General features: G+C 40.4%; 5 protein-coding genes and 1 long non-coding RNA gene across 13 annotated transcripts; 3 read left to right on the forward strand and 3 right to left on the reverse strand.

Annotated features, from left to right (window-relative positions):
- Positions 1–411: 411 nt before the first annotated feature.
- LOC138618390 (U8 snoRNA-decapping enzyme) lies at positions 412–4,445 on the reverse strand. 2 transcript variants are annotated; one of them, XM_069694123.1, is made up of 4 exons: positions 4,069–4,445; positions 3,704–3,744; positions 900–1,152; positions 412–814 (listed from the first exon to the last, which is right to left on the reverse strand). In XM_069694123.1, exons 1-4 carry the CDS (start codon positions 4,198–4,200, stop codon positions 569–571), a joined length of 672 nt encoding a protein of 223 aa, XP_069550224.1. In that variant the 5' UTR covers positions 4,201–4,445; the 3' UTR covers positions 412–568. The 2 variants fall into 2 exon arrangements, with proteins under 2 accessions (XP_069550224.1, XP_069550225.1); XM_069694124.1 differs by having other exon boundaries at positions 4,064–4,152.
- Positions 4,446–5,661: 1,216 nt separating this feature from the next.
- Positions 5,662–21,261, forward strand: gss (glutathione synthetase). 2 transcript variants are annotated; one of them, XM_069694135.1, is made up of 13 exons: positions 5,662–5,813; positions 6,502–6,668; positions 7,216–7,361; positions 7,629–7,704; positions 9,116–9,255; positions 9,622–9,738; positions 11,533–11,613; positions 11,868–11,945; positions 12,518–12,587; positions 15,516–15,710; positions 15,876–15,957; positions 17,134–17,323; positions 19,283–21,261. In XM_069694135.1, exons 2-13 carry the CDS (start codon positions 6,537–6,539, stop codon positions 19,404–19,406), a joined length of 1,431 nt encoding a protein of 476 aa, XP_069550236.1. In that variant the 5' UTR covers positions 5,662–5,813; positions 6,502–6,536; the 3' UTR covers positions 19,407–21,261. The 2 variants fall into 2 exon arrangements, with proteins under 2 accessions (XP_069550236.1, XP_069550235.1); XM_069694134.1 differs by having other exon boundaries at positions 6,520–6,668.
- A 471-nt stretch (positions 21,262–21,732) lies between these two features.
- On the forward strand, positions 21,733–30,122 carry LOC138618396 (uncharacterized). The gene is made up of 3 exons (XR_011310722.1): positions 21,733–22,057; positions 28,383–28,444; positions 30,034–30,122. It is a non-coding gene; the product is annotated as an uncharacterized lncRNA (long non-coding RNA).
- On the reverse strand, positions 26,966–61,443 carry clcn6 (chloride channel 6). 3 transcript variants are annotated; one of them, XM_069694130.1, is made up of 23 exons: positions 61,346–61,443; positions 60,461–60,520; positions 59,958–60,023; positions 59,524–59,589; positions 59,370–59,436; positions 56,744–56,850; positions 56,060–56,186; positions 48,300–48,367; positions 47,743–47,801; positions 47,507–47,639; positions 46,644–46,757; positions 38,228–38,394; positions 37,950–38,061; positions 37,211–37,340; positions 36,684–36,837; positions 34,111–34,267; positions 32,593–32,699; positions 31,472–31,658; positions 29,988–30,148; positions 28,369–28,525; positions 28,074–28,181; positions 27,843–27,968; positions 26,966–27,629 (listed from the first exon to the last, which is right to left on the reverse strand). In XM_069694130.1, the coding sequence occupies exons 1-23, from the start codon at positions 61,418–61,420 to the stop codon at positions 27,549–27,551; spliced, it is 2,589 nt and encodes an 862-aa protein (XP_069550231.1). In that variant the 5' UTR covers positions 61,421–61,443; the 3' UTR covers positions 26,966–27,548. The 3 variants fall into 3 exon arrangements, with proteins under 3 accessions (XP_069550231.1, XP_069550232.1, XP_069550234.1); XM_069694131.1 differs by lacking the exon at positions 59,524–59,589; XM_069694133.1 differs by lacking the exons at positions 59,370–59,436; positions 59,958–60,023; positions 60,461–60,520; positions 61,346–61,443 and having other exon boundaries at positions 26,967–27,629; positions 56,744–56,762.
- An 873-nt stretch (positions 61,444–62,316) lies between these two features.
- mthfr (methylenetetrahydrofolate reductase (NAD(P)H)) lies at positions 62,317–93,254 on the forward strand. The gene is made up of 12 exons (XM_069694125.1): positions 62,317–62,390; positions 69,665–69,926; positions 70,931–71,169; positions 72,089–72,199; positions 72,295–72,488; positions 75,148–75,398; positions 77,421–77,555; positions 77,733–77,913; positions 80,122–80,304; positions 80,415–80,516; positions 80,604–80,723; positions 92,396–93,254. Exons 2-12 carry the CDS (start codon positions 69,679–69,681, stop codon positions 92,615–92,617), a joined length of 1,986 nt encoding a protein of 661 aa, XP_069550226.1. The 5' UTR covers positions 62,317–62,390; positions 69,665–69,678; the 3' UTR covers positions 92,618–93,254.
- A 3,906-nt stretch (positions 93,255–97,160) lies between these two features.
- On the reverse strand, positions 97,161–103,762 carry rsph4a (radial spoke head component 4A). Of its 4 annotated transcripts, none has more exons than XM_069694128.1 (8): positions 103,680–103,762; positions 102,994–103,102; positions 102,307–102,529; positions 101,446–101,727; positions 100,008–100,457; positions 99,680–99,824; positions 97,719–97,836; positions 97,161–97,631 (listed from the first exon to the last, which is right to left on the reverse strand). In XM_069694128.1, the coding sequence occupies exons 2-8, from the start codon at positions 103,080–103,082 to the stop codon at positions 97,400–97,402; spliced, it is 1,539 nt and encodes a 512-aa protein (XP_069550229.1). In that variant the 5' UTR covers positions 103,083–103,102; positions 103,680–103,762; the 3' UTR covers positions 97,161–97,399. The 4 variants fall into 4 exon arrangements, with proteins under 4 accessions (XP_069550229.1, XP_069550228.1, XP_069550227.1 ...); XM_069694127.1 differs by having other exon boundaries at positions 102,994–103,099; positions 103,680–103,756; XM_069694126.1 differs by having other exon boundaries at positions 102,994–103,209; positions 103,680–103,752.
- Positions 103,763–117,482: the final 13,720 nt, after the last annotated feature.

The following is a 117,482-nucleotide window of genomic DNA, read 5'->3' on the forward strand; positions in this document are numbered from 1 at the left end:
ATATTGCGGTCCTGAGACTTTAACCTATAACCATTAAAATCGAATCAGTTCACCTCCAGGTGTTCTTAAAATGTCGCATTCACTAGCATGGATCAGTGTGAGGTGAAAGTGACCTTGACCTTTGACCACCAAAATCTTATCAGTTCATTATTGTTACCAAGTGAATGTTTTTTCCAAGTTTGAAATAGATTGAAAAAGGTGTTCCTGAAATATTGTGTTCTGAGAATGAGACAGATGGATGGACAAACCGAAAACATAATGCCTCAGCCAAAGCGAAGGCTTAAAAAGGTTTGATGAAGGGTTGCGTTTTTTTAAATAATTGTTCTTCTTTTTTTCAATTTTGCCATTTCAAAAACAATGACATGCTGATGAATCAAGGTGTAAAATGACAGAAAAAGCTTGAATGTGATGGACAGCGTCAATAACTTTATTTGCATTAATTGTAATGGAGCTGAGCAAATATTTTGAAGTCAGCAGCTTAGAATCAGCATGGCAGTGTGTGTGAGTGAAGGATTGAGTTCCTGAGGGTCAAAGTGAATCTATGTGCCAATACATGAACAGGTGTGTTTCACAACTGTTTCTTCTGCACCTCTGTCAATGCGAGAGCCGCTCGCAGGTCATCGACAGCGTGTGCGTGGATCTTCAGAGAGTGCGTAAGGGCTTTGTGCAAATCCCCAGAGGCAACCAGGTTGAAGCGCAGCAGAGAGTCAACCAGTTGGGAGCGAGCATTGCCGATGAAGGAGTGTGACAGGAAGGATGCGAGGCCTCCCCCGCCCTTCATGGTGTAGAGTGGGACTCTGACCATTCCCAGTACCTGGAGTGAAAGAGAAAACTGATGAAGGACAGAGCGTGACATCAGGCAAACCGCAACAATCACTCATTCTTGAAGGGCACATTACCTCTTGTCCATGATCTGTTGCAGTGGATGCAGCCACTCTTTCCACCTCCCTAATCTGCTCCTCCTCCATCATCTTCACATAGAAGTGAGTGATAAGACGGGAAGACGAGGAAGAGGGAGAGGAGGGAGAAGATGCAGGGGCATAGCGAGACTCTACATGATCTTCGACAACTATAGGTAAAGCCAGGCCCAGCTCCTCTGACAATTCTCTGCTAAGACCCGCCTCCAGGGTCTCCTCCAAAGGGTCAACAAGCCTAAGGTGTGGGTCAAAGGTCAGCACCAAATGTGAAATAAATGTCAGCCTTACTGCTTACTACTCCTGAGACTGCTCTGCACACAAGTAAAAAAATCAAACAAATTGAAAAGGTCTTTTAATTTTAAAGCCCAAAACTAGTTTATGAAGGCGTTGATGTGGTGTTTGTCACATGTTACTGGATCTTAAAGCCCACTTCAGACCAAAGATTTGCAACGGGACAAAAATGTTGAAGAGCGTTGCAGGACAAAGTTTTAGAGCGTTGCAGGGAAAAGATGCAGCAGTGTAAACTGGTCTGTCTCATACTCAATCGACAAAACAGTGTAAAGCTACTGTCTTAAGTTCCCGGCATAAATTTGTATAAGTCCCCTGGGCATTTCTGTGAAAGCATCACCATTTAAGATGCTACAAATTATGTCCAGCAACTAAAAAGCCTGAACAGCCAGCTGTCAAAACAGAATTACACAGTGTTGTTGCAGTGGACATTTTACATTTCGTCTAGTTTAGTTGCTTTGGTGTGAACTGGCAGGTTTCAGAACCTTGCACACTCCTGAACTGGGAGTAGCTGGAAGTTTAAAATCATCTCAACGTAAATCTTTGGTCTGAACTTGCCCTAAATTAAACTGTATTCAACTTCTGGTCTCTCTCGTGGCATACCTCTGTGTGGATCTAACATTATTAAATTTCTGATCATCTGTTCAAGAGCCGATGACCCCTTTACATCACAGACGAACCCGGTATCATGCCTAAGCATGTTATACACCCGTCAGTCCACAACAGAATTACATGTCAGTGTCACATTTTGCCTCGCCTAAGCATAAAAATTAAGGTGCCTCAGGTTTAGGCACCAAACACTACATGGTTAGGATTAGGAAAAGGTTAGGATTTGGGTTAAATGTGCACTTCACAATTCGACTAGGGGTTAGTCACCAAAACTACTTGGTTAGTTACCAAAACTACTTGGTTAGTTGAGAATTTTACATAAGTAGCGTTACTGATGTCACACAAATAACTTAAAGTAAAAGTCTCGTAATATACGTTCTTACAGACTTGAACAATGTTGTCCTGGTTGAAATTCCTGCGTTTCTAACAGACTGACAGGTGTATTACAGTTTTCGGCGTGATACCTGGTTGCAGAGACAGTTTCTGTACATGCATGTACTGAGGTGCAATTATTATTTGACACTTTCACTTATGGATGCCCTGACCACATTTAAGGAGACACCCCATTTGTTTTAGTTCTATGTCTTTTGAAGCAGTTCAGATATGTTTTACTGCTGACACAGTCACTCTGTCACTGTGCATCTGTTGTATGAGATAAGAGTCAGGTGACACCTGTTAACTTCAGCATCCGCAAAATACTGACAACCAGTAGCAAGAACTTTAGAGGTGTGGCAAACCTGCTAAATGTCAGTGCAGTGAACAGAAAAAGACGTTTGCGGTCATGTAATTAACTGAAAGTGGCCACTGAGCCACAATAGATCTATTGTGGCTCAGCTGGTCACGAGCTCACAATGCTGAGGACAGAGTTGTAAAAGAACACAGCTGTCAGTTTTTAACAACTATTTTTCCAAAGCAAACATCTGGATTTATAGCTGATAATTCTTCTAAATGTCTGAATAACTCCTGATCTTGATCTTGTGAATGAGTTTGGGATATCTTGATTTTCCTTCAATTTCCGGGTGGAGACCATTGTAATCATTATCGGTTAATTTCTGTTACGCTAAATGGCCCTTGCGTATCTGTATCCACTTATGAATCTCACTGCAGATCAGGTCATATTGTGTTTGTATGAAACATAAATAACTATGGTGGTGGGGCAACTAACATGAAAAACTGAGCCATGAACATGGGTATACTAATGTTTAGAGTTCGCTGTGAGCAATGGTTTCTCACATTTGAGAAACATTAAAACAAACAGCTTCATGAATTGGCCAGGAAAAAAATAAATGATTAAATCTTCAACATTTGGCAGTGGCATTCAAAAGTCCCAGTTTATTTGACACACATTTGCATACAGCATAGTGTATCATTTAATTTCATTGATTAATGTTGATTTCTTTGTTTACCAACTGAAAAAAAGACTACATTAAATCAGACCGTGCACATTAGTATGTAGTATGAAACTGGGACACACTGTGGGGTCTGACCATTGTTCCCATTTATCGATGCAGTTTTCCTTTGTTTTGCATATGTCACAAGGATTTTTCAGATTTTTCTTCTTGCCTCATTACATAATTTCACTGGGTTGGCATATGGTGCACCAGATCCTTGCAGCAATGACTATAGATCACAGATACAAAGGCACAAATTTAATAGAACACTAATTAAGTGGTATGTCTGACAATCACAGTTTTTTAAAATGGGTTTTGACGGCAAGCTGTTTAGTCTTGTAGTATGAGTATTCCAGTGACAATGTGTGAATGTTTGTTCTGTGCCATGCAGATTTATATCTTTTGATCAGGATCGTCTGTGAAGAACAGGAGAGATTTACAAACCAGAGCCAAAGAGCTATAAAGAATAAAACAAAAGTAGCACAAGGAAAGACTCACCCGCCAGGAAAACCCAGCAGGCCATCAAAGCGCATCTGCATCTGTGGGAAGTGACAGAGGCTGTTATGCACTCATACACTGATGCCTCCACATGCAGACACATAATAATGTGTTTTTATTTACTCAAACAAGCAGAAAGGAAAGAATGAATGTGACAAGGACTCAATCAATTACAGTCCATACATTACTTTTACAAGACACTTTAAACATACAGTATGTGCGCTTGCACACACACAGACAGACAAACAGACACACACACACACACACACACACACACACACACACACACACACACACACACACACACACACACACACACACACACACACACACACACACACACACACACACACACACAACCTCACCAGTACAATATGTCTGATGGGAATTCTCCCAAACAGCTGAGTTTTCGTGTCAGAGTAGAGCATCACATGGCATGCATGCCTGCAGCCTGAGCATGCCAACGCCTCTGCCCTCAACAGCTGTCCACTCGCCATCTACAAGGATACAAATAAACACAGTGCAAATTACACATTCACAGCTCCGTGCTTCCTCATCACTCTGGATGGCTGTCCCCTTGCCAGGTGCTGCTGGTACAAAATCATCCAAATACACAAGCTCTTTTTATTTGTTCTACCTCCCTCATACGTAGAGCCAACAATCCTAAGCAAATCCTTCTGACTAGCTGGAAGGAGTTGTATGCAGAAAAACACATGCAAGGCCATAGACCAGGAAGCTTAAAGGAAGGTCTTTGTGACTTGTATAAAAAAATATATATATATATATATATATATATTAAAAAAAGCTTTAGCGCCCTCTGGTGGTCTGGAGTAGGCTGACAGCAGGGGGAATCCCTGCCCTGGACTGAACTTCACATTTGCATTGCTGAGGTTAATTATGGTGGATAGGTTTTATGTTAAAAACTTTATTCACACAGCCCTTTTCAAAACAAAGTTACAAAGTACATGGTAAAGGCCTGAGGCTAATAAAATCAAGAAATATAGGCAACAAATAAAATTAGATAAAATTCCTAATGATATTAGATTAGATTTTATTAATCCCACAGTGGGGAAATTTGGTCGTCCCAGCAGCAATATATAAACAGGACATCAAAATAAATAATAAAACAGGTAAGATAAGCCTTGGAATTCATGAAACAAAAAAAACAAAAAAAAAAACGTTTTGACAAGTGATTTGAAAGATGTCACTGATCTTGCAAAGCCTCATATTGGAAGGCAGCCAGGTCTAAGGGACCCAGGCCGCAAAAGACTGGTCAGCTCTAGTCTGGAGCAAACGGTGACTGAGGAACAGCCAGGAGAGCTCTGAGGAGCTGAGGCTGCACTCAGGCTTGTATAGGAGCAGCAACTCAGTTCATAGAGGCTAAAACGGCTCATGTGATCTTGTCCTCTAGTATTGGTTAAAAGCTGAGCAGCTGTGTTTTACACCATCTGAAGTCAATATTATTATTTTTTTGCTTAACCCTGCATCCAACTCTACATATCAATATTTGATATGGAAAAGCGGCAATATTCAAATTACGGTAGTATTTTTTTAATTTTTTATCTATTATGATCAAATAACATTACTACTGATAAGAAATGAAGCACAACGGCTTAAACACGAGTTACCCAACACCCGCTTGCCTCTTGTGTGGAGCACAATAATTAAAACGCTGTTTCACTCTTCAGTCAGCACTTTCAGGACATCAGGTGACATCGGTGACATCAGGTGACATCAGGTGACGTCAGGCTCTGATTCAGTCCCACCCAGTGTTCGCTGCTGTGATTGGTTGAACAAAGCCGGTAGCAGATCCTGACCGATCAATGAGCGACGGCTCCCGGAAGGCTTTTTTGGGCAGATCCGGCTTTTTCATTCAGTCCGTGATATTTGTGATATTTTACAGACGTGTTTCTTAGTTGAGTTTGAAAGGCTGAAAATGCACGTCAGAAGACACTTAACCCCAACCTGCGCTTGTGTCAGACCTGCGGGACAGGACACACTAAACTGACTGTGGAAGCCGGTTAGCTCGAAAGCAGATAGCTAAGTAGCTGCTATCACCAGCGTCTTGCTAGTACCTGTAACCACCTGTTTAAAACCCTGTCAGCGCGAGGTACGTGTTGCTGCAAGTATTGTTTTGGTAATATACACTGACCTATAACAAAAGTATTACTCAATAAGCAACTTGTTCACAACAACTTGTGTTGTTTAGTGTTACTGTATAACTTACTTATGTTTTTTATTTTGTAAATACGTAACTTTTTTTTTTTTTAAATGCATTTGTATGTATAATTATTGTATTTTTAAAGCATTTGTATGCAACGTATTATTCCGTATTTAGAAAAACTATAAGTGGCAATACTTTAACGACAGCAATGATGAATAATACTATTATAGACTAATAATAGCGATAATAATCTAATTATGTTGTTGTTTTGTAGTCATTATGGATTTAGTAGTTGTAGCTGCATTAACCTAGCTATAGTTAACTATCCCTTTAGTTTTTAACATGTTTGTTATGAAAATGTGTGCAGATATATCAATACAGAATTGCAACCTGCTCTGATATCCAATTAACGGGCAAGTTTAGAAATGCATCAACTAGATCCAAATACCAATTGCATGTATTACTTCAATGTTGTTTGTCATTTAAGATTTGTTTAAACCAGTAATTGAAATGCGTGACTTGTTAAAATGGTTAAAAAAATATCCTAGTTTAATTTTTGCTATCATGTTATGTAGTGACAAGGTGTCTTGCCCTCACCTCTCTTGTATTTAAATCTTGTGCTGTGTTATTACAGATGTTGACTGTTTGTTAGATCTCAGGTGACTCACAATGGCCCAGGGGATACCAGAAACGGTGATGATGAATACTGCGCTGATAAAAGAATTAGCAGATGTGGCAAAAGATGCAGCGCTTCTGCAGGGTGTTCTAATGAGGATCCAAGAGACCCCCAACTCCTCAGAGGTACCACTTGGAAACGCATGCATTTTTAGTTGACCTGTGCAGTCTATGATATTGTACATAACATAGCAGGTATGTTAGATAGGTAGATTTGCAAAGAAGGTCTCTGCATAATTCAATTTGGCTTGTGTTAGTTTCAGAGTTTGGTCAAATACATAACATATCATTTTCATATACTCTGAATTTTATATAACAACTTAGATTAGGCAATCATCACACATGCTACATAACACACGTCAGCTAATGTTTTTATATTTTTATGGTATTTTATAAAAGAAAACATGCAACAGGACATGCCTCCATATCAGTGGGCCATTAAGCCATCGCTGATGAAACAGGCGTGTTCAGTGTGAAGTCATGTTAGGAATTTGCTCTGGTTTAGGGCACAGAATTGGGACGGCTCTTTAATCAGCCTTTGTTTACAATTGCAGGAATTTTTTGCCTAAATACTTATTTTCATTCCTTACACGCCATGTCCACTCTGTGTTTTTTCATGAATAGTTTTTTGTTGTCAGCATTCTTTTTGTACATTTTACAACTTGTTTTTCAGTTGGTGACCTACGCTCCATTCACTCTCTTCCCTACGCCTGTGCCTAAAGCTGTGTTCGTCCAGTCTCTGTCAGTGCAAACTCATTACAACACACTGGTGGACAAGATCAGCCAGGACACAGACTTTCTGCAAGAGGCTTTAGCCAGGTAGGACACAATAGAATCTCCTGTAATGATCCTCAGTAGTAGAACTAGATTAGATTAGATCAGAAATGTATTTGTTTGGCTATGCCATGTAGTTTTAAGTAGCAGCATGACATGGCAACACAAAACTATTGTCAGAGAACAAACATATCATTACATTCTCTGGGGGAGTCTGTCTTCAAATAGCCTCTTGTTAATATGACACAAAAATAATATAATGTTTTGAATAACATGTCAGGATTGTAAAAGAATGACATTCTGTTTTTATAGCACCATTGCAGTGGATGATTTCACTGCAAGGTTGTTCAGGATCCACCAACAGATCCTTAAAGAAGGACGGTCTCAGGTATGGCAGCATATTTATAAACTGGCATCTCTCAAGCTGGAGTTACATTAATTACTAAACTGTGTTGATATTGGCAATATATTGTATTTTTAAGATTATCAGTGTTCTTGTTGCCGCCATAGATTTCCTAAGCACGGGGACGAGCAAAAACCAATGATGGTTGCAAATTAATAATTGAATGGGCTCGCACACAAATCACAGTTTAAAAAAGGCGTGTGCGCTCTTGCTCCACCTCCGAGCACACAGTAGTCAGTCCTCCTTCTCCCAGTAGACTGCCTTGTTGTCCTGGTGTCTACAGGAGTGTAAGTGAGCCACCTGTCCCAGCCTGCTACTGCTGATATATAGGAAGAGAGAATAATCAGTGAACACTAAACACCTGAGCATCTCTCATCTCCCTCCCTGGCCCCGATCCCAAAACCACTCCCACCATCTCTCTCTACTGCAGCTGACCCACAAACCATTCCCAAGTACCACGGTTTTTCTGCAGGTCAGAGGAATTGTTTTCTAGCTTAGTACAAAAGGGCAGTGAATAAAAACTTAACAGTTCAGAGAAATTACATTTTGTTGCTTCTGAAACAAATAACATTTATGATTTAAAACATTTAAAAAACAATTTAAATGATAATTAAAAATGAATAATTGTGTTTTGTGCCATTACAAATGGATTTTTACTCAAATTTTTGTAAACCAGTTGGTAAACCGTAGGCCCCGCTCTCCATCAACAGCCCTGAAGTGCATAAATGCAATATGTATCAATATGGTACACAACAAATACAGGCAATAAACATGTTTCAAATTTGAATTTGCTTACTTTATAACATTTCAAAGAGATTTTTTTTTTCATCGAAATGAATTCATAAACTATTTTATACAGTGACTAATCTTTTAATCATCAATTATTTAATGCTCAGATTTCAGCCTCCTTGATCTTTGAGTTGGTGGGACTAATCTGGGCCTATCATTTATATAAGATAATATTAGGCATGTAACTAACAGTTTCAATTAATTTGCTCATTATTTTGTAAATTTATCAATTAAATTGGTCTCTGAAATATCTGACAATCATTAAAATCATCTTCACAATTTCCTAAAATCCAAGGTGATGACTTCAGAATGTCCAAAAAAGGTCTTAAAACCCCAGAAATATAGATTTACCTTTGAAAACAAATACTTTTTCAATACTATGAAGTTGGGACTTCAGTAAGATTCATACTTTTGCTTAAAAAAAAAAAAAACACTTAATGGGTTACAAAAAAATTTACTAATCAACTATTTCTGTTCTACACAATGCTGTTAGCCAAAATGCTTGAGCCTGCACATAGCAGTCTATTGAATATTCAGCCATATGCCTTGATCATGACCTTTTACTAATCTCATTAGTCTTAGTGGGATATCTTTGGCTTCCTTTCAGCATATTGTTTTGGGTCTTAATCGGTCGGACTACATGCTGGACCAAAGAGAGGATGAGACGTCGTCTCTAAAGCAGATAGAGATCAACACCTTTGCTGCTAGTTTTGGAGGCCTCTCGTCACGCATGCCAGATGTACACAGGTAAGCAAGTCATTTGCATCATTTGCATACCACAGTATTATCATAAGTAAGGAAAATAACGAATTTTGTGGCCCAACTAAAAGTCAATATTGTCTTTATTTAAGTGTCATGAAAATATGTGTTTTTATGCAAAATAGATCACCAAAAGAACCCTAAAATTACCAGCGAGCAGCTACTTTTTCTGTATTTAAAAAAAGTCATATTGACTCTTTTACACATGGAGTCAAGCTCTATGCCGTGGCAAATGAAAGTGTGTCCCTGGTAAGAAACCTCAGACAGAGAGTTAAATAATGCATAGTAGGAAATAATCATGTTTAATATGCTCTGAGTAGGACTGACTAAAGTGCTCACCATATTGCTCGACAGAAACATTCTTAAGGTGGCTGGAAGGCTGGAGGAGAGCCAGCGCATCCTAGACAACAATCCTGCTGATGGTCTGGCCAGAGCAGTTGCCAAAGCCTGGGAGCTCTATGGAAGAGAAAGGTAGGAAGGAAGTACATCCTTAAAATACATGTCATATTAACAGTATATTGCCTTGTCATAGATGGTCAGTTTCTCTCTTGTCTGCTGTCTGTGGGGAATGGCACACATGGCATAACAATCCGTCCTTGGTGATCCAATCACAAGTAGATAGCATAAAGACAGTGTAAAGTAAATTCAGAGATTTGGTTCAAAATATATTGTTCTCATCAATATTTTGGTTCTGGATTTTTAGGCGGCCTGAAATGATGCCATGGAGCTGCCATTTCATTTAATTTCCCACAGACTGTATATAAAGCCCGCTGCATGACTCCTCCCCTTACACAAGAGTCTGTGTAAGGGTCTAGAGTGCATTAGCATCAGCGGTTCTCCGGCTTGATTTTGAGTTGTTACACCTGCTATAATCTACCTGTTAGTGTACAGTAAGCTAGATAGCTATGTCTCCTGCCACCCACAAATGCATCTGCCCTAGATCAAATTATCTTCTATAGATCTTTCAAATGGATGTGATGGTTGATGGTATAGGTTGAGAAACACACTTGAAAACAAAAGCCTTTCTTTCTTTGATAACGTTACTCGAGTTGATGACAACTACCTTCATCAGCCAACAAAACTAATTTTTTAACGGACAGACGTCAACCTCTAACGTCTGAAATTCAGGACAAAATATCATCGTTTGGAGACTCACCCAACGTGTATCTATCAATAGTGCCAAGGATGCTAAAGCTTTGCAGCTGATCTTGCTAGTAGTCCAGGCGAGACCACAAGGAGCTCTCCTGCTGATACAGCTGCACTCCACGATAAGCACAAGAGGACAGGCTCAGATCCATATCAGTAAAGTTTGGTGCAAAACTAAATAAAAATGTACACTAAGCTAATTCAATTCAGCAATCCGAACGCGATCAAACTAAAGGAAACAGCTTTACCAAAGTGACCAGGAGGAGGAAGACAACTGATCGGATATAATCCCTCGTCAAACATTTCTCTAGGTAGTCAACCTAGAGAAAACACTGAAAATAGTTTAGAATAAAACATCTTGCTGGTGGACTTGTGTATTCAAACACCATCTGAAACAACACCAGATTCATACCAATACCATAAACTGAAAATGGATCAAATGATCGTAGAAGAAGATCTTCACTAATACTGGTATACATTGTGTAACAGGAGATACTGTTACCGTGGTTCTCCGGTACAGGCAACAATGAGTCAATTTTCACCCAAAAGCCTTTAATTATGAAAGTCAACTCATTCACGATAACCAACATGCAACACAGTTGGGGTGTGCTCTTAATTGACCCGATTCTGAGCACACGCCGTCAAACCAGTTCCTTTCAGCCAGACACCTGTAGCCTTCAGATCCTTTTCTAGTTCCAGTTTTATCCCGATTTGTTCAAGCGGCCGTTTAAGGCACTTCCGCATTCCTCATTTAGAGAAAACAAAACTTCAAAAGTAAAATATCATTTTTTTAAACTTGTGTGTTCTTTTCTTGAGAGTTTATAAAATTACATTCTCATTTGTCAACAGCTGCCTCTAGCCATGCCGAATGTATAGTTTTATTTGCCCAGGTTTTAGATATCTGCCTCTGAGACCTCAGTTCATACCCCAGTACAATGAAATGAATGTAATTTCATTTTTGGTGAAAAACTTTGAAAAGTGCCCAGTGACGTTTTGGGCAGTAGTAGTCACTGTTTGCAAAAAATTTCTGATTAAAACTGGTGGCCAACCAAATGTCCTGAATAATCTTTAAATGGGGGTTGTAAGAGTGTTTTTCAGGAGTAATTGTTGTCATTACAGAGCGGCTGTCATGTTCTTGGTGGAAGAGAGCCAAAGGAACATCTTTGACCAGAGATACATTGAGACAGAACTTTGGAAGAGGTGGGTGTTGGTTCTGCGGAAGAGTTTGGAAAATAAAGACATTTTAATGGAAAACATTCAAATCTGCAACTTTGACCTTACAAGCAGGTTTTCTGTGTTTGGGTGTATTTTTACTTTAGGGCATCTGCCTGCATTTTTGCCTCTGTGAACAGTTTGGCCATCATCTTGTTTGAATGGACATTTATGAAGTTAGGCATAATTGTGAATGATGTGAAGAATTGTGCTTTTTATAACCAGCACACTATGTGTTTCAGAGACATTCCCACAATAAGAAGGCGGTTTGACGATGTCTGCAAAACAGGATCCCTCAGTCAGGACAAGAGGCTATTCGTGTAAGTGTTTTTCTGTCACTTAAAGCTGAGGTGGATAGGTTTTTTTATTAGTAGTATTTTTTTGGAGTAATCGGGCACAGAATTTCCAAATAACCTCTAAGCATATTGTAATTTAAGTGGTCTTGGAGAACACCAGAATTCCTTACCTCCTTATGACTAATCTATCTTGTGACGGAGACCTTTAGCTAATCATGAGTCTTTTCGGAGAGAAGCTGTTCCTGTTGGCTGCTCTATACATATGCAAATGTACATACACATTCCTTCAGATACTAAGCCTCATTCTACGGCAGAAAATCCTGTAGGTAAAGTAAACCTCTGGGTGCCCTAGATGTCAAGTCTGTCAATCCCCAGAGCAGGTTGCCAGAGGTGGTTGGGGGACTGGAGGGCTAAATTTCCATATTCTGCTGGAGGGATTTGGCCTTTTCCAGAAAACTGCTTACCCCAGCTTTAAATGTGCATTAAGTTGTTAAAATGTATTATTCTCAAATGAAAACTACACAGTATGTTCTAGATAGCAGTAAGAGATAATTATGTCAAGTACCTAATGGACATTTATGTCACTCTCATTTCAGTGATGGCCAAGAGGTTGCAGTGGTGTACTACAGGAATGGTTACATGCCTCAGAACTACATTTCTGAACAGGTCTAAACTTATTTCTGCTCTAGCACTGAAAGGTGTTAAGAATGTAAATTCTGATCGCTTTGGAGAATTTACTCCTTTTCTCTCTCTCATTGGTTAAAGGTCATTTAAACATGATTAGCATCAAACTGTCTTCAAATCAATTCAATTTGATTTTATTTATATAGTGCTAAATCACAACACAAGTTATTTCAGGGCACTTAGCATGGTAAAGTCCTTACAACAGAACTTCACAACATTGTACAAAGGAACCCAACAATTCAACAACTCCCACATGAGCAGCTGGGAGGGAAAAAAAAAAAAAATCCCCTTTGACAGGATGAAATAAAACCAGAGCCAGAGGTGGGCGATCATCTGCCTTGGCTGGTTGGGGTAAGGGGAGAGCAGAGAGAAGAGGACAGACCAGAGACATGCAGCTCCAGGGCCAGGGATATCTGCAAAAGAAAGCACAGAGCCACACGAGCGAGGGAAACTGCATAGAGAGACTACAAACATAAGCAAAACTATGAGAGAGAAAGCATGACATTAATGAGATGTAATAGTGATGTAAGTGCATAGATCACGTAGATAGAAAGAAAGCAGTGCTAGAAACTTGGTCTATGTGTGAGTTAAAGGACAAATGCTCATCAAAGTGATTGGGGAAAGAATTTGTAAGGTGTTTACAGCCAAATTCAATAACTTTAGTTTTGTCAGAGTTTAGAAGTAGAAATTGTAGGTCATTTAGGCCTTTAAGTCTTTGAGACATTCTTAAAGATTTACTAACTGATTTGTCTTGTCTGGTTTCATCCAGAAATATAGCTCGGTATCATCTGCAAAACGCTGGAAGTTTATGCAGTGTTTCCTTATGATATAGCCTAATGGAAACATCTATAGTGTGAAAAGTATTGGGCCTAGCACTGACCCTTGTGGAACACCAAAATTAACTTGTGTTTGCCTGGAAGATTAATTATTGACATGAACAAATTGAAATCTATCTGACAGAAACGATTTGAACCAGTCTAATGCAGTTGATCCTAATAACATACTCCAATCTCTGCAATCACTGAGGTATAGCAGGACACGTATAGAGACGAGTCCATTGTCTTTTCCATTTCTAATAGCAACACCATGTCACCAAAGCTGTCTGATTCAGGTCCAACCCTGAATGAGGAGAGGGTCATAAGTTTACCCATATAGACCTCTTTCAATGCATCAGACTGAATGGGGCATAAGAGACCAACAGTTTTTTTGTCTTTTTTTGCTGCCTCACAATCTCTGTGACATTGGAAATTATAACTTGGGAGGATAGTTCTCTCTTCTGTGCAAGTTGTTTGACTTTTATGTATTAAATTAATTCTGTCACATAGCTAATCTAATAAATGCAGAGCTTCTCGGTTTTCAGGCAAACTGTATTTTGCCACACTTGGATTATACCATTTTGAAGGAACTAAAGTGAGCAGGGTGCCGAAGTATTATGAAGAGTATGATCAGAGTTACAAATCGACTACTTAATACTCAGTTCTGAATTACATTCCTATAGAACAGGAGCAAAAACTTGAATGAGACATAGTCAAAGCTGAGCAAATCACAATTGAGATAAAAGTGTAGAAAGTGGAATTTTATTTAAGACACTGATGAGTCAGTTAATGATTGCATTTTGATCACACTCTGAAAGAATGTTTTTCAATGTTCCCTATGTTTTTAGCTGGTTAATCTGCCATGCAAGTACTCCTTCATACCATGACAGTGTTACATTCCTTCATTCTTCTGTCACTCTTGGGTCAGTCAGTCCCTGTCAGCCACTCAAAGAAAAGTAAACTGATTTCGATGATTTAAATTTAGATTTAGACTTCATTAATTCCACAGTGGGGAAATTTAGTCATCACAGCAGCATAGAAACACAAAAAAGGGGCACACATTATGAAAAAAATTACAAATACGTTTACATAAAATAAGATAGATAAAAAAAAATAATACACTGACTATACACACAAAAACAAATAAAATAAAATGAAAATAAATAAATACAATTTAGGATGAATGGAAAAAGTGTCAGGTGCTATGAAATGAAATGAACAGTGCAACTTTTCACACTGTAGATGTTTTCATTAGGCTATATCCGGGGTCGGGCTGCAGTAACACCAGGTTGAGCAAGTTGATGGTATATATAATTCCTCCAGCGTGTTCTGCGTCTTCCCCGAGGTCTCCAGCCAGTTGGGTGTGCCGAAAAACCTCCAGTGGGAGGTGCCCAGGAGGTATCCTGATCACATGCCCAGGACTCCCGTCAATGCAAAGAATTCACGGCTCTATTCTGAGGTCCCTACTGATGTCGGAGCTCCCTACTCTATCTCCAAGGCTGAGCCCGGCCACACTGCAGAAGAAAACTCATTTGAGCCGCTTGTAACCGCGATCTCATTCTTTCGGTCACTACCCAGAACTCGTGACCATAAGCGATTGTCGGAACGTCTAATTTAAAGCTTTGCCCTTCGACTCAGCTCCCTCTTCACCAAAACGGGCCGGTGCAGCGCCTGTTTTACTGCTGCTGCCACCTCAATAGCCTGTCAATCTCCCGCTTCAACCTACCCGCAGTCATGAACAAGACCCAGAGATACTTAAACTCCTTCACTTGGGGGCGGCACTCCATCCCCACCTGGAGGGAGCAATCCTCAAGTTAACTGCAGAGCAGTCATCCCCGTTGCTTCACATTTGGCTGCAAACCGCCCCAGTGCATGCTGAAAGTCAAGGTCTGATGAGGCCAACAGGACCACATCATCTGCAAACAGCAGAGTGAACCGAGACCCTGCACGTTATATAGTCTAAAAAATATAAGGAACGCTATCTTAATGAACCAAACATTGACCTGGTTTATGCTTAATATTTCCTTCTTGCACACAGTGGACAGTTTAATTTAGCAGTCTTTAGTTAGTATTTCTTTGTCTTTTGGAATTGCAGACCTGGGATGCTCGTCTACTGATGGAGCGATCTCTGGCTGTGAAATGTCCCGATATTAGCACTCACCTGGCTGGAACCAAGAAGGTGCAGCAGGTGCTTGCCAGACCTGGAGTTCTGGAGAGGTTCTTCCCCAACCAGCCTCAAGTAGTGGAGCAAATCAGGGCAACATTTGCTGGCCTCTACACATTAGACATGGTGAGAAAATGACAGAACACAAATACTTTCAATAGTTGTGCACATGTTCTTAGTACCATTCCATTTTTTGCAGTACAAATGTATACTTAAAAACTGAAGGTGATAGGATTTTATTGCATGTTTTATTTTTCAGCTATATTACTTTGTTGTTCCTATCGTCTACAGGGTCCAGAGGGTGACAAAACGGTGGCAATGGCTCTGGCAGCACCAGACCGATTCGTCCTGAAGCCTCAGCGAGAAGGAGGAGGTACAATGAGGGAAACAACTGTAGAAATAAATTAACCCCATCACAACTCCAGAAACTATGTATAATCCTGTCATTGATTAGAAATTAAACCTCAAAAAGCCATATTTTTGGGGGCATGTCTGATTAATTGATAGGCCTGTGGTGCAGTCAGGTTTCCGCTATCCGTGGGCAGGTGTCCAGATCCACCGCACGCGCCTCCTAGCACATCCAAATATGGTCACTTCTGGCTCCAAACCATATAGCGCCAAATCACAACACAGGTTATTTCATGGCAATTAACACATTAAAGTCCTTACAGCAGAACTTTACAGCATTATACAGAACTAGGAGGAAAAAACTCCTCTTTAGAGGTGAAAAACCTCCAACAGAGGGAAGGAAAAACTCCCTCTTAACAGGAAGAAACCTCTGACAGAACCAGGCTCAGAGGTCGGTGGTGATCTGTCGCGACCGGTTGGAGTGAGAGGAGAGCAGAGAGAGAAAAGAAAGAACAGAAACTACGCGAGCGAGGGAAACTATATGGAAAGGCAACAGACAATAAGCAAAAACCATGGGAGAGAAAAAGCATGAAGTTAATGAGATGTAATGTAAACCACGAGCAAGATGTCGATGGCCGTAAAGTCAAACTCTAAGCTTCATAACAGCAGTTCACAAACCCAAGGGTGACGTCACAGTTGGTTGCTGCTTGACCGTTACCAGAGAATCATCATTTGAATCATCACTGTGTGCACAATATGGGACATCATCAACGTTACCTGCTATTATTAAATAGAAAAGCTACTGCAGTGGTCACAATTTTTTTTTCGTATTCACTGCAATAATTGATTAATGTCAACCCGCTAAACTACGCCGCGATCAATTGAGAAGTTGCACACATTCCTCTTGTGTGGTTGCCGACAAAAGCTTCCATTGTTCCTGTTCCTCTGCTCTGCATCACATGGTGTAACGCCGCTGTGTTATTGTTGAGGAGAGTAGGAGTGCTTGTTTTGATGTTGCTGATGTCCCAAATTAAATTATGGCAGATCGTTGTCATTTTTGCCCTATTACCTGGTACCAAAAGTGAGTGCCAGTAAAGTAGAGCCGGTACTGGAATTGAAAAAGGGAGATAACACTTAACCTTTGTCATTGTCCATTTCTTCATAATTTATCTGCGACATAATGTTGTCTTTTTTTTTTTAGGCAACAACATCTATGGATCAGAGATCTGCCAGGTCCTGGAGGGAGTGAAGGAGAGTACAGAGAGGATGGCCTATATTCTGATGGATAAAATCCATCCCACCCCTGTACAGAACTACTTGTTGAGACGAGACGCTGCCCTCAAAATAAGCAGCTGTCTCAGTGAACTGGGAGTGTTTGGAGCATATGTGAGGTATGTCATCACAACTGCACTGGTATAAAATGTTGACTGTGGCTTTTTTGTTAGAAGAGATCTCTTACCAAACAGTAGTTTTTTTTTTTTTTTTAAAGTGATTGATTGTAGAGCTAGTTGCCGATTTTGATTTGCAGTATGCGTCCCAGACCTCGTGGTCTGAACAGATCAGATCTCGATGTGTTCCTCAATGTGTTTTGAGTGGGTTCACGGCTGTATTTGGAGCTGTCCACCTGTGATTAGGTCAACCACGACACATGTTAATGCTAGGTCTGTACAGAGCCTCTGTGTTGCTTCTAGCTGCAGCTGAATCATGTTTATATATGGTTTCTTCTTGAAACCAGTGTTTTGTGGCTGCAAACTGAGCTGTGTTCACAGGCAATTGTTTTTAGAACTGTTACTTAGGCCAGATAATTTGTCGTTTTAAACACAGTGCATTCCTGACGGGCCTGAAGATCACGACCATCCAATAATGGTTTTCGGCCTTGTCCCTTGCACAGAGATTTCTTCAGATTCTCTGAATCTTTTAATGATAGATGATGAAATCCCCAAATTCTTTGCAATTTGACATTGAGGAATACAATTTTTAGATTGTTGCACTATTTTCCCACACAGTCTTTGAACCTCTCCCCATCTTCACAGCTGAGAGACTCTGCCTCTCTGAAATGCTCTTTTTATACCCAATAATGTTACTGATCTGGTGCCAATTAACCTAATTAGTTGTGAGATGTTCAATCAAGTGTTTTTTTTTTTATTTTTTTTTTTTAGCTTTTCCAGTTTTTGTTGCGACTATCCCAACATTTTTTAGACATGTTGCTGCCATCAAATTAAAAATAAGCACATATTTTTTTATAAAATAATACAATTTATCCATTTCAACATTTGATATGTTATCTTTGGTCTATTTCTTAATTAAATATGGGTTCATGTGACTTGCAAATTTGTATTTACATTTTATACAGCGTCCCAACTTTTTTGGAATAGGTTGCCCAAATAGGTTGGGGAATTTTGACAGGGTTATTTGTGGTCATTTCACGAAGATCTGAGCATGAAAGCTGAGATCTGAGGGCAGAATTTTTACAGGCACAAGGAAATGGAGGAAGAGGACAGGAAGTATGTGCAAGCCACAGTGGATCTTAGTGCAGAAGTACAGTTTTGAAAGGGAGCTGAGCAAGTCATCGAAGGAGCAGAGACTATTTGAGTCTGAGGGGAGACTTTTGAGAGAGAATATTACAATATTTGATTGTGAAAACAAGAGATCATACTCTCAAATTGAAAGAGCATGCTCCTGACTTGTAGCAGTGATACACCCCCATATCCATTACGTTGTCTGCCATCTTTGGACTGACAACTGTGAAGGGGGTTCAAGTTTTATGAATTTGCCTCGCATTTTCCTTGTGAAAATTTGTCTTAATACCAGAACTTATCTTGTTGCGTTGCCTCGGTTAAAGTTTTGTCCCGTTTTATTAGTTAGTGAGGGTCCAAATGTCTTTGTTAGAGGATGATGTGGTCTGGTCCTACCAGTACCTACTCCATCAAGTAGAAACTGGAAGTCATGATTAACACATTTTTAGTTCTATTAATGACCTTGAATCTTTTTTTTAATTATTTGGGAGTTAGCATTCACTTGTGAATAATCACTATGCTTATTTTTCATACAACGTAATTTCACATGATCAAATGACAATGTTTAGCAGTCTGACCCGCATTTTTGCTCTTCAGCTTCCCTCTCAGTGCTGTTGTTGCATCATTTTTGCCCTCAACAGGCAACTGATTTCTGAGAAGCTCAAGAACTGACTAGACTTTACCTGTTTAAGTGTAAACACCAACACTGAGACACTAGTGAACCATTTAGCAGTTTTTAGCAGCTTAAGAACCATATAATGTCAGAAGAAATGCACACTTGTCCTGTTCACGTGAAATACTTCAGCATCTGTCTTTTTCTTTGTGTCCTTACAGGAAGGGTTCAGACATGGTGATGAATGAGTGTGTGGGTCATCTGCTGAGGACCAAGAGTTCGGAACACTCTGATGGGGGTGTAGCAGCAGGAGTGGCCGTGCTAGACAATCCACTACTCATCTGAGAATTTACATTCTTACCTGCAGAAATGGACAGCAGTGACGTCAAGTTTGCACTCACACTAACATTGACTGTTAGCAAATACTGTATGTACCCCATATGTAATTTAATCCTTTAGCTTTGGACAAAAATAGCAACAGTGGTTCATTTCATTGCTCACAATCATGGGAAATAAAGTTTTACTTCTGCAGGATTCCTCCTGCTATTTGAGTGATGCAGCCGACAGAAGTCTTCCGATTAATTTCAGTGCCGCTTGGTATTTGTTATTTGCATTTACATTTACTTCGTGATGATTCTGTTCAGAATGTATTGCTGCTTTCGAATACAAGTTAAAATACTTAGACCAAGTAAGTAATTAAAACACATTATTTTAACATAAAATTATGTTTGGTTCTGTAACATGTTTAAAACCACAAATTCTCAGTGGAGGCTGAAGCCTTATTTTCCCTAAATGAAGAGAGAAAAAGTTTATTACACGCAAAGGTGGGGGCCTTTTTTTGGATTTGTACATTTTAACTTTTAATCCAATTATATTTGAATAAATAGCCTTACCGTCACCTTTGCAGGGGCTTTATCACTTCTTTCGAGAAACATTTTAGATGAACAGTTTTTTGTAGAGTTTCCATCAACATCAGCCTAACATTACAAACATTGCAAAGTGAGCTGGACTGCCACCTTGTGGCTCTCTTTGGTATGACAATATCTGAAGTTGGGTTCCTCAAAAGCAGCAAACTATTAAAAACATTTCATAACCTATTGGAAGTATATTTTAACACCTCTTTAGCCTCCCTCATAGTTAAAACTAAATCATTTTTCTTCGACATGCTCTAGGATCTGCTCTTGTGTTGTTGTATGGTGCACTTACAGACTGCACCATATTGTTAAGGTTTTATTATGTGTAAATGGATAAATAGATTTTATTTTATAGTTTTTGAAAATACATAGCTTATGGTTGCTTCACTTTGATTGTAGGAGTTTTGGAGAGCAGTTTAACCTGCATTTATGAAGTACTATATGTAAACCGCTTTAAAAAAAAATTTTCATTATGATGGCAAAAAACAGACATAAATTTAACGTTTAACAGTAATAAAAAAAATACAACTTTGACTTTACCAACTCCTAGAAAGGAGAAAAAAGTGTCCTTAACAGCATCGACTGATGGCTTCTCTCTTGCTATTTCTAATTACTGCTGTGTGTTTTTTAGGACAACAAAAAACTATTTTTATATACATACAGAACCGAATTTTCTCTGTAATTTATTAACCCTGGAATGCATTAATGAACACTAGCTGAAATGACTTCAGACATTTATAGTCACTGTATAAATTCAAATTAAATTCCTTCCCCACATTTATAAACCCAGAGGATTTAATGATGCAGTAAACCGTTAAAATGTTTTAACTGCCCAACGCCACAGCTGAGTGATGTTCGATTACCACCAGATGCTGATTTTGTAAAAATCTCCCGACTGGTGGACTGATTGAAAACTTACTGAAAAAACACTGCTTTGTGAAAATGAATTTAAATTAATATAATTACCCACATGAAAGCAGCTTTTCTGTTGAAAAGACAAGGCATCTGGTTAATAATGTGTCAGCTCATCATTACATCGAGGCTGCTACTGTACTTCTGCTAGACTTTATATGTAGACCACACTGTGGGTCAAATGGAGAAATTCACCCCACACATTCATTCTGACATGCATGAAAGGGCTAATATTGTAATTGTGTGATCCAGTAACTGAAGTAATTTAATTTTTTATGATCTGATGAAGAACAATTAAGAGCCAAATGTCTAACCCTGTGGACCAAAAAATAATGTGTGTTATGAAAAATAAATTGCATTTGTGTAAGGCTGTATTTTCACAGCATTATTTACTTACCTGAATGCAAACAAATCAAGAATAGTTGTGAGATCAGTCCCATATTTCACACATTTCAAATGAATGAATGTCATTTGATGAAACTGACACTTTAGGAATTGCACATCACTTATTTGCCTGGAGTTATATGACAACATTGATATTAGTCACATACAACACAGTATGCAGAGTCTTATGCAAAATTATAAAGGAGGAAATTGAGATTAAAATAAAGATAATAATCAGAAAATATACATTTACCATTGCTGTAGCCTCATTCAAAGAAACATTGCGACACACAATAGTATAGGTAAGAAAAAGGCAATAGAAACAGATAATCAATGCCCAGAGAGGAGAGGAATTACGTTCAGCTTATGTCACCCATTTAGAGGAGACACTGTACACTGTAGTGGAGGCAGCGAAGCAGCATCTGGCTTTTTGATAAAGCTTATAGTTAGGGCTGTCCCTTAGTTACACTGTGTAGGCCTAAGCTGCTGGGGGACCTATGCATTTGCATGTTTTGTTTATTGTTTATTGTCTCTCTATGCAGTTCCCCTTACTCGCATAGTTTCTGCTCTTTTTTTTTGCAGGTATCCTGGACCTGGTGTGTGATTACTGGCCTACAAGTCATTATCTTTGATCGCAATGCTGTTCTTTTCTCTCTCCCTCTCCCCTCACCCCAACAGGTTGAGGTTGAAGACTGCTCACCAGTGAGTCTGGTTCTGTCAGAAGTTTCTTCCTGTTAAAAGGGAGTTTTTCCTTCCCACTGTTGGAGGTTTTTCTTCCTGTTAAAGGTGAGTGTCCTCCCAGCTGTCGCTCAGGTGGGAATTGTTCAACTGTTGGATTTCTCTCTAGCATGTTGTAAGGTTCTGGTAGTAGAGAGGTTGGGTTGGGTTTCAGTCTTCTGGTGGGGAAAAAGTGCCATGTACCAGGGAGATATTCAAACTTACTTGTTTCAGAGTGGAGAGGATCGTTGTGAAATAGAAGTTGGCATTGAACGACCGAACATGACGAGAGAGAGCAAAACCACTGTTGTCTTTGTCTGTGGCACGGGGGAGGGGGTGCGCACAGCTTTTGGTGTTGTAAACAGCAACGATCCTTTATACACTGTTGTCACAACTCATATTATCCTCACGATGTCAGGATGGGGAAAGCTGCAAGGTTTTCACTGTCATTGTTATGCATTCTGGCTGCTGTTTCTGTGAGCCATTCCTGATCCCATGAGAAAGTCACTTTTTGAGACCCATTGAAGGGGTCCTGTCGCCAGACCGGGTTTTAGATAAGCCTGATTCACATCTGAATTTCAAGTCCTTACAGCATCTTGTTTCTTGATATGAATTACATATTTGATAAGGGGAATTTAATAATTATATACCTTGCAAGGAGTCATTAAAAGGCAACACAGGTAGCTAAAGGAGCCGTCAGCCTCCTCCTAATGTTGAAGGAGACATATGCTGTACGCTTGATAGTGTGTGCAATGTTCCACTTCAGGGTGGGTGCATGTCTTATTTTAGCTCACCTGGTTCTCTGTGTAGTGGGGTGCCCACCCGTGCCAACCAGGAATTGACCAATTATTGAGGTGTTAAATCAAAGTGATGGCATTGAAATTATATATTATTCTTAAATAAAGTTAATTTTGTGCAACTCGTATCTGTCTCTGTGGTGGGTATCCTCTTGCCTCTACGCCAGAGCAGACCGGATTGGCAAACAACTAAACTTTATTATATTATTATGATTCAGGAACCAAAATTCATCGGAAATCATCTAAGAGTTGTTGAGATTATTTTAGTCTGAATGAAAATATGCTGTATCTCGCTGACAAGAACAATACAAAATGACTAAAGTGGATTTGTTCAGAACATTTATTGTTTGTTTTCTAAGGTCTTTCTGTTGTTATCTCATAACCTAAAAGTTATCAGATTTCTTTTTTTTAAAGCTGTAAGCAGCTCCTCCATTTCTTTTGAAAATTTCATTGTTAATACTGGTCATCTAAAGCCCATACAACCGCTAGTTTGATATACTTACTGTCCAATTTCACTACACATTTTTCCAAAAATCTGTCATAATTATTTAACCTGATGAGTACAGCCGTACATTATATTTAAACAAGATACCAAGCATCTTGTGTGATTGACAAAACAGAAGGACGTTTATTTAAACAATACTATAATAATATAAACAATACGAGGCAAAAAACAAGATTTTCAGTTCACTACAATTTTATTCATGTAGTGCCAAATCACAACATAAGTCAGCACAGGGCACAAAGTTAGGTCAAAAAAGTTAGGTGAAAAACTCCCTTTTAACTGGGAGAAACCTCGAATGTCTCTGCTCATTTTATTCCATGGTTGTTTTGTTTATTTGTTTTTTTGCCATGTGCCAGTTCAGTGTATTTATAGAAACAAGCACAAGGCACTGTCGAAATCTCCAGGAAACAGAGTGTATTTGGAAAATGGTCCCTTTAGGTCTGGCTTCGCAATGGGACACCCAATGTTCACTGTTTCTGTTTATCTCAAACGTTTCACCGCGCTTGCCATGCCATGTAACATTTAGAATGGACAGCATAAAATGAACAGTGTTAGAATAACAATTGACCAGAGCAATCCCCAGAATATATAAATAAAAACATCCAGGACAACCAGTGTCCATTTTGAAATGTAACTGCATTATTTAATCGCTGACAGCACAAGCAGCAAACTATAAAAATAAAATATTATTTAAAACAAATTATACTCTTCAATAAACTGTAAAGCTAAGACTACAATCAAATTAGGAATGGTTGATGTACATATATGTGCCATTGTGGTTGCTAATAATCCATCTACCTGAAGTGGACTTCAGTCCATCTAAGAGAATAATTACACATCCTTATACTTGCTTTTGCTCACATTTGTTGTCCCTTTTAGGAATGACTAAAAATATGTACCAGAATATCCGATCAGAAACATATTACATTCCTGGAAAAGCATAGCTACAACAATTGTTTTTTCCAAAACAGGATTTGTTTGTATTTTAAAAGTCAACGCCTATTGAAGTCCGTATTACATAACAAACCTTGGTCAGCCTAACTTGAGACTGTCAAATACATAGTCCTCTTAGCCCTGACACATTCTAACACTGAACCAACTGGATGACAATGAAAATAAGACAATTCGTATGGATTTGCAGACTGCAAGTGGTTAGAAATGTGCAACTTTGAATGAAATGACATGTTCACTAAGCAAATTCTTACGAGAACTACTGAGGTCTTGTTTAGTTGCAAGCCACTATGTCAGTCTGTTTTTTTGTGCATGCTTTCCAGTTACTATAACAGTGAATTAAAATGTACAGACAAAAATAAAAATGCTACAGTGAAAACGATGATGAAGCAAAATAAAATGGAAAAAAAAAAACCCTGCTGTAAGTCATATCCTTTAACGGTGATATTTCACTTTGGTCGTTTGTTTTACCCTTGCTTTCAAACCGAGAGCAACACCATCAACAATTCACTGAAGCTGTGACTCTTTCAAACACTCAAGTCAGAACAAATTCAAATTTACTTTTTTCTGGAAGTGGTTATGTAGCTAGCTATATTTAAAAATTACTTAATTCTGAATTCTGCCTATAAAAGCTCTAAGACGTCAGTGAGCTGAACACCAGACCTCATGAAACCACTGAACAAGTCTAAACAACTGACTGAATTTTGGCTTCATTTCTTTATTTATATATGTTTCAGGAGATTTTCAAGTCTTATTTAAATAGTTTTGTCCACAAGGACAACATTTTCAGGGGCCTTCCCGACCCAGTTTGAACCAACTGCAAAAAAGGTTAAGGTAATGACTGACCAACAATCAACACACAAAAAAAGTCCTAATGGTCAGTGTTGCTGATTTGGGGAATGAGGCCATGCCTATAGCAGCTGCTATTTGTAGCACATTTTGTAGAAACAATCAGCTTATTTCTCTGTCTTTTCAGTGTTAACTCTTTAACCATTTGCTACAGTGCATGTCAGATGTTAAGGGAAATGCAGAAAAGCTTGAGAAATGAACACAGTACTAGTCACCAAAGTAACTGTTGAGATGGCTAATGCTTTAAATTTAGTGCTATCAAATGGACTAAGATTTTGTGTCCAAACAGAGTAACCCGTCAGTCCTGTTGCTTACAGTCTGAATGTACAGTAACTGTTCATGAATTATCAGCCATCAATAGGGACGGTGTGATGGGTATACAGTGGGTACGGAAAGTATTCAGACCCCTTTAAATGTTTCACTCTTTGTTTCATTGCAGCCATTTGCTGAAATCAAAAAAGTTCATGTTATTTCTCATTAATGTACACTCAGCACCCCATCTTGACAGAAAAAAACAGAAATGTAGAAATTTGTGCAAATTTATTAAAAAAGAAAAACTGAAATATCACATGGTCATAAGTATTCAGACCCTTTGCTCAGTATTGAGTAGAAGCACCCTTTTGAGCTCGTACAGCCATGAGTCTTCTTGGAAATGATGCAACAAGCTTTTCACACCTGGATTTGAGGATCCTCTGCCATTCTTCCTTGCAGATCCTCTCCAGTTCCATCAGGTTGGATGGTGAACGTTGGTGGACAGCCATTTTCAGGTCTCTCCAGAGATGCTCAATTGGGTTTAGGTCAGGGCTCTGGCTGGGCCAGTCAAGAATGGTCACAGAGTTGTTCCGAAGCCACTCCTTTGTTATTTTAGCTGTGTGCTTCGGGTCATTGTCTTGTTGGAAGGTGAACCTTCGGCCCAGTCTGAGGTCCAGAGCACTCTGGAAGAGGTTTTCTTCCAGGATATCTCTGTACTTGGCCGCATTCATCTTTCCTTCAATTGCAACCGGTCGTCCTGTCCCTGCAGCTGAAAAACATCCCCATAGCATGATGCTGCCACCACCATGTTTCACTGTTGGGATTGTATTGGGCAGGTGATGAGCAGTGCCTGGTTTTCTCCACACATACCGCTTAGAATTAACGCCAAAAAGTTCAATCTTGGTCTCATCAGACCAGAGAATCTTATTTCTCATAGTCTGGGAGTCCTTCATGTGTTTTTTGTCAAACTCTATGCAGGCTTTCATAAGTCTTGCACTGAGGAGAAGCTTCCGTCGGGCCACTCTGCCATAAAGCCCCGACTGGTGGAGGGCTGCAGTGATAGTTGACTTTGTGGAACTTTCTCCCATCTCCCTACTGCATCTCTGGAGCTCAGCCACAGTGATCTTTGGGTTCTTCTTTACCTCTCTCACCAAGGCTCTTCTCCCACGATTGCTCAGTTTGGCTGGACGGCCGGTCTAGGAAGAGTTCTGGTCGTCCCAAACTTCTTCCATTTAAGGATTATGGAGGCCACTGTGCTCTTAGGAACCTTGAGTGCTGCAGAAATTATTTTGTAACCTTGGCCAGATCTGTGCCTTGCCACAATTCTGTCTCTGAGCTCCTTGGACAGTTCCTTCGACCTCATGATTCTCATTTGCTCTGACATGCACTGTGAGCTGTAAGGTCTTATATAGACAGGTGTGTGCCTTTCCTAATCAAGTCCAATCAGTTTAATTAAACACAGCTGGACTCCAATGAAGGAGTAGAACCATCTCAAGGAGGATCAGAAGAAATGGACAGCATGTGAGTTAAATATGAGTGTCACAGCAAAGGGTCTGAATACTTATGACCATGTGATATTTCAGTTTTTCTTTTTAATAAATTTGCACAAATTTCTACATTTCTGTTTTTTTCTGTCAAGATGGGGTGCTGAGTGTACATTAATGAGAAATAAAATGAACTTTTTTGATTTGAGCAAATGGCTGCAATGAAACAAAGAGTGAAAAATTTAAAGGGGTCTGAATACTTTCCGTACCCACTGTATGTACATCGATCAGCCGCATAGTTAAAACCATTAGCAGGTAAAACATAAAGTAGAACACAACAGCCCAGGTGTAAATTCTTCCTTTATAATATACATAATAATATGTTCAGTTGTTATTAAATCTGGTCGAGAGAGGTGTTGATTGAATATAATAGTCATTTTGGAAACTAATTTGTGGGGCTGTTGAACTGCCACATTTTTTTGATTAATACTAAGAAGTAATCCTAATATTATGTTCCTCCTATGTTGCACCACAAATTACAGTCGTTAACGTTTGAACTCACTGGAGAAATGTGTTCCTATTGTACTATAGAGAATGTATGTATGGTTGTGGATATCTGTTTGAAAGATATGTTTGCCTGCATGCAAAAAGGAATGTAACAAGACAAAGGCTTGGGATCAGGTTCAACAGAGTTGAGGGATGGCAAAACTTCCACAGTTGAGTCAAATAGTGATATAGTGCTGTCGTAGTTTGGCCACAAGGAACTCATGGGTTAAATTATGTCTTGTGATTATTCCAACAATCTGAAAGAGATGGCAGACAAGCAACAACAGTTGGGTCAGTCACAACATAAGCCACGTTATTGTGGACTGCGACACAATAGAACTTGTATTTGTGATTCCCTTTGGTGTGTCACTAACAAATACTGAAGTAAAAACATTTTTAAAAGCCCGTACTTGAAGAATTAAACCCTGCATAATTTTGGAACTGAACAAGTGTTTTTGATTAATACTTACTTCTCCGACAGCATTGACCACTGGCAAGTGTCGCAGGCCCATGGTCCTAAACAGGTTGAACACTTGGGAGATGCGGGTGTTGGGTGAAACTGTATATGGACATGGATTCATGTAGGGGGTAACATCCTGGGAACACAGGGATCATCATCTTTTTTTATTAACCCAAATATTTGTTGAATTGAAATTCCTGTTTGTATTCTTAGAAAAGTACTTGTCTAATTCAGTTCATACCACTATCATGCGGGGGTTGAGCAGGGTAAGGTCCAGGTCATGGATGTCAGGGTAACGTGGGTAATCTTCAGTCATCTCTGCATAAGACAACCTAGGCTGAGTTGTGCTCTGTGTTGGAGGGTATGGAGAATTTTGTCATAAAAGTCATAAATATACATATGCACACGTGTGTGTGTGTGTGTGTGTGTGTGTGTGTGTGTGTGTGTGTGTGTGTGTGTGTGTGTGTGTGTGTGTGTGTGTGTGTGTGTGTGTGTGTGTGTGTGTGTGTGTGTGTGTGTGTGTGTGTCTGTCTGACCGACTGATTCTCAGCGTAGCAGACCCCTCGTATGAGCAAGTTGACCAGCTGGGAGCGCAGGATGAGGCCGTGGAAGGTAAGTGGTCTGAAGCGCTCCTCCATGGTCCACTCCTCACTGGGAGAATCATCTGGGTACAGGTTGGGGTAGGGAGCATGCCTGCATGTGGACAGCAACAACACCATAATTACATGAAGGCAGACTGTTTCAGCACTATGGCACTAATTTTCACAGATTTTCCATGAAGTCCCTCAAGTTAGAAAATCACACGAATAAAACAATGGCAATATTTCGCTTGATGTAGTATTAACCTCTATGATAGAATTTACTATATTAATACATATCAAATGATACTTTTTTCACAATAGATTGGGCTATACTGTTGGTATGTTCTATGGTAAGGAAGGTTTTAAATGCCTAAATAAAAACAAAACAATCAAAGAAGTAAAGTAAAATACAATACAGAGTGTTAAACATACTTGGTTTTTAATCATTTAGTTAATGAGCCAGAAAAACTTGCATTAAATGACAATTATTTAACTTTCTATCTGAATAAATCTTTGTTGATGTGACATAAGATTCCATGCCAAATTAAAATAAAATCACAACAGATCGATCAGTATTTTTAAAATGTTCTTTTGAGGTCAATGAAAGGATTCCATTTTTGTAGAAGTCACCCCGTTAAATCGTTTAGCACCTTTCAGGAGGTGTGGTCATGAATCACTTTGATTATGCTGCCATCTCTTCATATGGAGAATTATTACAGCTTTTCACAAATAAACTCCAGAAGGCACACAAAAAAACAGTAAGGGTAATTTTTTTAATATTACCCCTTTATACATGTTTACACATGTTCAAAAAACGAAATTGGACTTTTCATTTTCATTCACACAGCTATCTAACAAGAAGTTTTTTTATTCTGTAGCTGTAGTATTTAACCTTACTTTAAGTCCAGAACCCATTACATAATCGCTGTTTTCTCAGTGATTTACAATATGAGTTACATTATGAAATGGAACCGAATGAAAGAAAATAGTTTATAGTTTGGCTTTTGAACAAGACGTGAAACGTCAACAGGCCCTTCAAGCAAGTCCAGCTGCCTTTGATAAAGTTGAGATATTTGATGACCTTGGGTGACTAAGAATCTTCACAGGCATGGACATGTATTTCTATTTAAATGAGTAAAAAAAATACTCCCTTGCACCTCTACATGAAAACTTTGACAGCGCTCTTTATTCAGCATTGACAGGTCTGTCCAACTGCCTGCTGAAATGCAATTCACCTCCTCACTTTGTTGTCTGTGTTGCTGTAGCATGGAAAACTCATTCAGTTATTGAAGACAAAAGGCTAAAAAGGTTAGCTTAGTCACATCAAAAGGAAATGCATCTAATACTCTTATTGTATTTCACTTTCTTTCTTTGACTGTTTTTATTGAAGAATTTGAGGTCTACCATAATGTAACAACAGTACAATAATCTAAAATGAAAAAAACTCTCTATAAGGCCAGTGTGATATTAGCAACGCAGTTTAGCAGCTTTAATATTGAGTCATCCGTAACTTCAGACTGCGTGTTAAGCAGGACACGTACTTTCCGTGTGTACAGTGCAGGCGTCCGTCCTACCTCCTCTCTAACATTTGCTGCAGCAGGTCCTCTCCCTCCTCTGTAGGCTCTACGACGATGCTCTGCTCATCACAAACATTTTTTAGCTCACTGGATGGGTACGACCTCATGGACTGGCACCGCCGCCGCTGTTCCCCCGCACGGGACACAACACTGGATTTCTACATGTAACAGCAAAGGGTAGATTTATGCCAATAAATCTATTCGCTTTGGTGGTGCACACTTTTCTTGATGTTGAAATCCAGCACCACGACAATAATGACAAAAAAAATAATAAATCTTAAATTACATAAGCATCTCAATTTATCTATACATTCTAAAGAAGAATACTTTTAATAGCCCGTTTCATTTTTTTTTATAATTATGAGAGAGAAGGTTGTCTTTTTAATGTAATCAAAAGAGGAGCTTGAGCCAAAACAAAGTATTTTTGTAAATAATTGATATTTTTTATTTTAATTATTTGTTGTTAATTAGTTTCAGTTTCTGTGTGCATTTGATTTAAGATGCAATAAAGATAAAATCCTCTGTCATGATATATGTTATATATATATCAATATTGTTGTGAAATATATTTTCAGCAAATTCTGTTGATAAACTGCTTATAGATAAAATAATCAAATAGAGCATCTACATTTGTGTAATCTAGAAAAATATCCATTATTTGATTCACACTGAAGCAAAAATCTTATAAAATCATGTCCACAATGGCCTATTGCAACGAGATTTTAAAACAAAAAAAAGGTCAAAATATATATATATTTTTTTTAAAAGCTCAGTAAATCCCTAAATCAGCTGCAAACTGTAGTTTTTATCAAATGTTACTTAAGCAGGAAATATTATTGCATTTTTTTGGATACTATTTTCAGGCAGATCAATCCAAATTCGTTGCTCAAGTGACAATTCCGGGCACGGTGTGTAGGATTCGGTGAAAAGTGTGTGTTCATGGTTCATGGCACAGAGGAATACGATATATCAGCCTTTGATAAAGACACAAAACTTGTTGACAGGATATATTGCTGGTTTTGTTTTTCAAGAGTTTAGATGATTTTTCTCAGTCTTTCGGGAAAAACTTTAAAACTCTTTCAAAAATGAAACATGAATGTACTGTTACATCTATCCATCCATTATCTATACCTGCTACATCACAGCCCATCCCAGCTGACTCTGGACAGGTTGCCCTTCCATCACAGGGCCAACACAGAAAGACAAACAACCATTCACTCACAATCAGAATCATCAATTATCCCAGCACGCATGTCCTTGGACTGTGGGAGGGCAGAATTCTCATTTTAATGCTATAGCACTTTACTGTACACTGTTGCCAGGGTTACAGCATTGTTAGAGAGATGTTTTAAATACACAGTCATTCCTATGTGCTGCTTTTTCCTTGTGTGAAACAATTGACCCCCCTATCCTTATTCATCTCTGTCTGGATATGAGGCTGGGCTTCGGCAGCTAAGAATGTTCAGTGGAACAGGACATACCTTGAATCGGATGTTGTTGCTGATCAGGATGTTGCCCTTCATGAAGTCCCGTTCATTCTGACGGTTTTCGGTGACAACAGGGAAAGCATGGTAGACGGTGGTACGCAGGATGCTGACTAGAGACTGGACTCGTGTGTGTGGGTACACGTAGGTCAAGTTGGGCTCCATAATATCACTGGCTGTCAACCTTGGAGAGATAAGGGAAATGGTACAGATGACTTGAGCACACAGGATGAGCAGTGATGTTACAATTTACCCAGTATGGGTCTTCAAAGGGCCTACATTTGACCTGAAGCTGTTAACAGCTGATGTCCAATGTCCGAGGGTCAGAAATTCAAGAGAGAAAGAAACTCAGCACTTGCACTTTTGGAAATTTGCTGGCAGTTCCGGCAAGGGTGGGAAAAGAATCAATTAGGCTATTATCATGGTCCACCATTAAAAGTGAATAGAGCAGCTCAAATCTTCAGCTAAAGAACAAAAAAGGACACTTTTTAAAGTTTACTTCACATTGACAGACTGGGATTGAAACAATAATAATTATTCAGCGTGCTGCATAATCTCATATCAATTCTGTTTATGATCTACAAATAAGTAAATATAGATTAAAAAAAAAATCTCCTTGTTTAAAGGCATACACTATAATAACACTAATAATTTTGACCATTACATCCTTATGGCCACTTGTACTGGAACTAAAAATTTGAAAGTTTGGTCTTGAAGTTTGTAAAAAACAAAAGATGTGAGTCGGGTGTTTTTTGATGGAGGTACCAAGAAAGGAAGGAAGAGACTGGAAGAGACATGAATAAAACTGTTTGTGTGATGTTTGAGAGCTGCATGTGGGTGTACCTTCCTCAACTTAAGTGACATCAATATTACAGAGAACAGGTTTGCCGTATGTCCTGCACTGTTGACATGCTCAGAGAAGGCTGGACTGCATCAACATGCATCAACATGTGCATGGAAAAAAGATAGCAGTGTGCCCCTCGACTGCCAATGACACATCCTCAACTGCACGGTGCACACAGGTGAGCCCAAACCTCAGAAAAACACCACACATTACAGGACAGTCCTTTGCACATTGCACATAAACAGACCCTTTAGTCTTAAACAACAAATCTTACTTGTCCATCTCAGCCTCAGTCTCCCACTCCAGCAGTGGTACTCCTCTTAGCTGGATGTGGATGTCATAGATGCCCTTATTGAAGAAATCTCCAGTCCACTTGGCAACCTAAAAATAAAAAGCAAACCATTTACCACATGGAGCCAACGTATAAACAACAACACTTGTAATCTGCCCAGGATTCCCAGATCTAAAGGGGAGGGTGGATTATTTTCATGATGAATACATCTGACATTTACTGTCATTAATGATTAATCCCAAAAAAGTGTTTTCTTTAAAGTTTGAATTATTTAGTGTATGAATGTCATGGAATGGTGGCCATTAAATTGAACAATATCAAAATGTGTCTACTGACTAATCCACTATTAGCTCTTGAGTACTGGATGGAAATAATGAAACAGACATGTATTCTGAGGCTCAGCCTTCCCAACTGCAAATCTTTTCTCCAGTGCCCATTAGGAGGTTAATCAGGCCCTGATAACATGCAGACACTACAAGGAAAGTTTGCTACATTTGATGTAAATGTCAAATCAGTGTTGATGGTAAATGTAGTCAGTTGAAGCAATACATTTATCAGTAAAGTCTCTGTGACTCTGGGTAGCAGCTGCAAAGGTTGTTCTTCTGGCACCAGCACCATTATCTGACATGTACTGTGAGGTACTTGGTGGCTGGATGAACTACAGGTTAACGGAGCTATCTAGGGAGCCTCGGGAAGTGTTCAATCATTTGTTCTTTTCACTTGTACTGAAACTAGTCTCTCAAAATCCCAAAATAGGAGCATGGAGGAAATTATGGATGATGATACATTTTACCGTGTTTTGGCTGACTCAGACATTCAGCCATATTTATTTGAGCCAGAATATAACATCAAGGAAATGCAGCAGGAGGCTGTCAACAGAAGGGTTCAGTGTCTTGCCCAAGGACACTTCGGCATGTGTAAAGGAGGAGCCGAGGATCGAACCTCCACAACCTTTCAATTGGTAGGACACCCTCCTCTCCCATCTGAGCCAGAGCTGCCCCAGTGATACAACTATTTTTGTCACCTAACACTGTTTTCGCCATCAAAACGGAATAAAGTAGTGGTAGATGGCAATGTTTGACAAGCGGTTTTCTCAACACACATTGTGTTTTCAGTGGCTGCAAATGTTACTGTATATGATCAGTACAGTAGCTCTCATTAAACACATTGTCTGGGTACTTATATTTTTGTTATTGTTGAGTGGGTTCTACAAGGTGAGATGCCAAAGGGAACCAAAGGATTTGGGGGTTAAGTGTAGAAGCTTGTGTGCAACGCATCCTGGTGAAACTCAATTTTCTTCATCAATGTACCATGCACTGAGTAAATTCTTGCTTCAATTGACTAGTTTACCTTTAAGACTGAGTCCACATACAAAGTGGTACTATTCCCCATACTTTTCCGGGACTGTTGTAAGACAAACATGAAATAATTTCCTTATTTCCTTAACATTCCATGAATTAAAATAGCACTGTGGCTGAAATATAAAACATGGCAGTGTACCATTAGAGTGATCATGATGGGCAGCCCATAAGTGATTTCGTTGGTAGACTCAATGAGGATGACAGTGAGACTAATGGTCATTCTGACCACACCTCCGAGGAAAGCGGCAGCCCCAATCAGAGCAAAGGTTCCTGAGTAGATGTCCATTTCCAGTTTTCTAACAGAAGAAAAACACACAGAAACAACCAGTAGAATCACAATGTAATGCGAGTGTGAGGTAAAAAAACAGCAGAGGGAGAATGTACAGCATTGAAAGTGTCCGGTGAAGTGCATGATGAATTGAGCCAGCAGGCTATCTCCGACAGCAAGCATGAACAAACGGTGATTACTGTAAGCTGAGAGGAGCTCAGAGCCTAGCTGTGACAGAATGGTGTAACTATTCATGGTGCTACCAGCACAGTGCAACGAGGCTGTGAACCTGTCAGACTTTGGGGGCAGGCCCTGTTTACGCACAGCCCTTTGCACTCGGCCTTCAATGTAACCAAAGAACAACATAACTACAATTACTGATTGTGATAGGTATATATACTGCCTTCTTATCCTTCTTATCTTGTGTGAGACATATTTTTAAGTTACAGACTATTTTATGTATCTTAATTTGAAATGTCCCAAAACTACCTGTTTTACTGAATATAAATAAGATATTATTTCTACCCATCATTTGGGTCTATTTAATCCGGTGGCTTTATTCTCAAAAGTTATCAAAAAAGAAACCGTGCTGGAAAATGCAATTATGTTTGTCCCATGACCTTGCCCCCTCTAATTTGTCAATTGACAATTTAATCTTTTTTTTTTTTATCCAAACAACCTTTTAGCAAAAAGGTCTTCATCAAATAAATCCTGCTTGCAAAAAAGTTGGGACACTAAGTAAAATGTAAATAAAAAACTGACTAATTATTTGTAGTTGTTTGCCCCAGCAGTCTTTCACAGAGTGGTGAACCCCTCCCCATCTTCACTGTTGAGTTATTCTGCCTCTCTTTTTATATCCAATCACATTACTGGCCTGTTCCAATTAGCCTAATTAGATGTGAAATTTCCCACCAGGCGTTTCTTTTGGCATTAAACAACTTTTCCAGTCTTTTGTTGCCATGGTCCCAAATTTTATGAGATGTGTTGCTGTCATCAATTTCAAAATAAGCATATATATTTTTCATAAAACAGTAACATTTCTGAGTTTTAACATTTGATATGTTGTCCTTGGTCTATTTTAAATTGAATATGGGTTTACGTAATTTGAAAATCACTGCATTCTGTTTCTATTTGACTTTTAACTATTATTTTGGAAAACGGGGTTGTAGACAAGAAGTTAGAAGTAAGAGATAAATGTGTGTATGGGTATGGGCCCAAGCATGCACTTGTGTTTGGGGCTAGGGCCCCAAGACAAATATTTGCATAGAGGCCAATCACAATTAAATGCTACAGCTGTGACAGCAGAAAAAAGTGCAAGGAATTGAAATGAAAAAAAGAAATCACCTTGTTATATGCCCTGTGGACCTCCATGACCAGCTCTGACTCATTATGAGTTTTTGGCTTCAAATGGAGTATTTCCCTTCGTAAACTCACATATTGTACTCTTACATGTTCGTACTCTTACTCGTGGGTTTCTACAGGGTAGCGTTGTCTCAAATTGCATGCAGCTGTTCTGCACTTACTGGTGAAAAACGTAACATTTGAATGCGTTTCCTGCCAACGTATCTGCCGGATTTCATTACTTTATCCAGAAATGAATGTCTTTTAGTGCCCTCTGTTTCATGCACACAAAATCATACTGATACCTTCTGCCGAACAGCGGTATGGGGGTGAAATATAAACAATTTTGTGCGGCGTTCCGCAACACCTGCATCTTCTCCAGACACTGCAACTTAGAAACACTTTGGTCCTTTCAGTTCAGTTTTTGACCCGTTTTGTGTGCACTTGCAGTCTGCTGTATGCTTCCATTCTTGATAAGGCGAATGCACTTATGCACTAAAAAAAAATGTGTGTTACTGCGCAAGTAAGCTACAGCATTTAGAACACAGCATTTGTTTCGTCATTTGAGGCATTCATTATTTCTCAAATATGTCCAACATTCCCCTTTAGTTCAACCAATTTGGGAAATGTGTTCAACTTTCTTCATGTCTGTTCTTCTTATGTATTTGTGAAGTCCAGAGTTGGATTCAGGTTTGTTAGCCTAGCTTAGCATAATGACTGAAAGCAGGGGTAAACGGTGTCAACTATTCCTTTAAATCAGGCTCTAAAACATTTTTCCTTTACATTGATTGACAACCTACGCTATAAAATGTGTCATGCTCAAGCACTTTATTGTAGAATTATATTTTTGGAAACCTGCGGGCAGAAGAACAAGGTAATGAGAGGTAAAAATACACTTATCTGGCTAACGTGCTAGCTAACACATCTTGCAGACACAGTTTGTGTCCACTAAATGAATAAAAGCCCAACAATCACAGTTTTTTTTAGCTTTGTTTTGGGTGCCACCTGGTAAAAATAAGCTGGCTCTTTGGATTTCATAGCGCTGAGAATGAGAGACAGTCAAACACTGGTCAATACAACAATTGGGAGAATTTAGTTCTTACACTTTGAGGATGTTGGCAACCAGACGTCCAAAAGCTGCCCCGCACAGTAATGAGGGGACAAATAGACCGCTGGGAACAGACACACCATACGTCCAACAGGCCAACAGGAAGTACACCAGGAGGAACACTGACAGAGTCACCATGCTGAAGGTACCTAAGAAGAAGAACAACAAACATTTATGTAGATGTAGATTCATTTTGATCCTCTTTGTCTCATTCTCCCCCTCGTGTCTTTGTTGTCTTTGTCTCGTACTTTTTGTGTGTTGGTTTCCTTTGTCATTTTATCTTATCTCTTAAGGTGGGCTTCAGTTTGTCCTCCTCCCAAGTCTTCATGGAGAAGAGCAGCTTCTGAATGGTCTGGACTTAGAGTGCTTTATGACCTTAGCGGTCTCAAAGCACTTTACTATCCCAGCAAAAATAATATGGTCCCAACACTACATGAATCTTTGAGTGGCAGAACGAATTTCAGAATGAGATGATTGAACTAATATTGAGCTGTTATGATTGTGTGCGTGTGCTTATCTCACCATCCTGGTGGAAGAGCTGGTGGATTGCAGCCTCTTGTGGGTTGAAGAACAATGTTGCCATGTCATTGTAGGACTTGTTGGAACAAAAAAACTGGCGGATGGTTGAGTTAATGTCTTCATTGCCAGCCAGCTGGAAAAAAAACTCAACTTAATATAAAACAGTAAAAACATGCTGAATATAGAAAAGACTATTGAGATTATCGTACAGTGTGCTGTGTTACTTCAGTCAGTAGAATTTATGTGAGGCTCACCAAGTTCAATTTAAAATCTATTTAATTCAACAGAGAACATCATTTCATAGCTATTCCACTATCTGACCGGCAGAAGTATCAAATGGTAGAATAATTTTGTCACTACTTTCTAGTTGTATGTAACAATAATTGCCAATGACATAATTAATAAAACTATTTTGACATAGACCCAGAAAAGCAACACTACAACAGCGGGCTAGATTAACAACTGAAAAGTAACTCATTCATTCTAGTTAATTCGCTAAAATCAAACTAATCTTCCAGCCACTGTAGGAGCAGTCATGACAGTGTTTCAAAATGCAACCACATACCATAACATTTTAGAACTAACATTACTACCTACAGCAGGCAAGAGAGAATATTTAAGACTTGCAAATTAAAAATAAGACTTCATGACTTGTAAATCTGATTCAGCTCTTACTCAGAAAAGTCCAGCAAGAATACTTGTGCTCACTATTGTAACGATGGATGAAAGAAATAATACTAACCGTTGTGTTATGAGTTGTGGGGGAGGACAGGTCACGACATTCACCTAACAGCACAGAAGCTGCAAATATTGCCACTGTTGTCACCATGGAAACCAGCAGACTCTCGAGAACTCTAAAAGTGTAAAGATAAGAACATCTGTAATTTCATGCTGGGAAGGAAATTAGTGTTTTCTTTTCAAATATGCGCTTTCAAAAGCACATTTGATATTGATAGTTAATGTCCGACTGACAGCCGTAATGTTGTGTAAGATGGACCTTTCCTTGTGTGAACAGGTCACCTGATAAGCTTGGCCTTGGGATGGATGTGTCTGATGCGATACTTGGCCAGGTTCTTGTTCATACAGTTGAAGAGCGCTCCCAGCAAGCCACCTACCACACCCATGAGGACAAAGAAGGCCAGGTCCACTGCTGTCCATAGGTGGCAGTTCTTATCTCCATCTGGACACTGATCATCATACAACAGGGTGATATATGATGATACATTACAGAGTGGATATATAATATCAACCTGACAATAATAATAATAATACAAATAATAATACATTTAAATATAACAGTTTCATTCATAGAGTGCTTCTCAAGAGGCTGATAATGGCTCAATGTAGCACAGGAAATTTGATTTAATTTTAAAAGCAGTTCTGAAAAGGTGAGTCATTTCCTGAACAGACAAATAAGTGCAGTCATGGATGTGGTCAAATTCTAGAAAGAGGGGGAATGGAGAGGAATCTTTCCCCTCAGGTCCTATGTTGGATCATGGATGTTTGGAACAGGAGGTTGGGACCAAGAAAAATGGAAGCTGCATGATGGGTGGTGAAAAGGTGGGGGAAGTTGGACTTAAGATGAATGGCCACAGAGAATGCACATGCAGAACTGTAAAGTTAACAAGCACTAATACATTATTCAGTTTGGAATATATACATCCAGTTGATCGGGTAACAGCCTATGATATGTTATCGATGTTGTCATGCGTTCATGGATGTGGGTAGTTTTATTGTTAAAACCCCTGGAAGGGAAGGTGTGGTTGTTTGTATTAGGTTCATGGTGAACATGGCAGTTGTCAATAAAGAAGTTGTAGAAGAACCCTAAATGTTTGTGATCTTGTAGAGCAGGGGTCTCAAACTTAATTGACTTGGGGGCCGCTGGAGGCAGAGTCTGGGTGAGGCTGGGCCGCATCGAGTACTCCACAAGAAAAGCTTTGTTAAAAAAATTCCAATCTTCTCAAATGTCTTTATTTTTATTTTTTTCACATAAAATAAGATGAAAAAATAAATAAACAAATTAAGAATTAATAAGTAAATAAATCAGTAATAAATATAATAATAATTCGATTTCCCTAGTCAGCAACTATGTGTGGTTTCTTCAGTCTTCTATATCTGCTGTATTCAGATTTAAACGTCTTTATTAACAGTTCTTTAACCTCAATGGGTTCTTCTGAACATGAATTGTCCTGAACATGAATGGAACATTGAAGAACATGAACTGTTCTTCTGAACATGAATTGTCCTGAACATGAATGGAACATTGAAGAACATGAACTGTTCTTCTGAACATGGCTTCTCTTGCCTACTCCTTGCTGCTGGAGACCTGGCAGCGCTTCCTCTCGCATAGCATCCTTGGTAGTTTACATACTCCTCAGCATGTCTAGTTGTGTAATGACGTTTCAAATTGTATTCCTTGTGCACCGCAACTTTCTCTGTGCAAATAAGACACGTCGGGGTGCCCCTGTGCTCAACAAAGAAATAATGCATCTCCCACTTTCCCTGGGATTGTCTGTGTTCATCACCAACCTTTCTCTTCACTGCAGGCTTTGAAAAAGACATGTTTGGGGCTGTGGAATATATTTTAATTCCACTTGGTGTCACTGTCGTGTTTATGACATCATATAGAAATATATGTAGTGTTCATCGTGTGAGGCAATGCAAATAACAAAATAATGACCCCCAAATAACGGTGCGACCCTATAATTGGTCCGGGTTATCGGGGACTGTTATTGCCGACGGACAGGTGTCGGTATGTGACTGCAGACCACATTAGGCTACATTATTTCCTTTCTTTTATCTCGCCGCGTACGCATCACTTTGATTTATTTTGTCAGAGAGAGACATATATACGTATAATGTCCCGTTGTGAACGCAGCGCGCTGGGACGGATGTCCACGTTTACCGGATAGAAACGAGGCAGCCAGCCAGGCCCGGAAGAAAACTCTCCATGGCAACGCTGCTGTCACTTTCACTCATTGAGAAATGTTGCTCTGCTCGCATCAAGCCCGGTCGATGTCCCGCCCCCGAGAGCCAAATACCCCACCGTGATTGGTCGGTTCGTTCAGCTCCGCACACAACACTGGAAAGTGCCATTCATAGAAAACTCGCGGGCCGCACTAACATTAAGCTTTCATGTTAAGGTGGGGGCCACAAAATATCGTCTCGCGGGCCGCGAGTTTGAGACCCCTGTTGTAGAGTAACATTGGTAGCAGAAGAGGGTCAACCACCACAGAGTCTCACCAGGCTTTGACAGAGGAAGCCTGATGAAACTGAAATTTGAACCACAGTCATGGAACTTGAGATAAATAAGGAAACACTCTGATTTTGGCGCTATTAGGAAGTGCAAGGGAAACAGCGATGGAAATACAAGTAGATGATTTGAACAAAGACACTGGTATGAATACTTTACTTGCAAAACTTGACAATTTGTTTCTTAAAGAAGAAAAAGACAGGACTTATTAAGTTTACTCGAGCTCCGACCAGACTATAAGAGAGTGCAGTGAAGCTATGTCAGATTAAATTATCGATTTTGAATCGCGGTACTTGCGGATTCGCAAGTACAACATGGAACTTCCCAACACAGAGCTAGCTTTCAAACTGCTGCATACTGCCTGATTGGACATAAAAGATTGACAGTTACCACTCACAGTATATATAGATCTGACTGTTAGGTCAATAAAGTCAGCACTGAAAAGGATATTGGGAGGGAAAATGGCTGCTTCCAGTGAGGGAATTCATCGAGAAACTGCATATGTAACAGAGCGGAGATGACAGAGAGGTAAGTCATGGCCCCAGAAATATCAACAAAACACACTATTGCCTGCCAGAATCCAACTGGACAGGTGCAGATCAAAGTTTGCTGTCTGTCAATCCATATTTCAATGGGCCAGAGACTGTCCACACAAAGGTAAGCAAATCAAGCTAACTGAAGATAATACCAGACGAGATAGAGAAGTGCATCATCCCTCTGTACACACAAATGTCACCCACTGAAGCAGAAATCTTCATGACGGAGGGTTTTCGTTCTGCTTTTATTGACACGGAATGCACAAGGACTGTGTGTAGACAAGAATGGCTAGATAGCTACGTCGCTGGACTCAGCCAGAGCCAGCTGAATGACCTGAGGAGAAAAGCAACACTCAGTTATCAGCTCTTGAGGTTTGGAGATGGAAAAGTTGTTAATTCCACCTGTGACGAATGACGCCCTCTGCTGACAAAAGCAGCCACTCAGGTGTCACGCAATGTGATCCGGTGGGCAGAAGACAGACACTCAGTGGGTAAAGAGGGTTTGCAGGGAGCGCTGCTGCAAACAGACTACGGTGGCAATTATTAGTTAGACTTGTTAAGTGTGCATTGTTGTTGTTCCCATTCCTCACGGCTGACTTTAGTTCTGTGTGTGTGAAATGTACCGGTAGGTGAATGTGGAATTTACTGTGGTTTGACTCGTTAATAATATCAGACATGTGGCTGCTCTTTTGGTGTGTAATTACAGAGCGCAGTAGTTTAATGACAAATTACCGCCTGTATCTTCATGCGTTTTTAAACTGCACAGTTTATTGAGAATGCAGTGTGTTAATAGATTAGTGAATTAAAATCTCAGTTATGCATGTTTAATTTCTGGTTTCCATTGTTTATTATGCAATTATTCACTTCTATGATGTTATAATCCATGCGTCACAGTGGTTAACCATTTAATTGTTGGAGATGCATGGTCACACTGCACGTGTGGACAAGGTAATTGTTCGCACAGCATATATAACTTTATATCTGTTTTGATTATTAATTTATTTGCTTCTGTTCCATAACCACACACATACATATACCTTTTGGTTTATTAAAGACTACCTGGAGACATTCAGCAGTGCATTCTGATCGATGCCCCCATACTGGCCACAAGTTTATATGAACCAGCAAAGTATACAGTCCACTCCACTACATTTATTCACTACAACACCACCAAAAGACTTAAAATCCCTGCAAAAATTGGACAGACCAAGTTTTATATTCAAATGGTAGTTGTCCCACTTAAAGTATCACAGCTTTGAGCAAAGCCACCATGAAAAAGCGGGGACAGTCTTGGATATAGAAAATGATAAAACAGGAACTTTTAACAAACCTGTAAAACTTGACTTCACAAAGTTCTGGCCATTAATGTGTGAACATAATGGACAACAGAAACAAGGACATTCAATGGGCTGACCAGATCTTGATAACTGCAGATGGCACTTTAAAAGACAAAACTTAGCACCAAGTAAGCCATTGTGTCGATGAAATTCTGACAATCTCGGAAGAAATTAGTACAGCAACACAACAGAAAATCTCGTTAAAGCAACATAAACAATGTGGTCATTCTCCCGGTGAGAGATGGCAGAGGCTTCTAAAGAGTGCAGAAAATAAAGATTCTAAATGTTCAGTAATCAGTTCAGTAAGTGGAGGGCAGTATCCTTTTTTTATGCTGCAGTATGCTGGGGTGGAAGAATGGCTTACAAGAACACTAGACAGCTGGTCATGCTGGTGTAGTGTAGACTCACTGGGGGCAGTGGTGGAGAGACAAATATGGAGGAAGGTACTGGTTACTTGTTATAATGGACAACACCAGCCACCCTCTCCATAACATCCTGGTGGGTTAGAGGACCAGTTGCAGCAGATGGATGGATGAATGAATGAATGAAGGAATGAAGGAATGAATGAATGAAGCAAGTAAGTGCTTCATCTATCTATGTTTTTATCACTGCTGTGTATGTCCACCCGAGTTAATGCAAAATTAGCTATGAGCAATCTACACGATGCAACCACAAGGCAACAAAATAAGCTACCGGACAGTATCTTTATAGTGGTGGGTGATTTCAACCACACCAATTTCAACAGTCTTACACAAATTTTACAAGAATGTTGACATCAAAATAAAGAAGGGAAAAACGTTGGACCAGGAGCTTCATATATAAATGATGTGCACTCTGGTTTTCAAGCACACAGTGGGATGTGTCTAAATTAAAGTGACGTGAGAATGTGCGGGCCGTGGCGCAAAATCTCGACCAGCTGTGAGAATGTACGGGGCTGTGCCGCAAACTCTTGTCTTGCCGGTGACTTGTTGATTTTAACCTGCAAAGTACTGAAACTCCCCAAATGTTTCGAAATAAAGTTTCCACCACAGTTTCTGGAACATCTCTATGAAGTAGTCTATGAAAAAACATAATTATGTCCAATTACGACTGCCAAAAGATACAGACACTCCTTCTATATCACCATGTTGTGTGCCCTATGGCTAATTTCCCGCAGATGAAACGCCTTGCTCACTGTGCCAGCAACAGGTTTGCCAGGGAAAATTGCAATTTTCTTTGTTTATGTGATATGGATGTTCAAGCACATCAAGGGCTTTACAGTTGCTGAGGTGCACCAACATGAATGACACAGAGAGGCGATGCACACAGATCCAGATAGTGAAGGTGAAATGAATTTCTCATATCACATCATATAGATCCACTTTGTCATTCAAATTGAAACCAGCTGTGTAGTTTGTGCGACTAAGCCATAACTATTCCATAAGCAACTCTCAACTGTGAATTATATAGGTCTAAGCAAATCAAAATTTCTTTCAATATTACATGGACACTGTCTCACCAACATGACCCAGAACTTTCTGGTCAGTTGTAGAGCACTGCAGCTGTTGAAGTGCAGGATGAGGCCATGAAGTGGCAGATTCAGGAAAGTCTGGTTTGAACCCTGAATATACTTTGGAATTTTCACCGGAACATGGCAAACTGATCATCTTCATCGGTTGCAGAAATCCAAGATAACGAATGACTGCCTGCATTAGTGGTATAAGATTCAGCGCCGCAGATCCCGAAGACCTGATCATCCTACAGATCTGTATCATGCAAACAATTTTTTATGCTGAAAATCTGAGCAAAGCCACTATTTGTCGCCTGATCAAAAGTAAATATTTGGCTTTGGAGCAATTCTCACATCCTAATGACCTTCATTACCAGTGTTTAATGAATTACCAGTGATTAAATTCTAACTGAAAAGCAACAGGATTAATTCAACCTGGCTGTTACCCTAGTCTGGAGCAGGCTAGTTTCACAGAATAAATCTCAATGGTAACTTATGTGCCTCTGCTTTTGTGAAACCGAACCAAGGCTTAATTAAGACAGGATACCTGGGATACCTTAATCCCTTATCCAGGTTTTGTGAAAAAGGCCTCAGGACTGAGGAAGCCTAATAATCACTACAGGACTGTTTTGAGGACACAGTTTGGGAGCTCTGAATCACAAAATGCTTTGAGAGACTGTTGCTGTCCCACATCATCGCCCGCATCCCCCCAATCTCGATCAACACCAGTTTGCCTATAAGGCCAATAGATCCAATGTCTGATGCTATTTCCTTAGCTCTTCACACTGCTCTCACTCACCTGGAAAATCCCAAAACCTACAGCAGGATGCTTTTTGTTGACCTCAACCTTTAACACTATCAACCTGCACAAACTGGTCAACAAACTGTAGACACTTGGTCTACATATCCACTTCAGTTTGTGGATCAAGGACTTTCTCACCAACAGACCCTAGAACGTCAGACTAGGTAATCAAATCTCCTCCACCAACATCCTCAACAACGGCTCTCTACAAGGTTGTGTTCTCAGCCGACTTCTCTCCACCTTATTCACCTAACACTGCATAAGTGCCATCTGCAAGTTTAATGACGGTGTTGGAGCTGTAGGTGGATAGACTGCATATCTATCTATCCATCTATCCATCCATCTATGTGAGTGAATGTGAAACATGTCAGAAATATAGTCAAACTACGTCTAAGCCTGCTGTTGGCCTACCACTGGCATCCCAGAACAACAAAACTGTGGCTGTTGATTTGCATGAAATTAAACCAGGTAGGTGTTATCTTCTCATTATTGACCACTTCACAAGATTTAGTGCTGGAAGCATTCTGACCACACAGAAATAGTGAAGTACTTTATACATGACTGGATAAGTGTGCACGGTCCACCTCGGAAACTGCTTAGTGACAATGGGGGAGAGTTTAACAATGATAAGGTGAGAGATCTGGCAGAAAAATTCAACATAGAAATAAAGACCACAGGTGCCTACAGCCCATGGAGCAATGGGCTCCTAGACAGACACAACCAAACAATGACTGAGATTATAATGAAAGTGAGGACAAACATCTGTTATGAATGGAACACTGCAATAGACTGGGCTTTTATGGCAAAAAAAACCACCATTGTCTATGGTTAACTAAGTCTAAAAGTCTAAGGACTGCCTCATCAGTCCTGAACCATCCCTTAGTTATGTTGTTATAGGCCCAGGCTGCTGGGGGACCTCGTTATGCGCTGAGCTTCTTTTCCCTCACTCTTTAACTCTCTATCTTACCATCACATCCCATTAACTTCATGCTTTTTCTCTCCTATAGTTTTTGCTTATTATCTGTTGCCTCTCTATTCAGTTCCCTTGTTTGCAAGTTTCTGTTCTTTCTTTTGCAGATGTCCCGTTATGAAGCTGCATTTTTCTGCTCTACGATTGTCAGCCCTACCAACAGTTCATGTTTTGGATCTCTATGCTGTCCTTTTCTCTCTCTGCTCTCCCCTCACCCCAACCGGTCGAGGCAGATGGCCGCCCACCTCTGAGCCTGGTTCTGTCGGGAGGTTTCTTCCTGTTAAGAGGGAGTTTTTCCTTCCCTGTGTTAAGAGGGAGTTTTTCCTTCCCTCTGTTGGAGGTTTTTCTCCTTTAAAGAGGAGTTTTTCCCTCCTAGCTTATGTGGGAATTGTTTGAATTGTTGGGTTTCTCTGTATAATATTGTAAAGTTCTGCTGTAAGGACTTTAATGTGTTAAGTGCCATGAAATAACCTCTGTTGTGATTTGGCGCTATATAAATACAATTTAATTGATTTTTTAAAAATGTGTTGCTGCCATCAAATTTCAAATGAGCATATATTTTTTATAAAACAAAAAGTTTCTCAGTTTCAACATTTGATATGTTGTCTTTAGTCTATTTTCCAATCTATTTTCCAATAAAATATGGGTTTACATGATTTGCAAATCAATACAATCTGGGTTTTTTACATTTTACACAGGCCTGAATTTTTTTGAAAACTGGGTTGTTCAGACTCACTAATTCTTTGACCATTTTTTGATGTGGAAAGATGAGAGTTCAGAGAAATGAATGGTGCGATTGATGGTGTTAAAAGCACCAGTGAGTTTGGGGGTGATTTTGAGAAGGGCTGTTTCCGTGCTGTGTCTTGTGTTGAATTGAAATGTATCATTAGCACAAGCTTGCAAGCCTATGCTGACCCCTCTGAGCAATCTGTGACTGCACACACAAACATTATGGGTGTTTATTTTAAGGGGAGGCTGTGCGAGGAAGGTTGGTAGTTTGCTTGTGTTTAAGGTAGTTGCTACTTGACTTTGACTCTTAGACTATTTACCTTGAACTCTCCAAAGTTGAGTAGACCAGGCAACTGGAAAGAGCCCCACTTGTTGAAGTTGATCCCTGAACGGAAGAAATTGAGCGTAAAAGTGGCCGACATAGAACAGAAGAGCTGAAACAGAAGAGGCAACACACAAGCTTAGAAAAGGAACAGTTTATCTTATTCACCATGGTACACCTAAAATAGCTCTGTATGACCATAGAGCAAACACAGCTGTACATAATACAAATAATGAATGACAGAAGAGCAAGTTGAATTGATCATTGTGGTAAAAAAAAAAAAAAAAAAGTTACATTTCTGAAAGAGAGAAATCAAAGCTAAAAATTGTAGCAGTCTCCAGTTATGCTTGCAGGGGGGCGACTAAAGTGATGTTTTGAGCTAAACGTTAAAATCACCCAATATGCTCACAATGACTTTGTTACAATGCTGGTGTTTAGAAAGTAATATCTCCAATAGGCATGTTATTTTAGGACGTTAACATTTGTTTAAGTATGAAGCACACCGTACAGCTAAGGCTGACGGGAACGTTATTAGCTTTGCAGGTTTGGTCTAGAATACATGCAAATAAACCAAACACCAGACAAAGTCACAAAGTTCTAACCTAATAAAAAACCTCAATAAAATGTCAGAATATTATCAAATTTACCCAGAGAGGAACCTAACCCCCCCAAAAAATCTATATACAATAGAGAAAAATAGAAAAGATATTCAGGTATTTCAGTCTGTGCAAAAGTAGTGGGCTAATGTACTCTGCCATCCCTAGAGCCTTGCTGCTAGCGTGGCTAAAAACTACTGAGTCAGCAGAAAAAAACCACAAGTGGTTTCAACCAGAGTTGTTTTTATAGCATAAGGTGACCAACCACTTTCCAAGTAAGGGCCTGGTTCCAGAAAGAGGAGCCCTCCTCCAGACTGAAGAGGGTGCCACCTATTGGAGCACCAAAGGCAGCAGCTACTCCAGCAGCAGCACCAGCTGAAACAAAGTCTCGTTTGTCTCTGAAGAAAAGAAAAAAACACATGATGCGCTATACTTGATAGTATATACACTGCCAGCGAAGTGAACAGTCTGCAGTATTTTACTAATGAAAATGTATAGCACCTATCACTGCGGAAGTAGGGAAAATCAAATTTGATCCTCTTGAAAGTGATGCTCTGAAACTGATAGAGGGGGGAATATCTGATGAGTACACTTCAGCGATGACAATGAAATGCATCAGTTTATTATAAACAGTACTGTGCAAAAGTTTGGACATTTAGATCGTATACATCAGGGAAGCACCTAATTGATCCCAAACATATTCTGCATCCTGAATAATAAATAACTATCCTCAGCCACAAGAAGAAAAAGGAGTCCTGCAAGAGATGGCTCTGATCTTAAAACCTTAGAATCAGTTTGGGATAACATGAAGAGACAGAAAAAAAAAGTAGACAGACTAATACACAGAATAACTGTTGCATGTTCTCAATTATGCGAGAACAACCTTTCTGCCAAGTACCTTAAAAATGGAGTGACAATGTATCCAGGAGAACCGGTGCTGTACATAAATAAAATTTGACATGTGAACCCTAAAACCCTAAACACCCTAAGAACATGGCCGTTTCATACATACGTACATGCTCTGAGTATAAAAATATATCTCAGTTGCAACGGTGTACCTGAGGAAGGCCAGCTCCCACGATGGCGCCACTGTGTATCATCGGACCCTCTTTCCCCACAAACAGACCTGAGTGGATTCAGATTCAGACAACTTTAATGATCCCATGAAGGGCAATTCATTTGCAGTTTACAATCAATACAGTCAGTCAGTCCATACACTCAATTCACAGACAAGTAGTATAGTCATAGATCAACAGATCAACATACAGCCTTGATACAAGGAAAGGAGCAGCAGTATCTAAAAAAAAAAAGGTATAGATAAAAATAAGTTATAGTCCATACAAGTAACCATGATGGAATAAAAGACTTAGGGCCTGATTTACTAAAGGTTTGCGTACGTAAAATCATGTGCACCGCCGGCAAAAAAAATTCCAAGCAGATTTACAGTGCATCCGGAAAGTATTCACAGCGCTTCACTTTTTCCACATTTGGTTATATTACAGCCTTATTCCAAAATGGATTAAATTAATTGTTTTCCTCAAAATTCTACACACAATACACAAATGATAATGTGAAAAAAGGGTTTTGGACATTTTTGCAAATCTATTAAAATAAAAAAATGAAAAAAATCACATGTACATAAGTATTCACAGCCTTTGCCATGACACTCAAAATTGAGCTCAGGTGCATCCTGTTTCCACTGATCATCCTTGAGATGTTTCTACAACTTGATTGGAGTTCACCTGTGGTAAATTCAGTTGATTGGACATGATTTGGAAAGACACACCGTCTATATAAGGTCCCACAGTTGACAGTGCATCCCAGAGAACAAACCAAGCCATGAAGTCCAAGGAATTGTCTGTAGACCGCCGAGACAGGATTGTATTGCGGCACAGATCTGGGGAAGGGTACAGAAACATTTCTGCAGCATTGAAGGTCCCAATGAGCACAGTGGTCTCCATCATCCGTAAATGGAAGAAGTTTGGAACCACCAGGACTCTTCCTAGAGTCGGCCGCCCGGCCAAACTGAGCGAAGAGGGGCCTTAGCCAGGGAGGTGACCAAGAACCCGATGGTCACTCTGACAGAGCTCCAACGTTGCTCTGGGAAGAGAGGAGAACCTTCCAGAAGGACAACCATCTCTGCAGCACTCCACCAAGCAGGCCTGTATGGTAGAGTGGCCAGACGGAAGCCACTCCTCAGTAAAAGGCTCATGACAGCCCACCTGGAGTTTACCAAAAGGCACCTGAAGGACTGTCAGACCATGAGAAACTAAATTCTCTGGTCTGATGAAACAAAGATTGAACTCTTTGGTCTGAATGCCAAGCGTCATGTCTGAAGGAAACCAGGCACTGCTCATCACCTGGCCAATACCATCCCTACAGTGAAGCATGGTGGTGGCAGCATCATGCTGTGGGGATGATTTTCAGTGGCAGGAACTGGGAGACTAGTCAGGAAGGAGGGAAAGTTGAATGCAGCAATGTACAGAGACATCCTTGATGAAAACCTTCTCCAGAGCGCTCTGGACCTCAGACTGGGGCGAAGGTTCATCTTCCAACAGGACAACGACCCGAAGCACACAGCCAAGATAACAAAGGAGTGGCTTCGGGACAACTCTGTGAGTGTCCTTGAGTGGCCGAGCCAGAGCCCAGACTTGAACCCGTTTTAACATCTCTGGAGAGATCTGAAAATGGCTGTGCTCCCCATCCAACCTGATGGAGCTTGAGAGGTCCTGCAAAGAAGAACGGGAGAAACTGCCCAAGAATAGGAGACAAGCTTGTAGCATCATACTCAAAAAGACTTGAGGCTGTAATTTCTGCCAAAAGTGCTTCAACAAAGTATTGAGCAAAGGCTGTGAATACTTATGTACGCGTTATATTTTCGTTATTTATTTTTAATAAATTTGCAAAAATTTTAAACAACTTTTTTCAGTGGTATTGTGTGTAGAATTTTGAGGAAAAAAATTAATTTAATACATTTTGGAATAAGGCTGTACCAACAAAATGTGGAAAAAGTGAAGCACTGTGAATACTTTCCGGACGCACTGTACTAACGACATGCAGTGAGGATTGCGTCTTTCAAATGTGAAATTTAACACACGTCCATTTTGCGTGTTTGCCTGCATGCGTATATAATATTGGGCGTTTCTGCTTGAAAGTGCAAAATACTGGGAGATAAATTTGCAAATAGAACAATTTAGCACCTGCAATGATATTTACTAAACCTGAATATTACAAATAGAAGTGATTGCGTGTGTATTTTAGTACATTACATTTCATTTAGCTGACGCTTTTTTTTTCCCCAAAGCGACTTACAACAATTTTTTAGGGTTCAGTGTCTTGCTCAAGGACACTTAGGCATGTGGACAGGAGGAGCTGGGGATTGAACCACCAATCTTCCGATTAGTGGTCAACCCACTCTACCAACTGAGCTACACCCTCCCCTGACTGAAAGTACGACTGAAAGGCACGTATTAATCAGATGCGCAAATCTGGAGAGATGCCTGCTCTTATTGTGGTGAGAAGGAGAAACAGGAAAGCAAGGAATATGTAGAGAACGTGGATTTACACCCGTGAAAACATTTTTGAGATGACAAAGGGAAAAAAATTTCAGACATACCGTTTGTCCACAGATTACATTTATGAGTTATTAAATGAACTGAATGGTGATTGACAGGCAACAACAAGAAGGAGCCACGAAATACCACCAATTAAAAAAAACTTCTTATGACTCCGCATTGTCCTGCCTCTGGGTCATTCCAGCGTATCGCTGCTTGGATATCCCACCCAGTCCTGTTATTCAGGTGTGCTTTCCTGGGTGCTGAATGTGTCCCGCAGAATTCACAGGTGACTTCGAAAGGTTCACGAGCACTCACGAGGCACTGAATGAAAAGTCACCTGCTCATCACAGAAAGAGTTGGACCTGCTGATCGGTGTTTGTAGACAATCTAATCCACCATCCCTCCTCTTTTATTTGCAGACATTTTATTATTAAGCCTTTTTTTCGCCTTTTAGTTTTTCCCACAGTATTGACTTTCTTGCTAATAGTCTCCTATATAGTGTTTTGTTCTTGTTATATTTGTATTTCTTAATTTCAATGGCATCAGATTTCCTTTTCCTTTTGCGGTCGCTCTGTTTTCCATTGCTGGAATTACATTAACACACACAAACCCCTCATTTAAATACAGCGATTTGCACCTGATTTCAATTACGCAATAACTCTTACTAAATCACATGCAAAATGGGTGCAAAACAAATGTGCAAACTGTTGGAAGGAACATGCAATTTAGTACCCTTTATTTGAGATCTTAGTAAATCAGGCCCTTAGAGTAGCAATTTGTTCTACTTTCATATCTCTTTCAAACCATCGGTCTTTCCTGGCCAAAAATGAACTAAAAATTAGTTTTGGAAATAATTGACGCTCCATCCACTGGACTAAAGAGATAATGTCTCTTTCAGAAAAGGCCTTGTTTATTTCAGCAAAAGATTGCCAATCAAATTCTGCACATATTACAACAGCATGGCTCCGTAGTAGTAGAGTCCAGGTGCTAAACTGGCCTGCCTGCCATACAGACCTGTCACCCATTTAAAAACTTTGGTGCATCATGAAATTAAAAATACTACTAAAGGAGACCCCAAACTTTTGAGCAGCTGAAATCCAATATCAGGCCAGAATGGGACTACTTTTCACTTTGTAAACAAGAAACTAAATCATGTGACCACTTTTTGGTTACAGCTCTTCAACTGTCAGACCGCAAGCATTCAATCACTGATGGCTATTATCCAAGGAAAACGCAGTGTAGAGAGGTAGGACTGGCAGTATATAGTGCCGCAGGAGACAAGTTCGCAGTGCACACACACACACACACACACACACACACACACACACACACACACACACACACACACACACACACACACATTATACACACACACACACACACACACACACAAACAGGCAACAGCAGTACAACGAGGTAGCCGTCACCCACATGTCATGCAGACAGTGTGTCCCAGGCATTAGTCTTCTTAGAAACACAGATGCCTTCATCGTAAATAATCGGTCATTACGCACAGCTATCATTACATGTCTTTGAGGATGTACGGGCCAAGCAGGGTTTTGAATAAAAATGGCAGGTACGACTTCCACTTGACTCCTGCCAAGATTAAACCAAAGTTGCTTGCTATGATCCGTTTCATGCAATATACCAGGCCTGGCCAACCCGCGGCTCCCGAGCCGCATGCGGCTCTTTGCCTGGTTTCATGCGGCTCTTACGCAAATCAGAGCTTTGTTTTAATTAATGCTCTGTCTTAGCATAATGTGTTCTTTGCTTCTCCAACTGTGACTACCTAAATCTGCTGCTTCTCCTGAACAGTGACAACAAGCAATGCTAGCAAAGAGACTTGTCCTCAGTTTGGGCATAATAAAGGCTGGTCACTAGCACATCAAACATCTTGATAGGAGGGCCTAGGTTTAACTCACAGTGTCGGATATTTACAAACAGATGTTGATTTCATGTAAATCAATAAGGTTTTATAGAGGAATCGACATACTTTTGGCCATATAGTGTATACAATATTTAGTTTTTGTTTTAAAGTGGACAGTCAAATGTCTGATTTGCAAGGGTTTAAATACATATCTGTTTAGTTTACATCATGTGTGAAACCAGATTAGTCATGGGCCTAAACTATGTAATGCTTGTTTTCAGTACACATTGCACTACTACTAACGTATATGTATGAAGAGACCGTATGGACAAATAACACCAGCCCTTTGCAGATACCCCTGATGAGCTAACTTTAGCTAATGTTAGACCCCTGATACTGTGTATGGGTTTTATTGGGTATTCTCGCTATCGTATCAAGACATCCTCTTCAGCACAGAGAGCATCAGGTCATCCTAAAGTCACAAGAACTTACGATGCAGGACACCACTGGTCTACAGATAAATTTCCAAAAGCTTTCACGTCATAAAAGTCACCAGGCCGAATAAACATTTTCTCCTCTTTCGGTTTGGGTTTGACTCTGTCTCATGGTGTGAACCAGCTGACCTCTGACTGTTCTGTCAGCCCCACAAGGTGAAACTATCCAGACCAATAATGTCTGCTGCCCTATAGTGGAACACTGTTACAACTCCACAATGACAAACTCAGTATTCAAGCTGAAACTATAATGCACATATAATGTTTTATTCTGTTTGTTTCTCACGCAAATTAATAACACTTTTACATATCATTCATGTTTATAAGCCTTGCTTATATAGTTAATCTGCAGACTCTCCGCCTGTCTTTAGTTACTCATATTGGCTAACAATATAAACTTGTATTAAGTATTTGTGTAACTGATATCAACAAGTGTTTAACTTTAGTCGTGGTGAACGAATAATGAACTTTTATTCTTGTTCCTGGCCTTACATTACATTACATTTCATTTAGCTGTTGCTTTTATCCAAAGCGACTTACAATAAGTGCATTTCAACCATGAGGGTACAAAACCCAGAACAACAGGAATCAAGAAAATACAATTTCTTCAAGAAAGCCAAACTACAAAGTGCTATCAGTAAGTGTCATTTTAAGTGCTACTAAAGTTCTACTGTTCAAGGTAAAGTCGGAAGAGGTGTGTTTTTAGTTTGCGGCGGAAGATGGCCTTGCTGTACAAGACTCTATCCCCACTCAAGCAGGCCTCTCCTTGGCCTGACGGGGCTTTTTGAGTTTTACCCTAAACCAGGGTTTGTTGTGATTGTATGTGCAGAACCTTTTGGTCGGCACACACCTGTCCTCACAAAAACTGATATAGAATATGACAGTGTCGGTGAGTTCATGCAGGTCTGTAGCTGCAGCCTCAAAAACGCTCCAATCAGTGCAGTCAAAGTAAGCCTGTAGTTCCAGCTTTGACTCATTGGTCCATCTCCTCACCGTCTTGACCACAGGCTTAGATGATTTTCATTTCTGCCTGCAAGTCGGGATGAGATGCACCAGACAGTGATCAGAGAGTCCCACGGTTGCACGGGGAACAGAGCGAAATGCGTCCTTTATAACAGTGTAGCATTGGTCCGGGGTGTTTGTGTCTCTGGTGGGTCACGTAACATGCTGTCTGTATTTGGGAAGTTCGTGGCTGAGGTTTGCTCTGTTAAAATCCCCCAGAACAATGAGCAGGGAGTCCGGATGGGTTTTCTCCATGTTGTTTATCTATTCAGCCAGGTGTTGCAGCGCCTCGCTGACACAGGTCTGTGGTGGGATGTAAACACTACCCAGAATAAACAAGGAGAACTCCAGCGGTGAGTATACCTTATTTAGGTAACTTCAAGTTGCAATGTAAGCCATTTTATCGAACACCAACCACATTAGGAATAACTATGAACTTGTCTGCCAGGCGTTAGAGAAGGAGTTCGCTGATCCCCTAGCACAGACAGGCATGATTGCTGCCATGGCCGTTAAACAAGGGAGACAAGAATCTCCAAAGGAATATTACTAACGCTTGCTTCAAGCCTACTTTGGATTTCCCATGAAAATATGTCCACCAGAGCCAATAACAGTTATGCTGTAAGTCAACTCTGAATCTTGGGGCTTCTGCTTAGTTTCGTTCCAACAGTTACCCAGGACAGTCACTCAGACACCTTGGCTTCCTGGCTGTTGAGGTGATGCCAGGAGAGAAAAGGAGCTACGCTGGTCCAGCTCCCACCGTTCATTGGAGCTGTGTTCACTTAAGATTGTCACTGAGTCACTGTTGCTTCCTGCCTGCCAGGGGGAGAGAAGGAGCTGTTGCAGCTCAGCCTTCACCTGCTACTCGAGGCTGACTGACATTGACTTTAACCTTTGACCATCAAAATATTATCATTTCATCTTTCACTTTTACATTTGTGCCAAATTTGAAGAAATCCTCTTAAAGCCTTCCGGAAATACTGCTTTCACAAGGATTGGCCCACAAGCCTATCAACACTCTGATGCAGAAGCTTTCCACCCTAAGGACAAAACACACAGGCTTAAGCAGAGCAATGTAATGCTCAGTGCAGTAAAGCATGCAGACTTATTAATCGGGCTAACAAAAGTACCACTTCACAACCGTATGGCACAACACAAGGCAGCTAACTGTCCAGGTCATGACTTGGAAGTCCAACTACACCTGAGAAACAAGAGACTCTCATTTGAGGACAGCAATGTACACCTTTTGGTTAGGGAAGATGGTTTAAAAGACAATGAACGAAACCATCTCCATTGAACTAGAACGACCATCTCTAAATGAAGAAGGTTGTCTGTGACACCACTTTTAATCCATGATGGGCTTTTAAGTCAGCGGTTACAACCCAGAAAGGTTGGGAACCACAGATTTTTGAGCAAAATTGTACTTATTGTAACCCATAACTGCAGATTTCAGATAATAAATAAAGATGAATAAAAAAGTAGAACTTTGTGAAATGTAGTGCAGTCAAAGTATAAAGCAGAAGAATGGGAAAAAACCAAGTAAAGTTTTGAGTACCCATAACTGTGAAGTAGTTCAATAAATGTACTTGGTTACATTCTAATAATACAACTTTAACGTAGTTAGTTTAGGTTCAAAATCTTGTTTTTTCCTGTACGTTAACAGAATTTCAGAACTATACTGCTTATCTCTGATAAGCTTGCCAAAGAATATATGAAGAGGCTTTTATCCTGTTTGAAATATTACTTTTTGGCTCAAATCACCTTGAGCAAAGGAAAATTCAGTGAAAAAAAAACCCAACTAAATATTTTCCCATGTTGTTGACAGGAAATGTGACATGTTCAGTGTGATTTTGGGCACAAACACGGTCAATGTCAGGAATTTAAATCCAAAACCACTTTACCTCCAGCCACGCTGAACAGGACTCCAACAGCCTTGCAGATAAAAGTTCGCAGCCGGACAATTCCTGGAATCTTCACTCCGTTCAAGTAACTTTTGATTTCTGGAATCCCTGAACCTGAAGCGTTTGGCTGAATAAAAGAGCAGAGAACATAGTATGTTAGTATACCACATGATACCAATGGTTCTTAAGTAACAAAAATACAGTTTCTTCAAAGTGAAACAACATATCACAGTCTATTGATATCACAAACTTCAAGCCCTCAGAACTTAGAAAGTGATGTCAATATACTGTGCATACTGTCGTGTAACTATGTTTAAATAGTCTGTTGTTGTATACTAAAGGATAATAAACAACAGGTGGGTTTGATTATTCAATGCTTTATGTTGAGATGTTTCAAATCAATAGAAATATCTCAAGCTAGAATCTAAATGTAACAAATATAGTTATTTTTATCTACTGGATGTTTTTAATTTCATAGATTAATTAAAAGGCATTTTTGCCAAACAGTTGACATTGTAGAAAGACAGCAAACAAGGGCACAGAGAACACAGTATGACCTGCAGAGTTCCCCCATCTTTACAATTAGACCACCACACACCTTTTTCCACAAGTTGCTTACATTTTGAGCTCAACTGAATCATAAGGTTCAAGTTGTGAAAATCTACTGTAGGTGAGTGGCCTTACCTCAATGAGGACGAGCATACTGGAGATGAAGACGAAGGTCATGTTGAATGCCAGGAGTTCCAGCAGAGACAGAGAGAGACAGCCATTGTCACTGCACTTCTCTACAGCTGGAGGTGTTCAGCTAAGGTATAATAACAGGTATAATAACCACCAACTATGAACTGCTTTTTTTCAAGTAGTTTTATACAAGTTTATTGTCAGAATATTCGGCAATGAATGGAAAATGATAGTTGTCTGGAAGGAAGAAAAAGGCATTCAAAACTCTGCTTCACTGTGGCATGCTCTGGGAGTCATTCAGAATTCTTTAAAGAGATATTTTTTGGAACTGGCTGAAACACTTCTCAAAAGTGTATAATGCATAGGAATTAATTCTGAATAACTGCTTGTATGCTCTTAACATGGCTCTTTGTATCCCATTAGGTATTACATACGGCATATTAATATGCAAGCAGACACCTAATTTTCTGCACATTATTTAGACTGAATAAGTGAATGCAAACCACAACATGGACATTGTTTTCAAATAAAATCCAAACATAAAAAGACTAGGCACGTGAACAACAAACTTTAATGTATGGCTAACCATAAACCTGGAGACAACAAACCTCCCCCCACCGCCACCTATCCACAGTGACAACCTCAAGCCAGCTCCAGTATCTTCTTTAATCAACAAAATACCATGAAAGGTTAAACATGAAGCAACACTCAAGACCATCATTATATCTGTTATCAGACTGACAGGCCAACTGGCCAAACTTCTTTATCTATGGAGACACATCAAATAAACTTTGGACAACATTTAACCAAACAAGACTCATTTATGGACCCTTAATCTAGAGCTGAGTGTGTTTCTGTGTTTCTCAGACCCCCTCTCACAACCACAATCCTACAACTCACCACCACAAAGACCAAAGGACATCCTTACGCATAAGGCAATTATACTATACTCAACCTATTCTTAACTGACTTGTCCAACAGTTTGTCTAAGGCATTAAGACAGGATAACTTTTTCTACAATCACTGATGCAACACTCTTTGTTTTAATCCTATCATATATGGTTATGTGGCCAATTAGAAAGTGATTACTATTTAAGATGAGTTTATTGGTATCTTATTGCCATCATCTGGACTTCCAGGAATCAAAAAATGTATGTAACATAATACAATACTGCACAGTTTCATAGTTTTAAAAATCGCTATTAAATAAGTCAAAACTGACTCTGGAAGACTGTGACTTGTTCTTAGGAGTTAACCAAAGTCCCTCCCCAGTGAAAAAAAGGCCACTTATCAGATCCCTTCTTTGGTAATAAACATGCGAAAATCCCTTTAAAAAAAACAACAACAACAACAACAACACTTCATTGAGTTCTTTTGTGGAACAATACAAGCTCTCCACTCCCTTCACCCTTTATTTTAACCAGCCCCACCAGGCCAATCCACTCCCCACCGGACCTATTCATCAATTATCGCTGCATCCTTGCCATCGCTCTGACATCACAGCACACAAGTAACTTCCATATACTCTTAATTTAGTGTGGTAAATTAACAACTTAATTACTGGCCACTTTCAGGGGACAGTCCTTTCATTTGTTTAATCTTAACAGATAATAGGCTATACTATTGTTTTCTTTTTAGTCTTTTCTTTCAATGGCTTTCATTAACCGTCACATTAATGAAAGCCATTGAAAGAAAAGACTAAAAAGAAAACAATAGTGTTGTTTGTTTTGTGTTGTTTTATTAGTATGTGTATTTGTTTCTGTCATTTAGTAGTGTCGTATTGTTTAGTTCTGGTAATAAAGAGCTTCATTGGAAGCTGGACAAATATTCAAGTAAGGTTGTGTAGTAATTCTGGATAAATGCTTTTGAATCCATATGAGCATATTTCCTTCTATACATATGGCCAGTTTTGCTGATTTCTTTAAAGAGGTTTTACTTTGATTATGTTTATTACTGGAGTTGTAGTTAAATGTGCTTTTAAATGTCAGTTAAATGTCGACAAAACATTAGAAGACACGTCTTTGTATAATGAAGTTAATTTCAGTATGACAGCAATTACAACCTCAATAATAAACATACACACAGTGTTAATAAAAAAAACTTAATATGATCAATTCCGTAAAAGTACAAATGGCTGAGCTACTTCATTGAATATGAAGCTATAGGTGTATAGCCCTTGCTATCCTGTTAAACACATAAAGAGCATTACCATGTGAGAGAAAAGTCTGTCATTTCAACAATAAATTAAAATAATTATAGAATAAATTTCATAATATGATAGAGAATAAAATAATTATTTCATGTAGTATATTGAAAGTAGTTCAAACTTGATTCTCAAATTATTCTCAAAATATTACAGCTTTGTGTTAAAGTTATGTGCATTTTCTCAATAGTTTAATATCTTGCCAAATTATGATTCAGCCTTGTATTGTGATATTTTCTTCATAGAATTACCATGTTTGTCATATTATAAATTATTTTCTCAACACTAACATTGTCATAACATTACAACTTTTTTATTAAATATTGACTCCAGAGTGTCCATTTTCTGTGGATCATGGAATGCTGAGTGCAAGTGATCACAGTTACCTATTCATATTTAGAATTCTGTAGTCATGTTAAAGGATACAGGCACCAACTAGAGTATATTTGATTTTAGTGAAGAGGCGTACAAAGAAATCCACAAACAGGCCCACCTGAAAGAGATATGATGGTGACATTTTTTGTTCATCTGCAGTTTGCTGAAATCTATAAAAACAAACAAAGATCAAGGATGCACCTACCAGACCCACTGTGACCCCGATAGCAAACACCATTATCCACCGAACTGCCTCATACTTTTTGGCTTTCTAGTGGCAGATAAAAATATATATATATATATATATATATAAAAACATCTGACACAAAATATCCCAAACTGAGAATGGAAACCATATAGGAATTGCTTTGATATTGATGCTTTAAATATGATTATTTCATTTCTAAATTTAACTCAGAACTCTGAGTAGTTTTCCTGAAATTGCACTGATCTTTGTCCAAATGTTTCAACAGTAAAAAGGAACAGATACAAAACTCATCAGTTTGTGCAATTGTAAATAGGGGCATTTAATTTTTATACAGTCAACATCATCTTGATTATGTTTGCTTCCACAGTTACTGATTAATTGTGTATATTTGATGCATACATATAATTACAGACACATTTATATTGTATTACCTTGTTGTCCATCCCTTCCACAACCTCCACATAGGGCTCACTGATGCAGCAGTCATAATCCAAGCTCTGTTAGGGTAACAATAAAAACACTTTAAATATTTTTGATTTGATACACTTTATTAATCCCCGAGGTGAAATGTCTTCACTACAGCAGGGGGGCTCTCAGGGGGGAGATGCTGCAGCAGGCTGCCACTAGCGCGGCGCCAGGTAACCTGACCTGAGGTGCATGTTTTTGGATGATGGGAGGAAGCCGGAGAACCCGGAGAGAACCCACGCAAGCACAGGGAGAACATGCAAACTCCGCACAGAAAGGCCCAGGACCGGATTTGAACCCGGAACCTTTTTTTGCTGTGAAGTGACAGTGCTAACCACTGCACCACCGTGCCGCCCTAAATATTGCCTGGATCACACATCCATTGGCTCTTAACTGCACCAAGCACAGTATGAACACATGTAGAGGCTGAATATTTTTCTCAGAATAATAGTTTTAACAGGCTTCTTACCTCATAGTCTTTCCTGGGTAGAATTTCATCTTCTTCATCTCGGATTTCACCGAGGATTGTCTGGGGGAAACAAAACCAAGAAAGAAAAATCCAAATATAGTATAAATAAAGTAATACAAACACAATACAGCAGTGACATTTTACTCAAATTAAAGACAGCGTCAGACTACAAGACCAGCTGAATACTAATTCACACCTCAGACACTTTGGATTTAATCCTTAATATAGTCACAGTGATATAATGGTTATTGGTTAGAAAACACCCCTGGCTCTATTCAGAATAATGTAGAATTAAAGTTGAATATTGTGAATACGTAAACACCTAACAGAGAGTAAGCAAAAATATGTTCAATGCACCGTATGGTCTTCAAAACCTGAAGTGAAGAAAACCTATACAGTACTGAATTAAATGTAGACCAACTGTTGTACTGCTATTCAATTAAACATTTTGTTGGCACATAGGACAACATGTTATTTGCGTGTAATATGCATGCAAAGTTGAAGAAGGGACTCTGATAAAGCATAAAATGTCAAAAAGATAAGGGTCTCTATAGCTTAATTAAAAGGAGAACATTCCCTAAATGAAGGCTTTGTAAACAGGATGTAGTTCAAGGGCTTTTTCAACATAAGATCTCGGAAAAACAGCACGCATTGTATATAGCCCATTACATAGGCTATTGCCTAGATGCCTGTTATGCATTGTGAAGTGATTTGAGATCATTGTTGCTTGCTCGCAAAAGATTCAATACTACACAACACGGTGACTGAGCAGCAGGGTGGAGCAAGCAAGCCAGGCACTGACGAGAGCCAAGGAGAAATTCCGAAATGAGATCATAATACAATCAACAGATCACAACTTTTCCCAATTATTCTTTATTTTCGTACCAGTTCCTCTGGTGTCCGTGTCTCCCCTTCTCTGCAGCAACATTGGCAACAAAAACAGTTACCACAACACGCCATCTTCGTTGTTGTGTCATGCTCCCTTCAGTGCCCACAGTTAAACGGGAAAGAACATTTAAAATGAAAAAAAATTAAACTCCCTGAAAAATAAATGTAGTAGGTAGAACATCGGATAACTTAATTGACAACAAATAGCCTAAGACACTGGAGCTGTGTCCTCAAATTGTGTTCATAACATTGCCTCTACACTAAAAATGTATAATTCCCATGACAAGTAAATGCAGCAAACCTAGTCGCGTGCTGATGCGACGCCAAAGGTGGATAGTTCCTCTAAACTGTTAAAACTGCGTATAATTTACGCATAAATCTATATTCTGAAATAAACCAATCCTAAGCTTTTTTTTATTAAATGTATGCATAGCGGGTAAAGTAGATATCACACTACATAACCTTATGATAGTGCTCAGAAATCCATTTTATTTGGTTGGAGCTCTTTGTATAAATGATTTTGAGCCCCCAAAATACAGGGATAGTTCATGCTGTATTTGGGGGCAGTAGGAAATCCATGAAATGTCCAATGATCTCTTTGACAACTATATTAACAACCACGTAGTATTAAGTAGTGAGCTACTTAGCAATGATCTGTTTTTACAACATTTTGGGAACATGATTAAAGTGTTATAAAATGTGATTTTTTTTTAAATTATTATTATTATTTTTTATATATATATATATATATTTTTATGTTTCTTTAGAATGATAGTCCGCGTCAGGCCTCATAACATTATTACAAAATCGCTTTATACAAACACTCCACAAAGGAGAAGTGAACAATCGATTGCTTGCATCTGTTGTGCATAAACTGCAAGTTTCCCCTTACAAAGTGAATGCAACAGTCTTGTCACGTCCGCCACGTTGCGTCGGATTCTGGGGGGTATTCAGTTTACGTTTCCCACGTTGTAGTAGATCCTGTTCTGTGTTGAATGGGAGTCTGGGACAACTGCAGCAGGAAGACAGCTGACGCAGTTAGGTGAGTGAAAGACGCCTTTGTTTGCTTTATTTTTCCAACGTAAACAGAACGCATCTCGGTTCAGCAGTCTTAATGTACTAGAACAAAGCTTTACTTAACATAGAGTTACTTCTGTGTTTCTCTGCTACTTTAATCATCTATTGTTTCGTGAGGCACGTTCGTAGCTGTGCTCTGCCAAGACAGCTAGCAGGCTTAAAAGCTTTTTTGCAACTTTCGCACTACTCCGTGCACGTGCGTAGTATACTTTCATGAGGTCACTGTAACCAGAGTTATTACCAACATCTATTCAATTATATCTTGTTTATATAGCGCCAACAGATAAACAGGCAGACAGATGGATAGGCAGACACAAAGACACAACTGTACATAGGCTACATAAATAAAGACCTTTCTTCTCATTCTTTAGTGCGTCATAAATTCCCCAAATTGCCTCAAATACTGTGTACTGGGGCAGTGTTTTGTGAGCGGGATGAAAGATATTCTAGCTGCACTTTGTCACAATGTTGATGTGGTTTGGGATTTTCTTTTGTTCACGTGGGCCAATTTGAATGATTTCTGTCCAGTACAGCCTAAAAAGTGAAGCCAGAAGGATTGGGAGGGATTTCTTGCACAGGTTTTGCAGACAACCCTGTGTTCCTGTACTTTCCAAAGGGGACCTATTAAGGCCTGCTACAGATGCACTGTGTTAATAGAATAATTTTTACACAATTCTTGATTTTTCCAGCTCTGATCTGTCTGATCCAGATTATTTCTAAACACTGACATTCTCTGTTGTAAGTAATGTGTATGAATGCACGAGTCACTTTTGTAAAAGAACATTGACATTCTAAGCATCTTTGGAATTATTTGTTGTTATTATTCCAGCTGCACAATGTGCATTCACACTTTGTGAATAGCAAAGGTTACATTCTATAGTAGAGAAAACTAAACTCTCTCGTTAGGCTTTGGTTACGGTATCTAAACTGCCAAAAATGTGTTTATGGTATATTTTTAGATGCAGTGTACTCCGGTGGCAGTAAGGAATTGGCAAAGGTTGGCTACTTCTATATTTGGGGTAAACCACCACCTGTTTGAGGAATGCAAGGGTGACAGTGCTGTCAGATATCCAAGTCGTAAATAGGATATCATGGTCGTTCTTTATTAATCCCAATTTTCACAAAGCATATATTTGTTGAAGTTCAGTTTTGAAAAAACATTCTAATACCTTCCTAACTGGCCAAAAGTAAGATCTGCAAGGGTGACAGAAGTCTCATCTTTTTTTGTTTTGTTTCCCTTCAGCAGATCATCTTTGAGACTACATACAAATGCATGCAATAGCTTAGCCACAACCTGTGGGTTGTACTGGTATGCATATGCAAATTATAACATGTATGTGTCTGGGGTAAATGTCTTGCCAGAAAACCCCACGTCCCCTACCATCAAACATGGCATGGAGAAAAATAAAATAGGATTTCTTTATTTTATTTTTTTGTATCTAACTTACAGTGGGTACGGAAAGTATTCTGACCCCTTTAAATTGTTCACTCTTTGTTTCATTGCAGCCATTTGCTAAAATCAAAAAAGTTCATTTTATTTCTCATTAATGTACACTCAGCACCCCATCTTGACAGAAAAAAACAGAAATGTAGAAATTTGTGCAAATTTATTAAAAAAGAAAAACTGAAATATCACATGGTCATAAGTATTCAGACCCTTTGCTCAGTATTGAGTAGAAGCACCCTTTTGAGCTGGTACAGCCATGAGTCTTCTTGGAAATGATGCAACAAGCTTTTCACACCTGGATTCGGGGATCCTCTGCCATTCTTCCTTGCAGATCCTCTCCAGTTCCGTCAGGTTGGATGGTGAACGTTGGTGGACAGACATTTTCAGGTCTCTCCAGAGATGCTCCATTGGGTTTAGGTCAGGGCTCTGGCTGGGCCAGTCAAGAATGGTCACAGAGTTGTTCCGAAGCCACTCCTTTGTTATTTTAGCTGTGTGCTTAGGGTCATTGTCTTGTTGGAAGGTGAACCTTCGGCCCAGTCTGAGGTCCAGATCACTCTGGAAGAGGTTTTCTTCCAGGATATCTCTGTACTTGGCCGCATTCATCTTTCCTTCAATTACAACCAGTCGTCCTGTCCCTGCAGCTGAAAAACACCTCCATAGCATGATGCTGCCACCACCATGTTTCACTGTTGGGATTGTATTGGGCAGGTGATGAGCAGTGCCTGGTTTTCTCCACACATACCGCTTAGAATTAATGCCAAAAAGTTCAATCTTGGTCTCATCAGACCAGAGAATCTTATTTCTCATAGTCTGGGAGGTCCTTCATGTGTTTTTTGTCAAACTCTATGCGGGCTTTCATATGTCTTGCACTGAGGAGAGGCTTCCGTCGGGCCACTCTGCCATAAAGCCCCGACTGGTGGAGGGCTGCAGTGATAGTTGACTTTGTGGAACTTTCTCCCATCTCCCTACTGCATCTCTGGAGCTCAGCCACAGTGATCTTTGGGTTCTTCTTTACCTCTCTCACCAAGGCTCTTCTCCCACGATTGCTCAGTTTGGCTGGACGGCCAGGTCTAGGAAGAGTTCTGGTCGTCCCAAACTTCTTCCATTTAAGGATTATGGAGGCCACTGTGCTCTTAGGAACCTTGAGTGCTGCAGAAATTATGTTGTAACCTTGGCCAGATCTGTGCCTTGCCACAATTCTGTCTCTGAGCTCCTTGGACAGTTCCTTCGACCTCATGATTCTCATTTGCTCTGACATGCACTGTGAGCTGTAAGGTCTTATATAGACAGGTGTGTGCCTTTCCTAATCAAGTCCAATCAGTTTAATTAAACACAGCTGGACTCCAATGAAGGAGTAGAACCATCTCAAGGAGGATCAGAAGAAATGGACAGCATGTGAGTTAAATATGAGTGTCACAGCAAAGGGTCTGAATACTTATGACCATGTGATATTTTAGTTTTTCTTTTTTAATAAATTTGCACAAATTTCTACATTTCTGTTTTTTTCTGTCAAGATGGGGTGCTGAGTGTACATTAATGAGAAATAAAATGAACTTTTTTGATTTTAGCAAATGGCTGCAATGAAACAAAGAGTGAAAAATTTAAAGGGGTCTGAATACTTTCCGTACCCACTGTATCTATCCATTACAAGTTAGACTTGTAATAAGTCTAACTTGCTTTTTTTTTCAATTCATAAAGAAAAAATGAATAAAGGATTTTGCATGAGACCAAAATCTGACCGTTCTTTTTTTAATTCTGTTTGTTTTTGTTTTTTGATTCCGACAGTACAAAAGGTTTCTTGAAAGCTCTCGTTTCAAATGGAAAGACAATTGCCTGAACAGTGGGCTTTTTTAATTTAGTTGCAAATGATATTCAATAAGTATTGGCAGAAAAAACTAAAACTTTTCCTCATTGTTTCATTTTTGTGTTTTGAGAAGAAAAGGGATTATACTTTAGTACATGCATGGAGAGACAACAAACATTAACATAAAATAACGAGGTAGAAGTTATAAAGACAATGGGCTGCAGTGGTGGCACATAAATGAATCTAGATTTAGAGAGACAGGAGAGAGCCTTAATAGTGCATGATGAAAGTCCTAAAGCAGCCTGGGCTTATAATAGCATAACTAAAGGATGGTATAGGTTCATCTAAGCTTGCCCTAACTATAAGCTTTATCAAAAAGGAAAAGTTTTAAACCTAATGTTCCACATTTTATTAATATTGCTTAGATGAAAGAAAGCTGTCCTCAAGGCTTCCTAGAGTTGAAGAACATATTTTTGTCCAACATTACTGCAAGATTCCCCACAGTGGTGCTATAGGCCAAGGAAATGTCAACCAGGGTACTTGTGTGGTTGGATAAAGAATTTCTAAGATGTTTAAGACCAATTACAGTAACTTCAGTTTTTTTCTGGATTTGGAGGAAAAAAAATACAGGCCATCCAGGCTTTATGTCTTTTAGGGCTATGTTCAAACTGCAGGCAAATGGGAGGCATTTCTCAAATCAGATCTTTAATAGAGAATAATGTCTGTTCTGTTATTTGCATTGACCAGATTGAATTTGGTTAGTCCAGGCATCCCCAACTTATCTGCATATGTTGCTGTGATAACAATGTACGCACAGCTACTAATTGAGAAGCTGCTGGCACGGGAGAGGAAGTGTATTTCGGCTTCTGTCCGAGGACTGTTGTTGTTGTTGTTATTGTGCTCCATAATAATAAAATTTCCATTCTACGATAACTCAGTCATTCTGAAAATGACATTGTCATTGTGTGTTGTGTTGTGAGTGACGCAAGAAATCAGATTTGAGTCACCAGAGCGTCCGGACTGAGACGCACCTGAAGAAATCTGATTGGAATCGTATTTCAAACCACTGTGGTTTAGATTTGATTTCCAAAAATCACATTTCAACTGTCTTTTTGCTGTGCAGGCTTTCAAAAATCAATCTGGATACACTCTAAATGTGACGAACAATGGATTTGGGCTGTAGGTCTGAACAGGACTTTAGACATTCTTGAAGTTTGACTAACTGATTGGTTTCATAGATCATTTGCAACTTTCACCAGTGCTGTTTCATTGTTATGATGCTCTCTAAAGCTTGAATGAAGATCTTTTAACAAACCATTCCTGTGTAAATACATAAAAACAGAATTGATTTGCGATGGCTTCTAAAGATTTCAGGAATAAAGGGCACATTGGATATACAGTGGGGTGAAAAAGTGTTTGCCCCCTAAACCTAATAACTGGTTGGGCCACCCTTAGCAGCAATAACTGCAATCAAGCGTTTGCGATAACTCTTTTCCAGCTGTGGAGGAATTTTGGCCCACTCATCTTTGCAGAGTTGTTGTAATTCAGCCACATTGGAGGGTTTTCCAGCACCAACCACCTTTTTAAGGTCATGCCACAACATCTCAATAGGATTCAGGTCAGGACTTTGACTAGGCCACTCCAAAGTCTTCATTTTGTTTTTCTTCAGCCATTCAGAGGTGGACTTGCTGGTGTGTGTTTTTTTTAGATCATTGTCCTGCTGCAGAACCCAAGTTGGCTTCAGCTTGAGGTCATGAACAGATGGCCAGACATTCTCCTTCAGGATTTTTTGGTAGACAGTGTTGGACTTGGGCTCCTGCTAGTACAAAGCCAATATGTGTCAGCCCCCAGTCCTGCGTGTTCTTTAATGAGGCAATAGGAGAATATGTCAGGCTTCAAGATATTTATTTAACAGCAACAGAATAACCAGTTTACAGAGCTCTGGGTCCAGACTATGTTTCCCTGACCGCAACAGAGTATGTGTCAGTTCACGAAGTCTGATCTCCTGACTTTCCCTGACCCAGTCTTCTTATAGTCCAGACACCAAAAAGTCATGTGTATTGATGTATCCTTTGTTGGTTGGTGGAGGTGGTGGTTGTCTTCCTTCACCCCCTGGAGTCCTCCAGACAGCCGTCTGTTCCTGTTAATGCCTCAAAGAACAACAGTATGTGACCCCACAGGTTGCAGACCCCCTCCCGTGACCTTTTGGTTTTACACAGTACCTCAAAGAGAAACAGAATATGACCCCAAAGGTTGTAGACCTCCTCCTGTGACCTTTTGGTTTGGCCCAGCAGTATCACTCTCATTTACATACACAGCCTTTTGTCTACACCTTAGGATTAGTAGTTGATAATACGACCTATATACAAGTAATATGATATGGCATATATATATATGTTGTATTATTGTAAACATAACCTAGCACAGAATCGCACAACAGTAGAATTCATGGTTCCATTTATCACAGCAAGTCTTCCAGGTCCTGAAGCAGCAAAACAGCCCCAGACCATCACATTACCACCACCATATTTTACTGTTGTTATGATGTTCTTTTTATGAAATGCAGTGTTACTTTTACGCCAGATGTAATGGGACACACACCTTCCAAAAAGTTCAACTTTTGTCTCGTCAGTCCACAGAGTATTTTCCCAAAAGTCTTGGGGATCATCAAGATGTTTTCTGGCAAAAATGAGACGAGCCTTAATGTTCTTTTTGCTCAGCGGTGGTTTTCGTCTTGGAACTCTGCCATGCAGCCATTTTTGCCCAGTCTCTTTCTTATGGTGGAGTCATGAACACTGACCTTAAATGAGGCAAGTGAGGCCTTTGGATGTTGTTGTGGGGTCTTTTGTGACCTCTCGGATGAGTCGTCGCTGCTCTCTTGGGGTAATTTTGGTTGGCCGGCCACTCCTGGGAAGGTTCACCACTGTTCCATGTTTTCTCCATTTGTGGATAATGGCTCTCACTGTGGTTCGCTGGAGTCCCAAAACTTTAGAAATGGCTTTAGAACCTTTTCCAGACTGATAGAGCTCAATTACTTTCTTTCTCATTTGTTCCTGAATTTCTTTGGATCTCGGCATGATGTCTAGCTTTTGAGGATCTTTTGGTCGACTTTACTTTGTCAGGCAGGTCCTATTGAAGTGATTCCTTGATTGAGAACAGGTGTGGCAGTAATCAGGCCTGGGTGTGGCTCGAGAAATTGAACTCAGGTGTGATAAACCACAAGTTATGTTTTAACAGGAGGGGGAAAACACTTTTTCACACAGGGCCATGTGGGTTTGGATTTTTTTTTCTCCCTTAATAATAAAAACCTTCATTTAAAAACTGGATTTTGTGTTTACTTGTGTTATCTTTGACTAATATTTAAATTTGTTTGATGATCTGAAACATTTAAGTGTGACAGACATGCAAAAAAATTGGAAATCAGGAAGGGGGCAAACACTTTTTCACACCACTGTAAATCAAAATTTTCCTAACTAGCCTGGGTCAAGAGTCCGCTTTTTAAGCCAAGGTTTAAAACCAGCAACCTTAAAAAAAGTCTGTGCTGCCTGTTGATGGATGGATGAATGGATGGGTGGGTGGGCGGGCGGGCGGACGGACGGATGGAAGGAAAAAATAATTTAATTGTGGGCCAAGAACAAAAGGATTACCAAATACAAAATCAATTGATCAATAGATGAATAAAATAAAAAGTGCACTAAAAACTAGGGGTGGTTCTGAAAATGATTATGAAAAATCAGGGTATTTTTGCAGTAATGATATTCTTGATGATATGACAAAATACTGAAACGTATTTTATTATAAATTTTGATAGCACAATTTCCACAAAGTAAGTTTTATGTCATCTTAAACATAACATTATGCCCTCAAATCTTGATATAATGATTTATTATCTCGCCCTGATGTATGACATCATTTTGAAGAGGATTTAGTCTAAATATCTTAAATTAGTGACTGAACAGAGACATTTTGTTTTGTGTCTTCATTTTAGTATAATTTGCCATCATGGTGAACCAGGTCCAGCCAGGGGATGGTAGCTGGCAGTCTTTTAAGAGCGACTCCAGTGGGGCCAGCAACAGCGGCGGGGAGAGCTCCAAGGAAAGCTCCAGATGTTCCACACCTGTCCTGGATGCAGACCGGTTGGACAGACTGCGGGACAAGATGCGGAGGCGAATGGAGTCCGGAGACTGTTGGTTCTCACTGGAATTCTTTCCTCCCCGCACAGCCAGTGGAGCTGTAAATCTCATCTCAAGGCATGTGAAATCCAATTTTATATACAGATATATTTATGATGTGTTTTAATTTAGCAAACCCTGTGCATTAGCAAAAGTTGGGCACAATTACATAGTCAAAGGATTGGATGAAAAGTTATAAAGCTTGGCGGCATGGTGTTGCAGTGATTAGCACTGTCGCCTCACACCAAGAAGGTCCAGGGTTCGAACCATAACTGAGGCAAGGGCCTTTCCGTGTGGAGTTTGCATGTTCTCCCCATGCCAGTGTGGGTTCTCTGCTGGTACTCCGGCTTCCTCCCATCATTCAAAAACATGCATGTCAGGTTAATTGGTGGTAATTGCCTGTAGGTGTGAATGAGAGCAAGTCTGTCTGTGTTTGCTCTGTAAAGGACCTGTCCAGGGTGTATCCTGCCTTTGCTCAAAGTCAGTTGGGATAGGGTCCAGCTCCCCTGTGACCATGGTAAATGGTCTGTACTTGATCACCTTTCGGTCTCAAAGCGCTTTAACATAGTTTTCCATTCACACACTAATGAGACAGATCACCATGCAAGGTGCTGCCATCAGGAGAACATTCACCACCGATGGTTCAACTTAGGGTTCAGTGTCTTGCTCAAGGACACTTAGGCATGTGGACAGGAGGAGCTGGGGATTGAACCACCAACCTTCCGATTAGTGGTCAACCCACTCTACCAACTGAGCTACAGCCTCCCTTCCATCCCTACCATGTTGAAGATAAAGTGGGTATGGCTGAATGGATAGGTCTTAGCACAATTGCTACATACTTTGGCAGCAAACTAGGTCCTCCAAGATGTTTTTTTTATAATCCTTATGGCGAAACATTACAGAGCTTAGTTATTGTGACCCATTTTAATACAGCTGAAGTTCTAAAATAGAGGGTTACTGAAAGGACAAGATTAGCGTCAAGGTAAATCAACATAGTATTTTTGTGAACCACTTGAGAATTGTCTATATTCCTACCAAACAACACCGGGACCATGTCTTTTGAGCATGTCATTTTTCTACAGATTTGACCGTATGGGTTCCGGAGGGCCCCTTTTCATTGATATTACCTGGCACCCAGCAGGGGACCCAGGCTCAGACAAGGAAACCTCATCCATGATGATTGCTAGCACAGCAGTTAACTATTGTGGCCTGGAGAGCATCCTCCACCTGACCTGCTTCAACCAAACCAAAGAGAAGATTTCTTCCTACTTGGCCAAAGCAAAGCACCTGGGCCTCAAAAACATCATGGCACTAAGAGGAGGTAGGAGAGGGGACATTTGCACTCCTTTGTGATAACTGTAACTTTACCCAGAGTATAAAGAGTAGAAAACTGTTGTTTAAAGTAGAAGATTGGAGATGAAGATTTTTATTTTTATTAAAACAAATGTTGGTTAAGTCACTAACTGTTGCCGAATGAGGTAACATAATGGTTATTGAGCCTGTGGCCCACTGATTAAAGCTTTGCATTTCAGTATTTCAAACTTGGCAAGCTGGGTGTTGTTGGCGGCATTCTCAGAAAAAATCTAAAGCAAAGCACAGTTAGTTTCCATTATCCAGTGATTGTTCCACTTAAGGTAGTAGGCAGAGCTAACGCAACAGACTAGCTCTTCAATTGTTCTTCAACTCGCTCTCCACCTGCCACCGACTGAAATAACATGGATCTGTGTAAAGTGAGAACAACATAGCTACAATTTCTACTTTACGCTATAGGTGCTACCTACAGAACAAACTGGAGAGAGACAAGATTTGGTAAATTTATACCTGCAGTGTAGCATGTTTGTCTTCCCCCTCTGCTTGTTAGAATAATTATAAAACTCTGTCAACATGTGGGTAACTTCTTGGCTCTGCTGTAGCCTTCCCCGTCACTGCTGTTGAGGCTGTAAAATGGATAGGTGGTGGATAAATTAAATTAAAACCATCACAACTCTTACGAAATGACACACTTCACTATCAGATCCATTCTGTTTGTTAACATAGCAGAAAAAAACAGCATGATTGGATTATTTTATTCATATTCAAGTTAGTATAGGGCTAAACCGTAAGTTTGCCAGCTCTGCCTATAAAAGTCTCTGATGCACATTCTCTCCTCATAAAACACTTCATGGGAATGACTCTGATCCTGCTCATTTGTTTGTAGATTTATTTGCCAGATGAGGTGTAATAATCTGATATGTCCACAGACCCAGTGGGAGCAGACTGGGAGGATGAAGAGGGAGGCTTCAACTATGCCATTGACCTTGTAAAACATATTCGATCAGAGTTTGATGACTACTTTGACATTTGTGTTGCTGGTATGTTCTCCACCTCCAGATCATGAGTAGATAGTTTTAATGGAACTCCACTTGAATTATATTTTACTAATTCAAATTTGTGTATGCGTGTCCAGGGTACCCCACAGGTCATCCTGAGGCAGAGAGCTATGAAGAGGATCTCAGGCACCTAAAGGAGAAGGTGGATGCTGGAGCAGACTTTGTCATCACCCAACTGTTTTTCAGGGCAGACACTTTCCTAAAGTTTCTGGATGACTGCAGGGCAATTGGTATCTTGTGTCCCATCCTACCTGGAATCTTCCCCATTCAGGTAACAAACTGCTTCTTCTAGGAACAGGAATACTGTTATTATTGTCATAAAAAAAAAAAAAAAATACAGGTTGATTACCAATGGGCTCACTGGGAAACGCTCCAAGAAAACCAGTCACCCAGTCCTAAAACTTAAAGAAACAATTTTGAAACCTTGTTATATTTGTTTTGAATTGTTTGGTAAAGATAACATAAATAATATTGTTCATGTTGCTTTGATTAACAGTTTATATACAAAATGTTAAAGAACACTGTTTAGATTGTTTGGCTGTAAATGTGGGAAGTAAAAAAAAATAATTTAGTTTTACTGTGAAAAGCGTCAACAGGAAGTGCTTTTATTTTGAAGTGCCAGGAAGTAACATGCTCTGTGGCTTCTTGTCATTAATGTGAGATGGTACGATGAACAAGATGTCAGGTGCAAAGCGCATTCTTTTCACGGTGTTCCTGTTTGTAATACTGCAGTTTGGACAGTAAAGTGTTCCGTTTGAACAAAACGTGTCTTGATCCTCATGAGAAGCTTCCACTTCACAACAATATTCATTTTTACTTTTAATATTGTTGGCTTTGACCTAGTTTTAATTGCTTGCATTTCTAGTTCGGGTTTGTATATGTTATTGTTGTTCTGGCCATCACCTTTGGTTGTGTTTTTGTTCACTTTCTTTTTTTGAACTATTATTTAGACTTTTATTAATCTCACAATGGGGAAATTATTAACTAATCAAAATGTAGCTGATTGCCCTACATTTGCAGTAGTAATATTTTTTATTAGTGAATATGTTCCTCATTACCTCATTTTTTTTTCCGTTTTGTCACACAAGGAGAATATATAATGTGCTCAATAATATTATTGAGCACATTTTTCATTTTAAATTTAATCTGCCCACAAAATGATGTGAAAATATGACCAGGAGTCACATATTTGGCTAAAAACACTGGCTCTCTTGGCTCCCTCTGTTGGTGATACCACACACCAGGGGCGGACTGAGACAATAATTCAGGCCAGGAATTTAACCAGGCAACTTTGTTCACGCTGAACACTAGGTCGCTAATTCTGTAGGCTAACTGTCAGGTGTAGCAGACTAGTTGTACAAATGGCCACTTTGTTCATCTGTGAGGAAAATTGTCCAGATTACAAAATGCAAAACCTTGGGACTGATCAAGAAGTTGCCACTCTGGATACTGAGTTGGTATGTTATTGCAATCAGTGCACCCTCAAAAATTCTCGAGGAATACACCAATCAGAGGACATAAAAAGGTACAAGCAACACACAAAATAGTTTACCTACATTTTGACTGAGATACAGAATTAGCTCAAATTTTCAATGACTATCTTTATATTCAAGCATGAAACTTAACATAAAAAAAACGTGACACACAAACACACATTCACTGAAATTGAAGCTACAACTGTGTAAGTTTATTATAAAAGTTTTTTGACTAACCTGGTCCTTTAATGGTGAACATGTCACTTATTTTGCAGCATTTAGCTACATCTGTGGCACCTTTGTCTTTTTATATTCTGCCTCTGCTCCTTTCCTTTTCTCCTGATCATTCATTTAGCCAGGTGACTTGTCTTAGATGTTATGGTAGAGCGGTAGAAAGAGTTTATGGTTCCTGTTGTGTGAGCAGAGCGACATAATGACGTTGTTTTTGATGACTCACATCAGCTGTGTACCATCGTGCTTTCCTTGGATGTTGAAGGCAAGACCCATGCTGCTTGGACTGGCGGGTCATGCCTTTACCATGCCTTTGCCATGCTTTTGCAGGCCACCGGGAAATGTCCTGATGCTTCAGACTGCCAGTCAGCATGTGCCACACTCTGTCTTCATGTTGTTTTTTCCAGTTTAAGTGACATTTTTGGATAAAACACTGTAACAGTCCCCAAGTCCAAAAATTGTTGGTGTGTATACACATCCAGGGAGTTCCAGGAAAATCAAGATCATCTGAAGACAGAAGAGGAAAATGTCAAAGGGTGGCGAGAAAAGATGTCCACTTTCTTGTTAGACACAGCCAATCATATCACCGTATATCAATCCTTTCAGCGTATAAAATTCTACCGGAATCTTTGGTCTTTTGGTCTTTTGACTGTTTTTGGTGAAGATGGAGTTTCAAAAGACAGCAGGGTGCTTCCCCTGGGTTTGAGTAGCTTCAGGTCTGACATGCTTGGTGATACTTGGCTTGAGTTGTGTAGGGGTCCCCTTCCTCTTATTACCCCAACCAGTCAAGGCAGATGATTGCCAACCTTTGAGCTTGATTCCCTTGGAGGTTTCACCTTCCTTTTAAATGTGAGGTTTTTTTTCTGACTGTTGGAGTATTTTTCCACATTAAAAGGGAATTTGTTTTTCATCTTGGTATTGCTCATGTGAGACTTGTTTGGTTCCTCTCTATAGTGTTGTATGGTTGTTTTGTATGGACTTAACTATGTTAAGTGCATTGAGATAACTTGTGTTTTCATTTGGCACTGTATACATTTAAAAAAAAATTGAATTCATTTGAATCCACAGAAAATATTCACTCATGCTTTTAAATGCTTCATAAACTGAAGATGTAGTGAAGCCAAATCCTTATCTGCAGCTAACCAGTGTGTGTGTAGCCTAAAGAAATGGGAATAGTTTATATTGTACACAGGAATAAAGCTACTTTATCCTGTTCATCTCCAGGGCTACCAGTCTCTGCGTCAGCTTGTCAAGCTGTCAAAGCTTGAGGTACCAGAAGAGATCACCAAAGTCATCGAACCCATCAAAGACAATGATGCTGCTATCCGTAACTATGGAATCCAACAGGCAGTAGAGATGTGTCGTGTGCTGCTGGACAGTGGCAAGGTACCAGGCCTCCACTTCTACACACTGAATCGAGAGGTAGCGCCAATGGAGGTGCTCCGACAACTGGGAATGTGGATTGAAGACCCCAGGTAAGTCAAACAAACACATTTATGCTATTCGCTGAAGTGCGAAGTAGTCGAGGAGTTTTAGTAAACAAATGCAATTTAATCAGTTTCCTTTTAGTCAACAATATACTGTTCATATGCTGGGTAATTTCAAGATGTCTTCTTGAAACGTACTAGAAAAAGGATTAATATGCTTCCAACATAAACTTATAATATTTATATAAAATGAGAATAACATCTACCAAATTGTACAATCACACACACACACACACACACACACACACACACACACACACACACACACACACACACACACACACACACACACACACACACACACACACACACACACACACACACACACACACACACACACACACACACACAAACATATACATACATACAGTACATACATACATACATGTATGAAGGCTCTCTGCTTGGCTTGAAGTGCTCTTTTGAGTTGAGCTGTGAGCCATGGGTTATCATTTGGGAAGAGTTTAAAAGTCTTTGTTGGTATCAGCATAGTCTCACACTATTGGATGTAAGAAGTTACGACAAACTGTTTGTGAAAACCTGCCAGTCACTACAGGCTGAAGCAGCCCTGCAGGCTCTGGTAGGTAGTGCTGAAAATCTCAGTCCTCTAAGCCTGACTGCCGGTGTTTGAGAGAATAAAGCTTTTTAATTTGTTCAGCTAGGCCTGTAGATAATTTTGAGTGTGTTTTTCAACTCAAGCGTCATTCCTCATCCTCATCTTTAGCTGAAGGACTGAGCCACCTGCTGTTTATAAAGCACCAGAGGTTTTATAGTCAAACACTGAAACAATTTAGTCACCACTCTTTTTCCAGCTGCTTTTCTCCTCTTGTGTTACATGTCACATATTGCTCATATGTGGGCAGCCTATGACCAACTACAAACATGGACAAGTGTACTGGCAACAGAGCAGCATATTTTACAAACGAAAGAGCAAACTATAATCTTAGAAATATATGAAGAAATTAAGCCCATTATCTGCATAAGCTATAGCTGCCAAATAATGGAAGGATGTGCCAGCAAAAAATTGTCAATGGAGTCAATGCGTAGGTTTTGGAGCAGCATACAATGCCATGTATTACAACAACAGGGGTCTGTAGTAGAAGAGTCTGGGTGCTAAATTTGCCTGCCTGCAGTTCGGACCCGTTACCCATCAAAAAGGTTTGGCACATCATGACATGAAAAATAAGACAAATGATACCCCGAATTGTAAAGCAGCTGAAATCCTACATCGGGAAAGAATGGGACAACATTTCACTTTCAAAACTTGAGCAACTGGTCTCTTCACTTCCCAAACTTTTACAGATTGTTGTTAAAAGAAGAGATGATTCAACACTATTAAACATGTCCCTGTACAAAACTTTTGTAAGACAGTAAGAGCTGTTTGGTTATTTTCCATTATAGGGGCTCATGCGAATAAGGAGAAAGATTCCTGCCACGACTATTGTGCTAGAATGTAATAGGTCAGAGACTAGGCCAACGCCAGTCTCTGACCTTCCATAGCCGAAGGAAGCCATGGGTGATATATACTGATATCAATCAGTATAAAAACTATGAAATTAAATATATGTCTCATAATATCCCTGTGGAAAGCCAGAGGTTTGTGATCTTTGAACATTGCCTCCTGCAGAGGCTCTCTCACTACCTGAGCATCGGGCTCCACTCGATCTTCTATAATATGCGACGACATTTTTTGAGAGAATTGTTTGGGCAGTAAGTGGTGTTTTTAAACATTTTAATCCTATATCTCGAACTTAACCTGCAGCATAAGTTACCACAGTGATGAATTGCGGTAAGAAGTGAACCACCTTCGTCATATTGAATACCTATTGTTAAAAACCTGAAGTAACCTTGCCAACTACAATTTCTGCTCCGTAGTACAGGCCTCAGGTCTCTCAAAAAGATCCTGATCAAGTTCAACTTGATTTGTGGAATAGGCACCTGCTCTTCACTTGCCTGGTATTATGACTGAAAGATGTTAAGTTTTTTTTAGAGCTTGTGTTTTTGTTCCAGGCGTCCTCTTCCTTGGGCAGTGAGTGCCCATCCCAAACGGAAGGTGGAAGATGTCCGACCCATCTTTTGGGCTTCCAGGCCTAAGAGCTACATCTACAGAACTCAGGACTGGGATGAGTTCCCCAATGGTAGATGGTAGGCTCGATTACACATAAACTAAACAGACACATGACAATTCACATCACAATATCTCTTTATCAGTTTCATTATTGATGCATATTATCTTGTGCAGAAATGATGAAAAGGTAAATTACTTTGTGTGAAGAGTTATGTATACCCTTGTAAAATGGTGAGTTCTGCTTTTGTCTTTAGGGGAAACTCCTCATCTCCAGCTTTTGGCGAGTTAAACGACTACTACCTGTTCTACTTAAAAAGCAAATCATCGAAAGATGCACTGCTGGAGATGTGGGGTGAGGAGCTGATGAATGAAGAGTGTGTCTATGAGGTCTTCACCTGCTACATCACAGCCAAACCAAACCAGAGTGGACAGAAGGTAGATAAGATGGAACACTAAATACAAAAATAAATAAATAATGAACCATAGGCAGCTTGCGCTTCTCATGTTTGTTGTTCTCCTGTGTGCTTCCCTAAAGTGAGTCTGTAGCTATATCTATCTATCTATCTATCTATCTATCTATCTATCTATCTATCTATCTATCTATCTATCTATCTATCTATCTATCTATCTATCTATCTATCTATCTATCTATCTATCTATCTATCTATCTATCTATCTATCTATCTATCTATCTATCTATCTATCTATCTATCTATCTATCTATCTATCTATCTATCTATCTATCTATCTATCTATCTATCTATCTATCTATCTATCTATCTATCTATCTATCTATCTATCTATCTATCTATCTATCTATCTATCTATCTATCTCCATCTATCTATCTATCCATCCATCCATCCATCCATCCAGATAGAGAGATATATATATAGATATATATATATATAGAGAGAGAGAGAGTATGAAAAAAATAATCAATTGTAGAAAATGAGTTATGTGGGTGAGAGAAGAAAGAGTATTTTGGCTGAGTTGGGTTTCTATATCTCAAAATATATCCTATATCTCTTATTATATTATATTAGCATTATAAAAAGTTGTGGATCAATTTGGTTGACTTAGGAGGTTAGGTGGGGGTGCTAGCACTGAGCTGATGAAATTCTCATCATCATAGTTAGGGGCATAGATATTTGCTAGTGTTACTGGTATATTATAGATTTTCCCAGTTACAATAATATACCTACCATTTGAGTCCGAAATGATTTCAGATGGGGTGAAAGGGATATGTTTATTAATTATAAATAGCAGTTCCACATGATTTGGAGTTAAACTTAGAATGAATATAACACGTGTCCTACCCAATTTTTGTGTTGTTCATGAGATTGGTTTTTGAGATGCAGAAAGACAAACATCTTCCCTAAGCTTTTTAAGGTGAGCTAGTATGTTTCCCAGTTTCCCAGTTCTATTCAAGTCCCTACAATTCCAGGTGACAAACTGTATCACGCTTTCTTCATCAGTCTTAGAGAGTCCCTTCATATATCTGTCTGTGTTCTATTTTTGTAAAGGATATGTATTTACACGATATCTTGGCATCCACGAAAAAGCAAATGAAGCGGATGGGAAGGGGGAAAAAGAAAACAAAATTGGGAAGGTAAAAAAGATAATTATACATACTGCACATACATACATTTTTAACAAAGATTGAACTCTTAGCTGTTCAACATTCCCAACAACCCAACCCACCCCCCACCACTTCCAAAACAGGTAGCAGGGAAAAAAGTGACAATTCCAAAGGCACATTGATCTTTTACGCAACTTTAGCTCCGAATTGGACTTGGTTCTTTGCTCCTCTGATAAATCTCTGTTTAAATCTCCTGAACCTCAGTTTGTTATTTAAAATAATTATTACAGCTTACCACAGGAGCTAGTACGAAAAAAAAAAGATAAACAAATGAAATATACATATATACATTTATGTAGATAGGTGTTAGGTCACTCTCAAATAACGATTTGCCATAAATCCAAAATATCTGCTTGTTAATTGTACAGTCCCCTGGGTCTTTTAACCAGTGACGGCTTTAAAGATTTGTAGAACATGGACAACAGGCAAGTGACTGGCTACCTTGCCATAAACTTTCTTCGGTCCATTGGTTATGTCGAACCCTGATTTATATATCTATTCATCTATATGAATAGAGGCATGGCATATGGGAAGGCACCATTAATGCTGAACAATATATACAGATTTTGGAGCAACATATGCTACCCAGACAACATCTTTTTTCAGGAAGGGACGTGCTTATTTCAGCGAAATATTGGCAAACCGCATTCTTCACGTGTTACAAAAACATGGCTTCGTAGTAGAATACTCCGGGTGCTAAACTGGCCTGTTCACAATCCAGACCTGTCACCCATTGAAAACTTTTGGTGAAACATGAAATAAAAAATACAACAAAGGACACTGTTGAAAATCTGAAATCGTATATCAAGTAAGTCATGAGTTTTAAAAGTTTTGGTAGCTATTTTATTTATCTTTGGACAGAACCCTGTTTCCCCATAGTTCCAGTCTTTATGCTGGCTAGGATAACTGTCCGTTATAGCAATTATTGTGTTGCGTTTAACTGTCATCAAATATATGACTTCATATCATGCTGATAGCAGGCTATGGTTTCATCTTCAAATAGGTGATGTGTTTGCCGTGGAATGATGAGCCTCTGGCCCCAGAGACCAACCTGCTGAAGGATGAGCTAGAGAAAGTGAACAGACGAGGTGTCCTCACCATCAACTCTCAGCCCAACATCAATGGCAAACCCTCCGCAGACCCTGTAGTAGGCTGGGGGCCTGCAGGGGGCTATGTTTTTCAGAAGGTAAAAACACTATTGGTCTTGTTTGTACCTTTGGATGAAGTGGTTAGGGAGCGTGCTGTATTTGTCTCATTTGGGGATATGCTATGATCTTCTCTTTGTTTAAAATACAGGCCTATCTTGAGTTTTTCACCTCCAGTGAGAATGTTACTGCTCTCCTTAAAGTACTGAAGAAGTATGAACCTCGTGTCAACTACCATATTGTTAATGTGCATGTAAGTTTGAACAAGAAGGACCTGTCATTCATTGATTGTGTGTGAATATATATGATTCAGATGTCATAATAAATATTTTGTGGGCAGGGCCGTAACTTGACCAACGCCCCTGAAATGCAGCCCAATGCTGTGACATGGGGGATCTTCCCTGGCAGGGAGATCGTTCAGCCTACTGTAGTGGACCCAGTCAGCTTCATGTCCTGGAAGGTAAGATAGATATTGTTCTGTTTTGCATGAATTCATGAATGTTCAACCTTATTCTGCTACCATGTAATTGGAGTGTTAAAGTCAAGACTTTTTATTTGCAGGCTTTGTGTTTACAATCAAAACAATTAAGTAATTTAGGTAAATGTTATTTATAGTCAAAAATATAATGGCAAAATTAATACATAGCTTGAATATGATTTTTATAATGAACCCACATGCATACAGTGTTTATTTAAACTTTTTTGAACCCTTTTAGAATTTCATCCAAAATGAACAGTTAATTTGAAGGTGACATTAATGGTATTATAATCAGGTGCGAGTGGGCACTGTTTAGTTCAGGGGTGGGCAAACTTTTTGGCTCAGGGGCCACATTGACTTTTAAAATTTGACAGACGGGCCGGGCCAGCACCAGATGCATACATATCAAACATAAACATAAAAAAGGCATTACAGTGTTAATACTTACATTCACTTTTAGTGGGAACAGTGTTGTTGATCACCCTTCTTTGCCAGTGCATCAAAGTCTGGTGTTAGTTTTGTTGTGGCAATTCTCAGAACAGATCTGAGGTGTTCATCACTCAACTGGGATCTGTGAGGTGCTTTGTTGGTGTTCATCACACTAAAAGTCTGTTCACACACGTACGTAGAGCCAAACAACACCAGCATCTTCTGTGCCATCTTCTGGATCAGGCCTGGCCAACCCGCGGCTCCCGAGCCGCATGCGGCTCTTTGCCTGGTTTCATGCGGCTCTTACGTTCATATCGAAGTTTGTGTTTGTGGTTTTTTTTTTTTTCTTTTAAAATCTTTTTATTGATTTTGCAAAATACTTTAGACAGAGAGGTAGGACAGGATTACCCCTCCAAAAAATTGGGATATACAGAATAGTACATTCAGTTGTCAGTCTCTTGGAGGCAATGTTTGTGTTTTTAATGTGCGTGTTTGCTTCGCTTGAGTTCAATACGGTATTTTCGTCAAACGCACATGTGCGTGAGATGAAAATACCGCAAAGTTTCCCAGTAGGGGCAAGATCGTTTGAGTAAACAATTTGTGTCCAGTTCGCTCTCAAAATGGCAGGAAAAAATGCACAGCAAAACAAAAATATGAAGATGAACACAGGACGTTTTTAACAGAGTGGGAGAGTTTATATTTTTTTGTTGAACGTAATGGCAAGCCATTCTGCCTTATATGTCAGGCGTCATTAGCGCATTTCAAAGCTTCAAATCTTCAGCGCCACTACAGCTCACTCCGTGCTAACATCGACCAGGAATTTCCAAAAGGGACTGAACTTCGCAAGCACAAGTTGGTCACTTTGAAAAGTCAGGCAGAAAAGCAGATACAGTTTCTCGGACCTCGAGTGGATTATGGATCTGGCCTTTTTGGTCGACATGCTGTGTCACTTGGACAGACTGAACCTGACCCTGCAGGGTAAGTTAAAAATGCTGCCTGACCTGCTGCAAAGTGTGTTTGCGTTTGTCAACAAACTGAAGCTGTTCAAGGCGCATATTCAAAAGGGAGATTTAACGCATTTTCCCACTCTGCTAAAAGCCAGCGGGCAAGTCACCAGCGCCGCCCTGAATAAGCAAAGAGCCAGATATGCAACACTGATTGAAAACCTGCACGAAAGCTTTGTGACCCGGTTCCACGATCTACAACTGAAAAGGCCACAGATTACGTTCCTCGTCGACCCATTTAATGCGGAGACGGACTGTTTGAAAGCCCCGCTAGTCACAGATGAGGCCGCGGCTGAGTTGGAGATGATTGATCTTTGTGAGGAGGACCAACTGAAACCTGCTTTAAGGGAAGGGACCATTGAGTTCTGGAAAAGTGTGCCAACGGAAAAATATCCCAATGTCAAACGGGCTGCGCTTAAGATACTGTCAATGTTTGGGTCAACATACGTCTGCGAGTCTGTGTTTTCTACCCTGAAACACGTGAAATCAAAGCATCGATCTGTTCTGACTGACACCCGTGTGAAAGAATTGCTTCGAGTGGCAACAACAGAGTACAAGTCAGATTTGAAGAGGATTGTTCAAGGCAAGGAATGACAGAAGTCGCACTAAGCAACATGCACAGTAAAAGAAAAACGCTATTGTAAATTATTATATTTTTGTTTGTGGACTTGGTGTAATCTGAGAGTTTGTGTGTGAGAGACAGTGCACACAATGTTCATTGTTGAAAATGACTGGCCTGTGGTCTGAGTACTGTAGGAGTCCATTTCTGTCATTATCATGTTAGTGTGTGACATTTACAATAAATCTGGCTGAGCAGAGGTCTGTGTGTGTGTGTGTGTGTGTGTGTGTGTGTGTGTGTGTGTGTGTGTGTGTGTGTGTGTGTGTGTGTGTGTGTGTGTGTGTGTGTGTGTGTGTGTGAGGAAGGGATGGGGTGATGTTCATGTGTGCCCATGTGTATGATGTGGCTCTTTGCGGTAACACAGTAAAAAATGTGGCTCTTAGTCTCTGACTGGTTGGCCACCCCTGTTCTGGATGTTTGGACATTTGGCTGCGCTTAATGAAGCATAAAACTCATCCAGTTTAAGAGAGTTGAACTTCTCCTTTAAGACGGTGTCACATTGGAGATCAATCAGTTCCAACTGCAGCTCCTGTGGCGCCGTTTCAGGGTCTTGTGTGAAGGGACATGAGACCAGCTGAAGGGACATGACACCAGCTGAAGTGACTTGTCAATTTTTCCAAAATCAGAGAACCGATGGCATAACTCTCTGTGCAGGTTGTCCAGTGATTTCCTGTATTTTTTCACATGTTGAGGGGCGTCTTTCAGCGTAGCCAGCGTGGGGAAATGAACAAATGACTTGTTTGACATTTGCTTTGAGAATAAAGCTAGCTTGGTTTTGAAGGCTCTGACGTTTGTGTACATTTCATGGACAAACTGGTCTTTCCCTTGCAGCTTCACGTTCAGCTCATTCATGTGTGTCAGCACGTCCACAGCAAAAGATAAATCACAAAGACGATCTGTGTCACTCAGCTCAGGAAAATTGTCAGCTTTCTCAGGTAGCTCCAAAAATGAGATAATCTCCTGTTTGAGCTCCAACACTCGTTGACGTACTTTCCCCAAACTTAACCAGCGGACGTTGGAGTGGTGAAGCAAGTCCTGGTGATCAGAGTCATTTTCTTCAAGAAACTTAATAAACTGACGATGGTGAAGTCCCCTCGCTCCAATAAAGTTCACCACTTCTACAACTGGCTTCACTACGTGGTCGAGCTGCAGGACGGATTTACACAATGCTTCCTGGTGGATTATGCAGTGTAAGAAAATGTCCTCCTGCTCAGGGTTGTCCTCTTTCACCCTCTCCTGGATTCTTTTGAGCAACCCGATGTTTTTTCCAGTCAGATTTGTCGATCCGTCTGTGGTAACGTTGGCGAGCTACTCCGAGGTAGCTGGAGCCTCTCGATGACCCCCGACACGACGTCATACAAGTCCTCTCCCTGTGTTTTCCCCTTCAGGGAGTCCACGGCCAAAAACTCCTCTGTTATCTCAAAATTGTCATTAATCCCTCTGATAAAAATTAAAAGCTGAGCGGTGTCCTTTATGTCATTACTTTTGTCCAGTGCCAAGGAATATAATGTAAATGACTCCGCTTTTTTGTTTAGCTTGCTAGCCAAGTCTTCGTCAATTAGCTCAACACGGCGAGTCACTGTCCTGCCTGATGAGCTCATGTTTTCTAATTTGTTCTTCTCTCAGGACACCAGATACCTGCTGTCTCTACCAGCACTCTTTGAGAAACTCCCCTTCGGAGAAAGGCTTGCTGGTCTTTGCTAATTTGAATGCCAGCAAATAACTTGCCTTCGTGCTTGATTCTTGGATGGCAGTTTGTCGGATAAAGGTGTTTTGCTGATCCTGCAAACTAGCTGCCGACCTCCGAGCGGTCGCCGTCCGTTTTTGCGTTAACTGGTTGTTAGCGCAATTAGCATGCTTGGTGGAAAAGTGACGGCTGATGTTGTATTCCTTTAAAACCGTAACGGTTTCTTGGCAAATAAGACACACAGCCTTCGACCGGACTTCAGTGAAAAAGTATTTAGTCGTCCATTCCTTATTAAACACTCGGCACTCGCTGTCGACTTTTCTTTTCTTTGGCCCGTTCATTGTTGCAGATGTGTTCAGAGCAGCAGCAGAGTAACAACAGAGAGCAGCCCGGCCTCCGCTAAATCAAGTCAATGTGTCACTGCGCCTAGTGCACCACCTGGTGGACCGCCAGGTAATGCAGGACAAGGTCAAATGAATGCAGTCATAATTATGATATGATTTGATTTGGGCAATTCTGTACCAATCTTCGGCGGGCCGGATTAAAAAGACCAACGGGCCGGATGTGGCCCGCGGGCCGTAGTTTGCCCACCCCTGGTTTAGTTAGTTTAAAGAGCAGGGATCTTTTAAAGTTCACAACACAGGATTATGTAAGTGTATTATGGCATTGACAAAGAATATTTCTGAGGATATTGTTCGTGCTCATCTGCCTAGAAAAGGTTACAAAAACATTTATAAAGTGTTTGTATTCGGCTAATTCAGTCAGGCGGATAGTTGTAGAAATAGAGCATATTCAAGACCATTGTTACACTCCGATGTACTGGTCAACCAGCAAAGATTGCTCCAAAAGCAAGGCTTGGAATAGTCCCTGAGGTCTCAAAGGAACCCAGGTTAACTTCTAAGCAACTACGGCAAGAATCCAAATCAGAACATCCCCATGTTTTGGAATGGTCAAGTCAAAGTCTTGACCTCAATCCAATAGAAATGTTGTGAAGTTCCTAAAGAGAGGAGTTCACCATCCTGGAGTTAAAGCTATTCTACGAAGAGGAATGGCCTAAAATTCCTCAAAGCATATATGCAGGACTGATCAACAGTTACTGGAAACATTTAATTAAGCAATATTAAACAAGAGGGTATGCTTTGACGTCATTATTGGCACGACAGTGATGTGGTCAGGATCGAGCACACCCTCGAGTGTAATACTGCGATTATACAAGTCAGCAACTAAATAAAATATGTAATCCAAATGTATTCATATTGTGGGGCAATACGCTCTCAAAATATACAACTTTTTGTTTCTGTGACTACCGATTCCATGGCAGTACATGGGGAACGACTAAGAACTGGAAAACAATCAGTTGTGTCAGTAGACTAATGTAATGTTTCAGGAAGTAGACCGACCCTTAGCAGCAACTTAGCAACAGAGGCAATTTCTAGTCTGCTTTATTGCTTTTTAGAAATCGTTTCTCAAACTGAATAAATACAGCATATAGAAACACAAAACTGCTTAGCTTAGACAATCTGGTTGTAAGTAAGATATGTGCTTAAAAAATATAATGATTCCATCATGTATTTTTAAGATTTCAGCACAGTTACAGTCACTTGTAGTTTCATGGCGAGACGCTCAAAAAGGCCACCACGCCACATCCACACTGATCAACAAAAACAAATTCTTTTAACAACTTTTCATCTCCTAGGTGTTAAGATAGGACAGAGAAAATTTCAGGTCGGTGTGTCAAAATCTGTAGGAGTTCGTTAAAATACAACACGTGGGAATTGCCAAAAAAAAGGCGACTAAATTCAAAATGGCGGAATTCCTGTTTAGTTGAGGTCATGCTGCCAAGAGACTTTTTTTTTTACATCTCGGTGTTATAAACATATACAAAAATTTTGGTGCATGTAGCTGAAACTAGGTGCCGGGGCTGCAGTTTAGGGGGCGCAAGCGAGCTGTTTGGCCACGCCGACTTGCAAAACACATCGGATGTATTGTCTCACCACGCCGGCTGTACAGTGGTGTGAAAAAGTGTTTGCCCCCTTCCTGATTTCCAATTTTTTTGCATGTCTGTCACAAATGTTTCAGATCATCAAACAAATTTAAATATTAGTCAAAGATAACACAAGTAAACACAAAATGCAGTTTTTAAATGAAGGTTTTTATTATTAAGGGAGAGAAAAAATCCAAACCCACATGGCCCTGTGTGAAAAAGTGTTTGCCCCCTCCTGTTAAAACATAACTGTGGTTTATCACACCTGAGTTCAATTTCTCCAGCCACACCCAGGCCTGATTACTGCCACACCTGTTCTCAATCAAGAAATCACTTCAATAGGACCTGCCTGACAAAGTGAAGTAGACCAAAAGATCCTCAAAAGATAGACATCATGCCGAGATCCAAAGAAATTCAGGAACAAATGAGAAAGAAATTAACTGAGCTCTATCAGTCTGGAAAAGGTTCTAAAGCCATTTCTAAAGCTTTGGGACTCCAGAGAACCACAGTGAGAGCCATTATCCACAAATGGAGAAAACATGGAACAGTGGTGAACCTTCCCAGGAGCGGCCGGCCGACCAAAATTACTCCAAGAGCGCAGCGACGACTCATCCGAGAGGTCACAAAAGACCCCACGACAACATCCAAAGAACTGCAGGCCTCACTTGCCTCAGTTAAGGTCAGTGTTCATGACTCCACCATAAGAAAGAGACTGGGCAAAAATGGCTGCATGGCTGAGTTCCAAGACGAAAACCACCGCTGAGCAAAAAGAACATTAAGGCTCGTCTCATTTTTGCCAGAAAACATCTTGATGATCCCCGAGACTTTTGGGAAAATACTCCGTGGACTGACGAGACCAAAGTTGAACTTTTTGGAAGGTGTGTGTCCCATTACATCTGGCGTAAAAGTAACACCGCATTTCAGAACAAGAACCTCATACCAACAGTAAAATATGGTGGTGGTAGTGTGATGGTCTGGGGCTGTTTTGCTGCTTCAGGACCTGGAAGACTTGCTGTGATAAATGGAACCATGAATTCTACTGTCTAACAAAACATCCTGAAGGAGAACGTCCGGCCGTCTGTTCGTGACCTCAAGCTGAAGCCAACTTGGGTTCTGCAGCAGGACAATGATCCAAAACACACCAGCAAGTCCACCTCTGAATGGCTGAAGAAAAACAAAATGAAGACTTTGGAGTGGCCTCGTCAAAGTCCTGACCTGAATCCTATTGAGATGCTGTGGCATGACCTTAAAAAGGTGGTTGGTGCTGGAAAACCCTCCAATGTGGCTGAATTACAACAACTCTGCAAAGATGAGTGGGCCAACATTCCTCCACAGCTGGAAAAGACTCATTGCAAGTTATCGCGAAGGCTTGATTGCAGTTGTTGCTGCTAAGGGTGGCCCAACCAGTTATTAGGTTTAGGGGGCAAACACTTTTTCACACAGGGCCATGTGGGTTTGGATTTGTTTTCTCCCTTAATAATAAAAACCTTCATTTAAAAACTGCATTTTGTGTTTACTTGTGTTATCTTTGACGAATATTTAAATTTGTTTGATGATCTGAAACATTTAAGTGTGATAAACATGCAAAAAAATAAGAAATCAGGAAGGGGGCAAACACTTTTTCACACCACTGTATGTATCATGTTTCATGAGGTTTCAAGCATCCTATGACCTCAAACATCTACTTTGTGTGTCACGGCGAGACGTCAAACTTTGACAAAGTCGAACGAAATTCTCAATATATCATCAACCACATTGTTCTGTCTATTGGGTTGATGTTTAGATTATTTTAATTTATCCCCCTGGTGGTTGCATGTGTTATTGCAGTTAGTTTAGCAGTAGAAGTCTTCTCTTCATTCATTGGCCAATAGGGTCACATGACGTGGCCAGAGCAATGATTCCAGCTGGTAGCAGAGGTGAGGGATGATCACATGTGGGCAGCTCATCCTCTGCCTTTCTTACGTTGAGTGCCTTGAGAAGCAATGCTTGTGAGTACCAACATATCAGGTGTGCTGAATTGTACTGCTTAGTGAATGTTTACATAGAACTTTAACATAAAGAGGGACGTTTTATGGAGCTAGTATTTTTTAGCATCTAAATTAAGGTAAAGCATTGTGATGACTCAGCAAAAATGTTAATTATCAAGCCATGCCTTGTTTGTTGAAAAGGAAGGTAATTTAGCACAGTGTTTTATTCTGTGTGGTACATCAGAAAAGATATGTAATTTTATTTTGACATACATACTGATTGAGTGATTTATTTTGTCCTTATTTCAGTTTTACAAAAAAGACTGTTGTACACGAGAAGAGGAAAACAAACAGTAAACGTTCATTCAACTTTACTTCTTCGTCTGACTCTCTATACAGCAGTATGTTCGCTATCTGTCGAAGTGTGGTCTGACACCTACTCTGAGGACAGAATAGTAAAAAAGCAACTTCACTGCGGGCACTTCAACACAGAGGAAAGGAAGCTTGTGTGAGCCATTGTTTTATTTCACCATGTCGAGGAATGATGAAAAAGTGAAATCAGACGCGGATGCTCATGTTCAACGTACGAGCCCCCTTTGAACTCTTTCAGAATATTCTGCCTCCACATCTAAAACAAAATCATCTGCTACAACAGCTGCTGCGGTGGCACGTGCTAAGGTGCAAGCAGCTAAAGCACGTGCAGCATTTGCACAACAGGAGGCAGAACTAAAAGTGAAAGAAGCTCATATAGCGGCTAGGCTGTCCACTCTGAACTGTGAAAGGGAAGTAGCAGCAGCTGAAGCAGAGGCTCAGGTCCTGGAGGCAGCTCTTGAACCAGACTCTTGCAGAGGGAGTAAGTGGGACCTTCAGGTTACAGCAGAAGGAGCTGCTCAGTGTACTCATGACTATGTCGAACAACAGTCCCAGCTGCATAACTCTGACTGTGGAGCTCCTAAACTCAGTACATGTCTGCCAGTCCCACAACCCCACCAGCAGTTGAGAGAGCATCCTCATCACTCCCATAGTACACACTGGTATCCTCTCAGTGCTGTGCCTCAGAGTGGTTACTATGATGATATGCATGCAACAGCACAGCCCAAAAGCCCAACACCTGCGTTTTGTCAAAGCTCCATGGGTCAGGAAAACGACATCTCCAGGTCACAGCCAAAAGGGCAGACGCAATCGCATCATATTGTACCGCATGATTTCCCAACGGCTAATTCTAGTTCTTTAGCACAACCCTCTTTTGGCCAGCAGCCTACTTCTCCAGTTGATAGGGCAGCATGTTACCCACAAACCGACGACAGAATTGGGGTAGGTGAAATCACAAGATGTTTACTACGTCGTGAGCTCGTGAACTCCAGCCTTGTTAAATTCAACGACAAACCAGAAAATGATGCAGCCTGGAAGTCCTCATTCTACAATGCTATCGGTGGACTAAACTTAACTGGCAGTGAGGAGCTTGACCTCTTAACGAAGTGGCTGGGAAGTGAGTCAGCAGAGCATGTAGCAAGAGTTCGTTCTGTACATGTGGCAAACCCAGCAGTAGGTCTACAGAGAGCTTGGGAACGCTTGGAGGAGTGCTATGGCTCTCCTGAAGTTGTGGAGAAGGCACTCTTTGAGAAAATAGAGAACTTCCCAAAAATTAAACATGATGACCCCGTGAAACTCAGACAGTTGGGTGATTTATTAAAGGAATTGGAGGCTGCTAAATCTCAAGGAAATCTGCCTGGGCTGTCATATTTGGACACCGCTAGGGGTGTAAACCCCATTGTTGAAAAGCTCCCTCGTGGTTTGCAGGAGAAGTGGCTTGTGCAGGGTTCAGTGTTCAAAGAGGAGCATCATACTTCCTTCCCTCCATTTGCATTCTTTACAAGCTTCATATGTAATGAAGCACGACGAAGAAACGACCCAAGTTTCTTTCTTTCAACAACCCCTGTGGTTACAAAGTCGGAGTATATCGGAAGAAAACAAGACTTTGATAAACGCCACATTTCAACTTACAAGACAGAAATCAGTTCAGGATCTCAAGTAGGTGGCTTGATTTCTAACCTCAAGTCAGCTTCTCAGACAAATGTTTCAGCAAATAAACTCAATGACATTGATAAACAGTGCCCAATTCACAAGAAGCCTCACCCCTTAAAGAAGTGCAGAGGTTTCAGAGCCAAATCATTAGAGGAACGCAAGATGTATCTAAAAGAAAATGGCATATGTTTCAAGTGTTGTTCCTCCACTACTCATTTTGCAAAGAGCTGTAAAGCAACCTTGAAATGTGCTGAATGTGGAGACAACAGTCATGTCACCGCTCTACATGCTGGACCTCCTCCATGGGTCAGTAACGACACCCCTTTAGAGCATGGCGGGGAGTACGAAGGAGACGTGCCTCAGCCAACTGTTAGCTCAAGGTGCACAGAGGTCTGTGGAACAGAGGTCTGTGGAATAGGTAAAGGCTCCAGATCCTGTTCAAAGATCCTTCTGGCCGAGGTGTACCCCCACGCTCACCCAGACAGAGCAAAAAGAGTCTATATTATGGTGGATGAACAAAGGAATAGATCCTTGGCCAGGTCCGATTTTTTCAGTCTGTTTCATATTCAAGGCTCAGAGGCTCCTTATACTCTCCGCACATGTGCAGGAACCACAGAGACCTCAGGGAGAAGAGCAACCAAATTTGTAGTTGAATCTTTAGATGGGACAGTTAACGTCCTACTGCCCACTCTCATAGAATGCAATGACCTGCCGGAAGATCGGTCTGAAATCCCCTCTCCAGAGGTTGAAAAACATCACCCTCACCTCAGATCCATTGCTCACAAGATACCACCTTTGGATCCAGAAGCCCAGATACTCATTCTCCTGGGACGCGACATCCTACGATTGCATAAGGTGCGAGAACAACGCAATGGTCCACATGACTCCCCTTATGCCCAGAGGCTCGACCTCGGTTGGGTTATTATCGGAGATGTTTGTTTGGGACCTGCCCACAGACCAACAGAGGTGGCCTCATTCCGCACTAGTGTGCTTGAAAACGGGCGTCCATCTTACCTGACTCCATGCCCAACTGCAAAGCATTTTCTCTTGCTTTTCTTTTCTTTCCCACTGCATTGCTGGTAATGTAATTAGCTTCCTTGGTTTCCACATACAGTACTTAGTGTTATCACACACTCCATTCTGAGTCAGTGGCTCATACTTGTTGTGCAAGGAGAGTTCCAGTGGTGGAGTGAGCGTTGAAGTGTTTGTGTCTGTGGTGGACAACATCAAACTGAGCCCTTGGCTGGAGTTGATGTTTTTGGCCTCACTGTAGTGCAATGCCAGTAAGATGTGCCACCAACAGCTTTAGCAGGTGAGCAGGTGATTCTATCTGAGCCTGAGCTCCTACTTTGTTAAAATTATAAGAAACACAGAGAAAACAGATATCTGATAAATGGATGTTGTTCTCTTACTGTGTCTCTGTGTCTCAGTGTCTCAGTGTGTCATTTTATCCTTTGGCTGCAATCACAGTAATATGATATGAAAAAAATAACATTAGTAACACATACCTTCATTTTCAGAACCATCCGGGACAAAATCCGAACCAACCTGGTCACTTTCAAGTGATTCTTGAAAATCATGTTTCCCATAGAGTTGCCAATGACCAGAGTTGTTTTTTTTAGCATGTGTGTCACTGAGTGGGGAAAATTGATAAGAAACATTGAAGGGGTTGGTGGTGAACCATGAGCTTTTGCTTCACACCTATGCTTCCTCCGTACTGCCAATCAGCCGCCCTGTAGTCCTGGCTGTTCGGCTGCGGAGGAGGACCAGCTAAGGGAGCCTACAGCTCTGAGTAGCTCCACACCGCCTACCAAGGCCTGATTAGCTGCCACGGCTATTGGGTTGGTTTTCATGGTGCTCAGCATTTTCTAGGACTACACAAAACAAATGTAGCCTTATCTGACATCCCTGGCACATATTTTTCCCCATGTTTTCTCAGGATGAGGCCTTCGCCTTGTGGATTGAGCAGTGGGCTAAACTCTATGAAGACGAGTCACCTTCACGGATGATCATCAAGTATATCCATGACAACTACTTCCTGGTCAATCTGGTAGACAATGACTTTCCTCTGGAGAACTGTCTGTGGCAGGTCATCGATGATATGTTTGATCTGCTTGAGGGCCCTCCAGAGCCGATCAACGATGGAACCGTCTCTGAATAAAATGTGTGATTTGTATTCTTTTTAGGAAAGAAAACACTGGTTGAAATTTTATGCATTGCCTTAAACGCAGCTATTTACAATACAGTGTTTATGTGTACTGAAGTCATTTTTACCATCTATTTGTAAAGGCTTTTTTTTTTTTTTAAACATTTACGTGAATGGGAAACATTGTGAAGAAATAAACTGTAGTGTCTCACCTGAACAAGATTCGGGTACAAAGATTTACAAAACATCGTACATTTCTGATCCCCAAGATATTTAGCACCTCTGCTGCATTTCAAGCTGAAAACTACACTTATGTGCTGACAAATTTGGGGTTGACCTTGTAGAGTTTCCTCATGAACTGACCTCAATAAACATCAGCAAATGACAATGTCACAAAATGAATTAACATACCATATAAATTTAATATTTTTTGAGGATATGTAACTGAAGATGATTCAAATTGTCTCTTTCAATTTGAGAATGTTAATGACTTTTAATGATGTATATTGTATTGAGATATATATGTGAAGTGTCTGTTTAGCTCTGTTATATCATTGTCATATTACAGTCACACTATTTACCCTTGTTGCCTTAACATGTACATCATATTTATTTTTTCTTCCTGCGTTCTCATTAAATAGTTTTTCAGTAACCCGGTGAGTGTGTGTTACGAAGATAGGAAGAAAACACAATGTTTCAAAAACAGCGTAAAACTGCATCACAGCGCCACGGCTTAAACTAAGTGTTTATAAACAAGTTTTCTACTCAGAACTATGGCAAATGGGATAAACTACATGGCCAAAGTGGTTTCAAGTCACTTTGTGTGGACAATTTCACAGGAAACACAATGTTTCAAAAACAGCCTTATCTCAGCGAGAGAAGCTCAAATACAGCATAAAACTGCATCACAGCGCCACGGCTTAAACTAAGTGTTTACAAACAAGTTTTCTACTCAGAACTTTGGCAAATGGGATAGAATACATGGCCAAAGTGGTTTCAAGTCACTTTGTGTGGACAATTTCAAAGAAAACAGCATTTCAAGTCTCACTTTCTCAGCCTAATTCAAAACTGCATCACAGCGCCACGGCTTACACTAAGTGTTTACAAACAAGTTTCATACTCAGAACTTTGGCAAATGGGATAGAATACATGAACAAAGTGGTTTCAAGTCACTTTGTGTGGACAATCTCACAGGAAACACAATGTTTCAAAAACAGCCTTATCTCAGCGAGAGAAGCTCAAAAACAGCATAAAACTGCATTACAGTGCCACGGCTTAAACTAAGTGTTTACGAACAAATTTCTTCATCAGCAAATAGGATACACTACATGGCCAAGTCACTTTGTGTCTGCAATTACACAGAAAACAGCATTTCAAGTCTCACTTTCTCAGCCTAATGTAAAATTGCATTACAGTGCCACGGCTTAAACCACGTGTTTACAAACAAGTTTCATACTCAGAACTTTGGCAAATGGGATACACTACATGGACAAAGTGGTTTCAAGTCACTTTGTGTGGACAATTTCACAAAAAACAATATTTCAAATCTCACTTTCTCAGCCTAATTTAAAACTGCATCACACCGGCACGGCTCAAAAAACTGTTTACAAACAAGTTTTCTACTCAGAACTATGGCAAACCGGATAAACAACATGGCCAAAGTGGTTTCAAGTCACTTTGTGTGGACAATTTCACAGGAAACACAATGTTTCAAAAACAGCCTTATCTCAGCGAGAGAAGCTCAAAAACAGCATAAAACTGCATCACAGCGCCACGGCTTAAACTAAGTGTTTACAAACAAGTTTCATACTCTGAACTATGGGAAATGGGATACACTACATGGACAAAGTGGTTTCAAGTCACTTAGTGTGGACAATCTCACAGGAAACACAATGTTTCAAAAACAGCCTTATCTCAGCGAGAGAAGCTCAAAAACAGCATAAAACTGCATTACAGTGCCACGGCTTAAACTAAGTGTTTACGAACAAATTTCTTCATCAGCAAATAGGATACACTACATGGCCAAGTCACTTTGTGTCTGCAATTACACAGAAAACAACATTTCAAGTCTCACGTTCTCAGCCTAATGTAAAATTGCATTACAGTGCCACGGCTTAAACTAAGTGTTTACAAACAAGTTTCATACTCAGAACTTTGACAAATGGGATATACTACATGGACAAAGTGGTTTCAAGTCACTTTGTGTGGACAATTACACAGAAAACAGCATTTCAAGTCTCACTTTCTCAGCCTAATGTAAAACTGCATCACAGCGCCACGGCTTAAACTAAGTGTTTACAAACAAGTTTCATACTCAGTTAAACTGAACATTGCCATTACCGGTTGTTGCTTCATCTGGTTTGTGTCTTAAGCGTGAGCGCTTTGATTACAGTATGTGCAGACCTGCCAGTCACCTATGGATATAGCAATGTATCAACGACACATCTTTCCAAAATATCCCAGCATTTTGCGACCTTGAGTGGTAGAGAATTGTCAATTTAGTAAAAGTTTGGATAATTGATCATTTTAATAGATATTTAAGAATATTTTACTGAACTTCTAGTTGAGAGTGATCTTCCATCTCCCATACCCTGTGGCTGAACCTTTTTTTTGCAAACATGGATGCCTCATGATAAGCGCCTTTGCAACTTGGTCACACTCTTTGTCTGTGATGTAGACTCTGAATCAATCCCTCTAGAACAGGGGTCTTCAACATTTTTCAGGCCAGGGATCCCCAAATTGATAGAGATGGAGCAGGGACCCCATACTATATATATTTTATAAAATTGTGTTTTACACAACTGGAGGAGTGCATGAGGCTTGGAGGGACAGGTCCAGGCTAGTCTTGCGCTGTGAGTGAACCGGTGCCCGGCTTGAGAGAGCTTTTGTGTGTCGGTGAATGTGTGTATTTCTGACTTGATCTTCTGCCTCCATTTATCCTTTTGCTACAATATGTTGGATTCATGTTAATGTGTATTTAAAGACATTTAAATTTGTGGAAAAAACATTGGGGTAAAAAAATATTAAAAAAAATATGAAAAATTGTCTAATCAACCAAAAATTTCACGACCCCCTGCACAACCTCCACAGAACCCCCTCGAGGTCACGGACCCTCTGTTGATGACCTCTGCTCTCGAATATCAGACTTCAGTTTTGGATCAGGGATCAAAGCTTTGTGGGCCTTCTCAAGCTTCATGCAGCCTCATGAGGGAAACAGGGAACATGGAATATTTCTGGCCACGAAGCCCTTGAAGAAGTGAACTCTGGAATCACTGTGCTAGCACCAGAAGATATGCTGACATTAGGATGAGTGGTTGATGGAAAGGCGTAACTGTCCACTGTCCACTTAAGTCAGCAAGAGAATTTTCAATTCTATTCTTGATTTCACAGGAAGCCAGTGAAGAGAAGCTAAAACAGGAGTATTATGATCTCTCTTGATAAATCCCGTCAATACTCTTGCTGCAGCATTTTGGATCAACTGCAGGGTTTTTAATGAGTAATTTGGACATCCTAACAACAAGGAATTACAATAATCCAATCTGGAAGTAACAAATGCATCAATGAGTTTTCTGCATCACACTGAGGAAGGATTTTCCTGATTTTATTAATATTTCGGAGATAAAAAAAAAGGCAGTCCTGTGGACTTGCTTTATATGGTGGCTAATGAACAAATCCTCATCAAAGATGAATCCAAGGTTCCTCACTGGTGCTGGAGTTCTAACTGATTTGTTTTGTCTAGTTTTATAGTTTAATGTTAAACTGCATTAGTGCCACAGCTACGAGTTTTCAAACAGGTTTCTTCGTCAGTACTATGGCAAATGGGACAAAACCACATGGCAAAAGAGTTTTCAAGTCACTTTGTGTGTACAATTTCACACAAAACAGTATTTCAGTGTCTCAGCTTAATGATAAACTGGATTACAGTGCCACGGCTTTCTCAGTTAGAACTATGGCAAATACAATAAACTACATCTCAAAATAGTTTTCAAATCACTTTGTGTGGAGAATTTCACAGGAAACAGTATTTCAAATCTCAGTGTCTCTCTTGGTGCTATTACATATGACATCATCCCATTATTAATAGTTAATAATAAGTTAATAGTAATTACCAGGACTAGAAATTATGTCAACAGAGGGACAGAAAGGATTCCTGAATGATTTAACTGATCTATTTGTAAAAAGTGGAAACTAAAACAACAAATTAATTCAATCAATCTTTGGTGAGATCTCCTTCAAACTGCACCAGCTCTCCTCGGTTCACCTGTACACCATTGTTCATGTTATCTGTCGGCTCGGTTGTGGAGCCGTCCAGTTCTTCTTCTGTGGATCCAGACTGAGTCCATAAGGTTCTCACCACTTGATGCGGGACTCCTTGTTCTTCTCGTGGCTGAAGAGATCGTCTGTTCTTTCTAACTCCTTGCTCTCCCTGATGGTGGATCAGACTCTAAATATTGGACTGTTCCAGTCATACTTCAGGTGTGAAAATGATTGAGGACTGATTTTAACACGTGTTGTTTGTTGATGGTGCAATTTTTCAATGAAACACTGTAAATTAACACACGACTGATTTAATTCATGACATATTTAACAACACTAGAACGTCAGAGATGCGATGATTTTACAAATAACATCCTGCCAGTCTGAATATTTAACAGATCAATAGTGAAAGCTATTTGTTTTATTTCCCCAGTATTTGACTGCTTTTTAATATTTGGGGTTCAGTTAGTGTTAGTTTATTTGACCAGTGACTTACATAGAGAGTTTGTAAATTAAAATTTAAAAAATGTAACCATCTTGTCAGTCATCATCTTCATCCTCCTCTTCATCGGACTCCTCCATCTCCTCCTGGGCTGCTTGCTGCTCCTCCAAAGCCTCTCTGAGCTCTTGTTCCTCCTCCGGCGTCGGGTCCAGGGCCTCAGCGATTTCTGGTCCGTCGGGGTATTCTGTCTGTGGTGGTGGGGGCACAGCTGGGTTGAACCCTTCTCCTGCGTGCTTCAGACCCCATCCAACATAGAAGTTCTCAAACTTCCTAAACCAAGAGACAGCACAGGGTTGTTTTGTGAAGAGCAACACGGTCGGCTGTCACACAGAGGCGGTCAGAGTTTTCTCATCTTACTTTCCACAAGTGTATGCAAATGCTCCAGGCCAGAGGTTGGAGCGCAGCACGGTGATGGCATGCTGAGGGGTGAGCGTGGATGACAGCCGGAGGCTCCAGGGAGGCACGTTGAACATTTCTAAGACACACAAAGTAAAAAGACTGAAGACAAATGAGGCGCCAAAAAGTCATGGGACCCTTCATACCGACAGGGGGGCCCTGAAGCAATATCAGCATTTCTCAGGGTGTTTCTGACAAAACAAAACACTGAAAAATATTGAATTAATTCCAAGGATATACAATTGCAACAAAATAAGAGTTATGGTTTTATGTAATCATAAATGTAAAATTATGTCACTTTTTTTTACTGAGAAAGATTCCGATTCTGCATGAAATTTAAAATATAGCTACTTTCAAACATGTTTTATTTTTTTTACGTGTAAGTTGTGCACATAACGACATAAGGATGTCATCCTGTTCCACAATAAACAGTATGATGTCATTATCATCATCATTGTCACAGGAGAATATTCACTATGAATTTTCTTTATCCAAACAAAAATTATAACAAAAGACAGGATGTGGCACACACTGATTCATGCGTCAAAACCCGGAGAATGATATTTTGTTTTGAAATGTTATACTCAATAAATACACACACAGCTACAACTGTATGTACAGTATATGCCCATGGAGCTTCTCTGTTCAGCAGGTTTTAATAGTTACTGCTTTAGTGCACTAACCACCTAAAACTCCTTAGGTAGGTTAGGTTAGGTAGTTACTTTATTAATCCCCGAGGGGAAAATTTTTCGCTACAGCAGCATTCAGAAGCAATAAGATAATAATAGAATAATAGAAAAGCAATAAAATAGCAGTAAAATAGCAGTAAATTCCTTCCCAACAGGGCAGAGGTCACTTCTGCTGCCTGAGTTCATCATGGTTCACCTGTTATGACCTGGCCTCTGCAGCTCGTCACATGACATAGAAACCACATGGAGGGAAAACAAAGCAGCTGATTTTACAAGTATTCACTTTGTGTCTGAGCTTCCTGGTTTATGAACCTCTTCACCAGACGAGGTCAGATCAGTGACGAGAAACAATCTCAGAGCAACGTCAGCTTCGGAGACTCGTGATCTGGTCTCAGCCGGTTATAAGTGACTGATAATAATTGTGTCATTCTGATAAACATTTCCTTCACCTGAAGCTACAAGCTGCTCTGGTTGTGTGGACAGTAACCAGTCACGTTTGCCCTGCGTTGAGAATCACGTACTTTTTTTTCTTTTTAACTTTTAGTACGTACTGCAGCTACCCTTAAAAAGTATCTACTCTTGCATGTAGTATGTGTACAATTTGGAGATATCACTTCATCATAAAGAGGCACTCTCTTGGTCGTATCTGTTGCGATCTGTAGCGCAACATTTGTAGTAAAAAGAAAAAGGATGTGATTTGGAATGAATAAGCTTCCTTTTAATGCTTCTTCTTCATCATCTCCTCCTTCTTCCTTTTGTGAGCGGAGCATCAGCACCACCAACTGCCTCTGCAGTTTAGTCAATGTGACGTAACTCCCGCCGCGAAGAGAATTGTGGGTACAAACAGCCAGAATAGCATGCTGGCCTACAGACTGTAAAATACGACCGGATGTAGTAGAACATCCTGGTACTTTTGGCATCCTACGTCTAACATGCTATTTATTGGAACATACTAAATCTTTTTCTGGCATACTAATAGGTTGGTAGTATGGATACTGGAACGCAGGGACAATGTAGGTCTTTTAAGTGTGACCAGAGGCCTTTTGATTGGGCAGCAGCAGGGCAGCTTTCCTGTTGACGCTGGACAGTCGGAGGCCATCGAGGTTTTAGTGTGTAAATCAGTCGGAGGCTGTAAATGTGAAGGTGTAGTGTTTGTGACTCGAAAGTCGTTTGGATTTTAAAAAGTGAGAGAAAGAAGTCTCCCTCGGCCCAGAGAGCAGGACAACGACTGACCAGCGTCCTGGGAGAGGGAGGTGAGCAGTGGGGGTCCGGTCTCTGGCTCAGGCTCATCAGGATCCTCCTCCTTCTCATCAGCCTCTCCTTCCTCATTGGAGTCATCTCCCGGTTTCACAGCCAGGTTCACCCAGGTGCAGCGGCCCTGAGGTCAGCTCACACATTAAACACACACACACACACACACACACACACACACACACACACACACACACACACACACACACACACACACACACACACACACACACACACACACACACACACACACACACACACACACACACACACACAGAGTGTTCACATAGCTGCTGGATCAGACATGTACCTGCTGCAGGATGTGCGGCACATGATGCACCCAGTTGGACAAAGACTCAGCCATTTCAGCTGCTGGTAGGCTCTCAAAGTCCGGATTGACTTCATAGCTGTCCTGGGGCGCCTCCTCTTCCTCATCGCCTTCTTCCTCCCTGAGGTGGTAGTAGCCGTGGGGGCTGACGTGCGTGCCGGCAGAGATCCGAGCGATCTGTGCCCTCAGATAGTTGGCTTCATCCCCAGGGAACGGCGGATAGCAGGCAAGCGGAGTGTCCAGTCTCCCTTTGAAGAATTTGCGGATGAGCCGAGCCATGGTGATCTGAGCCGGAGTGACATGAGGCAGCTTCACCCATGGGAGACCAGGCTCTTTGCACACATAGTAGGAGAACTTATTAGCACCTGTTCCTGGGGCCTCCATTGGCACCACGGGGGGCGGACTGTAGGTCGACCGGGGAAGAGGATCGATCTGGGGAATGACAAGAGAAATAACTGGTACACAAATCATTTCACTTCTTCACCTGGAAAAAGGGCGGGACCAAAAGAAGCCCAGGAAAAGAGGAACATTTCAAAAAGTACAATGAAAAAGAAAATAAAGGAGGATTTAAATGTTTAAAATATGTGATTATTTAATTGTGGATATGCTCTTTGGGAGTTTCTCAAATGTGTGAGATGGGACATTTAGTTTTTAAATGAATACCATTAAAATCATTCAAATTCAAGTCGATCTTTATCATTACAGATCAAATAAATTCACAGATTTTTAAACTTTAAAGGAAATGAAAACATTTGAACTGAAAAAGAGTGATTTGTAATTGTTAATATTACCATTACCATTACCATTACCATTACCATTACCATTATCATCAACATTCAATGCTGACGTCATAGAAACAGGAGGGTTTTTTTTTTTATCAGGTAGTTGGATTTGTACTGACATATCTCCAGTCTTTGTGAGTATATAAAATAAAGATGCATGAATGAACTGAGCTTCCCTCTCAGAGAGATAGTTTATTGTTTGTACGCTTCATTTCAGATGTGTTTATGAATAATTTTACAAGAGGAGCAAATTCTAGCAACAAATATGTCACTATGTGTTTGTTATAAACATCAGACAGCCCGGGATTCATAAACAAATCAGATACATTGATCCCATAAATTTCTAAAGAATGTTATTTTTGTTTTCTGTATAAATGTATTGATTTTCTAATGATCTCCTTCAGTAGTGCTACTGATGTGTAGACGGCTTTACGGGTGGAGAGAAATCACATTATAATAGCAAACATAATTACAGTTTCAATTAAAAAAACATCGTTGAAGTAAAAAACTAATAGAATAAAGATTGATCAAAAATGTGCTAAAAACACAGAACGAACCCTCGATGTCCTTAAAATCTGGCATCTTAAATCCAAATGAGTGAAATTAAAAAAGGGTTCTTAATGAAATCTCTTCCTCACCTCGTTCTCCTCAGTCTCGGCCTCCCTCTCCTCTTCCTCAGCTGGTTCATCGGTGCTCTGCTCTTCCTCTTCTTTCCCGTCTCGGTGCTCCACCTCGGCCACGATGTAGTTGCTCTCTATTCCCAGAATCTTGCCCCACAAGCGGCAGCGCAGCAGCGCCTGCGACTCCACCAGCTTCTGCAGAGCGAGAAAGATCCTGTGCATCTCCTCTCGGCCCAGACTCACGCCGGCCTGCTCCAGGTAGAAGCCAGTCTCACTCACATTAGGAAGAGGAGATTCCCCCTGATGAACACCAGTAAAACTGTGTTACACAACTCAGCTCCAGACAACACGCTCACTTCCTGTATTTTCAGGGAGATGCCTGATGTGTGTCTGTCAGAGTGACACTAAGCTTGTGCAGCAGATGATCACCAAGGTGTATTTATTTCTTTTTATTTATATAGTTTGTGTGTGTGTGTATTTATACATTGGTCTTTATTTTATATACTTTTTCTTTTAATCTATCTCATTTTGATTGTATGCGTAATTTGCAACTTTTTCTTATTTTGTGTTTCCTTTTTTTTTTTTTTATAACTGTGTTCCTATGCTGCTGTGACAACTAAATTTCCCCACAGTGGGATTAATAAAGTCTCATCTCATCTCATCTCATTTTATATTATCTTATCTTGTCATCACCCTCAGCTGCTTCGTCCCACAGCAGCAATTACAGTTCAGGTTATGTTGAAACAAGTAACAAGTGTCTGACGTCTGACCCACATTAAAATAGACATTATATGTTGCAAAGGGACATCCAGGTACCTACTTGTCCCCCCCTGACAGACAGGCAGAGACGTGCACAGTGCAGGTGTGTGAGGATGGTACCAGCTCGTCGTCCTGGTCCGCGTCCTCCGGCTGAGAGAACAGCAAGAGCTGCTGCTCGGCCAGCAGCTCGGCAGTCGTCGTCTGTGGAAGGTCTCTCAGGGTGCTCTGCATGTCCTCCAGCGAAGCCCGCTTCACTTCCAGGCTCATGTCCTCCATCACATCAACCGTGTCGAGAGGACGCTCGTCCATCATCTTCGTCAGCAGCTGGGTGAGGTGGTCGTAGCTGCAACATGACAGGACAGCAACTGACTAACTGCTTGTTGTGTTTGGACTGGTGATGAGGACCACTGTGGTCACAGCTGACTAAAACATGTGTGAAGACATTTAAAAAAAAAAAAATGAGGATGTAAAGATGACAAAGATCGTAGAAACATAATAAAAGAGGAGATAGAGAAGATGATGACAGAAGAGAACACATTTACGGTAGTACCTGCCTTACCAAAAGTCCAAGTGACATACCAACTGCCAATCTCTCGCTTTTAACAACGTGAAGCATTTTGAATTATTGTTTGAAATGTACAAATAAACTTTCTTTATCTAAACATCATGAGTCAAATATCTGCTGCTGTCTGTTGATGGCGAGATTCAGGCTTTACATTCACTGAACAAACAGTTTGAACCCAGACTGATGAAGAAGACTTGTGATGAAGAGTGATGATGAAGAGGTGTGATGAAGACGTGACTCACAGGTTCCGGTTGCTCCTAGTGCTGGGTGTCAGCAGGTAAGCCTTGAAGGCGCCAGCCCGCCGGTTCAGCTGCTCGCTGTCCGCCTCCATCGTTCAACTCCGTTTATCTGCTTTAACGATTAAAGAAGCTGAGGCAAACTGCCGTTACCTTCGCTTCCAGTGTTTTTACAGTATCCCAGGGAAACGCTCTAACGCCACGTTACTATGGTTACTCAGGCTGGACTCGCGAGAGCACCATGGAGGAAAAAAAAAAAACGAAAACGGAAGTAGATGATTAGGCTACATCTGTGACCCCGTTTTTACACTCTTAAATATTTAACAGTATAATGTAAACGAAAAACACTGTGAGGTTCAAAGGATGGTGTCTGCTGTGGGAGAAGAAGTTATCCGACCAAAACAGCAAAATGAATATTCTCCATGACAAGTTAAAGTCTAGAAGTATCTGCAGCAACATGTGGTTACAGTCGAAAAGTAAAAAGTCTTAAAGAACTGCAGAACATAGATGTTTGTTTTTCTTCTGCAGAACAGATTTTAAAACCATCTTATATTGTGTGAATAGTTTTACATGTAGTTTTGTGTAAAAGTGCTGCAGTGCACACGCGCTGCTGCCACGCGCACGGAGCGCGTCGTCATGGAGACACCGCGGCATAACTGCTGCCGCTGCAGCTACAAGACGTTACCACTCACTGTATTTTATTGTCTTCGGGACCCCACAGCTGTGAACACCAAACAACATGAGCTTCATATCCTCCACTTCGTCCACAAACACCTCCATTTCTGTGTGTGGGGAAATGAATGTTGGGCTCCGATGACGGTGGGCTTTCAAACGTTTCCAGTTTGTCTTTAGACATTTGGCTACGGATACCATTTGGATAATGGCTTTGGAAGTATTAAAACATTCAAACCGACCAGACAATACTCTCAAAGTCAAACAGAAGGGGGCAAGAACATTCACAATTTACGTCTTATTGCTACTACTGGCGGGGGACGTCCACCTAAACCCGGGTCCTGCTGTGGTGGAGCCGGTGTTGGTGACAAATGTGATAGAAAAACTGGTAAAGGAGGAGGAGTTGTAATTTTACATTAGAAACTCCATTAAATGCACAGAAATGGTTTTAAATGATGATGTAGGAATTGAATATCTCTGTGTTAATGTCTGTTTATCACCTCGAATGCACTTTCAGATCATGGTTTTATATAATCCTCCTGCTTGTGACAGTTCATTTTATGATAATTTTGAGAAATTACTGAAAAAAGCCTCCCATAAATCTGAAGTTTTAATTTGTGGAGATTTTAATATTGACTGGTCAGATAAAAGCAAGAGAAGAACACTTAAAATGCTGATGTCAAAATTTGACTTCAATCAAATTATCAAAGGCACCACACGAATCACAAAATCTACTCGGTCACAAATTGATTTATTTTTTTCTAACAGGGAAGAATGAATAATTAAGTGGAGGACATCAACAGCATGACGGACTGCATCACAGAATACATCAAATTCTGTGAACACACCACCGTACCATCCCGGACTGTAAAATGCTTCCCCAACAACAAGGCGTGGATCACCAGTGACCTGAAAGTTCTTCTTAATAAGAAGAAAGCAGCCTTCAGGTCTGGGGACAGGGAGGAGCTCAGGAGAGTGCAGCGCCACCTGAAGGAGAAGCCCAGGGAGTGCAAGGACTTCTACAGGAGGAAGCTGGAGGCCAAACTCCAGCAGAACAACGTGATGGAGGTGTGGACTGGGATGAAGGAGATAACTGGCTTCAAGGTTGGAGGGTGATGGCTCCACAACCGCTGAGGGTTCTGGGAGAGGATGTGGACATGGTGGAGGAGTACAAGTACTGACCTGGGTGTCTCCATCAACAACAGACTGAACTGAAAGACCAATATCAACGCAGTCTACAAGAAGGGGATGAGTCGATTATTTTTCTTGAGGAAACTTTTTGCTGTGTGCAGCAAAACATTGGAGATGTTCTACCATCTGTTGTGGCCAGTGCTTTGTACTTCGCTATGGTCTGCTGGGGGAGCAGCATTGGAGCCGGCGACACCAACAGACTTAACAAACTGATTACGAAGGCCGGCTCCATCATTGGCTGTAAACTTGACAGTCTGGAAAAGGTGGTGGAGAGGACACTGAAGAAACTGTTATCCATATTGGATAATCCGGACCACCCTCTCCACAGCCTACTGCAGGGCTCATCCAGCTCCGCTGTCACAAGGACAGATACAGAAGATCATTCCTGCCCACTGCAATAAGATTATACAATATATCACATCTGGCCAAATCAATCATCCGACAATAACACCGTTGGTTGTTTGTTTTCTTGTTTGTTTAAATCCTTGCAATATTATTTAGTTAGTTTAATTTAATTCAATGTTATTCTATTTTATTGTATATATTGTGCATTTTTATATTTAATATTTTTTACTCTGTTATTTTTATTGCTTTACCTGTATCTATAATGCTGCTTTAGCAGAAATATTTGCTATCTATCTATCTATCTATCTATCTATCTATCTATCTATCTATCTATCTATCTATCTATCTATCTATCTATCTATCTATCTATCTATCTATCTATCTATCTATCTATCTATCTATCTATCTATCTATCTATCTATCTATCTATCTATCTATCTATCTATCTATCTATCTATCTATCTATCTATCTATCTATCTATCTATCTATCTATCTATCTATCTATCTATCTATCTATAATTTTGTGACTGGCTTGTTTCATCACAACGGGATTTTAACATCAAGGAAGTTAACTAAAAAGCATTTTTCAACTTTAAGTCAACCCAAAACCTACGCATTAACCATCCTAAAACGTCATCTTCCTCTTCTGGAGAGGGAACTAATTAAATTGCAACGGGACATAATTATGGACAGGGAAGATGTACAATCTTGTTATGATGAATTAATGCATGTAGTTGGAGGTATAATTAGCAAGTTTCTAGAGAAGCACAAGAACTCAAATAGGAAATCCTCTTTACCTTGGGTGAATGAGTCGATTTGAAAACTTATGAAACAGAGCACTATGAAGTGCAATGAGAAGTCGCCCAAATACTGATATGGCTGTATATAAAGGTCTAAAAAAAAAAAAAAAATCGCATAACTAAAGACTTAAGAAATGCAAAAGCTGAATATTATATTACAGTGATCACAGAGGCCAGAGGAAACTGCTCAGCTATGTGGAAGCAAATAAATAGTATAGTAAAACTGCTGTAAATTACAAATTACAAATTACATTACAAATCGACAACAATCTGTAACCTTAAAATTGGGCATCAGTTAGTCTCTAGCAATGCACAAATTGCCAATGAATTTAATAGTTTCTTCGTTTCCGCAGTTGAGGATCTGCCAGTAATTTTAAAACTCCCAATGTGGAGATACTTGCCCCAAAAAATACAGGTACCACCAGTTTTGCATTGCAACAAACAAATCAAACGTAAGTCCTTGCAGTAATAGATAAACTTGCCACTAGTTGCTTAAAATACCTCTTTTCCCTGGACACTGCCTTTTTTTTTTTTTTTTTTTTTTAAACACAAAGACATTTTAGCAGAACCTCTAACTCACCTCATCAACCTTTTCATCACCAGTGGAAGTTTTCCCAGTAAATTAAAGCTAACAAGAGTTATACCAATTTTTTTAATCAGGAGCAATGGATCAGGCATGCAACTATAGACCAGTTAGTATTCTACCTGTATTTTCTAAAGTTCTGGAAAAAGTTGTAGCTCATCAATTAACAAAATATATAGCATCAAATAATTATCTACATCCATTACAGTTTGGTTTCTGACCTTGCTACTCTACAAAGACTGCTAATAGAACAGCTTAAATCATCATTTGATAAAGGTGAAGTAGTCGGGGCAGTCTTTTTGGATGTTAAAAAGGCATTTGACACATTGAATCATGATATTCTAATTTGTAAACTCTCAAAATGTAATTTCTCTGATAAAACTTTACAGTGGTTTAAATCCTATCTTTCCAACTGAGAACAATGTGTTGTCATCAATCATGAAAAGTAATATTTTTTAAAGACGAAAACAGGAGTTCTATAAGACTCCTTTCTTGGTCCACTTCTCTTTAGTTTGTGTATAAATGACTTACCACAGTCATGTCTTGGAGCAGGTTTTCCAATGTATGCTGATATATACCCACCGGACACTTTATTAAGTACACCTTGCTAGTACCGGGTTGGACTCCCTTTTGCCTTCAGAACTGCCTTAATTCTTCATGGCATAGATTCAACAAGGTGCTGGAAACATTTATCAGAGATTTTGGTCCATATTGACATGATAGCATCACGCAGTTGCTGCAGATTTGTCGGCTGCACACCAATGATGCTCATTTCCCATTCCACCACATCCCAACGGTGCACTATTGGATTAAGATCTGGTGAGTGTGGAGGCCATTGGAGTACAGTGAAGTCATTGTTATGTTCAGGAAACCAGTTTGAGATGATTTGAGCTTTGTGACATGGCACATTATGCTGCTGAAGAAACCATCAGAAGATGGATACACTGTGGTCATAAAGGGATGAACATGGTCAGCAACAATACTCAGGTAGTCTGTGGCATTTAAACGATGTTCAATTGGTACTAAGGGGCCCAAAGTGTGCCAAGATAATATCCCCCACCTCATTACACCACCACCAGAGATCTTTTCACCATACTAAACTAGAAACTAAAATACAGCATAAAATTGCATTTCAGTTCCAAGGCCTAAACTAAGAAATTTTAACCAACTTTCTGAGTTAGAACTATGGTAAATGGGACAAACTACATGGAAAAAGGGTTTTCAAGTCACTTTGTGTGGAGAATTTCCCAGGAAACGATGTTTCAAAAACAGAGTTACCTCAGCGGGAGAATCTGATATACAGCAAAAAACTGCATTATAATGCCACGGCTTAAACTAAGAGTTTAAAAACACGTGTTTTAGTCAGAACTATAGAAAATGGGATAAACTACATGGCAAAAGAGATTTCAAGTCACTTTTTGTGGAGAAATTCACAGAAAACACAGTGTTTCAAAAACACTGTTATCACAAGCGAGAGAAGCTGAAGTAAAGCATAAAAATGCATTACAGTGCAATGGCGAAAACTAACAGTTTACAAACAACTTTCTTAGTTACAACTATGGCAAATGGGATAAACTACATGGCAAAAGGGTTTTCAAGTGACAACTGTGTGGAGAAATTCACAGCAAACAGTGTTTCAAAAACAGCATTATCGCAGCGAAAGAATTTGAAATACATCATAAAACTGCATTACCGTGCCACGGCTTAAACTAAAAGTTTACAAACAGGAGCATTATTTCAGCGAGAGAAGTTGAGATACAGCATCAAACTGCGTTACATTGCCACGGCTTAACCTAATAGTTTACAAACAAGTTTCTTAGTAAAAAAAATATGGGATAAACTTCTTCTTCTTTTAAGTTTTATGGCCAATGGCATCCAACGAAAGGTGCATTACTGCCACCTACTGTATTGGAGTGTGGACCAGAGTTACCTATCCCTTTACAAGGGATACTTTTAGGGGCCCTAAATCCTTTTACTCAATCCTGTTTCTTTCAGTTATTGTAGTACCTTTCCTGCTCCCAAGGTTAATGCATCTTTTAAATTTACTTCCTCTACTGCCAGCTTCCTCTTCAACCTGTCTCGCTCGATTGTGAATTTCTGGCAATGATAAATTATATGCTCTACAGTTTCTGCTATTTGGCAGTGCTCACATAGTCCTGTTGGGTGTTTATTTATTAGTTGCATTGTTTTGTTCAGCCTTGTATGTCCAATTCTCAGTCTGGTTAATATGTTTTCTTCTGTGGTGCTTCCTCTGGATGTCCTCCCTTTGCCAACTTCTTTCTGAACAGCGTAAAGATGTCTTCCTGTGTCTCCTGCGTCCCAACTGTGCTGCCATTCCTTAATAATGTTTCTTTTGATTATTGACTTAGCTTCTGTTCTGCTGAATAAAATGTCTGTCTTGTGCTGCCATTCCAAGGATTGCTTTGCTAATGTATCTGCTGTTTCGTTTCCTTCCTCATTCATTTCCTCTGTGTACTGACACCCACATGAATGATACCAAAATAGCCAAATGTTTAAGTTGGAACAGTGTTTTGTATATTTCATTGATTAAATCCTGCCTGCTATGAAATGTGAATGATTGTAATGACAATAATGCTGAACTGGAATCTGAACAGATTATGACCTTTCTGAGCTGAACCTCCTCCACCCACTGCAGTGCTGTTAAAATGGCCAATGTCTCAACTGTATACACCGACAGATGGTCTGATGTTCTCCTTTTGACCTAATAATGCAAGGATGGAATGGTGATAGCAAAACCGAATCTACCTGTATTAGGACCTTTAGATCCATCTGTGTATGCTGGAGTAAATGATTGATATGTTGTCTGTAGTCTATCCTCCACCACTCCTGCAATATTACCAATATCGTGAAGTGCATGGGTTTTGTAAAAAAAAAAAAAAAAAAAAAAAAAAAAATCAACCGACACTGAGGGAAATAGCAAAGGTGGTGTTGCTGATAGCGGTCCTGTAGAAGTGAATGTTGTATCTCTTGCAAGTTTTCCACTGCTCCACACAAAGCAGTTCTGTTTGGCCCTTTCACTTCCCCAACATGGCAGAAGCATTTGTGGTTGGATGCTTGTCTCCAGAATGTCCTTGCAGATTGGCCCAATAGTTCAACATTAATAGCTTGCGTCTCAAATGCAGCGGTATCTCACCCACCTCCACCTGAAGAGCAGACACAGGACTTGTTCTAAAAGCAGCACAACAGTCTCAGAGCTTGGGATTGCACCACTTCCAGCTTCTTTAATGAAGTTTTTGCCGCTGATTCAAATACCACACAACCATAATCGAGAACTGATCTCATCAGAGCGATATAAATATTTTTCATTGCAGACCTGCTGGCTCCCCATTCTGATCCTGTTAAACACCTCATCAAATTTAAAATATTTTTACATTTCATAACTATCCTCTGAATCCGCTCATTCCATTTGGCTATACTGGTCCAACAAAATGGCGACGCTCCGTATATATGATGTCTTTTGATGAACTTTTATTGAATCGTTCTCTCTCTCTCTCTCTTCCTCGACACCTAGGACACCTCTGACACCGTGAAAACTATAAACAAACATAAACATTTTTGACATATATGGTGATTTCTTTCTGGAGTCTTTCAGGCAAATGTCTGTTGCTAAACAGGCTCACACATTGACAATGTCACAAAACTACAATCTCTCAGAAATGCAATACATGTCGATATAAATGCAAGCCAACAACAATACATAAATGTGTGAACAAATAAACAATTTACCGTGTGCACCTCTTGCGGTCGTTCACTCCTCTCTGCCCCTGCCAGCAAAATGACCCACAATGCCACGGTCATGTGTTCATGGCAACTCTGGGTGTGGTCCGTTACTTTACGGCAATATATAAAGATTTATGGTACCTTGAGCTCAACCAAATTAACTCAACAGATATCAATTGCATATTGATCAATCATGCTCATTTAAAATGCTTGCACACAAGGAACATTTATAAACTTCTTATTAAGCTTCAACATGTCTCTTTGACAGTTACATTCCATGTTAATTTATTATTGAACCACACACCCAGAAACCTAAAAACTTTCACTTGTTCAATCTTTTGTCCATGAATCTTTATGAGTAACCACTCCTCTCTTTCTAGTAAACCAGATTGTTTTAGTTTTTCCCACAGAAAACTTGAATAACCATGAATAAGACCATCTTTCTACTTCATTCACAGCCTCTTGTACTTTCCCTTTAATATGGTTTATGTTTTTTCCCCTCTTCCACAATGCTCCATCATCAGCAAATAGGGATCGTCCAATATCCCCCTGAAGTTGAAAGAGCACATCATTTATCATGATGGAGAACAGTATTGGACTAATTACACCACCCTCAGGTGTACCATTCTCTACTGGGTATCTTCTCTATAGTGCTGTCCCAATTCTGACTTGAATAAATCTGTCAAGTAAAAAGTCTTTAATCCAATTATAAACTCTCCCACCTATTCCCATCATATTTAATTTAATCAACAACCCCTCCTTCCAAACCATATCATACGCCTTCTCCACATCAAAAAAGACAGCCATCACTACCTCCTTATTTACCTGGGCATTTTAGATTTCTGTCTCTAAACAAATAATTGGGTCCATAGTTCCTCTACCTTTCCGAAATCCACTTTGATGAGGTGTTATCATTCCCCTGGTCTCCATATAAAATGTTAATCTGTCGGTTATCATTCTCTCCATAATCTTACCTTCATGAGATGTTCGTGCGATGGGTCTATAATTTGTTGGGTTTGATGAGTCTTTGCCTGGTTTCCTGATTGGGATAATCACAGCTTCTTTCCATGAACTAGGTAGTCTCCCCACTTCCCAAACCTTATTATAAAACAATAACAATTTCATCATTGCTAACCTACCTAAATGCTTCAGCATTATATAACAAATTTCGTCCTTCCCTGGCGATGTCAATCCAGCTCTTTCTATTGCTCTTTTCAACTCTTCCGAAGTAAATGGGGCATCAATTGTCTCTTCTTTCAAGAATACCAGGATGAGCTGACCGTGTCCTTTCCCTTCCTCTCTTACCTTCTACTGTCAAGTTGGCAGAGCTGTGGATTTCTTTTAATGCTTTTGCCATCATCTCTGCCCTCTCCCCATCTGACACTGCTGTTTCCTCCCCTCTCTTCAATATGGATACTGCCGTACTCTTCTAATTCCTCTCATGCTTCTAATCATCCCTCAAATCTCTCCCACAGGTGTTGATCTCCCAATTCTGCTACAGTAATTCCGCCAGCTTTCCCTTTTTGCTTTCCGAATGATTTTCCGAACTCTTGCTTGTGCTTGTTTATACTGTATTAAATTCTAGAAATTATGTGATCTTTTTAATAACTTAAGAGCTTTGTTTTTTTCTTTCACTACTCTCCCACACTCATATGTCTACCAGGGGATAACTTTTCTTTTCATCCTTCCTTTACTTTTAGCAATTGTTTGATTTGCTGCTTCCAGTATTGTAAATGTCATTTTTGTATCAATCTCATCAATATCCTCATTTAAGTCTATTTGATCAATTTCTTGCTCACATATATATTTAAAAAGTTTCCACTTTGCCCTACTAAATACCCACTTACCTACCATATCTCCCTGTTCCTTACTCCTTTGTAATGATATTTTACAATTTATTGGAAAATGATCACTGCCTACTGATGTTTCATCTTCTACCTCCCACTCGCATATCCCTGCTAAATTCCTAGATACAATAGTTAAGTCTAGTGCAGACGTGTTCCCCATGTGCACATCTAATCTAGTCCCTCTACCATCATTTAAGCAAACCAAATTATTTTCTTCTAGTAACTCTTCTATTACCTCCCCGTTTACATATGTTCTTACTCCACCCCATAATGTGCTATGTGCATTAAAATCTCCACATACCACCACCTTGTTGCCACCTGTCCCTTCAAGTTGTGCCAATCTATTCACCTCTAATTTTTTACAGGGATTATAAAAATGAATAACTATGATCTCTCCTTCACTTGTCCATATCTCCACAGTTACATATTCTAGCTCAGTCCCTATCTTTACTTCTCTAAATGTAATGTCTTCACTCATAAATGTGGCACATCCTCCTCCTTGACCGCCCTCCCTATCACACCTAACACCTATCCAGCTAGTCTGAAGTCCAAATTTGGTTTTAACCATGTTTCCTGTATGTATATGATATCTGGTTTACTAGAAACATTTTCAACATATTTTTTTAATTCTTGTCCATTTGCTCTTGACTTGCTTGCATACTGAGATTATTTCTAACTTCCTCCCATGTTAGCCCGCTGATATCTAGGTGGTGGATTGCTGCTTTAACAATTATCTGGATTCTCTGTTTTTGATTTTACCCCCATTGTAGCATTTACTGCCCCTGCTATGAAAGTGACTAGCTTTTTTAAGTCTATCAATGTTTTACCCTCCTTTGACTGATCTGGGACTGCTGTGGGTTGTTTTACTGTCTTAATTGTTCCATCAGTTCCTCCACTCTGGCTGACCCTCTTCACTGCCTCTGCATAAGTGATTTTATTCTGCACCCTCACCTGCTGTATTTCCCTCTCCCTTTTCAATACCTCACACCCATAGTAAGCCACACTGTGTTCCCCCCGCAGTTACAACACTTTGGTTGCTCATGCCTGCACTGCCCATACTCGTGGCCTTCTCCACACCTCGCACACCTCCTTCTGCCTTTACATGCTTTAGCTGTGTGTCCGAATCTTTGACAGTTGTAACACCTCATAGGCTTTGGAATGAGCTCCCTAACAGTGTAACTCAGGTAACCTAAAGAGACTTTCTTTGGTAGTTCTTCCTCTTCAAAATCCAGCACAACATAATCATCGTCTCTCCTCATCCCCTCTCGAGTTACCTGCAGCCTTCGGGCTCCTTTCAAAGTTCCTCCTTTAAGGATTGCTTTAATTTCCTCCATTGTGACTCCAACCGGCATCCCCCAAATCACTCCCTTACCCCACTTACTTTCTCTTTGGATACTGTTTGTCCTCACTACTTTAAACGGCCCTATTTCTTTAATCCTGTCTGCTCATTCTCTTTGCTCTTCATTTCTACATACATCAACAAATTTCCGTCCTTCAAAACTTTCGCCATTAGAATATCTCCAATCAGATTTTTTAATACTGCAGCCCCGCCGCCGCAGGCCTCTTTGACATTGGCGGGGGTGCACCTAAACAAGATGACAGCAGCAGATGATGTGCAGTCTTTCCTCAGCATGTTCGAGGCAGTGGCGGATGCGTGTGGCTGGCCAGTGGTGGAGCGGGCGGTCCAGCTCTTGCCACTCCTGACAGGGGAGGCACAAACGGCAGAGGACCGGCCCTTCACCCATGCCCATGCTAAGTGATGCCGCGGCCAGGTGGTTGCAGCTGGGGAGCTCGGCGGGAGAGCAGGCCTTGCCGGAGAAGGTGCTGATGGAACAGTTTGTGGGGGGGCTGCTGGTCAAAACATCAGCGTGGGTACGCTGCCACTGTCACGCATCACTGGCGACTGCCATCATTTTGGTGGAGGACCACCTCACTGTCCACCCCAGTGGTCAGCAAGACAGCACGTGCCCGTTGGCTCCAGTCCGGCCAACTCCCGCCCCTCGGAGAAGATCACAACAGCAGCTCCCGGCTCGGCTGCTACCATCTCCGCGGTCTCACCCTCTCCCTCCGGTCGTGTCTCCACAGGTCCCAGCAGCTACAGGCACCCTTCCCAACCTACAGGGGGCTCCTGTCAGACGTCAGGGCAGGAGTGTTGGAGGTGTGGGCGGCCCGGGCACTGCTGGTCCAGGGGTGACATATCGCATTCCGGTAAGGATCGAGGGGGTGTACATCAGGCAATGGTGGATTCTGGCTGTACACAATCTATGATTCACCAGAGCCTGGTTCGGCCCGGGGCATTGGTGGAGGCATTGTGGGTGAAGATTAGATTTTGATTTTTGATTTTTTGGGGGATTTTGTCCACTTTATTAATCCCCGAGGGGAAATGTCTTCACTACAGCAGGGGGGCTCTCAGGGGGGAGCTGCTGCAGCAGGCTGCCACTAGCGCGGCGCCAGGTAACCTGACCTGAGGTGCATGTTTTTGGATGATGGGAGGAAGCCGGAGAACCCGGAGAGAACCCACGCAAGCACAGGGAGAACATGCAAACTCCGCACAGAAAGGCCCAGGACCGGATTCGAACCCCGAACCTTTTTTGCTGTGAGGTGACAGTGCTAACCACTGCACCACCGTGCTGCCCGAAGGTGTGTGCATGGGGATGTTCACGAGTATCCCATTGTATCAGTGGAAATTAGATACATGGGGAAAAAGAATAGTGTGAAGGTAGTTCAGATTAGGGGGTGCGCCATACGCACCCCCTGATCCCCAGTGTCCGGGGGTGCGTTCACGGCAGACAGGGTCATGTGATATGTGTGCTGTGCTCAGTGGTGAAGCGAGGTTGTCCGACACTGCAGACAGGGAGGGGGAACCAGCGGAGCCTCCCTTGGAGACTCCACCGGTTCCCGAATTTCACTCCATGGAGGATTTTCCACTTGAGCAGTCTCGTGATGATACTCTACGCTTTGCCACTGACCAAGTGATAAGAATTGATGGTCAGTTGGTTCGCCCTGATGCACTGCAGTCATATCCGCATTTTTCAGTGATTAGGGACAGGCTGTATAGAGTGAGTCATGACACTCAGACAGGACAGGAAAAGACCCAGTTGTTGGTGCCAAAAAGCCGTCGGGAAATCATTTTTCAGGCGGCTCACTATAACCCAATGGCTGGCCACATGAGATACACTAAAACACTAAACCGGATAATGACCCAATTTTATTGGCCAGGTATCCGGGGGGATGTGCGCCGTTGGTGTGCGTCCTGCCCGGAGTGTCAACTGGTAAACCAGCCGGCCATTCCGAGGGCGCCTTTACGTCCTCTACCATTAATGGAGGTCCCATTTGAGCGGATTGGCATGGACCTCATCGGGCCATTTCACCAGAGTGCACGGGGATATCGCTTTGTGTTAGTTCTGGCGGATTACGCAACACGATATCCCGAGGCAGTGCCACTACACAGCATTTCTGCAAAGAGTGTCATGCAGGCTCTATTTTAGGTCATCTCCCGAGTCGGAATCCCGAAAGAGATTCTGACTGACCAGGGCACCTTGTTCATGTCACAAACACTGAGGGAACTTTACGGATTACTGGGGGTTAAATCTATTCGGACCAGTGTGTACCACCCACAGACTGACGGTCTTATGGAGCGTCTGAATAAGACTTTAAAATCCGTGATCCGTAAGTTTATTCACAAAGATGAACGCAATTGGGATAAATGGTTTAATCCTCTGTTGTTTGCAATGCGGGAAGTCCCGCAGGCCTCCACAGGATTTTCTCCCTTTGAACTGCTGTTTGGCAGGAAACCACGGGGGGTGCTTGCCCCGCTTAAAGAAAACTGGGAGGGAGGCCCGAGTCCCGGTAAAAGTGAAATTCAATACACTCTGGATCTGCGAGCAAAACTCCACACACTGGGACGGCTGTCACGAGAGAATTTGCTCCAGGCCTAGGAATATAAACAATGGCAGTACAACAGAGGGGCCAAGCTGAGGCAATTCACACCGGGAGAAAAGGTACTTGTATTACTTCCTTCTTCCAGCTCGAAACTCCTCGCCAAGTGGCAAGGACCCTTTGTGGTCACACAGCGAGTAGGGGATGTTGACTATGAGGTGGTGCGTTCTAACAGGGGATCTGCACAGATTTACCACTTCAACCTCTTAAAATCATGGAGAGAGGCGGAGTCTGTTTCTCTGGTGTCCGCGGTATCTGAGAGAGAGGAGTTGGGGCTAGAGGTTCCAAAGTCTACCAATCCTGCCTCGCTCCCTTATCAAGCCCATCTCTCCGGGACCCAGAGAGCAGACGTTGCCCAGTTGCAAAAGCAGTTTGCTGACGTGTTCTCTCTCCTGCCAGGACGCACAAACCTCAAAGTGCACCACATTGAGACTTCTCTGGGTGTGACGGTTTAGTCGCGACCCTACAGGTTACCTGAACACAAAAGAAAAGTGGTTCAGAGGGAATTGGCTGCTATGCTGGAGATGGAAGCAAAAGAAGAATCCAACAGTTGTTCTTGTTGTCAAGAAGGCTGGATCTATATGATTCTGTGTAGACTATCGCAGGGTGAATGATGTGTCACGATTTGATGCCTCCCCAATGCCCCGGGTCAACGAACTCCTGGACCGTCTGGGCACTACTGGTAACCAGTGAAGGAAGCGGAGGAGCGGAGGAGTGGAGTAGTGTGAGTGAATTTCGGGAGGATGTCCTGCCATGGAGCTGCATGTCTCTGCCCTGCGCTTGTCGTCTCCACCAACAGTTCTTCTCTTGTATCTCTATGCTGTCCTTTTCTCTCCATGCTCTCCTCTCACCCCAACCGGTCGAGGCAGATGCTCCGCCCACCTCTGAGCCTGGTTCTGTCGGAGGTTTCTTCCTGTTAAGAGGAAGTTTTTCTTCCCTCTGTTGGAGGTTTTTCTCCCTTAAAGAGGATTTTTTTCCCCTCCTAGCTTATGTGGGAATTGTTGAATTGTTGGGTTTCTCTGTATAATATTGTAAAGTCTTGCTGTAAGGACTTTAATGTGTTAAGTACCATGAAATAACCTATGTTGTGATTTGGCGCTGTATAAATAAAGTTGAATTGAATTGAATTAATCTTTTTCTCTATAATCATTTGAAACAAGGACAAATTTAATAATATTAGCCATATCTGGACCACACACAAGAAACCAAAAAAGCCAAAACCAGATTTTTGTGTGTGGCCCTGATGTGGCCCATATGATCTTTGGAATTGCCAGAAGTGAGCCATGTGTGCCATAAATGGCCCAGATAAGGCCCAGAAGTGTATGCTATCTGTGCTGCCCCCACTGCTGCACAGTGCTGCTTGCCTGTTTATTAAA

This window comes from Brachyistius frenatus, unplaced genomic scaffold (genome assembly GCF_029030835.1).
Source record: "Brachyistius frenatus isolate BFR_SWC_R1_liver_20210118 unplaced genomic scaffold, ASM2903083v1 Contig_16, whole genome shotgun sequence".
NCBI lineage: Eukaryota > Metazoa > Chordata > Actinopteri > Embiotocidae > Brachyistius > Brachyistius frenatus.

What these genes read in the sequence shown, in the direction of transcription:
- rsph4a (XM_069694128.1), bottom strand. Translation starts at nt 103,082, where the DNA reads ATGGAGGCGGACAGCGAGCAGCTGAACCGGCGGGCTGGCGCCTTCAAG. An exon ending in CGGACCAGGACGACGAGCTG is followed by an intron (nt 101,728 to 102,306) that starts GTACCATCCTCA and finishes GGTGTTCATCAG; the next exon opens with GGGGAATCTCCTCTTCCTAA. An exon ending in TTTGCATACACTTGTGGAAA is followed by an intron (nt 97,632 to 97,718) that starts GTAAGATGAGAA and finishes CTCTTGGTTTAG; the next exon opens with GAAGTTTGAGAACTTCTATG.
- gss (XM_069694135.1), top strand. Translation starts at nt 6,537, where the DNA reads ATGGCCCAGGGGATACCAGAAACGGTGATGATGAATACTGCGCTGATA. An exon ending in CAGGACAAGAGGCTATTCGT is followed by an intron (nt 11,946 to 12,517) that starts GTAAGTGTTTTT and finishes CTCTCATTTCAG; the next exon opens with TGATGGCCAAGAGGTTGCAG. An exon ending in GCCTCAGCGAGAAGGAGGAG is followed by an intron (nt 15,958 to 17,133) that starts GTACAATGAGGG and finishes TTTTTTTTTTAG; the next exon opens with GCAACAACATCTATGGATCA.
- LOC138618390 (XM_069694123.1), bottom strand. Translation starts at nt 4,200, where the DNA reads ATGGCGAGTGGACAGCTGTTGAGGGCAGAGGCGTTGGCATGCTCAGGC. An exon ending in CCATCAGACATATTGTACTG is followed by an intron (nt 3,745 to 4,068) that starts GTGAGGTTGTGT and finishes CACTTCCCACAG; the next exon opens with ATGCAGATGCGCTTTGATGG. An exon ending in CAACAGATCATGGACAAGAG is followed by an intron (nt 815 to 899) that starts GTAATGTGCCCT and finishes CTTTCACTCCAG; the next exon opens with GTACTGGGAATGGTCAGAGT.
- mthfr (XM_069694125.1), top strand. Translation starts at nt 69,679, where the DNA reads ATGGTGAACCAGGTCCAGCCAGGGGATGGTAGCTGGCAGTCTTTTAAG. An exon ending in CAAACCAGAGTGGACAGAAG is followed by an intron (nt 77,914 to 80,121) that starts GTAGATAAGATG and finishes ATCTTCAAATAG; the next exon opens with GTGATGTGTTTGCCGTGGAA. An exon ending in GGGGCTATGTTTTTCAGAAG is followed by an intron (nt 80,305 to 80,414) that starts GTAAAAACACTA and finishes TTTAAAATACAG; the next exon opens with GCCTATCTTGAGTTTTTCAC.
- clcn6 (XM_069694130.1), bottom strand. Translation starts at nt 61,420, where the DNA reads ATGGCGTGTTGTGGTAACTGTTTTTGTTGCCAATGTTGCTGCAGAGAA. An exon ending in TGGGAGCTGGCCTTCCTCAG is followed by an intron (nt 47,802 to 48,299) that starts GTACACCGTTGC and finishes CCCCTCTATCAG; the next exon opens with TTTCAGAGCATCACTTTCAA. An exon ending in TCAACCCCCGCATGATAGTG is followed by an intron (nt 27,969 to 28,073) that starts GTATGAACTGAA and finishes CTGTGTTCCCAG; the next exon opens with GATGTTACCCCCTACATGAA.